This window comes from Molothrus ater, chromosome 5 (genome assembly GCF_012460135.2).
Source record: "Molothrus ater isolate BHLD 08-10-18 breed brown headed cowbird chromosome 5, BPBGC_Mater_1.1, whole genome shotgun sequence".
Classification (NCBI taxonomy): Eukaryota; Metazoa; Chordata; class Aves; order Passeriformes; family Icteridae; genus Molothrus; species Molothrus ater.
The window spans coordinates 50,821,387-50,962,916 of NC_050482.2; the positions used below are offsets into that span (position 1 = coordinate 50,821,387).

A 141,530-nucleotide genomic window follows, 5' to 3' on the forward strand; every position below is an offset into this window, starting at 1 on the left:
CTTGCTGTGTCCTGTGGTGGTGATAGTTTGGTGTAGCTGGCTTACCCCAGGGCATGCAGCCAGCTGGAGGCAGGGTGCTGTCTGCTTTAAAGCATCCATGGGTAGAAGTGGCACATGACAGAGCCCCTCAATCTCTGCATCATGGTTGGCAGTGGGCAGCGTGGAAGTGTGGATGGCAGGCATTCTAGTCGTGGCCAAATTGCTTGGCTCTGTCCATGTTTCATCTCCTGGTAGGGGGAGGAGTGGAACCTGTGTCTCCATGGGCTTGGATGCCTTTTGGGAGGGCATGAGGAGACTGTCTGTGAACAAACCCCTTCCCTCCTGCCCAGATGTCCTCCCTGTGACCATGCAAAGTGGGCTGGCTCTGAGTTTTCCCTCCTTTGGCAGGTGGCCATGTGATCTTCACCAACTGCTCTGCCGAGCACAGCCACCTGGCCCTGTCCTGCAAGATGGCTGCAGAGTTCGATGCCTTCCTGGCCAGCGGCCTGAGGTGGGGCAGGGCTGCCGTGGGGGGACCCCCGAGGGCAAGAGGCACCCTCCTTACTGCAAACTTCTTGTGTCTTCCTGTCTGCCCCAGCTGGTTTTGCCACTTGGACGATGACAACTACCTGAACCCTGTTGCGCTCCTGAAGCTCTTGTCCTCCTATGCGGAGACACAGGATGTTTACCTGGGCAAACCCAGCCTGAACCGACCCATCTGGGCCTCTGAAATGCTGCCAAACAACCAGACGGTACAGCCTGGGGCGGTGAGGTGGACTGGGGGCAGTGGGGTGTTTTGGTGCTCTGGCTCACATTTGTCATGGTTTAACCCCAGCCAGCAGCCAAGCCCTACGCAGCTGCTCGCTCACTCTCCCACCAGAGGGAGTGGAGAGAGAATTGAAAGGGCAAAAGGTAGAAAACTCGTGGGTTGAGATAAAGACAGGGAAAGCAAAAGCCATGTACATAAGCAAAGTAAAACAAGGAATTAAGTCCTGCTTCCCACAGGCAGGCAGGTGTTCAGCCACCTCCAGGAGAGCAGGGCCCCATCACGTGTAATGGTGACTTGGGAAGACAAACACCATCACTCCAAATGTCCCTCCCCTTCCTCCTTCTTCCCACACTTTATAACTAAGCATGGTGTCATATGGGCTGGAAAATCCCTTTGGTCAGCTGGGATCACCTGTCCTGGCAGTGTCTCCTCACAACCTCCCTTGCACACCCAGTTTCCTCACCAGTGTGGCAGTAGTAAAGCAGAAAAGACCTTGGCTGTTGTGTGAACCCTGCTTAGCAATAACAAAAACATCTCTGTATTGTCAACGCTGTATTCAGCACAAATCCAAAACACAACCCCACACCAGCCACTGTGAAAAAGTTAACTCTACCCCAGCCAAAACCAGCACAGTATTGCAAGGAGAGACCGGTCCCAAGAGGAGTGACAGCAGCTGGAAACTTGCCCATCTTGTCTATACATGGCTGTTAGGTGTTGACTAAATTTGAGTGTCCAAGGGGCAGAGTCCCACGTTGCTGCTCTGCCTTTGGGTACCTGTCTGACAGACAAAAGCCTGCCCCAGGCACCCCACCTGTTGCTGCCAGCAGGAGCAACTGGCTGTTCCAGTTATGAGGAAGTGAAAATCCATGCTGTACTGCGAGAAAGTCCTTCCTCTGGGCAGCAGTCAGGGGGCTGGGGTGACAATAGGGCTGTGTTTGTCCTGACATCAAAGCTGGGTTTCCAGCATTCCCACCTCTGGGAGTAGGGTATTACCTGAGCCTCTGCCATTGATTTTCTCTGGTGTTTCTTTCCAGAAATCCGTGCGCTTCTGGTTTGCCACGGGAGGGGCTGGGTTCTGCATCAGCCGCAAGCTGGCGAGGAAGATGGTGCCCTGGGCCAGGTGAGCTGGGGAGCGTAGGAGCCTTTGGGGATGAGCAACATGGCTGCACATTAATTCCTGGCAGTGTCAGCCCTGGATTTGTGCATGTGGTGTTTGCAAAGGTGCAGAGTGCCGCGTGCTGCACGTCTGCAAGATGTGAGACTGGAGGAAGGATGTAGTGGGTGGGTCTGCCAACTCACTGAAAACTGGCAAGAGCAGGCACATCAGTAAACATGGTCACAGGATGATGTACTCCTCTCTCCCCATCTCCTTAAGGCTCTTGGTTATTCCTCACACTCCTTCCCATCCCTTTCGGCTTCGTGTGACTCTTTTCCCATCTGCTGATCTCATCTCCCCTTCATCTGCCTCTTTCCAGATTTCCATACCTCCCTCCTGAGCTAATTTTATGTTCCCTCACCCTAAACCTTCTTTGGCTTCTCAGGTGTCCACTGTCATTTCCTCAGCTTGATGCATGGAGAACAGAGGTGGGTCCCAAGGTGTTATCCCAGCCTAGAACAAGATGATGCCCTACGTTATACCCCAGGCACGTACACTGGTGGGCATTGGCTGTGCCTTAACCAGTCTTAACCAGATCTGAGCATACCCAGAAGGACAGATCTGATCCACACCAGGTGGCTGCTTTAGCCAAATCCCATGATAGGTATTTTATGGTAGACCCAGTCAAGAGGATGATCTGTGATCTAGGGTAAAGTGAAAGTGGCACAGATAGACAATGCCTGACCTGGCATAAAATCTGCCACTACTGTTTTTAAAATGCTTAAAACACATTTCAGTTGCTGGGAGTTGTTGTAGTAGACAGTGTCTCATACTGTGTAAATAATTCCAGTTCCCGAAGCCTTAAAATTGGGTTTAGTCTGTCATCAGAAGGTGGCCAAGTATGTGGTGTTGCATTACAGTAGATGGCTTATCCAAGCTGCATGTCCTGTTTTCACTTCCCCCTGGACCTTGCCATGTGCTCCCACTGTTTCTCTTGTGATGGCTTGTGTGACCCGCAGGGGCTCAGTGCACTTCACCAAACATGTGGAGAAATGACTCAGTGAAGTCTGTCAGCTCTCTGCGTCAGCTTACCAAGGACCTGGATCATGTATCAGGGACAGCATGGCTGGGAATGGTGAAAGAGCAAGCCTGTTCCTGAGTATGTGCAGCTGGAACTCAGGGATTTCTTGCCTGGTTACAGGATCTACTCTGGTTTTCAGTAATGTCCTGCCAAAGTGGATGCCTACATCTGCCCCTACCCTTTTCCTAACCCATGCAGCCCTACTCTCTTCCAGTGGCAAGAACTTCCTGAGCACTTCAGAGCTCATCCGCCTGCCGGATGACTGCACCGTGGGTTACATCATCGAGTGCAAAGTCGGTGGGCAGCTGATTCCCAATGCACTCTTCCATTCCCACCTGGAGAACCTGCAGCTCATCCCACCTCTCAGCTCATGCAGCAGGTGAGGAGGGGAAGGGAAGCAAGAGGGAGGTGTGTGAGGAAGGAGTGGAAGGAAGCTTACAGGCATGATGTTCCACTGATGGCACTGATGTGCATTGAATCAATCATCTGCTCTTCTGGGGAGGCTTTCCTGACAAATGCATCTTTGAAATAAGGAGCAGATATTGCCAGCAGCACAGCTGCCAGTCATAGTGCCCTGGGATCAGTGGTGGGGAGCACATGTAGGGGGAGTGATGGGAGGATTGAGGGCATCCCTGGGAGAATGTGGCACAAGGACAAGCAGAAATGATGATTGATTGGGAAAGGGCCTTTGACATGGCACTCTCTCTGCCTTACAAAGGACTAGTAGGGTGGACCATCATGGAAGGAAAACAGAAGAGATGTGGAAGGTAGAGGCTAAGCCAGCAGAGAAAGAACTAGAATGGGAGTTTTTGTCATCCACAGCAAATTCCTTGCTCCTGAACTCATCTCATTCTCTCTACTCCTTTCTCACTGCTACTTTGTAGGTCACCCTCAGCTATGGTGTGTTTGAGAACAAACTCAATGTCATTGAGCTCAGTGGCCCCTTCTCGCCCCAGGAGGATCCTTCAAGGTATGGGGCATGAGTGCTCTGGATGTTGCTGCTGTGTGAGCCCTCAGACAACATGCTGGGAAGGGGAGGCAGCCCAATGGGGTGCAGGAGGGCTGGAGGGAGGGACAGGAACCTTACAGTCACATGGCTTATTGGGTGAAGGGCACCCCAGCATTAAGCTATTTGTGAACGGTTATAAACATTGCAAACCTTTTTGGGTGAGTGGAAAGAAATGAAGCATTTAAAACATTTTATTTGGACAATGCCTAAGCCAAAAGTATTGCTGTTTATTTCCCATTTTGAGACTGAACAAGCTAACCTTTTACCTCAGGGACAGGAACAGAAATGTTCTTTTAAACTCAAGGAAGGAAATTCTGCTTGTTTTTTTCATTTTATGCTTTGCTGAGAAAACTGAAGGGAAAAAAGAAAAAGGTTCACTTCAGGCTGACTGCAAACAAAACTGTTCTTTGATTTACCTTCTCCTCTTTGAGTGAACAAACCTAAAGTTGTTATTTGCAGAGCATGAGTAGGAAGATCCTAGCTGGAGATAGGAGGGGTGGGAAACAGCTAGGTGTTGAAAAGAGCATCAGCAGAACCATGTAGCAGGGGCTGGTGCAGTGCCCATCTCCCTGCCTGTGATCAGGGTGAGCTGTGGCTTGGGCTCCATGGGCTAGAGCTGGATTTGGGTATCAGAGGGAGGCTTTGCTGAGAAAAGACACCTTAGGGTGAGCAAACAGTCCTGAGCTCTGTGGTGCAGGGTGGGCACCTGATAAGGAATGGGGCGAGAGGGAGAGGCCTCCCATCTTCTAGCTGTCCTCTGACCTTAATTTGCTTTCTCCCCAGCAGGTTTCGATCCCTCCACTGCCACCTCTATCCCAACACCTCCTGGTGCCTGCAGGCTGTTGGCTGGTGATGCCTGAGCCTCAGCTGCAGCGGGTCCAGGTGATACCTGTTCACCTGCAGGGAGTGGGACACTGAAGAAGCTTGGTGCTCCCAATTTCACCTTCACCCTGGTGGTCGTGGTGCTCTGTGATGGCTTTCTTGGTCCTCACTCAATACTGGTGACACAGGACAAGAGACAAGGTCTGATCCAAAGATGGATAGGATGGGCTGGACACATGAATGAGCTTCTCATCTGAGTTGGGAGATGTGCAAGGGATGGGAGCAGTATGCCTTCTGAGCAGATCAAGAATAGGATAGTGACTGCTGGGCATCTGAGCAGAGATGAGGACTTGCTGCTGCTGCTGCTGCTGCTCTGTGCCCTGGCTGCATCTTTCTGGACTAGAAGGGCCCTGTGTGTGCATACCTGGTGCCCAGCTCCTGGTGGGTGGCAGCGTGTCATTGCTCCAGGCTCTCTGAGCAGGGCCTCTTCCTCCATATCGGTGCTTTCCCTACTGCCCACACTTTGCAGCCACAGACCTGTTGAGTCTCGCATAGTCAAAGTCTATAGAAATGAAAAATGTGACCATTTTTTGGGCTGAATGAGTCCTGGAAAAGTATAGTCCTTGCTCAACAGAGGGGAGATGGACAGGAAGTACAAAGAATCAGAAATCCTCTGCTCTGCTGGGACAAAAAAGAGGGCATGGAGTAAGGGAGCCAGGGGGAAACTGAGTGAGATGGGGATGGGTCTTGCATTGAATGTTGAAGGTTTGATCTTGTATGGTGCTGCATTATTCCTCTCCTTTTACCTTCTTGATGTGGGGTCAGGCTAATCTCTTGCTCTAATTACCAACCTGTCGTCTGAGATTAGAGTCCAGCTCCTATCTGTGAGAAGAGACATAAAGGATTAGAGCTGGCTGAAGGAGAGGAGGAAGGAAGAGATGGAGAAGGAGCGCCCAGGAGCGGATTAGAGGTTACAGCTTTATAGTCTTTTCTGTCCCCAACCAAAAAAATTAAGTCATGATGGAATGGAAACAGCAAGGCAAAGAGCTTTTTATCTCTGTGGGGCTTCCCTCCAGGTGCCAATAGCAGCTTTCTGCCTTCCTGCTCTCCCTGCTGAGCATCACAGAGGGAAGGAGTGACCCAAATAGGTCACAGGCTTTCTGGCATGTTTGTGAAGGGTCCTTTTCTCAATACAGTGCCCAGTGTGAAAGCTGGGCAATGGTCCTTGCTGGGGAATGAACTTTGGCATCATTTTGTCCTTGTACACACAGTTAAGTGGCTGGGGGAGGGTTTTGCAAGGAAACCTGGAAGGCAGAGAGGCTGTTTTAAATGGCAGGTGGTTCTACAAACAGGTATCTTTCTTTAAAGAGTATTTCAAAACAGACTGCTGGGATCTGTGAGAGATCCTGTAATCTCCAGATGAAAGGACAAATGCCCTTTCTCTAAAGAGCTGCTCAGCTTTGATGCTGCTGATGTGACTAAGCCTGCTGCTGGTGGGCTGGAAGAGCCAAAGGCAACTGTCACTGTGGCTTTGCCGTTTTGAAAACCGGCCACTCTGTCACCTCCTGCCACCCCCAAGCACCAGCATCTCCTACACAGTGCACAGAAAGTTTAAAGGAAAGGCGACAGAAAGACCTTCCACCTCTGTAAAGGGGGATCTAGAAAGGAGCGAACACTTAATTTTTGGAAAAAAGATAAGGCAGGTGCCTGCAGAGCTGTTTTCCAACCTGGTCATTCTCACTGGCATTTAGTCAGCTTGTGCAGCAGCACACAGCCTTGCTTTCTTCTGTTGCACAACACGCCTTTGAAGTATAAGTTCATTATGAGCAGGCACAGGAGCGAGCTGATGCCAGTGACCATTCCTTGAGTTGTGGAAAGCCCTTGGCTCATATGGCTACGCCAGCCAAGAATCCACATGGCACAAAACAGGGACACAGCTATTGGAAGAGGGATGCAGGACCAAGAAGTCCTGCCCCACAGGACTAGTGGTTTGGGCACGGCCAGAAGACGAAATATGGCTTTGTGAGAAGGAATTAGTCTTCAAGAGAAACCTACACTATTTGGATATATCATTTTTCCCCATTCAGATTTTCAGCTGATGTTAATAGAGACTTTGAGGTAAAAAGCTGGTCCTGGCTGTAGATGTCCTGGTGACAATCAGAGCAAAATGTGATTCATGTGAGGAAACTGGTACAGCAGCTTCACTTCCCTGGGGTAAAAGCAAAGCAGAGAAACTGAAAGCTTGCTTTGGATCCTGGCTTCAGCTGGTCTGAATTGACCTGGTGCCTTTTGCATGGTTGAAGATCAGATGTTTAATGGGTTGAATCCTTGAGTGGCTGCATGGGGACCCGTTTAAGACTTGGTTTCGTTGCTGGAGCAGTTAAGTGCCACTTTTGTGGAAAATGTCTTGTCTCATAAGGAAACAGAACAGATGAGAAGATGTCTGGGGCAGGGCATCTCTTGGGCTGTAGAGAAATGAATGACAGAAGAGTCCTGCTATGCCTGTGACGACAATAGGCTGGAAAGAAAATAGCTTCTGAGTCGACAAAAGAAACCAGGTTTTCTCTAAGAACAGAGAGACAGCTTAATGGGACGCTCACCGCATGAAATCTGATCAACGTTAAAACATGAGTTAAAATTAGTTTCAGTAATGGTTCCTGCCCCTGGGGCTTGCTGTCAGATATTGTGGTTTTACAGTCTCATTTTCCTAGTTTATTAAAATGTTTAGCTGCTTGGGAAAATGAGAAACAATCTCATGTGAAACTTTTCAGGGGGCTGTCTTCTTTTATTCTCTTTCTCTTGATGTAACAAAGATTTTGGAAAGGTTCCACTGGGTCTATTAAATTTGTATTTTCTTCTTCTTCTTCTTTTTTTTTTTTTTTAAATATCTCTACCTTTCTCTAGCTCACACTCCCTTTTCTCATTGCAGAAAAAAAAAACTCTCTCAAGAACGAAAAGGGATGGAGACATGGTCTTTATATTTTACTGGGAAAAATGGGGTCAAAGTCAAGGGTATTGGCATGACCCTGCTGTTGTACAACATTAAGTGTAGTTCAAGGTTTCAAGTACAGACACCTCTGCCTGCCCAACACCATAGCAACCAACACTATTAATGATGTTTAAACTGTATACTGAAAATTCAGAAAAAGGAGAAGGAGGAGGGGAAAAAAAGCAGTTACAGTATTTGAAATGTAAAATATTAAGTAAGGCTTTCATGTTAACAATATCTTTTCTTTACTTTCCCCTTAGCGTGAAGAATTTTTATAAGAAAAGTCCTATTTGACAGTGCAAAAAAAAATGCTAATGACTATCCTTTCTTTAGGGGAAAAGAAGTTAGTTGTAATAGGTGGGAAAATGCAGTTGTTGCTAAAGACTTGAAGGGGAGAGAGAAGAATAGCAACAATAGAAAATGGTTCTGTCTCTGGTGCCAACTCCTCTTAACAGCTCTGCTGCCAAAGAAAAAGCAGATTCCTGAGCCACTATGGGATTTGCCCAACTTGTACCCAGACTGCAGCCTTCAGCTCTCTCCCCAGGCTTCTTGCTAAGGAAGCAGCCTTCAAAAGGTGAGCAGTCTATCAGACAGAAGTCAAAGGATGAGAAATGGGAACAGGAAGAAAGGAGATTGGAAGGAAAGAAACCATCGAGCAATGCCTTGGAGGAGTGTGGGAGTTTTAGCTGTGCATTGAAAGTGCTGTTTGGGGGCTGCCCAGCAGGAGCAGGAAAGGGGGTGTTGCCTGGCCCCTCAGGTCTGGATTTTTTTTTGTGATCAGGGCAACTGCAGCTCACCAATGCCACTGAGGATGCCAGCCTGTGAGACAGAGTCCACCTTGGAAGAGGTGAGATCAGTTTTGTTGGCCCTGAACCTCTTCTTTTTTTTAGTAACACTCCAGATAAGTCAGTGGCTTTTCACCAGTGTTACAGTCACTTGCTTACAACAGATTTAGCTTCTTAATTTACTTTGCCCTTGCTTACAATGCAGCCTTTTCAGATAGTCCAGAGTAGGATGAACAACTCTTTTAGTTAATTTGTTAAATTTCTCTGTCTTCAATCTCTGAAAAACCTGACTTGACAGCTGGCTCTGCACACTTCTGGGATGGATGCAAAATTGAAGGAGGGTGAGTGACTGCTCCATTCAGTAAGTGCACGGGCACAGGGAGGCATGGACCATCCTTATATTTTTCCTTGAGGAACCTGATAGCAGTTGGTGCCTGAGATGGAATCTCAGACTAACTGGAACTTTCTCCTCTGCCAAATAGTGCTTGTCATGTGGCTCTACCGAAGAGGGTGCAAGGGTTGCCATAGACATAAGCAGGGCCAGGAAGAAGAGCAGCATCATAAATGTTAAAGTAACTGTGCCTGTTCTCACCAGCTGGTGCAGGATTTTTTTCCTGTAGACTTTCTGCCTAAATACCTGGGAGGTTAAAAGAGTGCAGAACTGAGCTGTTCTTGCTCAGATGGCATTGCCTCTTAAGGCTGTTCCTTGACAGCCTGAGATTTTTTTTTTCCCTTCCTGCTTGATCCAGCTTGGACTCCAAGAAAGCTGGGAACTTAATCTCTCTCCCTCTTTGAACTGTAAGTGATTAATTACAGACCCCAAGAATGGGCTCCTTGTCTATCTCTTGTGTTTAAATTGCCTTCCAAGATTTTGTGAGGCTAAGGAGCCTCTTCCGATTTTACAGCTGACTGCGCCTTGGTTAAGCCTCTCTTGGTTTTGTTGGGAGCTGCATCTGATCCCTAGTGAACTTTAAGAACAAATTAAACAGGATTTTCTGCCCCTGACCCTTCTGCCACTGCTTGAAAACAAGACAGTGTTGATTTTAGCAGTGTAGGAAGAAGTGCGATGAAACAGGGCGTTTGGATGGGGAGAGATGCTGCTATTCTGAAACCCTGCTTTCCCCATCCCGCCCAGAAGTGGGGCACAGAGAGAGCCCACAGCTGGTGCCTTTGGCCACGTTGTATCAGACAGAGGATAAGCCATGAAATATCCAGCAATTGCACTGGCAAAGAATCCAGCAGTCCTGGTTCTGAGCCAAGGCAAGCCTGTACTTTGTGCTGGACAGGGTGCCTACTCTGAATTACTTGCAAGCAGGGACAGGGTGTGAGGAAGGAGGAGAGGCCTTACAGGATCGATGAGGCAGTATTGTTATGTCTAAGCAGGGAGAAGATGATGCTTTTTGGGCCAGGAAGGGGCAGAGTTCAGGAGCAGAGTTTCGTTTCCACCCAGAAATACCATGAAGATCTGAAAGATTTTTGGTGTAAGCACATGTGAAGGGAGAGGTGAGGGATGAAGCAAGCAGTTTGGATAAGAGAAAGAACCAGAGAAAAAAAAATTACATCCTCTTCATGGCTGTGCTGGCAAATAATGAATGGTGGCCTGATGACCAGTACCGTGGGGCTTAGGGGTTCAAAAAAAAGAGGGGAAAGCCAGAAGGAAGAAGGTAAGGACTGTCTTCCCCTCTCCACACACTCATTACTGGCTGCTGGTTTCTCACTCATGGCTCTCCCAGTAGCATAGGAGGAGATACAGGGCTGGCAAAGAGCATCAGCTTCTACTCTGTTCTAGATCTTCTGCCTGAGCATACCCCACATAACTCAGCTTCCTTGAACACTGGGAGAAGCAGCAGGCTGGGGCAATGAGCAGGATGGATGTGCTGACAAGAGTCTGCCCCTTCCATGCTGCCCCACCTTTCCCACATCACCATCAGTTTTGGTGGAGTGAGGCTGACTGTAGAAGCTGGCCAAGCTCTCTGCTTGCCAGGGCAGAAGCTCCTCTCTGGGCTCTCTGACAGGCTTGTTTCCCATGGTGTGGGATGCTGACAGAGTCTTGGTGCAGCTGGTAGAGAGAGCAGCTCCCCCCACACCCTCTCCTTTCTGCCTGGCATTCAGCTGTATTGGACGGAGTCTGTTTTTAGCAAAAGTCGCAGATTCAACAGCTGAGCTGATTTTCCAAAGGGACACATAAAACAAACAGCCTGCCATCTGCTCTATTGTCCTGGAATAGCGGCTTGGAGAGTGGGGGAGAGGGAAGGAGGAGAATGAGAGGAATGAGAAAGAGACTTGGGGGAAAGAGGGTGGGAAGGAGTGGGAGCAGAGGAAAAGGCAGAAAGAGGAGGTGGGAAGGTCGTGGCAGAGAGGGGAGGCTAAAGGAAGAGAGAGAAAGAAGGACACACAAAAAAAGGAAAGCTGTGTGGAAGTGGGGATTTGTTGAGGGAGAGGACCAGAGGCAGGCTTGGGGCCAAACAGGGCTTGCTTGGGATCACCCTGGCTGGATTCCTCAGCCACAGAGACAGGCAATTTGAGCACCCCAGTCCTTGCTGAGCCAGAGTCTGACTGCAAAAGAAACAAACTGGACATGGTGGCCTGGATAATCACTCCTCTTCCACCCACTCAACCCTGCCTGCTGCACACCCCCACCTCTGCGCTGACTTTTATTGAGTGCCGCAGGGCAGGGATTGAACTCCAGGTTTGGCAGCAGAGTAAATAACAGCAACATTGGTCTCTCTGGCCCAGGAGGGAGGAGGGCTGGTTTTAATCAAAGGTAAATAACAGTCAGTATTGTCTGAACCTTAATCCAATTTCCTAGAACTGGAGAATAATGTTCCAACTTAAATGTGTGGCACTGGCCACCAGAGAGGGATGGCTACTCAGCCAGCAAGCTACTGGGCACAGCACAGCCAAGGAGAGCAGAGCTGGGGGAGATGCCACAAGGCAGGTAATTTATCCTAGCTAACCTGGGACTGTGCTGTTCTGTTCTGATTCTTCTTGGTTTATTTTTCTGGCTTCAGTCATCCCAAAAGACAGGGCTGGCTTGCTGACAGGCAGTGCATCTTTGTGTAATGTGGGCCTAGTTGATTAAAAGCTTCCTTATTTGCTTGGTTGACAGAAGAGTTGGGACCCAGCTGATGCCCTGCATCTGCATCCCTGGAGGTCATTTTGCCTCTTGCAGTGACCGGGAGAAAGGTGCTTATAGAGTCGTGCTTGCTGTTGCATGGACATGGCATGAATCATGTTTGTTCCATATCAAGTTCCTGCTACATGTGACATATAAGCAAGATTTCAGTGTTGGAAAAATGTGTTTGTGTTGTTGTTAGTCTGGTAGCACAATGATCTGTGTGACTGGAAACTGCGCTCTGATTAGGTCACATATTAGAATCACAGAGAGTTAGAGAGGTGCTGTTATTCAGCTCTCAGGAGGTTATCTAATCCTGCAGCAGGGCCAGCCACCTTGTACCCCTTCCATCAGATATTTGTCCAGCTGGCTCTTAAAACACATTGTTCTGTCCAGATTGTCAGTGCTGGAATTGAAAGCCCAGTTTCTGATTGTAAAGCACTGGTACCTGGTTGATCTTGAGGAGACGGGTTTGTTCTGCAGCGCTGTGCCAACACTGTTTGTGTTGTAGATGCCCATTGAGCAGCTCTGTCAGGGTCCTGGGCACTGCTTTCTCCTCTGTGGGGCAGCTGATTTGCAATTCTCTGGAACAAAAATGGCCTGGTGAGGCCAGGATGTGTTTGGGAAGAGGCAGAGACACATCCTAGAGCTGAGGGCGGAGGAGGCCAAGCTCCATTCCAGCCCTTTCATCTTTTGAAATGACTTGGCAGGCCACAGTCACAGCTCAAACTGCTGTGTGGACAGAGCAGCTGTCCTCCTGTGGGTGGACCACGGTTTTAGGACCTCTTTTCAGAGTCAGCTTTTTGTAAGCATCAAGGCCATGAAGTGAACCCCCCCTCCACCAAAAACTCCCTGGTGGCAAACATGGGCCAACACACACTGTGCTTTTGTAACTGCCAGTTCCTGGTCATGTAATCTGGATGGATCAGGGGCAGGTGGGATAGCTGTGAGTTCATCCTCCCATCTCTATCTCTGACTGCCTGGGATCCAGCACTTCACTGCTGGTCATCCAGACCTGCCCTGAGAAAGCCCAGCCCCACTGCTGAAAACACTGGCAGCAGAGATGAATGGGGAAAATATATTTTATTTGTAGCTGAGTGTGTGTTTCCTTCCCCGCTGCTCAGCTCGCTCCGGGAAGCACACTGCTTTTGTCTGCCTGCAGTCCCCAGAGTGGCCCCAGTCCTCTGGGACGGGAAGGGGCAGGAGGAGGAGAGCGGGCGGCTCTGGAGGCGACAGGCTCTGGTCAGCACCCTGGACAGGGACCGACCCGCCGCCCCTGCTCGCCCTTGCCTTCCTCTGCCTTGCCTCGTCTTTCTTTCTTTTCCTTGCCTTGCCTTGCCTTGCCTTGCCTTGCCTTGCCTTGCCTTGCCTTGCCTTGCCTTGCCTTGCCTTGCCTTCCTTGCCTTGCCTCGCCTCCCTTCGTCTTAGTCCATGCTGATGGGCAGCCTGGGATGGGCAGCCTCCTGGTGTGGCACGACGCTGCTTTGCTTTGGAACCTGCACCAGCACGTTTTTTCTCTTGCTTAAGAGCAAATAGTGCTGTGGCTGTGTGCGCAGCTGCTCTGAAGCTGTGGCTTAGATCTGGGTTATTTTTGCAGATAAATCCTCTTTTCTATCAGATTTGACATCAGGCAATCTCTCAGATCCCTCCCTTTCCCCTGTCTGACTCCCCACTTCCCTTCCATGCCCTGTGTTCTCTTTTCTTGCAGCTGTGCTCTCCCATCTATATGGCTCCCTCCCCTTCTCTTTCTCTATAGACAGGTCTCTGTGGATATCATTTTATCTTCTCACTTTCTGCTGCTCTGCATCTCCACATTGCTCTTTTGCTTTCCTTGCCCTCAAATGTGTGCATTTTTCTGCTTTCCTTTTTATATCTCTTTTTTGTTCTCCTGGTTATTTCTCTGTGGTTATTCCCACAGTGAGTTTCTCTGAGAGCCCTCTCTGCCCTGGGGTGCAAAATACCTGGAGTGTTCTTATTTTTTTGGAACCCTGGTACGGCTGATGGAGTTTGGCATCCTCAGCAGGGGAGTTAACTATTTCACACACTGCCCCATGCCTTCCACCTGATCTAAGGAGGAACTTCAAGGGTGGTGAAGGCAGGAAGCATTCACAGAAAAGGAATTAAAACAGTCTGGCAGACAGTGGGAGTCACTGATTAATGGATGGGTGGATTGGTTAGAGCTCTGATAAAAAGAATTTCCTATATCTCAGAAGAGTTCTGGTTTTTGTTTCTCATATGGTCTGTGCCAACACAGAACAACCAGGCTGGGAATGGGGCAGAAGACCATAGAGGCATTGAGGAAAAGAAGCTTGCAGAGCTTTGTAGTCAGGGCTTGCTCCAGGACTTCAATGTGGATTCCTCTCTCTCATCTCTTCTCCTTAAGGTCTAGTTTTGATGGCACAGAAATAATCACAGGCTTCTTCCCCCTGGTAGCTTTGCAAACCCTGAGATGTCCCTGTAGCTGTTGCCCAGCACTGCTGCAGGACAACAAGAGAGGGTATTGACTTACTTGGTAAGAGCTGGTACCTAGTGGGTGAGAAAACAGGCTGAAGGCTTCTGTGCTACTTGGAAGTGATCCAGCGTGGGATAATGGGATCTCAATTTCAGTTGCAGAAAATCATTTTCATTTAGAGGAGCCCAGGGAACTCCCTGACACCACTCTGGTTGGGATTTAGCCAGGGGATCATGGAAAATGGGGTCCATGCCAATATCTTACGGATCTGAATTTGTCTGGTGAGGAGGTCTTGGCTGCCTTTCACTGTTTTTGGTGCTTTTTTAAAATGGGAGCCCTTGTGGCAGTGACAGGCCCATCCAGTGACAGACAAATGGACTGCAGATGGAGATTGAGTGGATAGGTCTGGAAAAATAGCAGTTGTGTTCCACCTTGCTTGCTCAACAAGCCATGGCATGGCATCCAAAAAAGCTCACAAAGTGTTTGGAAGAGGTAGTGGATTTTCTGTCAAATTGTAGTTGTCCTCTGTAAAGTGACATTTATATTTTTACCAGGCAAAATGGCTTTTCTGCCCTGCAATCCTTCCAGCACTTTGGGTTAATAGGAGCAGAGGTTGGCTCCTCATTGTCTGTGGCTCGACATTTAGATGACTGTCAGACAGGAGAGAGGGCAGTGGTTTCAGCGGTGCTTAATGAAAAGCTGAGGGAAAGGGAAGTTTTTACCTCACCTTGGATGCTGTCAGCTTATTTTTTACATTACTCTAATGAAGGCCAGGAAAGGATGGTATCCACTCATACTCCTTCCCTGGCAGAGAGCTGCCATGCATGGCATTTCAAGACCACAAGGAGTCCCAGTGAGGGTGGCAACACTTTGTGTTAGTCCCATGATGAAGTCTTTTGATGTACTGCATATCTAAGCAATTTGAATGTTTTCTTCCAGTGCAGGATGCAGCACTGCTCCCCTTGATGAGGCTGCAGGACACCTTTTTTTCTTCTTCATTAAAAAACCCTCCTTCCACTGCATATGTTTTTTTTTTTTTTGCTGTCAATGTTCTGTAATATTTATAAAGGGCAGTTCCTGATGGAAGAGCATGCAGGGCTCAGCTGCCTACCCATGACATGTGGGAGGAAATTTCTCCTCAGGGATTCTCCTCCAGGGCTCCTCTGGGACTCGACTCTGCTCTGTCAGGCCTGCTCATACTGGCATGTTCAGCACCTTGCTGCATCTCTCCCTCAGAGGCCCTCAAATACCTCAACACACCCCCAGACCCAAACTCAAGTCATCTCCCTGGATAACCATTCTCTATTGCCTCTTTCCAACTAACAATTGTCCTGGATCATAACTAGACCTGGTATTCAGCATTTCTGCAGCACCTGAGCTTGGAAGAAGCCTGAGAAGAGCACTGCTAATTAGCTCACCTTGTATCTGTCAGGTCAGTGTGATCCCTGCTTGAAAGGCTAATGTGCTGAAGCACCCAGTGACTAGCTCCACAGAGAGACCCGAGCTCCTTGGACTGTCATCTCACTCCTTTTCTCCACTCCTGAGAGCAACTCAATGTCACCTTAGTTCCAGAGGCCAGAGACAGCATGTTTTCTGCTGGTTTAAATCAGCATTGGTCCACAGGGACTTCAGACCCCCACTCTGCATACTCAGTCTTGGAGCTTTCTTAGCATAACTCAGGAATCCACAGGTGGGTCTGAATCCTGGTGTCCTGGGTCTAGGCTTCCAGTCTTCCCAGCCAGTTTCACCGTGGAAGGTTGGCATAGTCAAAACACCGGGAGTTATCTAGGGGAGCTGTGCAGGAAGATTTGGCATGAGGAATAAGAGAATAAGATGCACGCACATCCCAGTGTGATGGAAGATCCCAACCACCTGGAACAGGTAAATGGTCGGGATGTTTTGCCCCAGCTCTGTGGAGACTCGTTCACAGGGTCAACAAATGGCACCAAGCCTGAAGGGAGAGAGAGTTCTCTTCCTCTCACCACAATTCATTTTTGTGCCTCTTGGGGCTAAGGAGGATGGGACAGACTGTTCCTTCCACGGAATGGGGCACATATCCCACAGAGAGTCTCTGCCGCAAGGCCACCGTAGCACTGGGTAAGCAGGAGAGCAATTGCTGACTTGCAGTCATTTCTGTCCCCCTTCCCCACCATGCCGGCTCCTCTGGAGCTCTGTCCCAGCACGGGCAGGGCTCCGTGCTGCCCGTGGGCTGGCTCCTGTGGGCTGCAGTGTGCCCGCCATGGCAGGGGTGTCGGGGCACGGTGGGGGCAGGCCGAGGCCCAGCTCTCCAGGGCTGCTGGGGGGTGTGCGAGCTTCGGGCCGGCCAGATAGTCCGGCCATGGGGCCAGCAGAGGGCACTCCGATACCACCGCTCAGGCCGAGCCCTCAGAGGGGGAACGGGGCCGCCCCCGAAACCCTACGGCCCTGAGGGGCTCTGCCCTGGCTGAGGAGGCGGTGATGATGAAGTGCAGCAGCCTTGCAAGCCGTGTTTTCATCCCTGCCGGAAGGGGAAGGGAAAAATCGGTGAGGAGGATGCAAGGGAGAGAAGTCCTAGGAATCTCCCATGTCTGTCTCCCTGTACACACAGCCCAGGGTTTTCCCCGCCAAGGCAGTGGCATAGCTCTGGCAAAGGGCAGCTGAGTGAAAGGGCAGCTGTCTTTCACTCCCTGGAGCCTCAGGCTCAATAGTAGGACCCATCAATCCCTTCCTTTCCCAGCTGCCTATCCTGGTGATGCCACTGTGGCAGACCAGCTCTGGGCACATCCTAGCCATGCTCACCTCACAGACAGTGTCAGCAGGACTGACTTGCAGGTGGGAAATGGTCACGGCTGGTCCTGGGCAGATCAGAGCATGACCCTGAATGGAGAAGACAGGAGCCATTTCAGCCCTGCTGCTCATGGCATGGATGCCCACGGCCATGGAGACGAGCCCTGGTGGGTTGAGATGCCCCTGTGAGAGGTGCCTGGCAGCAGGCTCTTCTGGAGAAGTATTTTGCACAGGCCGCAGTGCAGCAAAACCATTCAGGAGACTTGGCAAACCTCTCAGGAAGCCGAGGATCACTGCGGTGAGCCCTCTCCTGTCTCCTCATCACCTGGAAGCAGCTCAAGGAGTTCCACACGCAGTGCAGGAGGGATGGCTGGAGCTGTGCTCGTGGCACAAGTGACCAGCAGGACGCCTCACAGATGTCACTGGGCTGCAGCCACAGAGCCAGAGGTGCCTGATTTGGCCTCCTGCTCCTGCCTGAGGTCTGGACACCTTCCCCATCATAAAGTCAGTATGACAGCTACATGGGAAACTGGGATTCCCTGGAGTTCTGGGGGGTTGGGGGTCTCCCTGTCTCCTCTGCAGAGATGGCAGGAGCAGAGCACCTTCCTACGTGCTCTGAGAGCCTGAGTGCCTTGTGGTTTTGCTGCAATAAATCTGGAGCAGCTATAAATCTGGAGCAGCTGGCTTAAGTTCCTCCAGGGTTCAGAAGAAAACACATCCAGCCTGATGTGTTTTGTTTGCCCACTCACTGTGTTTCTAATTGGAATGTTTGTAGCTTGGAAAATTGCTTCTTAGACTACAGTACCCACAGTCCTTCATTGGCACAGCCTTTTCGGGCAAAGCAAGACCCAGAGGTGAACTGGGGCTTTCCTTACCTGAGCCATGCAGGTGGCTGGAGGCCTTCAGCCAGCCTGCTAACCAGCAGGTGCACATACTCACTGTGAAAAGACTGGTGAGATCAGTGAGTGAGAAACATGCTGTGGCTCCCCACCTTCCCTCAGAAGCCATTTCCATACCCTGATCCTAGCAAGCAGGGTCTTCTAAGTCTATTTCTCCTCCATTTCTGCACGGCCCTGTCCAGATTTTTTTTCTAAATGAACCCTGAAGTCCAGTTTGAGAGAGCTCACAAGACAGAAACAACAAGCATAATGAACCATATTTAAAATGATATTTTTTCTGCCTTTGGAGTTTGGTTAATTTATAATCTATAAAAGTCTCTGCATAATTGTATCTTGATTAAAATGGTATAATTAGGTGCTCTGGATCTCTTTCCCCTTTCCCTAAGATTATTTCTGTCTAATTGCTTTAATCTGTGTTTTCATGCACCCACTAGAAAATCAAAGCATGCTCCCATGAGGATGCGGGTGAGAGTGAATAAAGCTGACGACTCATTAAGTGCAGCAGAGAGAGGAAACTGCATCTAAATCACCACTACATTAACGAGGTAAAATAAAAAATCAAACTGAATAACTAACAAAAAAGGAGGATTAAAAAAAAGCAACAACCACAACAAAACAACCTGACACATATTTTATTACTAATTAAGAACATACTGAATAGAAAATTGTGTGTTGTTAAACCAAACTTTCTCCATTGTTGAAGGAGAGCAAAAGGTCTGGCAATTTTAATTTTCCAGATCTGGAGGTGTTTTGTGGAGGGAGCAGAATGCAGCCCTGCTAGGGACAGAATAAAGTTCACTGAGCAAAGGTTGGAAGACCCGGATAGGGAAGACATCAGTTCAGTACATCAGTTTAACAGAAGTGCCACAATTATTCTCAGTTTGAATGAGAACTGGATTGGACTCCAGGGAGAAAGGTGATGGCTGGCTGACTGCATTGCTGGGGAGGCTTGGCAAATCCCAAGAGCTGATGAAGTCAAGTCACTGTCCTAAGACCAGAACAGATTTGCCTCTCCCTTCCAAGTGACTTTTTGTCTTATTATCAATGATGATCAGGTACAGACCCCAGCAACTAGCTCCAGTACCCTACAAACAGATAACTTATTTCTTTCTAAGTGAGAAGTCAGACAAACAAGGTACTTTAAAAAAGATTCTGGCTGCATATATGGTTTATTAACAAATGCTCTAGTCTCCTGAGAAGACCAAGGTAGTGCTGTCCTCTGGTCTCCTTTTGCAGAGGGGACTGACTGTGCTGTTTGCTATTTGCCTAGCTCAAGTGTAATTCCCACCTGTTGCAGTGCAGAGAGGCTGATTTGTGCCCCAGATGTGACAGAAGAACTTTGTCATCACCTGTGCACAGCACTGTTTACTTTCAGCACTGCTGAGCAGCCCAGACAGGGCACTGTGCTGGTGCAGCCACTCTATCCTGGGACCTGGAGCTCTGCACTTTGTGGCACAGATGTGGTTGGTGATCCAGCTGCCCAAGACATGGGTGACTACAATAATTTCCTGCATGGCAGCTGATGGGGTAATACTGAAAAAGAAAGGAGGATCAGCTGCTTTCAGCCCTTGAGTTCAAGAAGAGCCTAATCTAATTAAGTGGAGACCACTATCAAATTACCAGCTCTCTTTTAACGTAGCCATTTAAAGTGGTTTGGTGTATTTATAGCAGGCAAGTTAGGAAGGGCTTTTCTCCCTTGAGGTTATATTTGTGTGTAAGGGAGAGATGTATAATGTTAAGACTTCTGCTTTGAATTACTTCTCATCCTTAGCCTAGAAAACATTTTGCTCAAGGTTTAAGATACCGAAATCTGATCCCAGCTAGTCTCTTCCTATGCTTGTGATTGGAATGTCTGTCTGGCCTGTTCCTGAATCTTACTGCAAGCCAGCAGCCCAGAAGTTTCCTTTGGGGATCAAGCTTTCCTTAAAGCAAATCTGTCTTGGGTCAGTCGACAGCCTTGAAAGGGCAAGAGGAGGGGCAGGCTTGCCATGGTTAGAAGTCAGCAGCCTTTTCCTGCTGAACTTCGACAGGAGTGGGCATGGATCTGTCACCAGTCATTAGAGAGTGAGTGGAGAGGCTCTCAGCCCCAGAGCCCAGCACATTGCTGGTTGATGGAGTGGCCCCAATTTGTCTTCCCCTGATTAGTGTCTGGCAGCCCGCAGCCGGCTCCCTGTAATTCCATCTCTGGGGGAGCTCCTGTGTGGCAGGATCTGTGTCAGATGATCCCCCAGGCTCGAAGGAGGGATGAGATGGGAAATACTTCTTAGGAGTTGTTTCCATGCATAACAACAGTAATAATCCTTAGCCTTTTATCTAAAGCTTTTACAAGTGTTAATTCATTAACCTCTTTCAATCACCCTCTGAGGTGAGGATTGTTATCCACGGGATTGGACAGATGGGAGAAGCTGAGATGTGGAGTGCCCAGCCTGAGGCTGTGGGACAAGTCAGTCAGTGCCACCAGGTCCTCCTTTGCCCTCCAAAAACTTGTCTCTCCTCTCCTGATGAGGGGTGGACTGGCTTCTACAGGTCATCCTGTCTCTGACAAGAGGAAACCTGGCTGGCAATGTTTGCTGTTTGTCTCTCTGGCTGCAGAAGGGCTTTTCAAGAGGAGCTGACACACTGAGCCTCATGCCTGTGTGTCACCACAGAGTGCCACCAAGGGAGGGCGTGACCTGCACCACACCTAGGCTATGGCACTGCCCTTCCTCCAGCTGCTGAGGCCCCCAGTGTCTTCTGTGTCTGTCAGGTCACCTATATTATTGCTTGTAAGCAGAGAGGAAAAAGGAAGGAGGGGAGAGAGATACATAGAGAAAGGGAACAAAGCAGAAGACTTAGAAGCAAGAGGACTTTCTGTCTCTTTCACCATCCCCATCTCCCTTCCAACTGGGATTTCTTCTACTCTTAATGATGTATCTCATTCTTGATGTGAAAGATTAAAAACCAAGAGATTAAAAGATTACACAGAATGGATGAGATGGACTTTGCTGTCTCCCTCCCTCTTGCTGGGACAGACCACTGGGAAGCCTCTCCTGCTTTTCCTGTCTTGATTCCCCTCCCTTCCCCTCCCACACCTTGATCTTTGCAGATCAAAAGACCCTTGCCTTCTGATGGTTTGAGCTGTACTGGCCACCTTCAAGGCCACTCTCTGATGCTTGTGCAGGGGCAGGTGGAGAGAAAGGATATGTGTGAGCTTGGGGGAGCCCAATGACACAATGCTTTAGCTGTCTGTCTTCAGACATCTGTCCTCTGAGGAACACTCCTTCCCTAGGTGGTCTGTATTGATGGAGAGATCTGAAATCAGGCAGGAGAAAGCTCCAGGATGTCCTGAATCCATTGCAATGGAAGTACCACCCATTGTGATGTGTCCCCCTTGGGACATGAGCGTGTGGGAAGAAGGTTGGAGCAGGCCAAACTAGTGTTGGATTCCTTTGGCTATTTCTCCTTTTACAGAGCAGGTGCCAGCAAAGGTGAGGGGCCCTCTGAGTAGATCTTCAGTTCTGACAAAGAGATTTTTTCAGAAGCAAGTCTGATAGAGCAGATATTCACTCCTATTCACTCCTAAGATGTTGGGGGTGTGGAGAGGAACATTTGTTGCACTTTGGTTGGTCCCGCTGTTCTCTGCTCTTCTGTTTCCAGACTGCTTCAACAGTCTGGCTTGAGCTGTCCCACTGTAGTTCCAGGTCAGAGCTGGAAAAACCCAACACCTTTCTGCCCTTTGATTTTGTTGCTCTATTCTTGCTTGAGCTCTGTTGTTCTTCTTGACAGTACAAGAACCAGGAGAGTTAAAACTAGCTTTCTCTGAGCAACCACAGCCAGGAGAGGGAAGAAAGTCAATTCCATACCTAGAGGTGCTACCTCATTCCAGGAGAACCTAGTGTCTGCTCTGAGACCTCCTGGGGACAGCAGGGTACAGCCCTTGCCCCCTCCTCTACGTCCACAGCTATAAGAAGAGAACCTGGAACCACTTCCATGCTGGAGTCTGAAAGCAGGTTAGTGCCCAATGCACTCATGGATTGAGTGCATTTGTTATTTCCAAACATGCTGTCCCTTGCATTGAAAACTGGGCCCCCCTCCATTTGGCAAGGATTGAGTCATTGTCACAGCAGAGCAGGAGCCGTTCATGCTGTGCAGTGCCTGTGCAGTCCTTGCTGTCTCCCGCAGCCACTGCAACATGCATCTGCCCATGCAGAAGGAGCCTCATGTCTTTATTCCTGATAGATGTCAGTTCCTGGAAAACAATCGCTTCCCTCCCTCCTCCTGGAGTCCCAAAGCCAGGCTGGGAGGCTGGGAGCACAAGAGCAGGGAAGGAAATCTGCCAACTTCATGTTTCTCCCTGTCGCTCCCTCTTTAGCTGCCTGTGAGCGAGGTTGCAGTAAAATAATGAAATAAAAGCCAAGGACCAGAGAAAGCTGATTCATCCACAGCCCAGGGCCAGCGGCCGGCTCCAAGCAGAGCCGTAAAATCAATCTGTCACTGCTCACCGCAGTATAGATCAGTGGAGAGATTCTGACTGCAACGAGGGCAGAGCCCAGCCTTCCCCCTTGGCCTGTTTTCCCCATCCGTGGGACCCACTTGTGCCCCGGTGGGACACGGGCAGATGGGCAGGGGAAGAGACAGAGAGGGAGAAGGGCTGATCCGCCGGCTCGGTGAGCTGGAAGCGCTGCCAGCGAGGCTCCCCTCCCTGGCAGCACACCGCAGGTAGTGCAGGAGACTGCGTGGCTGCCTTCCCTGCCCGGCCCTCCCTCCTGCTGGGGATAAACGGCACAGGGTGATGGGTGAGAGGGGGATGGTTGGCTGCACTCCCCGCCCCTACTCCTTACGTGGAGTGTAGGTACCATCCCCACAGAACTGATAATCCCTAGGCGGGACAGAGAGGGTTAAAAAATCAGTTTTATCATCACTTTTGAGATTCCCAGATTCTGGGCTGTTCTAGGACTTAACAACTCCCTGGCATATGTTGGAAAAACACTAGGGAATTGCTCTAATAAGGTCAGCTCCCTTGTTCACCCCTAACAGCATCTCCAGTCTTAGAGGATGTAGCAGCCCAACAGAGCAGGAGCTCAGCAGAAAGGTATAAACCAAAGTGGTTTTTGGGGCTGTTTTCATCCCCATTAAGGGGGCAGAGAGGTCAGGCCTGACTGTAGGTAGTGGTCTCAAAGACGTTGGCACAAAAGAATTAGAAGGTGATTCTTTTTCTGTACCGCTGGACATAGGGAATGAGGCACCTCTGCAGATGACTTAAAGTATCTATGACGTCCTTAGGAGGTTTTTTTTTCCTCTCTCAGTGATTTTTTTTTTATTTTTATTTGTGAAGTAAAAAACAACAGAGTTTTTCCAGGGCTTTTTGCAAGGTCAGAGCCTCTGCAAAATAAACATGGGGGTGAGCTTCTGTACCATCCAGATCATCTGCAATGGGACAAGTACACATGGAGGGACTGGCTTTGAATCAGATTGAGGACCCAAATGTCCCACACTGCTCGAAATGTGATATTTGCTTCTGCTTGTCTCTTGGGGCACTTCTGCTGGAGTTAAGTGTTGTTCCTGGGTCAGTGGGAGTATGAGCAAGTACCGTTTGCCCCCCAGGAGAAGCCCTGGTTGTACAAGGATCCTGCCCTAGCCCCTCTGAGTCTTGAAAGGATGTGTGCCAGCAGGAGAGCCTCTGGGAGACTCATCACAAACAGACTGCAAGATGATCCTGGAGGAACTCAAGCAGGAACAAATCCTGCATTAATTTGGAGTTGGAAACCTTTTCTCCTACTTCAACACCCTCCAAAATTAGATACTGTCTGTCCTTGGAGGAAGTAGAGAGAGATGGAAGCAAGTCTATGTTCCTTTAGCTTTTAGCTTCAAAAGAGCTTGGAGGAAACACCCCACAGTCATAACACCCCAAAGTGATAAAGGCAAGGAAATTTGAGCCTGTAGTTGCCAAGACAAGCTTCCTTCTCTGATTCTGGGAGGTGTGAGTAGTTTTGGCATTTAATCCACTGGGAACAGATGTCTGCAGATGGTCCAGGGAACATCCAGAAGTGTCCTCAGAGCTGCATGCCCGTCTGCCTGAGGAATGTGTGGGTCTATGTGTGTATTTTTGTGTCTGGGTGATTTTTCCCACTTGGGCTTGCAGGTTTGGAGTACAAGAGGGCACAGCAAGCTTCCTATGTGTCATTTTCAAGAGGATTGATGGCTTGTGTATTTGTGTCTAGTGGGCCAACTTGTTTCTTCAGGCCACGCAGCTGATGTTTGCGATCCTGGGCCTCCTTCTGTAGATGGGTCCTTTGTACTTGCCTGTGTTTTGAGGGAGGCAGTTCATTCCCTTGGGGCTATTTATTGTTTGCCTCCCCATGCAGAGATTTATTGGTTTGGTGTTCTGTCCATGAGGCTTTTGCAGGCCTGTGAGAAGATTAGGGGCAGTCCTCTGCTTGCTGGGTTTGGATTTACATGAGATGATTATGCATGACCCCTCATGCAGGGGGGTCAAAAGAGCTCACCTTCCTTCTATAAAGCTGCAGGCATGAGACAGATGGAGCAATTACATTGCTCTGTGCTCATTTATTAACTGGAAGGATGGGGAGGTGGGCCACAGGTGAGCTTCTTCAGAGGCAATGGGTGTCACAATATAGAATAGAATAGAATAGAATAGAATAGAATAGGATAGAATAGAATAGAATAGAATAGAATAGAATAGAATAGAATAGAATAGAATAGAATAGAATAGAATAGAATAGAATATCCTGAATTTGAAGGGATCCACAAGAAACATTTGGTCCATCTCCTGGTTCTGCACAAGACAACCCAAAAATCACACCATGTGGCTCACAGTATTGCTCAAATGCCTCTAAACTCTGTCAGGCTGGTGCTGTGACCATTTCCCTGGGGACTCTGTTCAAGTGTCAACCACCTTCTGGGTGAAAAATCTTTTCCTAATATCCAACCTAAACCTCCCCTGCTGCAGTCTCATGCCATTAATATAATATATTTAATAGCAGTGCTGCTTGCAGTGGTGTGTGAGTGTGTCAGCCTAATTCTTCTTCAATTTCTGGACTGCATGAAGAAAATCATTAGTTTGCCATTAGAGGTTACACATGTTTGTATATTCTGTACCTGAGTGCATATGAGTGCTGAGGGTGGCAGGCTTAGATGTCTGTTTACCTAGAAGCTGTTGCAAGCATGTTGGTATTTATGCTGAGGGGAAGCTCTTCACCCAGCTGTTGCGTGTGTGTTATGTTTGTGTGAAGTAGGGGGGCAGCAGGTGTCTGTTCAGGTGGGAGTGGAGGTTTCAGGGCACTTCCATTTGTTCTTGCAACCTCTATGCATGCCCAGGCAAAGAATGTGGCCAGCTGGCCCAGGAACATGTGGGGTTGAATTGGGCCTGGGTAAATGCAGATGTTGGGGCAGGCTTTTAATTTCAACGTAGCTTCTGAGCAGGAAGCAAATAGTCTCACAGTACTCAGATGGACCTGGAGACATTTATGAGCAAGACTGTATGATGTGGTTGCCTGGAATAGCAGGAGGCTGGATTGTACATCCCAGGAAGCCCATCCAATGTCTGTTAGTTTTTTCAGCTGTTGCATGTGTGCATGTCTCTGAGTGAGCCAGGCAGTCCCTCCACTGCTATGGTGAATGTGAGGGGTGCATCGTGTCCCTTCAGCTGTGGTCTTGCTGTCTGTGCAGGGATTATTTATGTCTGTCAGGTGTGCTTCTGCTTTCTGTCAAGGAACTGGGGAGTAATTTCTTAAGAGTGACCCTGTGTTTGGTAATGTGCTTTCCTAGCAGATATTGCCTGTGTGAAGTATTTGGGGGCCAAGCTGTGGCTGAGCCCCAACACTTGGTGCACATGGATGCTTGTTTCTGACTGTGAGCAAGATCTCCATTGGTCATGGCATGTGTGGGGTTGGGGAGAGGGAGATGGAAGGTCTTCCAGATGTACAGGAGGGTATATGGCTCCAGGAGCTTCCTGAGGAGCTGTTGTGTTTCTGTGGTGGTGATTTGAGGAGGTGTGTGATAGACAATGTCCCCAGAGCAGTCACATGCATGTGTTTGTGTGTGGATGAAAGGTTTTCTCCACCTCCTGTTACGTTTTTATGTGTCAATTTCTTTAGCAAATAACATAGGGGCTTGTATCCAGGTGTAGTTTCCCATGGCTGTTGCACGTACCTGTGTCAGTAGGTGTACAGCTGTTGTATGCATCCGTGTGTGTATTTGTGTGTGTGTGTGTGTGTGTAGCTCCTCAGCAGCTGTTGCTTGTAGCTGTGTGGTTCCTAGAAGCTGTTGTATTTTCATGTGGGTGACTTAATCCTGAGAAGCTGTAGCCTCTGTGTGTGATTCCCCAGCAGCTGTTGTTTGTGTGTATTCCCGGGAAGCTGTTGTGTGTTGTTTGTAGCTCCCGAGCAGCTGTTGTGGGGAATTGTGTCTGTGTGTGTGTTTGTGCGTGTGTGTGCAGTTCCCAGCAGCTGTTGCATGCGTGTGCTCATGTCTCCGGTGGAGGCCCACCCCTTTCTGCCTGCACCGGAGCAGTGGCTGTGCAGGCGAGGAGAGCTCGGAACTGGCTCCATGGGAGAGGGTCCTTTGCCTGTCAGAGCCTTCCCAGCCGGGAGAAGCAGTGCCGCCGGCTCTGGTCCCTGAGCCCTATCAGCCGAGCCTGTGGCGAATTAATCACTTGCGTTTTAAATGCCAATACAGCCCTTTCTGCCTTCTTCCCCCAGTGATGCGGATGCGGCGAAGGCAGCAAATCCTCCGGCTGTGCGTGCCCTCCCTGGACTGCTGCTCCATCCCCGCCTGTCGTGCTCGCGCGTGTGCATGGCTGGGAGCGCTGCCTAGGTGCGGCCGGGAATGAGCCAGCTGCGGGGCAGGGAACGCTACAGCTCCGAGGGGTGACACCAGTGGGGGACACCCCCCCGCACAAACACATCTGCAGGGCTGCAAGCTGCTCGAGGACCGGGGTCTTTTGTGCCTCCACTTCGTCTCTGTCATGCCCCGTATGGAAGCTGGGAGCAGTCACCCCTCCAGAAGCAGGTACGAGTATGTGTGTGTGTGTGTGTGTGTGTGTGTGTGTGTGTGACACGCTTTTGTGTGCAGTCCTTGTGCTGCTGCCTCGCGTGTCCTCGGCTCCCGGCTGCCGGCCGTGTTGCCTCTCGGAGAAGCAGCTGAGATTGGAAAAGGGGGAGAAGGGCAGGATGCATGGATTGCCCTTTTCCTCCAGCTTGTGCACGCACTCCCTGGGGGTTGGATGCCTCTGATCCGAGGATGAAGGCGAGGGGTGAGTGCAAAGGAGATGGGGAAGTGGCCCAGGGTGTGTGTGTCTGTGGGGGGGGGGAGATTATGCCTACATGGGGTGATGGGAGGGAGGGAGAGAGGCTTGGAGACGGGTCTCCCTTTCACCGTGTGTGTGTGTGTGTGTGTGCGTGTGCGTGTGCCCTGCTTAGGATTGGGATGCTGAATAGGTTCAGGGCTTGCTGCACACAGCTGGGTTTGACCCGTCTGCATCTAATTGGACCTTGCAAAAGGAGGTGATATATGTATGTATATGTACATGTATCTGTGAATATAGATATGTGTGAATAGATGTGAATATATGATCTGTGTGAGTTCATGTGTGTATCCATGTATAGCTGTAGCTATAGGTGTGTGTATATACCCCCCCAAACACATGCACACATGTGCATGTTCAGACAGACAGACAGTCCTCTCTGTGTATCGCCTGCAGTTGTGGGACAGAGAAGGAGTGAGTCTCATCCCTCAGCCCCCTGTTCCCTGTCTCTCTGTAAACTTTGCAGGGGAGCCTCTGCGGACAGTGGTTGGTCTGTGTCTGTGTGTCTGTCCGTTGTGTGGTGTGTGCATATTCGCCTGGTTTGCATGCAAGGGAGTGAGTAAATCTCTCCTCTGCTCTTACACTGCTCTGCTGGGAGACTGGCTGGCTGCAGAAAAGTCATTGCGTGGTGTCTGTAGGGTGTGTGAATGTGTCTGTGCTGGTGGTGGGAGCCGGGTGTTTATGTAGGGGCCCAGGACAGCTACTAGAATGCATATGTAAGTGTATATGTATTGCCTGCAGGGTGTCTGCATGCCCGTTTATTCCACCAGAGAAAGCATGCCCACATTTTTATGCATAAGGATCTTCCTGCTTTGGGGCATGGGATGGGGGGGGAGGAGAAGCTGAATGAATGAATGGGAGCAAAAGGAGGGGGAAGGAGGAGTGATGGGGGGTGGGGGAGAGAGACGAACAGGCACATCCTATTCTCATCCCAGGACAGGCAGGAGTGCACAGCTGCCGCTGCTCCCATTCCAGAGCTTGGATCTGGCTGGGGAAAGGCAGCATAAATCAGCTAATACTGCAGGAGGCAGCACATTCGGGAGCTGCTGTGCGTAATGCCCTCTCGCGTGTGTGCTGGTGTGCCCCAGCCCTGCACCGTGCATGCAGCACACGTGTGCGTGTCCCGCGTCCGAGTGTGCACAGAGCTGGGCTGGCTGTGCACAGACACCAAACAGCCTTCCCAGTGCCTGGGGAACAAACAGGGTGTCTGTGATGGGGAGGGAGAGCATCGCTCCTGTGCTGCGGGCAAATATAGCTGGCACAGGCCCTTTGGCACCCACTCTGGGCTCACACGAGCACAGTAGGTGCAAACAAAAGGGGTGCACACGGTGCAGGCCGGACTTAGGAACTGCTCCCCTTCCTTCCCCCTAAAGGCTGCAGAGCAGGACCCTCCTCCCCACTCTGGAGGCACAGAGCTATAAACCAAGCTGTGGAGCAGGGAGAGCTTTGCTGAGATTGGAGCGGGGTAAAGATGATGTAGGGAGTGGAGGGGGGACCCATGCCACTGGAGGGGCCTGGGGACTGGGAGGCCTGGCTGCATTGCATGCTGCGAGCCAAGGAATTTGTTATGCACGGAGAATGGGAGGGAGTGGGAGTGTGTGTAATGTGGGGGAGCTGGGGTGGAGGGGGAGGAAGGAGGTTGTGTTGGGGTATGAGGGAATTTCTGGTGAGCCCTACCTTCTCACACCCCCCCCTTCCGGGTCCCCACACATCCCGTCACTCCTGGGTCCCAAGAAGCGCAGCCTGACAGCATCGCTAATGTAATATTCAAAGGAAGCTTCATTTGCATGGAACATGCATTATTAATATATTTAAATACAGCCCCCCTCTCGCCTCCCTGCTCTGTGCAGACCGTACCAGCAGCAGTGAGGAAGGTGCAGGGAGTGGAAGGGTGCCGATGCAGTGCCAGGGGTGAGAAGCAGACACTTTAATCCCACTGATTTCCCCAACCTACCAACCTTCCCCCCACCCCCAACCCCTTCCCCACCTGCCACCCTCCTCACGCCGTTGTTTTCCCTGGGGGGAGACTGGCTTTCAGGGCACCCATCCCACAAAGCATGCAGATTTGTCGGGCATGAAGCAAACTGCCTTCATTGCTCTTCCCCCATCAAAAACTACAACACCAAGAGAAGAACTGTGCATGCATGGCCTTTCCCACTCTGCCCCAGCTCCAGGCAAATGGGTGTTTGGGAATGTGCCGTCTGATCCACTGCACTGGTGCAAAGCTACGCTGTGGAGCAGAAGCCACTCAGAGGATAGGGAGGGCATTTGGGGAAGGGGGGCTTACAGAGGTGGAGGTTTTGCTGGGGGGCAGCTTGCAGTTAAAATGGGAAAGGTAACAACTGCAGGGAAGGCAGAGGGAGGGAAGCATAGCTGTGATGATGTCCGCGGTGCTTGTTCTTACCTGGGTCATGTCAGAAGCCAGATGCAGCTCCAGGCAGAGTGCAGCTGCCTCATCTGACCCTGCTGAAGAGTGGTGAAAAGCTCTGCCCACCTGGGAAAAAAGCTACTGGTCATATCAGGGCCTGTTGAAACCACCCAGTGCTCTTATCAGCTGTGTTAGAAAATATCAGCACATTTGCTGAGGAGAGAGACCTGGCTGCTCTCTCCTTCATCCTAAATACTGTGGGTTTTTTTTTCCCTTGGTCCCCTGTAAGCATGGACCTGGGCTAAGCTGTTCCTTTTATTAGTGTGAGGAGGGCAAAGGACATGTAGGGAACACCTCTGTCCTCACACTCTTGTGAGCTCACGAGGGCTGCCTTGCTCTGGTAAAGGGATGTGATGTCCCAAAAAACACTTGCAGCCCTTGCCCATGCCTTTGCACCAGAGCAGACAGCAGCAGCTTAGGTGCAGAGCAAATGTGTTCCAGCAAAATATCTCCTTTTCTGGGAACAGAGGCGGTTTTACTTTTCTCCTTCATGGAGGAGCAGAGCTGTCCTGAGCAGTGAGGGATCCCAGGCTGCTGGCAGCTATGGGGAAAGCTGGAGTTTGCCTGGTAGCTCTGCAGGTTCTGCTGGTGAGGATTGCCCAGACTGGAGTTACAGCAGGTGCTTGAGCAGTTCCAAAGGAGCACTGTGTCCCCCAGTGCCTTTCTGTGTGGGGAGAGGGTGAGGGAGGACATGGAGTGAGCTACTGAAGGAGAGGCAAGCTGCAGGCATGGGAGCCACCTCTTTTGCCAGGGTAGTGGGGCACTGAAATCCCTTCTGTGGTCTGGAAAGGGAGAATGCAGAACTCAGGGAGCAGACCACGGGGCTGTGACCCACCTCCAGCCCTTTCTCTCTCCTGGGTCAGGATGAGTTTCTCACAGCTGCGAACCAGATTACTGCTGTATTTAAATCCTCAGATGAGTCAAGCTTGACACTATGGAGGTGACAATGACTGTGGCACTGCTGTTTGGTTTGCTTCAGTGGTGAGCTGGTCTGGCAGCAGTTACAGCCCCACTTTAGCAGCACTGCATTTGTGCCCTGACTCTCCTGTGCTCCCCAGCTGGTGCTGGTTTCGTGCCTTGCTTTGCCCTGACCTCCTCTTTAAGGGTCTCCTGGGTAGTTTTCAGGGGTACATAGCCATTGCCTGAGATGAACTGCTTTCCTCACTAAATAATTTTCTGTCACTGAGGAGAAATGACCTCATTTTCTCAACATTCATAAGCCAAGAGGAAACCCAGTTCCAGCTGACCAGCTGAGGTACAGAAGGAGGGAAGGGCAGTTGTCACTCTTTCCATGGCATTTTAAAAGGTGGCAAACAAGCTACCAGGAGTCAGGTTGAGGTGAGTGACTTGATGGGTTTTGTCCCTAGATGTTGCCACTTGCAGGGAGTCTTTAAAGGTCTCTAGGCATCACTGGTGTGGGGAGTCTCAGTGGCTACATGGTGCCCTACAGCATAGCATCAGATGCCATGGAGATAGGCATGGGATCAAATCCCCACAGGTGAGTCTGTTCTGCTGTTGAAGGTGAAGCCCATTCTGTGCTGACCTGACTGATGTGCTGGGGCTGTTCTTTCTTGTCTGCAATCACCCTGGGGAGCACATCTCCAGCTTTTTCAGCCCTTTAGTACAGAATTTCTTTCCAGGTGATGCTCTGGGGAGCTGATGGTGCAGTATGAATTTCACAGAAATGAGAAGATGTGTCTAGGGGCCAAGAATTTGTGTTCTCTATACATTGACACTCACAAAATGTTAATACCTGTCTGGTTTCGGTAAGCTGTAGGGGAAAGACTGTTTGCAAGAAACTGTGGGTGCTTTTGATTCCTTTGGATGTCTGATAGCAGAGAGATGGAGCAAATACATCCTTGTGAGGAAGGATCATCAGTAACATGACTCAGGGAGGGGAGGTCACAGAGTAGGAGGCAGGATCCCTAGCTCTGCCACAACTGCCCTGTAGAGAGTCCCTTTCTTCCCCTCTGTGGTCTTCAGCTTTCACCTCACTTCTGAATAGTTTTGGTGATAATGTAATCACTATGGAAGGGTCTGTAGATATGAAGACTGGCTCAGTATGATGCATGTGCTACCAGTTGCCTTAAGGCAAGGTGTCATATGTTTGTCTTCATTCTTTCCATGGCTCATAGGCTCAATCTGCAGACCAGATGGGTCAGAGCTGCCTGTGTATTTTTAGGCTACTATAAGGACTCCATGAGCTGCTATCTTTTCTCTGGGAGCATAGGTTTATGCATGAGAACATGTATGTTTGTGAGCAGGGAGAGCACCATTTTCTGCTAGATTTTGTCCTGTCCTCTTGTGTGCACCGGTTACGTGTGCATGCCCAAAGTCTCCACACACATGGCTGTCATTCCTGCCTCGTGGCATTATCCCTGTGTGTGTGTTCCTGTGTGCACTTGTGTGTGATGCAGGTCACTCGGGGTTTATTTGTGGAGTGAACACATGTTTATGTGTGTGTGCATATGTACCTTTTCCATATCCAGGATCTGATGTCTCTTCTTGAGGTGTGTGAGTATGTAAGAGTTTGTAGTCGTGTCCCTTGCTCAGCTGCAGGACATCTGTCCCACCTGTCCATGTATCTTCTTCTCCTCACCTCTCATGAACCTTCTTCCTCCTCTCTCTGGGGAGATAGCCTTGAGTTGTATCAGCTGGTGCCACCTGTATGAAGTGAGACAGCTTACCTGACATCCAGAAACTCAAGGACACCCAGAAACATCAAGCCTTGAAGCACTAGGGAGATTGAATTCATGTTACCTCCAAGGCCTTAGTAAGATCAGTCTGGAAAACCTAGCATACAGACCTGGGTGCTGTGCTAACTGAAGGAAGGTGATAAATAGGAGGGAGTTCAGAGAAGAGCAATAAAAATTATGAAAGAGCTGAAGATGTTTATTTATGAGGAGAGATTAAAAGAACCAAATATGTAGAGCTTGACTAAACGATGATATGTAACAATTTGTGTGTATTGAGGACTGTAAACACCAAGGAAAGGAGGAGATTGTTTAAAGTGGGAAAAAATGGGCAAAGTCAGAGGTATGGAAGAAGCTGAGCAAAGAGGAGAATATTTGTCTCTTGAGGATACATGCAAGCTTCCTGCTGTGAGTCCTCAAGCTGTCTATGAAATAGTGTGGCAGGTTCATGGAGATGCAGCTGCTGGCAGCAAGGAAACATGGTGGTGGGAAGGGGTAGAGGGAACAGGCTACACTCAGCCCTTGGTGGAAGTGGAGTGAGCTGCAAGGCCTCCTCTCTATATGCAGCACTGCCAGGGAAATTCTGTGAGATGTTTGATTGTCTTTCACCTTTTATTGATTCCCTGTCTCATGGCTGGGAAGAACCCACAGACAGTGCTGTTGAGGGAGCAGAGAGGTGATACAGGAGGAATAAGTAAACAGAGTCTGATGGAGGTGGAGGACATTATTCCCTCTATCCTCTCTGGCTGGAAAGGTAGTCTAGGAAGCAATCTCATAGAAAGTACCTGTAAGTGAAAAGGGGCTTTTCCACAACATCTTTCTAGGACAGTACAAACTGAACCCCCAAAGCAAGGGGTTGATAGTGGGGTCAGGAGGATCAGACTTCCCTCCTCTGAATTCTAGTCACAGATGGCCCAGAACTGGGACAACAAGGTCAGAAGGATTAATACGCCTCCCTTTTTTCCTCATTGCAGTCATAGGCCAGGAAAATTGAGCGAGATCATAATAAAAGGATTAGTGTGGAGAGCCTGCCATGAATGGTGTGATAGACAGGTCAGGGAGATGGAAGGGAATTCAAGGGGGCTGGACCTGTTACAGATGGTTTGTTTAAAGAGTTCTGTGTTTATCAACACAGGGAAAGGGGATTTAGAAAAATCTGGAAATAGGCATTGAGGGAGCTAGGGCTCAAGCAGAGATTTTATTCCCAACAAGGATCCATACTGGAATGACTGGTTGAAATGACACCTGACATCCTTCCAGCTTTTGGTCAGGGAAAAAGAAAAATCTTTCTTGGAATGAGCTATGTCGTTTGCTGCCTTGTCCATCCATCTCCAAAATGATCTGATGCACCAAAATGATACTGTTACTCAGAGCTACACTTCCCCATGACTTCTGGGTGAGCCTAGCTATGGAAAGCCATAGGAATACAAAAAGGACCTTACCAAGCCAGGTCTGTGATCCTTCCAGTGCAGTATCTCCAGCTGCAGCAGAAAAAAGGAATAGCATATAGGCAGGACAACTGTGTAGCAGCACTTCCTCTGAACACCCTTTCAGCCTCAGTATATTTGAAAGACCCAGTGCTGGAAGATCTGTTGAGCACTTTTAGTTCTCAGTGGATTTATTTCCTCCCTGAATTTGTCCTGCTGATTTTCGAGGTCAGATAAGTTTTAGCATCCTCAGAATCTCACAGTAGGAAGTGGTGCAGCACAGACATGCAGTTTGTCTTGAACCTGTAACTTTCTGGTTTAATTTCCTGACCCTTGATCTTTGAGTGGGAAGAGGCTGTTAACACCTCTTTCCCCTGCCCTTCCTTTGTCATGTGTGGTGTTATAGACCTGTTTCATTTCATGGTCTCTGTTGTCTCTTTTCCTGTATCTCTTCACCTTTCATCTCTCTGCATCCTTCTTGGCTACAGTGGTGTAGCTTTTAGCAGCAGGACATGGGGCATTGCTGGGTGGGAAGTGACATCACAGCAATGAGCTGCACCAGGTCCTACTCAGGTGAAAATGTTTCAGTCAGCTGCAGTGCCCATACATGGTACAGGAGGAGCTGAACAAGCTGGGCAAAAATTCTGAAACCAGCTGAAGGTGCCTTGGTCATCAAGATAGAAGTGGGCAGGCTCTGAGGAGGCTTGAAAAAGAGGAAGGGGATCTTCCATGATCTTCCCAGGCACAGAAGTGAGGCTGACAGGTTGGTAGTTCCCAGGGTTCTCCTTTCTACCTTTTTAAAGATGGGTACAGTGCTTCCCTTCTCCCAGTCACCTGGAACTTCATTTTACTACCATGACTTTTTTAGATATCATGGCAACTACACTGGGACAATTCTCTCAGGGATGCATCTTGTCAGGGCCCATAAACTTATGTATGTTCAGGTTCCTTGGGTGCCCATGAACCTGAAATTGGAGTGGGAAGAACTTTGCTCTCCAAGTCCCCATCCTCCTGTCCATCCACTCAAGAGAAGTGGGAGGAAATGTTGTTATTGAAGACTGAGACAAATGTTGTTGAGTACTTTTAGCCTTTTCCTCATCCATTGTTAACAGTTTTCCAGCATTTTTTATGAGATATGTACACCTTCTTTAAGCTTCCTTTTCTGGTTAACATACCTGTAAAAGAAGAATGAAAATGAAATATCAGCCATCTTGTGAGCGATCCAACCTATTCTTCAAAAATAATAGGTTCAGGAGGGGGAAACAGGCTCATGCCAGGGACCAAAGGGCCCTTGTGGGGTGAACAAATGTTGGAGGGTACAGAGAAAGAAGGTACTGTCACTAGTCCTTATGACATTATGACAGAGGAAATTCTGGAATGACATTATGACATTCCTACAGAGGAAAATTGTTCTGAGTAACCTTTGAGTAAAGGGCTGTAGGGGACTGAGGTGGGTGGTAGGAAGTCTGTTTAGATGCTGCCAGATGTGACGTGGGCCAGGGCAAGCAGCAGGGAGAGTGAGAGACAGCACTGTCAGGAAGGGAAGGAGATGAGCTGAGAGGTCTGCTGTGAAGGGAGGGTGAAGGGATGGAGGAAGAAAAGTCTGAACAACTTCGTAAGCAGAGATAGTGATGACAATCTCTTTAGCAGGCACTTGTCTGCTAAAGATTAGTCAGGTACCCCACTGGATGCTTCTTACAGGGCAAGGAGCTCATCTCGAGCCCCAGCACCCTGTCCCCAGCCTGGTCACACCACGGAGAGTACAGCTGCCTCACTCTTCCTTACAGACCAGTAAAGGTGGTGGGACATTGTATAACATCATGAATGCACAAAGCTTTTCTACCATTAGTCAAGTATGGAGATGGCAAGGGAGAAGTTATTTTTCTTCCTCCCCTCTAATTTTCTGTCCTTTCTTTCAATTTGTCTCCTCCCCCATGCTGGTTGTAACCTTTCTCCCCTCCCTGTCTGCTCACCTAGCACTAGCTGCATCCTGTGTCTCTGTTTGTTTCCCCTAAATCCACGCAATGGATCAGTGACAGACCCTCACTGTAATTTTTTAAATCGTAGCCCTTTATCTTGAATTGAGCAAGGTCAGGGGAAGCTTCTTAGGGCATCTTTGTATTTTTCTATCTCTGCCTCAGAGCAACTTAAAGGATGGCTCAACAGGATTAGTAGAAAGCACAAGATTGGACAAATGGATTTGGCAGGGGCTGGCTGGTGGGCCTGGGGGAGTGGGAACTTGCTGTGCTGGAAAGTGGAAGAGCTGGGCTCTGCTCAGGGCCTCTGCTGCACCTCTGGGCATGTGAAGGCAGCTGGGCTGATGCTGAGTGCAGCCCTGGGAGAGAGCCCAGCCTGAGGCACTGCTCCTTGCTAAGCAAGGCTAGTTAGCACTGGCCGAGTGCTCCAGGGCCCAGGCACAGGGATATCACTCTGTGCTTCAGGGATCGGTTGTTCTCGGTGCAAGCCCTGCTGCAAAGCCTGGAGGGACACACTGAGCACAGCGGAGCCAGGCTGGAACAGCATGGATCAGACCTCAGAGACAAGCCAGACTCAGGAAGCCATTCCCTGCACTTGTGGGTCCCTGAGACATGCTTCTCTCCTTGCCCCCATCCTGCTGGGTGCTGCTGGAAGTGAATTAGCAGTCCAGAGGTCCTGTCATTAGGCTCTGCTTCCTTGGCTTAGCTGCTTCTGCTTCTCTCCTCCCCTGTTTCGCCTTATGATTTTGCAAGTGCTTGTATTAGAAGAAAGTGTCATGCTTGCAATTTTTCTGGCTGATACTCAGTGCATCTCTGACCCTTTGCTGCCCCAGCCCCTCACAGCTGCTGGCAGCACCAGTCCTCCCCTCCTCTACTCAAACTCGTGCTGGCTCTGCCTGGCCTGGGACAGGGTCTGCCCCAGACTGACCCTTCACCTGTAATGACCAAGCTCTTTTGAGCAGCCACCTGTGCAGTGAGTCACCAGCCGGTGTCAGAAGGGACCTGTCCCTTCCCCACCACATGGTCAGTCTGCACCAAGCTGGAACCCCCATCATTTATTCTCTGGTCCCTCAAATGACTGCTTCTCTCCTTCAGCTGAAGCCCCTCTGTCCTGCCCTGTATTCCCAGTGCACTGGGGCTCAGTGGTCAGAAAGGAGACTCACGAGGAGCGTTTTGCACAGCTGCAGCTGGTTCCTGCAGCCTGCTCCCCTCAGACAGACATCCCCTCCCTGCCCATGGTGTTTGAGCCATACAACCATGGTGTTATCCTGTGTGCACGCACATGGCAGCATGAATTCAATGTGCAGGGGTGCAGAGATACCTTGGCCTTGCTTTGCCAAGCCTCCCAGAAACATGGGGTTGCTGGGTTAGCCAAGGACATGACTGCTCCTTCCTGGTGCAAGGATTTGCCTCACAGGACTTGCCACGCTGTGGTCTTCCCATTGTCAGCCCCTCATCTCCCAGGCAGATGAAGGGTCACTCCGGGATCTCATTTCCTCCCCATCATCCTCCTGCAGCAGCCTGGCTGTATGCTCCAGGGCTTGTCTTTGGTCTGGGGCACCCCAGCCTTTCACGTGTGCTGCTCATGGGGGAAGCTCATGCTGTTTCTGCACAGAAGAGGATTTGCATGCATGGTGGGGGAGAGAGAGCCTGGCCTGTTTATTCTTAATGCTCCATATTATCTCCATTAATAATGCCACCTCTGCCTCACATGCTAATTAAGGCTCAAGATTGTTAATGTAATAGGGAATTTGGGCAGAGACCACACAAGACTGGCTGGATTAAGTTAACCTTATGGACTGTTAATGGATCTCCTGGAGGGGCATTTCAGCCTAATGAGAATCCAGCTTGAATGGTAATCAGGGGCTCACTCTCTGCATGCCTGGTGGGGCCTGGAAAGCTGGCAGGGCTGCAGGGCAGGATGTGGGAAAAGCATCGACAGGAGCTGCTCATGAAGCTGAACAGGGAAGAGAAGGATGCAAGGCTGGAGGGAAAGACGTCAGTGTGAGGGAAGAATTGGAGTAGCAATGCTGTGGGGCTGCACAGGGGAGAGCCCGCAGTAGGTGCTGAGGCTGGTTCTGTGCCATGGTGGACATTTAAATATTAGCACAGAGGGCTATTTTCCTGGTCGTGATTGCCAGCAGTGAAAAGGTCACCCAAACTGTCTAAGCCATGAGCAGGGCTCCTCTGTAGGGAAAAAATATCTGGCAAATATTGTCCTGCCTCCTGGAGACCTGCACTGTAGGTCATGACTACTGCTAGGCAGTGGATCAGACAGCCAGACTTTCCCAGTCTGTCGTCTTGTACGGTGTGGAGAAAACATCAGAGAAGGGATTTGGTACGGAACACTCTCATGTGTTAAGTGAAAGGCTGAATTCAGAAGAAAACTGGCGACAAAGGGCTCAAAATGGAGCTTAGAGATGAGGCTTTCAGTGCATGGGATTGAGTAAAGTTTGGGGATACCCCAGATTCAGGACTGCAGTTGAGAAAGAAACAGATGGTACTTAAGCGTGAAGGCTCCATTTCATGGCAAAACTGTATATTTCTGGTCCTGGGTGAAACTGGGCATTACTGGGAGCCCATGGAGCCTTCCTGGGAAGGTGTGCATATTTTCACACGTGGCTCCTTTGTGCTAGTTTTGTCTTCCGGAGGGAATAGGTGCGAAGTGGGATGTAGGGCAAAAGCAAAGCCTGAAATGGAGGCCAGTTGTTTGCATTTCAGTTTGGGGAGTTGAGTAATTTAGATCAGCCTCAGAACAAACAGTAGAGCTCTGGGCAGGGTGTTTGGGAGGGAGGTAGTGATCTGCAGAACTGGCTAAAGAAATAAAGAAATGTCTTTGGGGTTTTCTTCTTACTCAAGTCCCACTGCCCCAGGATGTGCTCCAAGTGGACAGGCTCTATGCTTTGGAACCCAGCCTGGAACTTCCCCTGGAAGTGGGATCTGGCTGAAGGTTTAGCCTTCTGATAGAAGCAATAACAGAGCAGCTAAGACGTGTTGCTTTGGCTCCAGAAGAGTGAGTTTGAGCTGTGCTGACTGCAATTCCTGCATGAAATTTCTTACTCCAACCCCATTTATGGGTGATTCTGGCTGGGGAGCTGAAAGTCAGACAGGTATGGCTGCAGCTGCAGGAGCTTCTCCATATTCCCAGCTACAGGGACTGCTCTCTCCTAACTCTGTTACCTTGAGCTGCCCTACCTGAGCTGTGTCAGCCTGAGATGGCTCATGGCTGACACAGCTCAGGTATGTGAGCTGAGTCTGGTTTGTAGTGTTTGGAGCTTGGGGGTGGAAGTTTAATAGTTTGGGTGAAAATCTGTGAGTTTTTAATGCAGTTAAGAGGAATAAGGACATGGAAAGGAAATGGGTCCAGTTCAGGTTGCCCAGTGAGTTTTTTTCTTTACTTTCTGGCTCTCAGTATGGGAAAATACCAGGGAGCTACTAAGAAAGGAGTTCCCTCCCAGTGTGGTGAGTGGGAGTTGGTTCCCAGGGCAGAGCATGCTGCTGCCAGTGAGCAAGGGGAGCTGAGGGAAGGCGAGAAAGGAAAGCGGAGTCCAGGAGGAGAGGCAGTGCAGGAGCCAGACGGACTGTTCCATCCAGAGAGGGGATCCCATCCCTGGAACCTGGATGCTCCCAGGGTTGCTCTCCAGTACATACACACTCCCATAGCTTTGTGCTGCTGCACTGCACTGCTTTCCCAAGGCTCTGCAGGTCTGCAGTACCACACCAGTGTCTCACCGAGGCAGAGGCTGCCATGCACACACAAGGCAGGGGGCCCACCGCCCCCTGACACCTCACAAATGCACCAGTGTTTTCAGCAAGGAGCAGACTCATACACACAGTCACTACTCAGCCTGCACTGCAGCACTTGATGCACACATGCACATCCCAGACATCCATACCTGGCATCCACTCCCCACAGCAGGCACATGCACAGCACCAACACACAGGTCTCACCAGAGGCCACGCATTCCTGCACACGTGGTGCCGCATTGTCCATGTTGCCCCCTTCCAACATTATCCTATGCAGATGGGCTCACACAGGGCAGCACTCACAGACCCGTGTTTGTGTCCTCCAGGTCCCCCTGCATGCCACCACAAAACTGTGATGTGGCATCTGTTTGAGAGGAACAACAAAGTGCACATCCAAACACACATCTGCATCCCACTTAGCTCCTGTTTGCTGTGCTTTCTCAACCCCCTTTCCCTTGTTTAGCTAGTCATAGTACTTCTTCCATGCTTCTGAAGCACAGGAGCAGATGGTTTGCCAGTCAGTTTAGGATGATGGTTCCCCTTTCCACTAGTGGCTCTCTTCAGCTGCTTAGGTCAGAGCTAAGTGTCTCAGAGATGAAGATCCTCCTTGCCCATCCACACACAACACCTCTGTGTCACTCTCAGCACCTATTAGAAATTCTGAGTCCAAAGGCCTCTTTAAATTGCCCTCATGACCGTACTTTAACCCAAGTAGCTCTTCAGGCCATAGTGGCTTTTCTAGGTTTGGCAGCATCTGTTAGCGTTGACCAAATGAGGCAGCTCCATCTCCATTCTGCTTTGTACATGTGCCTTGCTGAGACCCAAAAGACTCTCTCACTTGTCCCCTTTTAGCCTAAATTATTCATCTGCTGTAATGCACAATGGATGTTTGTGGGAAGAGGCACGCAGGTACAATTGAGCACAGTGCTGAGGCACTGACGTTACTAGCGAGCTGAAATTGCTTCGATGCACGGGCCATACTTAGCTGAGAGAGACAGGAAATTTCTACTCCTTCAAAGCACTTCAGAAAAGTGAATGGTGGTGGCACTGGTGAAGGCAGAGGGGAAGAGGGGCTGTTTGGGATTGAGGTGGCAGTGGGGACTTCCCTACATGTTTCTTCTGGCTCCTCTGATGCTGCCACATGGACATGGGTCTGGTGCAAGCATGGGGAGGGGGGAGTGTGCTGAAGTAGGTGGCCTTGAGGAGTGGAGAGTTGTCATGCCAGAATGTGGAAAGTGCACATGAACTGGGAAGGCGCTGAGGCTGCTGGGGCATGTAATGTGTGTGAGGCCATTGCAATGCATACTCCTCTGACCTACGCTGAGGTGTATCCATATGTGCTGGAAGCTCATGCTGTCCAATAGCACAGGACAAGAGCTTATGGGACTCTTTTCACACTTCCTTCATGTGGCTGGGGCTAGACCCGACTGCAACCCCCGCATTGCCTGTGTCTAAGCCACGCCTATGCCAGCCTTTTTTCTGCCTGTGAGCTCTTCCTTTTTTATCTGTGCCGCCACTGCTCCAATGATCCCAGCGCACCCATGGACCCCTGTGCCATATAAGCTACAGCTGCTCTTCCCCACTGCAAAGCCCATGCTTTCCCTTGCCTTTCCCATTTCCCAGGGGCACACAGGTATGCTTACCTGCCCTGATGTCAAACCCTGATTGTTGTCTGTCATCGCTGGCAGCATCACGCTGTGACACTGCCGAGCTTATTAAACAAGCCTGGCGGAGTGCTCGCTGTGCTGTCCCTGGTGCTGGGCCGATCTCCCTTCATTCCCTTGCCCCTTCTTTCCCACCTCGGGAACCTCTTTGTCTTTCCTGGGGCCTGGGGGAAGCCGGTGCCTTCCTGGCCAAATCTCAACTTCCCATAAGGATTTATGCACTTCTTTGCCACGCTTAGATTTTGCAGTCACATCCCCTGATGCCACTATCAGCCAATTTCAGAGCACTCGGGGCTGGTGGGACTGCACACTCTTCTTTGCATGCAAATTACGCACATCTAACACCAGAACGGAGGGAAAGAGAAGGGATGAGTGTGGCTGCTTTTGCAGGCTTTCTGCTCCAGAGACTTTGCCCCCCAGAGTGGCAACTCTAGTCCATGGACAGACACATGGGAGATTGTAGAATGGGCAGAATTAGCAGTAGTGTGGAAGAAAAGAAGGGGAATATCTTATCCATAGATGGGGCAGTTAAAGCAGATTTGGTGTGGCAGTGGAAAGTGTGTGTGTGAATTTGCACCCGTGCACTTGCACAGAATAACACAGCCGTCTCCAAAGTGAGTTCCAGCTTCATAACTTTCAAGAATGTCTTTTTTTTTTTTTTTTTGGTGAGTGGTGCTGGCTGCCTGTGTTTCACGTCTAGTTTGTGTTTGTCTGCCTGTGTTGGATGTTGATGAGTATTTGTGTTTTCCATGTGACAGAATATGTCTGGGGCTAATGTTTAGGATCCAGAAGGATGCTATGCCACTGTGTGGGCTGAGTTTAGGTAGGTACCAGTATCTGATACAATCAGTTTGTATGCTGCAGGCAATTCATAAGCAGAGTATATTTGTGTGTGATATACAGCCACTGGTGCTTGCTTGACTTATGTTCCTGAGTGCATGAGGATGTTTTACGTGCCCTCATTTTCTTACAGATACATCATTTGCTAATGTGGTGTTTGCACTGACATGGATGTGTGTGTGTGTGCATGGCACTTTTTCTGTTCTCTGCTATGGGAGTGGGATCATTAAATTCTGTGTGTTTGTGCAGTGAGAGTTTTGTTTAAGGGGTCAGGAGCTGGTGGTAGACATGTTTGGGTATTCCGTGTGCATTTGTGCAGTGATCACTATTTGCTGTGCTGTATAAAATGTTTTTGCTGGGTACTTATAGGAGTGGTTGAATAGGCTGGGTGGAGCTGATGTGGTGTTGTATGATGGTTGTCTGAGCTATCACGTGTGCATCTTAATACAGATGTTCAACCTTGTAGGTAGGTGCAGGGTGTATGTGAAGAAGTAAAGCACCTCATCCTTTAGAGGAGCTCTGAGTTTTTAGGGGTTGTGTGCAAGGTGGTGTGGAAAGACCAGTGAGTAAATGTGTGTGTGTGTCCAGTGTGTGTGTGTGTGTGTGTCCTGAGTGTGCAGAGTGTCGTTGCAGCGGGTGTGCCTGGGTGACTGTGTGGGCTGGGAGGTGATGTGCGTGTGTGTTGTGTGGCCGTGTGTGTAGGCACACTTCACCTTCTGCCGGAGCAGCTCTGTCAGCACCTTGCCCTGAGCTGGGTCAGGTGCTCTCTCCTTTTGTGTGCAGTGGGACAGCCAAGCTCTTAGCACACAGGCGAACCTCTTTCCCATGCTTTCAGTCTCTTTACATCTGGCTGTCTGTCTACTCTGCTGCCCGTGTCCAGTTGTCTGTTCCCATAATCACCGATACGCCTTGACTAGCTCACACCCTACACTGCCTGTGGACTCAGCAGCTGTGCATCTCTCCGTCCCTCCCACACACACACACATTCACACACACACACACACCCTGGATCTTCATATGTGGCATATTCAGTTGCCATTGGAAACCTAAGAAAGAAGTGAATCTACCCTCCAAGTCTTAAGCTGGTGGTTTTTTTCCTTTTTTTTTTTCCCTCCCCTTTCCTCCTCTCCTCACAGAAGGCGAAGTCGTTCGCAATGAATCCATGGCAGCTTCGATCGAGCGGTGAGCTGGAGCACCTACTCACAGGCCACTCCTTCATGTGACTGAACAGAGACCTTTCCCAGCACTCGCCAAGGAGAGCAGAGCCCTGGATTTACCTCCCGCGCAGCCGGGCACCCCCAGCGCAGGCACTGCGAGGTAAGGCAACCTCGGCACCTCTGTCTGTGCCTCTCTCCATCCCACCCGCTCTCCCTCCCTCTCGTTCCTCGCTCCCCAGAGGTGTGAGGGAGGAGAAGGGCAGGGGTTTCTGCTATGCTGTGAACACAATCTAGGCTTTCATCAGCGCCCTCCCCACAACGGAGAGCTGCTCCCTCCCCTGTGAGCCCCTTCCCTTGCAGCTCTGCATGCGTGTGCAGGGAGGGGTTGTTTGCAGAGCAGCCGAGGGATGTGCTGCGGGTCCCCCGCACGCAGTCTCGAGTGCATTCCGCCCCTTTCCCACCCCTCCCTGGGCACACACCTGTCTGCTCTTCTCCATTCGTCATTTTCCTCCACCTCCCCTATTTCTCGGGAGAAGGGGCAGCCAGGCTGACTCTGCTGCAGCCTGGCCAGCAGCAAAGCTGGGCTCCGCAGCCCTGGCCTGGGTCACCTCAGGGATGCAGCTTGCAGCAGAGCAGGAGTGGGCATCATGCTACCGGGAGTGGGCCATAGAGGGGAGGATTCCCCCTCCCTCCTCATCTCACAGATATTTTGGGGATTCCAATTCCCCACAGAAGATGCCGGCCTCCATTTCCTAGCCAGGTACCTCCTCTGAATACCCAGCCCAGCCTGCCACAGCTTTTGGGGTGATGGGTATGCTCTTTGTCACTGCTTATCTGCTGTCCCCTGGTGCTCCTTCTCAACTGGAAGGGATGTTTTCCTACTGGAGACAGTGTGTTTCATAAGCTGGGAACGCTGTGTGCCCTGCACAGGCAGTGAAGGGGCCCTGTGCCGAGCCTGACCCATTTTGGGGCGCAAAGCTCTTGGGAGCACCTGAAAGGGCCTCCTGCTGCCTGGGGCTGCCCTCAGTGCCCCTTTCCTCAGCTCCTCTGCAGGCAAAGCAGGAAGATCAGCTGCACTATTTCCATGCCATGTCTCCATGCTGCTGGAGCTGCTGTGGTGTGGGGGTGGGAGGGGAGTGGGAGCAGCTGTTTCTCCCAGTGCCTGGGCAGGCCCAGACGTGCTGCCAGTCCTCAAGGAGCATGAACGTGCCTGGAGATGCCTCTCCCCAAAATAGACCCTAAAGCAATGAGCTGCTGGCAAAGTATTGGGTAACCTCAGAGGAGTGGATTTTAAAGGGGAGGTCTGGGAGTTTGCAACCTGCCAGGCTGTAGTTTCAGGCTCTGAACAGACTCTGGCAGAGACCAGAGTTTTTCAGAGTCAGATTTTGGGGGCTGTTGTGTTTCTCTGAGGGGAAGGGACTGGCAGGGTCTGTGCTACTGTGCAGCCCCAACAGTGGTGCTGGTGTGGTGTCCCCTGAAGGAGGTGATGGGTTCCCTCCTGCCCAGGTCCCACCTGGTGATGCTGACAAGGAGGTAACTTCCACTGCATCTTCCAGTGCATCTTCCACTGCACCTCTCTGCTGCTGCTGCAGGACCCTGCCATTGATTTTCCCCATCTGCAGTTCCTCAATGCCCCCTGACCCACTAGTCCAATACCTACCCTTCTACACAGACTGCTGCCTTCAACTTCTCTTTCCTGCCTCTTGCTATTGTTCTTCCTTCTCTGGGGTGCCCTGAGCCCTACCTTTCCCTCTTTCCTGTTCCTCCCTTCTCCTCCTTTGTGACCACCATGCCGGGCAGGAGCAGCTTTGGTCAGCCTTGGGAAGGGCTGATGCTGCCTGGTGGGGTTGTTTCTGGATGCTGGAGCCAGCTGGTGATACTGTGAAGTGATCCTTTCCCCTGCGGTTCACACCCTCCAGCGCGCGCAGGCGTGTGTTGCGGGTGACAAGTGACCGTGGTGTTGTTGATGTGTCATTCTTCCTCCTGGCTGGAGCCTGGCAGGGAGCGTGCCCATGCAGTCACATTCGGTGTCATTGTTGAGGAGTTTGCAGAAGAAAGCAAGCTCTTCCCATATGGAGCCTCCAAAGTAATTTGGCATTGGTTAAATTCCTCAGTCCTCTCAGGACATGGCTTTGGCACTGGCTCAGGGTGGACAAGACAATAAATCCAGCTCTAGGGAGCTTGGTACTGGGTCAAAACTGCTGCAGCTACATGGTAGAAAATGCTGATCCAGTATGAATTTACTCTGCTGTTTGAGATTTGTTTAGAAAACAATGCTGGCTTAACTCTGTACTGGCAAGATTTATGTTGTGTTGGGTATTATCTGTCTGCACAACCCTCTCTTGGTGCTGGCTGAGTGCTGTTTGTGCGCCACATCTGGCACGTGCTCCGGATCATGCATGCTATGGCTAATCTGACAGATGTAATTGCACGCTGCAGCCAGCCTGGTTCAGTCCCTCCTGTCAGGCAAGCCAGTCTGAAAGAGGGTTAAATTACAGTCTGGGAGCAAGCCTTGTCCCACACCAGGCAGATGCTGGAGAGGATGGCATTGGTTGGGAGGAGGGCAAACATCGTGCTGAAAAGGAAGAGGAAGGAGAGGGAAGCATTGTCTCAGCAGGAGAATGTTATTCTCCAGCCCTTACCACTCCACAGGTCAGTGCACAGGCTCCAGGAGAGGCATTATCATTCCTCATAGGATCATGTTGGCAGAAAATGGTGTTGCACCATGGATGGAGGCTGAGCCAGCCCCACTGGAGGCAGGTGCTCATTTGGGACAGAATATGAGTGCAAACCCTCACTGTTATGCTGCAGGGACTTGTTCCAGGTCTGCCACTCAGGTGCTTGTCTTCTGAAGGAGGTAATTTTGTTTGTGCTGAAGGGCCAAAGGGCAGGAAGGTAGTGAGGGGTGATTTGCCTCATGCTTTTGTGTGGATGTGTGCAAGTCTCTGGTGATTAGGAAGGGAATTTGTTGACCAGGTTAGCAGTCTGAAGTCAGTTTTACTGTAGATCCCAGCAAAATGAGCTTTTGGAGGTTAAAGTCAAGAGATGACAGTGTCTACCATGTCACTAGTAGAGTCCTAATCTTTGCTGCTAAGGGTTCTAATCCTAGCAAACTCTCACACTGGTCACCATGCTGTGCCACAGCTTCCCCTGCCTTGACATGGAACAGGCAGTAGCCACAAACACAATGGGAGAGGAGGGGGTTGGGGAGTAGGGATGTGAAGGAGCAGAACTTGAGGCTGCACAGAGAGATTCTGTGGGGACAGGGAGGTTCAGCTTGTGGCCTCTGCTGACATGGCTGAGTGCTGTCATTCGCAGGCGCTGGATGCTGCAGGAGAATCCGTAATGACCAGGGGCTGCGTGCCAGGCAGAGGCAGGGATTCACTCAAGCCTCTGTTTGTTTGGGAAGAGAAAGGGAGTTTGTGGCTTGTCACTTGGGAAACAGAGTAGAGATTCAGTGGAGAAGGACAGGCTTCTTGGCTGGGCCTCCCCGAGCAGCCGTGCCACGTGTCTGTGTGTGTCAGGGGACTGAGGGGACCCTGGTACAGGCCATGACTGGCAGCTGGCCATCCCCAACCCCCGTCATTTCACCTCCCCCTTGCACCCTCTGCACAGCCACTGCCAGGCGGCTGAGGACAGCCCCGAGACACACACACATGACAGACCAGTGCATGTGAAGAGAGGGAGACAAGTCAAAAGCCTTGCTAGAAGAGCAGCTGGATGGGATTCATGCTACCTCCCTGCCTGGTTTATGCCTTGTGCAGTAGAACAGCATCTGTGTGAGTGTCCATGTTGCTTCATTTCAGCCCAAACAGGCACCTTCAGCAGGGCTGTGTCTGGTGTCTGGGGAATCTTGTTGGGCTAAGTTGGAAGAAGACCTCTTTCTTCCCCAAGTTCCTTCTCTGTCTCATCGCAGTGTGAGCCCTGTCTTGCTTCATGGAGTGGAGACCTGCAGGCAGTGGAGGGAGGTGTTGAAGAGGGAAAGGGGAATCTGAGACACACAGAGCATGGAGAGGATGCAGACATTGAGATGAGAAAGAGGGAGGACCTAAGAGAAAAAGGATAGAAGCAGCAAAGGAAAAAAGGGATGGAAAGGCAGGCAGAAAGAGAGCAGCATGCCCCTGCAGTCACAATGTGGTATGGAAGTATCTTATATTGATATTACAGACTAGACTTTGACCTGACGATATTTGTACTGGGCAGGGATGTGGTCTCAAAAGCTCTGTGGCAGGAGGACCAGCTCTGCACAGTAAACTGCTCATCTTCAACCACCCCCTTAATTAAGGGAATAGCCAGCCTGTGATTGTCCTGCTCTGAGATGCCTTCTCCTTGTGCATATTTTTCTGCTCCCAATATGGAGGAGGGAACATGGCTGAGAAACCCCTCCTCATGTCCTCTCTCCTCCTGGCCCTCACCCCACGGAGCCAGAGGAAGTGAATGTGCTGCCCAGACTGCTGAGAACTGCCTTGCTCTGTACTGGAGGGATGTTGGTGAGGCCTTAGAGGGAGGCACAGACTTGCCTTTAGACGGCTCCCCAGAAAAACTTATGGCCACATTGCCCCACATAGGCAATGTCTGCAGGGAATGAATTCAACAAGCTACACAATTTTTTCTACAGTTTTTTCTACAATTGTCCCATCAACATGTCCCACAAGAACTGAACAGCAGCAAATAGATAAGGGGGATTTATGGAAATTTCTCTTCCTCTTTTATGAAATATACTTGAGTACGTATCTGTCAGGTAAGGTAGGAATGCCAAGTCTGTCAGGGTAGGTAGATTTCATACAAATGTTCCAAGTATCACTTTTGATGGGTCTGTGATGGTTTCCAGAAGCTGGAATGCCAGTGTTGGCTTGCAGGCAGGTTGACAGGTGAACAAGTATCCACAGCTGGTTGTGTGTTCATTGTGACGTAAACCTGGGGGTGCTTCTTTTCCATCTCAAGCTTCGTCCCTGACTCCCCGTTGTAGGACCAGCAGAAGATATGGCTTAAAGTGAGTGGCACATCAGGGCCTCAGGACTGTGCCCCATTCTTAACTGCCATGCCTTTTAAAGCCAGCCAGCATGGTGAAATCTATGGAGAACCAGTTTGGCACAAAGGGAGAAATACTCATATAATGGGGCTGCTTATTTGAGTTCTCCAGCATTGCCCATTACATTTCATGTCTTGTGGCTGATGCAGTTGAAAGGCAATCACTGGAGCTAACAGCCCAGCAATGTTCTGCTCACCTTCTGATTTACTTCCTTTCATCCTTGCTGAGTTTCATCTCCTCCCAGGTTCATGCATCCCCCAGCACTGAGGTCACTTTCTTTTCATCACACCTTAGGCTGTATATAATCAAGCTAGCACTGTTCCTGCCCTGAATCTTCTGGGGTCAAGATGGAAATCACTATTCAGCAAGAGACCCAAACAAATGAGCAAAACTACCCTGGTTGGTCAGAACAGAGTGGATGTTATCCAAGAAAACTCGCATTGATCAATTCCAGTCACCTCCTGTGCTTAAAGTGACTCAGTATCTCCATTTTTAGGATGTTGCTGGGGAGCTGAATTCTCTCTTATGATTTCTCTTGTATCAGCTGTCCCTACCAACAGTATTTGTGAGATTCTTTTCCTAAATCTGCTTAGATGAGGATCTGTTGGAAAATACTCTGCTAGAATAATGGGTGCTGGGACAAAGCAACTTATGAAAAACCCACAAACCCAGTGAAAAAAAGCCCCAACAACTACAAAACCTCCACCCCCCCTTTCCCTGAACAATAAGTTATCAAGTCCAGATGGTTAAATCCGAGAGTTTGGAAGGAGCTTAAGTGATTGAGCTGCTAACAAAAATACGCAATCTCTTGTGGAAAAAAAAAAAAGCTACTGATTCGGGGAATTGGAGAAGACCAAATGTTGTACCTATATTTAAAAAAAGGCTTCAGTGATGATCCGGGGAATTAAAGATCAGTAGGCTTTGCATCTGTGTCTGCTAAACTGGTGGGAATGATAATTAAAAAGCAGTGCTTGAAGACATCTGGAAGAGTGTGGTCTGATAGGGCCTATCCAGCGTGGGTTCAGCAGGGGAAAACTGCATCATGCTAATCTCCTACAACTTTTTGAATGTGTCAATAATGCAGTGGATAAAGGAGAACCAAGTGATATAACATATTTAGACTTCCAAAAGGCTTTTGAAAGATCCTGCACTTGAGCTGCTAAAGAAGCTAAGCAGTCTGTGAGAGACAAAATATTGACATAGATCAAAAACTGAGTAGGAGACTGTAAGAATGAGGGGATTAAACAGTCAAGTTTCACCATGGCAAAAGGTTAATGTGGCCTCCAGGTTCTCTTCTAAATCCCTTGTGATTTACCTTATTGTTTAATGAATTGGAAAGGTGGGAGGAGAGATATGCCATATGGAAATCAGCAGATGAGACAAAATTATTATGTTGGCTGTGGACAGAAAGGGCTGTGGGAAATGCCTGGGAAAGAGAGCTAAGTTAAATGAACACACTGTGCTCTGGTGAATGAAACTGAATGTTGGTATGTTCAAAGTAATGTGTGTTCAGGGCACACTCAAAACTCTTTAGATACCCAAAAGGTGCTGAATCAAGAGTATCAGCCAAATGAAAGTGAGGGTGAATGTCTTTGCAGAGCTCTGCCCCATGCTGTGATGCCCTTGAGCAGGCAAATCAGCTGTTTGGATGCAGAGGCTGTGGGTAGAGAGGGCTCTGGAAGAGCTCTTGGTACACCTGCAGTGCTGCTTCATTTGGAATAGCAAGCCAAACCCAGGTCAGCCTTTTTCTGAAGGGATGCTGGAGAACTGAAGGGCCTCTGAGGTGAGACAGAAAGCCTGTGAACACCCCCAAGTGAAGATAGGGAGGAGACAGGGGCTGTTGGTGTCACACAGCAGACTGGGAGCATATGGTGGGAGGAAATGAAATTATGAGACATACGAGGATATCTGTCCTTCCTTTCCTCATCACCTAGGAGTGAAGGAATGCACAGTGAAATTAAAATGTATGGGATTTAGGTTTGTATAGGATTTTAGGTTTGAATTGTGGAGGTCTAAAGACATGAGAATTTGTCAGGTCCAAGAATTTAGGAAGGCTCATAGTGGACTTCTGTGTTTTGTGGAGAACAAGAGTACCCCAATGAGCTTTAACTAAGGATGAGCTCAGTTTTGGAGCCTGAACCTGCAGGTTCAGTCTTCAGAGCCCATATTAGCCTGCAACTCAGAGCAGCAAATAAGAAAATTGAGACAGGAGTACATTGTCCCTCATTTGTCTGCTTTGATGTTTTTCCACCTTTTCTCTTCCAAATCCCAGTGATATTTTTTCTTGAGAGCCAGTGTGGACATTTCTCTGACCTGGAATGATTGTTCCCTGTGTACATCTTACCTGCTGGGACATGAGCAGTGAAATTCTGTTCATGTCTAATCATGTTCAAGTCCATAGTATGAAGGAGAATTTTCATCCTCTGAGTTTGAACTCAGTTCTGGGGAAAACCAAACCCCATCCCTGCCACAGAAAAGGTGCAAACCCACCTAAATTCTTGATATTGCCTCAGATCAGAAACCTAACCTGGAAAGTTCCCAGATATTCCTGGGAAATTACACGTGCTTCCATCTTCTGCCTGAACTATGGATACAGGAATCAGTGCCAGGATAGCAGGGTATCCAGCAAACTTTCCAATTTCCAGGCCAAGCTGGAGCCCAGAATTAAAAATCTGCTGAGGCTGAAGGGAGATGAGAAATCCCTGAGCCTATGGTAACCCTGAAACCTTATTTGACTACTTCCTCCTCTCTTCAGTGCGAGGACCTGAGTCCACAGACATATCTTCCCTGTCCAGCACTCCCTACCCAGGAGCATGGTCCCAGTTCTTGCTCTTTTTATTTTCTTTTTTTTCCTGAGTCCATGATATAGGATGCTGAAATCTTCAACAGCTTGGCTAACTTAGCCTGTTTGATTTCTAGCTACAAATGCATGTGTAGCTACACACAAATCCCAGACTCTTTGTAAGTATGTCTCCTTCCTGGGCAGTCCATGAGGTGTGAGCAGAGGGACTACTTACACAGGGAAATAGACAAAAAACCACTGGGGATCATCTTTGCATGCTGCTCTTTGCTGGATCTCTGTGAGCTCTCTTGTATTCTTAGAGCTGTGATTTGTTTTGGTGGGTAGCTTGGAGCTGCACCCACCGCAGCTGATGTGGATAGAGTGGGAGCAGCCAGGCTTGTGTCTCAGTGCCAAGAGACCCGGGGTCAGTATCACACCTTTCCACGTGGGTAAAAGTTCCTGTGAGGCCAGAGGGAGCTTTGGCAGTGTGTCAAGCTGACATCACCACAGCCCCTGCAAACCTCTGGGCTGGAAGCAACACCTTCAACACCTCTCCTGGAATCCAGGAGCTGGGGACTGTGGGGGCTGAGAGACACTGACGTCACCCATACTGCGTGCCAGCAACCCCAAGGCTTTGGAGATGGCTTGATCATCACTACTCTATTATAGCACCTAAAAAGACCTCTGGGATCAAAAGATGATTGCATCTCTCTGCTCTATTACAGCAGCCAATGAACCTCCAGGGCCAAAGGATAAATGCACCATCGCTCGAGTATTACAGCATTTAGAAACCTCACTCACTGACTCACAGCTGTCTGACCCCTCCACCAAAACCACTTTGAATTTGTCTCGGCACCCAGCCACCTTCTCTGCTGAGGTGTAGCTGGATAATCCTTGTGCTTTTACAGTGCCTGCCTGTGTGCAGCACTGAGGTGAGACCACACTTTCTTCTCACTTATTTTGGTACGGGGGGAGCACTGGTCTTGTGATGCATTTGCCAGACCTTCACACTATGAATGCAGCAAAGCAGCACTGAAATAAACCACCTCCCTTTAACACAGCATCAGTGAACCTCTGGTACTGCTTCGCTGTGAGGTGATCTGCTCTTGCCTGGTACAGGGAGGGGGCTCCTCTCAGACTGTTAGGGGTGTTTCAGAAGACAGCTCAGTCCCTGGCAAGAGCTCTGTTGTACCAGCAACTCGAGCTTACTAATGGCAAGGGGGATACTTTGAATGTCTGGTCAGTGATCCTGGCGTTTAGAAAGCATGAATTAATTTCTCAGACACCCTAGAGAGGTGGAGTTCTGTCATGTTATGAACCTGACTTGTAGATTCTGAGGAAAATCCTAAAAGCTTTTGGTAATAGAGGTTTTAGTGAGTTTAATGCCGATGGAATTAAAAGTCTCCAGGCACTCGTTGTGAATGGATTTACATTGGGGAGATTAGAAAAGGGAAAACATTATTGGTGTCCAGGAAACTCAGGAGAGCAGCTGTCAGCTGGTTTAGATGGAAAGCTCCCCAGTGGGCAGGTGCCCTGGCAGCCAGACAATGCACACGCACCCCCCGTGGGGCTCGCTCGAACCCTCACAGGCTGGGGACACGTCCCAAGGCCACTGTGGGCATGACACATGTGAACATTCACAATAGGATGTTTGCATCCACCAGTTTTATGGATACACTGAGCATGATTTAATGCAGGAATGGTCTCTTCATTTTGGCTGGCATCTCTTACACAAAGAGCCACATGCCTCAGTGCTGCTGGCCTTTCCCAGCATGTTCATTACTGTGCACTCCTGCTGAGGAGCACGGAGAAGAAGTACCAGCACTCTGTGCAAAGCAGTCTCCTGTTCATGGATAGGCCTTTCACAGTCCTCCTTTCTTCCCAGCAGAAAAGCACCTGGTGTGTAGCTGTGAAATGTAACAATGAAGCACAGTTAAAGTGAACGCTGGAAAGGATCCTTGTGGAATAATTTTGTGAGGTTTAATAAATTTATAGTAAATTTTGGCCAACTCACAAAATCCACCATTTTCAACTTGTCTGGGAGGCCTGGGGAGGCATCTTTATATTGGCCAACTTCTGCTCCTTTTCCCCAGGTCGCAGTGTTTGCCAGTGCTGGGGAAAGCATCCTGGAGGCAAATGATTCTTCCCTGTGCCCTTAGACAAGTATGGCATGATCCTGGAGGGTTTGGCCTTTCTTGGGCTTCCCTGCAGAGGCTGGGTTGCTAAGGCTGTGCTCTTTGCTCAGGGATCAGAGAGGCAACAGAAGAAAAGACACCAAGAGATCTGTGGGGAGAATGAGAAAGGTTAAAGCATTAAGTACATGAGCTGGTTATGCTCCTCTCGGGAAGGCTCCAAGAGATGCTGTTCCCCTTGTTATTTCTCTCCAAAGTCCTTACACTTGTTGGTGCACCTTTTTGAGAGCAAAGATCAGGGTTCATCCACCCTGGCATTCTCTTTAAGTGGTAGATCATCAAGCTGAGGACTCAATTAAAATCCTGTTTTGAAGAACTCTATTTCCTCTGCCACACAGGCAAACTCACTGGGTGATCAGGCTTTGTTAAGGCAGGGGGGTCCCTGCCCCAGGGAAGATGGGCAGACAGGAGAACTGGTGCCTTGCCAAGGCATGCAGGTAATAACCTGACTTTATCAACTGAGTGCCCACAATCAAGCCAAGAGCAGAGTTATACCTTCTTTGTAGGGTGAAGATAATGCCCTATCCACAACACAGAGTGGAGTGCTGGGATTCATACCATCCCTTTTCTTCCTGCACAGCATGGATTACTGCCTGTTGACTCTGGGGGTCTGGGTGAGAGGGAAAGGCCGAATGGTTGATAGGCCCTCAAAAGAAGGTATCAGATGTTGAGTACCAGGGGCAGGGTAGACATGATGTCTCTGGTGGCACTCCCAGTGAGTGGATAGGTGCCACCAGGGTGTCCACACACAGAGAGGAGATGGGAGAGAGGAAACAGCTAGGAAAGAGGGTGAGCAGTCTCAGTGCCTCCCCACGTGGCCCTTCTTGTGCTGACAAGAGGTGGTGGGAGTGCAGGGAGTTAGGGAAGGAAGAAAGGGAGGGGGGATGCTCTATTGGCAAGGTGGCGCCCCTCAAAGTGGTGGGGAGCCTGCGTTGTGGTAGTCAGCTCTTGGTCCTGGGCTTGCCTTCATCAGATGGTTCATGCAGCTTGGAGAGAAGGGGGGTTTTACTCAAAGAATAGAAGCAAAAATATTAATATGGTGACTGGAGCTATGGCAATACACATTGAGTGCTCAGCAGTGATGTTTCTGCAGGAACTGTAGCTGTCCCTGGAGCTATGGGCCTAATCTGTGGTGGGGAGGGGAGAAATCTGTTGCTGTGACCACTGTTCCCAGGAAGATGCCTGACCTGGCACTCCTGATGATACACTTCTCCTGCAAATGTGTTGATCTGCTGGGCATGCAGGCACCTGCCTTTAGATGGGTGCAGAGCCAGGCTGGGCTCACTTCTGCTCAGGCTGCATTAGCACTGGCAGCACCTGTGGATATCAGCAAGGAGATCCGCTCTGGAATCCGCTTTGCAACTGGCACTGCAAAAATGTTTTTGTTCTTTCTGCCTCCTATGTGAAAGAGCTTCTATCCCACCATTGCCTTTCTTAAGGCATCTCTGTTTCTGTCAATTTATCCACAAGTACAGAGAGGACAGAAGTGCAGGTGGTCCCCACCGTGCCAGACAGCCGTGCTGGCTGTTGTAATCAGCTCGTTCAGGCAGGATGTGTTCACCCTCTCTAAACCGTAGTCATTGTCTATTCCCAGGCAGAATGGTGCTTCTGGAGGACATCTAGCACAACTAACTCATCATGACAACCAGCAGCAACTTCAGGCTGCTTTCAGAGGGCTGTTTGTGGGATCACCTCAACCTTTTAGTACAAGATGTACACTTGAAGCAAGCCCTGCCACTACAGAGGAGAGAGGCTTCTGTTTCCTGCAAGTGCCGTGTCCCTGGCAAATGCTAGCCCATGACCAACGCGTTCAATGCTGACAGGTCAGCGTGAGAAGGGAGGAAGGGGATCTTTATCTCAGTGGGATCACTGAGAGCAAATGGGCTTTGCAGCAGTGAGGATGTGATGAAGTTGTCAGCTGCAATAGACTGTACGTGGTCTTAAGGCTCTAGATGGGGGCAGGCTCGTAAACACATGATAGGGCACACTCACAGCTTCCCTGCAGATGGGAAAAGCTATTTGAGGGCAGCCCCTAGGATTTTCAGGATCTGTCAGTTGCTTTCTTGTGATGAGAAAACCTGGCATATTCCTGTTGGAACTGAATAGCAGAGATTCCAAGATCTTCATTCGCTTGATTAACAGGGTTTATGCTCACTGTTTTTTCAGGGACTGTCCTCTGTGTGAAACTGTAGCCTTGCCACAGAACACTGGGCTGAAGAGAGTGTAGTGGAGGCTGAGTGCACCTGTGATTTATGGGAAGATTACAACCTTGCCTGCACAGCCACGTGGATGTCAGCATGGTTTATATTATCTGCACCACGGTGGCATGTTACATTCTCACAACACACAGAGGGTGAGAAGGGGCAGACTTTTCAGAGGGAGCTGCCTCTGGGCATTGCTATTTTTTACTTCATCCTTGGAGTTGGTGAGCCTGGTAGTGTTGCAGGGTGACATGTACAAAGAAACCTGACACCAAGCTGGAGGACCTATGAGGCTGTATCATGATATAGCCAACAAAGTGATCTGCTTGCTGTTGCTTTGATGTGATCATATGACAGTTTGATGCTTTATTCAAAGCACTGGTAACAACTTCCTTGCCCTTCTTTCCCAAGCACTTTGAGGCCAACTAATTTATTAATAAATTAGAGGGATTAAAATAAACAGTGCTTTGAAAATCATTAGGCATCCCAAATGCCTGGAAACAAACAGCAGTTGAAGTAAAAATACAAAATGCAAATAGGCTAAGAACTGGGCCATAAAATATTGTATCCTAGCCCCGGGGCAGCTCTGGAAAGAAAAACTGTGGTTTTTTTTCCCTTGTCTCTTTGGGTTGGGACAGAAAAAATAGCACTGGGGTTCTGTGAGTGAGGAATGGTCCCTGCCCCAATTCCTGCAGTGGTACAGAGCCTGCCCCACCAGTGGCTTTACTGGCTGCAGAACAGAGATGTGGGGAGATGAGGCCACAGGCACCAGCCACGGGGCTGGAGCTAAGGCAAGATCTGAAGGCTACAGACTGGGGACCATCTGGGTGAGCAGCTGTCCTAGGCAGCTCCTTCTGCTACTCTTGGTCCTGACCCTCACCCTCCAGGCACTGCATACCCAATTCTTTCCTCCTCTCAGTTCGCTGCCTTTCTTACTCCAGCTCCTCTTTCCCTCTCTGAAGACCCAGGGACTGACACAGCCAATTCATGCAGCATCCAGCTCATCTTCCTTCAGTGGTACCAAAGCTGAGTCCCTGCACTGGTGGCCACATAAGCTGAAATATTGTCTGCTGCTAGAGCAATGCGAGACCACTTTACACAATGACCTCTCCTTGTTCTGCATCCTGGCTGGGGTGATGCATTTATTGTTGCCAGCTGCCTTTTTCTTGTCAATCCGTGCCAGTTCACAGACACCTTATAACACCACTGTCCCAGTGAGGAAACACCGTCCCTGTGACAGTGTTCACAGGGGTCTGAGGATGAGGGAAGAGATGAGGATCTGAGTCCATGTTTCAGAAGGCTTGATTTATTATTTTACGATATATATTATATTAAAACTATACTAAAAGAATAGAAGAAAGGATTTCATCAGAAGGCTAGCTAAGAATAGAAAAAGAAGGAATCAGTAACAAAGGCTTGTGTCTCAGACAGAGAGTTTGAGACAGCTGACTGTATTGGCCATTAATTAGAAACAACTCTATGAGACTAATCACAGATCCACCTGTTGCATTCCACAGCAGCAGATAACCATTGTTTACATTTTGTTCCTGAGGCCTCTCAGCTTCTCAGGAGAAAAAATCCTAAGGAAAGGATTTTTCAGAAAACATGTCTGTGACAAGTCCCCAAGGACATCACAAAGAGTACAAACAGTGGATGACGGTATGGGTGATTATCTGATTGCTGTGTTGTTCTGGGAGATGTTTATACGGGGATTACTTGGAAGAGAAAGCTTTTGAAAAATGCATCAGAGCAACATACATGTCTTTGATGTGTTTAAAAACTGGTGTGGTCCTGCTTAAGAAGTGGAAGTAATGAGGGCAATCAGTCTCAGCTCAGTATGATGATTTTTAGGCCAGAGAAATGTGAAGGAATCACAACTGACTGATGTTCCTGCCCAGCAGAGAACAAGGAGATCCAGTTTTCCAGGCAGTTGTTGGAGGTCCTCTGTTGGTGAATGAGATATTCACCACCTTCAAGACTGAATCCCATCCATCATTGGAGAAGACTGTGTATTTGTGAGGAGGAGCAGGGGTTCAGCTGTGAGAAGTTTGCCTGCTTCAGTAATTGTCTGGACCATCTTGAGTTTCTCTTGCGTGACGGACTTCTCAGGCATCACTGGCCAGGGAGAAAGCAGTCAGACAATGAAAGAAAGCTGGTCTAGGAAAAGGCAGAGCCTGTCTGATAATTGAATACTTCTCCCTGCCTGGCCAGCATGCTGCGAGTGGAAGGCATCATGAGGCCAAGTGCCTGCCACTGCCAAGGGACTTTTCCCCTCCACACAGCCACTGAGATTTCTAATCCAGGCTGTAGAGGACAATGCTGTCATGTTAGTAATGGTATAACTCTCTTAGCAGTCTACCGGTGTGACAGAGTCACAAAGGGAACAGTGTAGGCTGAATATGCACTCATGCTTGCTAAGCCTGTAATCCCAGCTTTGATTTTCTCTCCCTCTTTTCATGTTTTTCATTTTTATTCTTTTTTTTTTTTAATAATAAGTTCAAACTTAATAAGAATGATTCACTAGTTGCTTGTTTATTCGTCTTTGGCATGGTGTCCAATTTGGATTGCACAGGGCAGAAAGGTGAGGTGTGGGGGGAGAAGGAAGAACTGGGAGATGAAGGGGGAAGCTGGAGAGTGCTCCTGTTTCCTCTCTCCATGGAAACTAAGGCTGGTGTCTTTCTGTGAACCTGAATGTCTTGGCTGTTTTTTCCTCTATGGTCAGAAGAGGCTGATGATCAGCTCTGTTCTCCCATTTGATTTTGATCTTTTGTGGGTTTCCTTGTAAAGGTTCAGCAGCTGTTAGCAGCTGATGGGGAAGTGTTTGGTGGTCTGTGAGATGGATGGAGGCAGGCCCGTGAGTGCCCTGAACTTGTCTGGCCTGGTTGTTATGCTTGGATGAGGCAAGGGTCAGTGATGAAGCTAAACCTTTCCAAGGCTGTGTCTTGCAATTGCATCTGAAACTGTGCCTATACCTCCTTGAGGTTGATCTATTTTCTCTGCAGATTCTAGCAGACCCCAGATGTTCCCAGTTCAGGCAGTTGCAAGACCTGCTGCAGGGCTGATTCTGGCATCATAATGTGTTTTTGCATCCAGCCCCCTTTTAGTTCTGCCTGCCTAGGAACCTGACCACCTCTTCTCAGAAACTGCTCAGGCTGGGCAGCAAGATTCACCATTTTCTTACTACTGCTGGTCAGTAGTAAGAAAAAACCAGGGAATTTCTGGATATGCATGGAGCCTGTTGCCCAAGAGCTGCCATTAAGAGCTGCCTTGCACTATCCTTCTTGCTCTGGGCAGTCACTGGCTTCAGCCACACCTCATCCAGTTTCACCCCAGGCACTTCTTCCAGGGTGAGCTTCTTCCCTCCTTGTCTCCAGTGGCAGGCACAGCCCTGCTGAACTGCTCTGGGCTGCAGGTGGCTGTTCTTGTGGCCGGGTGACACTGAACATGGGAGACATGGAGCAGGTCATCCGGAATAAGCAGTTAAATGTGGGCTGGTGCATAGGAGGACAGTGAACAGGAGAGGGCAGAAAGGTTAGAAAAACTAGCTTTAGTTTAGCTAAAACTAAACAATTGTGGAGAAGCATTAGAGTGGTACTAAAAGCCTTCTGCTTCCCTTAGTTAAATAATGTGTACTTGTGGTTCACCGTGGCTGGACTGGTCCTGACTCCCAAAGTGCTGTGTCCAGGTGACCCATGTGTGGTGCTGAGACTGCCTGGCATAGAGAAGACAGCTCTGTCTGAAACCAAGGGAAGCTGTGGGGCATTCTGGCAGCTTGAGGGGTGGTGAGTGATGGCAGGCAACATGCTGTCATGCAGGATCAGTGAAACACTGCTCATGTCTCAAGCCGTCTGCTTCTCTTGCTCTTTGTGAGACACTTCTCACTTCTCCTTTTCATGTGCTCATATCACCTCTCTTTTCTTTCCCTCACTTTCTCTATGTGGTGCATGGCCCAGTGACTATAATCCATGATAACTCTCTATTCTCTCTTTTCTCTTCCTCACCACCTTTCTCACTCATCCTTTCTTCGTGTCTCTCACTAACACTCTGTTGCTCTCCCTGCCAATTTATTCTTCTCTTTCCTCCCACACTGTCCCCGTTTCATCAACCTCAGCACAGTCCTGTTTCTCACCAGAGCTGCTGTTTCATGTTTACTCTGGTGGAGGGAGGGCAGGCAGGTGTGAGGGAAAGGTAACAGGTAGGAAGCAGGAGAGTTGAACTGAGACCTGCTTTGGTGACCATGGCTGAGTCATGTCACCCATTCTGTGGCCTGGCTCCGTTCCTGTGACAGGGGAACACAGCCACGGGTGAATCTGCAATGCTTAGAGGTGGTAGGGCCAAGGTCTGTGAAGCTCCTGGAAGTGGGTTAAAGCACTTTGGGTGCCTGTGCAGTTTTTGTCTCTGGTGCCCAGCTAAGCCCTTGTGCCCAGACTGACATGATGGAGGCATGTTCCCAGCCCTGCCCGCTTTCCTATTCTCAAAATCTGCCCCACCCACACTTTCCTATGAAATAACCCCATGGGATGAAGTTGACAAAGCTCAGATATGGAGTTTTGATCTGCAGTGATCCAGAGCTTTGTCCCTGCAAATCCCTGGAGACGAACGGCAACTCCTGTTGATATAGGTGCTACCTTTGTAATTACACCGATTTGCCTCCCCAGTTCCACCTTTTTCTTCTTTTCTTCCTCTCTGCCATGCTGCTTTTCCACCTTTGCATACTGGAGCCTGCCTTGCCTGCTGGCTGCTGAGGGCTGGCCCGGAGCTGCCAGATGCTTGCACCTTCTCAGCTCTCACGGGTAGGAGTTGCTATGGGAGACAGCGAGAAAGAAAAAGTGCCTTCCCCAGCAGCCAGAAAAAGTGCCTTCCCTAGGAGCCAGAAGTCTTCCATTGAGTGGAGAACACCCCCCTCTTGTGCTCCTTCCTCCCCTCAGCCCCCCTTTAGAGAGCACTCTGCAGAAAGCCGCCTTTGAAGCCCCTTAATTAGTGTCCCGTGTGTCCTGAACGGAGCCCTTCATTACCACCAGCAAGAGGCATAAATTGGCATGTGTTTCAGGTTTGGCCCAGTGCCAGAATTTTGTTCCAGTCCCCTCCCTCCAAACCTCTCCAGCTTCCCCCTCCTCAACACACATGCATGCACACACATATTCACTCTCTCTCACACACAGACACACAGACATGCATGCACAAGGGACCCTGCCAAAAAACACACATCCCCTTTCCATCATCCCCCATTTCAGAGGAAAAAAAACAATGACAGAGGTCGGTCTGTTCCCTGCCTCCCCACGGCTTGCTCTTGGCTCTGCTGACCCTTCAGCATATGCAACTGCAGGTTGGGGGTCATTATCAGCCCCAGAGTGTCTCTCACAGCCTGTGGATGTGCTCAGAGGGTGCTAATTAGTGAGAGAAGGGCTGATTAGGTTAGAAATTAAGTGTTTATTCTATCTTTCTTTTTTTTTTCTTTTTTTTCTTTTTTTTTTAAATATGTATGTGTGTAAAAACAGTGAGGCCAGATGGAGTCTCAGGAATAATGAGAGAAAAGGCAGCCAGGAGTCAAGGGGGGGGGTGAATCTGTATCCCGTCTCACCTCTCCTGCGCACCCTGGGTGGAGAGGTGTTCTGCAAACTCACAGCATTCCAGCCACCACACATTCCCTGTGGCTCTCCTTGTTGGGATCAAGCTGGAAATCTCCTCTCTGCACAATGTTCTGGAGAAGCTTTTCATATCTGGAGAGCCTCTCATCTCCATCACCTCATCTTTTCCAGCTCAACTTTAGTGCCTCTGTTTCCCCCCTCCCCCACACTTTTTTAATCTCAGTGTCACTATTAGCAGCAGCCAACAGGTTATTGGCATCACGAGCCTTTCAGTGACACCCCTTGTCTTTGCTGGTGTCTAACCCCAAGTGTGCTGTCCTCATAGAGAAATCCTGCCTCACAGGCTCCTGCTCTGCCAGACTGAGGAAATTCAGTCTATCTCTGCCATGGACTTTGCCCTTCCTTTGCGAAAGTTGCAACAGAGGACCACCAAAGCTGATTAGGAGTCTGATTTCCAGGAGCTCCAAAGTCTCTATGCCTGAGCAAACCATGTCCTTGTCCTGTTACGTGGCCATTCTTCCCTGCACCTATGCTATGTTCAGCCTGTTATGGACTGTGGGATAAGGAAGAACAGATCATGGTAGGGCTGAATAGCAACTTTGTCTTGCCACAAGGCTGTTCTGTGCTTCCAGTGCTGCAGGGAGAAGGGGGCCATGAAGGGCAGTTGAAAAACTGCCTTCCTTCCACTTAACCTAAAGCTGGTCTCTGGGGCCAATGTTTTAGATGCAGTGGACATGGAGCCTTTCTCCAGAGGCCAATGTTTAGGTTGAGGATACTCAGGTTCCAGCAGGCTGGACGAGAGGGAAGGAAAGAGGCTGTGCTTAACTGTGCTCTACAGCTTGCTTTCTGGGGTGGGAATTGTGCTGGCAGACTCATAAATTCACACAGTTGGAGTCTGGTAGGCCACTTCTGTGACCTGAGGGCTCACTCTGATGTTGGCAAGGAAGGCCATCTCTCCCAATCGGGGATATGAGTGTTGAGAAAGGGCTGAGTTTGTTTTGTTGATCAGCTTGGTGAGTGTGTGTGGGGGGAGGTAAGAACTTGTCACTACGATGTGCTGGAGGAGTATTTGCAGGGAGGAGTATTTGCTCAGTAACCAGTGGGGGGATTGTGATCCCTTAGAATCACAGCTGACTGGGATGTGTGGGTCTGACAGCAGAGGAGATTCTCTTGCTGACACTAGGGGGGCCCTAGACTCTTAGCTGCATTTCAGAGCCCAACTACAAAGTGTCTGGTGCACTGGGGCTTTGTACCTATGAAATAAGAAGTCCAGCTTCTTTTAAGGGTGGGAGAGCAGCTGAGGACCCCCAGCTCCAGGGGTATACTTGTGGTGGGAAGAAAGGCCACACATGTGTGCTGGTGCTCCCCGGGCTGTGTGCTGTCAGTAGAACTGCATGCATGACTGGCTCTGGCATGACAGGAGGGTGTATTTGTCTGGGTACAATTCAGACCTCATTCCCTTTTCATTGCAACGGTGTTTTTTTACCATGTGGCTCCTGTAACAGCCAAACAAACAAACAAACAAACACACACACATGGGAATCCAAATTCCCTATTACCACCACATTGCAGATGCAGCCTGGTTTGGCCTGTATTTCTCCTGTTGCCACAGCAACAGTAAGCCAGGGAGTAAATCAGAATATCCTCTCTGGTGCTCAACACCCCCATATGGCAAAATAAATGGCAGTGTGGAAAGCCTGGTCTGTCTCCCCTACCTCTGCTTCCCAACTCCAGTTCAGCAGAGACCCTCCAGAGACCTCTCATATGCCAGTCAGACCCCAAGGAGATCACAAGCTTCCTCTGCAGGGGATGAGGTAACACCACCTCTGCTGTGACCAGCAATCCCCCTTATTCCCTCCTCCAGCTGCTGTGTCTCCCGTGGAGGGTGATTAGGTCGGAATCAATGTTCAATGTTCATAGGTTCAGCTCAGCTGGCTTTTAACAAGATGAGTCCCATCAGCTCCACTAAGGACCAAACAGCATCCAAACCAGGCTTAGCAACCTGCTTCTTGCTTCAGCAAACTCTGCTTACAGCTGGGAGAAACAGAGCCTTTGGAGAGGAGCAGAGCAATCAAAGCACATTTAGGACCAGGACTCCTGTCCAGCTGAGCTCAGAAATATGCTCGCTGGGACAGCTGCCAAAAGGGCTCCACCAGCTATGCTTTGTGTTGGCCTTGGGCACTTCCAAAGTCAGCAATGTGCTTAGGAGAGAGATCTGTCTGCCCAGAAAGAAGAGTCCTTGGGAGGAGAGGAGGGACACTGCCCCTGAGAACTGGTGTGGTGCAGTCCCCTGGAAGCAGGGGAGAAACTGGACTTGCATTTTCTACAGTAGCTCTTTCTATGTGCATCCTAGGTTGGATAATTCTAGCCCTGGAGGATGACCTGCATCCCCTTTTATTCCAGCAGCTGATTAGAGAGTATCTGTCACTCATGCCTCCCCCAGCTTTGGCTGTGACTTCCTTCATTAGGAATCTCACTGTTCTTTGGCTGGATTTCCCCTGAGAATCCGATTTATGGCTCCCCAGTGATTGCTGATGTGTAAATACTGTGTGCTTCAGTATGGCAATGTGAATGCCCTAGTGCATTGGAACTGTTAACCCTTCAGCAGCTGAAGATCCTCTCCCTGTTGTGAAAGCTGCCTTGCTTGACAGGGAGAATCCCAGCCTGGGATCATGGGATCTCAGTCTGGCTCTAGGCATGCTTGCAGATCGGTGCAGGTGGGTGGACCATTGCAGGCCTCCTCAGGTTTCTGTGCAGGTGAAAGGATGAGGCAGGAGCAGCCCAAATAAAAGGCAAAAAGGGCCATTTCATGATTAAATGCTAGAGCACAGCAGCAGTGTAAAAATATACATATATCACAAGCCTTAATTAACACAGGCAAAGGGAAAAGGAGAAAAAAAGCCACTTTTTAAAGGTTTCACAGAGACTATAAACTGGCAGCACAGAAAAAAAAATGTAATACATGCAAATTAATGGCATAAATTTAGGGTTACTTAACTTCACAAATGTTAACAAGCTCATAAAAAAAAAGTTATTCTTTCTCAGTTTCCTGTCGCTGTTTGTTTAATTCTCTCGCTCTCTTTTTTAACTCTGTTGAGAAGATTATGTTTTCAGTATATTCCTCCTAAATTAATTCTGCCTCTCTCTCTCCCTTCTCCCTCCCTCGTCTCTGTCTCTTTCTCTGTATCTTCCTCTGTCTGCTTGCCTTCCTTCCCTGCCTATCTATCATATTCCCAATGTCCCCATCATCATAGTATCTACTCTTGGATACAGTACTGTCTCATTTCTCTCCCTATTTCCTTGCCTGGCTCTCCCCCGCTCACACCCCACCCTTCTTCGCAGCTCTCAGCCTGCTACCCTCTTCTGGATTTTTTTCTCATTTTTTCCTGTTTTTTTTGTTGGGTTTGTTTGGTTTTTTGTTTGTTGGGTTTTTTTAATTTGTTTGGTTTGGGTTTTTTGGGGGGGCTTGTTTTTTTGGGTGATGGTGGTGGTTTTTTTGGGTTTTGTGGGGGTTTTTTTGTTGTTGTTTGTTTGTTTGGTGTTTTTTTTTGTTTGTTTTTTTCCTGTAGCAGTCTAGTAGTCAGTATAACTCCAGCCTGGTAATGCTATACACAACACTGCCAATTTCCAAACTTGCATTTTTCCCTGCCACTGGCAGACAAGGAAGGGAAGGAGCAAATGAAGTGGTCTCATGCTGAACTGCTCACTCCTCAGGCATTTGAGCGGCTGTTTGTCACTGCAGACTGCGTGGCTGGAGGCACAGGTACGGCTGTGTGGGCAGGCTGGCTTGGTACAGCACAGCCCCCTCTGAAACAGCTGCCACAGCTGCCACAGCTCCCCCGACACCGTCCCTTTATTCCAGGCTCTGCCTCCGCACAATGCTGGATAATAAAGGGCATGGCAGCTCCTTGCTGAGCCTGGGAAGTCATGAGCCCCTGAGGTCACCGTGTCTCTGCTTCCCGCGTGTTTCTTGCTTTGCTTACAGATAAAACTAAGTTTAGAAAACTCAGGCAATTGCCAGTTTAGCTCTGCCAAAACTCATTTCTCCGGAAAGAGGACACACGCCTTTTGTTCTGCTTCTTTTTAAGCTACCAAGGACACCCCAAGTTGCATTACTCGTGACGTAACGTGTCCTGTCCGTGATGCTACAGCGTTCTGTTCTTAGGCTCTTGTTCTCATTGCTTAAAGGGAAGATGGGTAAAAAAAAAATCTTATTTTGACTTATGGACCAGACTGAGTCATAGGAAGACATCATTAAAAAAGAGAGGGGGTGGATATCATCAGCTTTGGCCACAAGCCATCCTTGGAACTTTCAAAGTCGCCTGTAAATATTGCTGCCAGCTCTGTTTCAGTATCAGAGACAGCAGTCCTGGCTAATAGCTTTTCTCCTTAGTGGCCCAATTCAGTATTTCAGAATGCTGGAGAGAAGAGGGGGAAGTCAGTGTTTTATTCAACATAGCAATCTCAGGAACAGGGAGGTGAAATTACAAGCTGGACTCCTCTGGAAGCAATGAAAATAAGAAAATCCAAACAAGCAAAGGAAAAAAAATGGAATAAAAGAAATTTCTCAAAGCAAGAGGAAGGATGTTGGTGAGTGGGTAGCAGAGAGGTTAGGAAGAGGAAGCACAGAGGGAGAATCTGTTGTGTTTGGAAGATGTGGGAACCATCAACACAGATGTTGCAGAAGAAAGCAATTGAGAAGCTGAATGGGACTTGCATGGGTTTACGGTTGGGTGCATGCTTAAGCGTGTTGCTAAATGGAGACCTGAATGAGTGAGAACAAGAAATAATCATGAGGGAGTCCCTGTGCAGAATCAGTCTCTGTCCAGATTGACATCACAGGCTTTCCCACTGATATAAAATGTTGCTTTTCCTGGGGAGGAAATGAGTCAGGGTGACTCTGGAGCTTAGGGTTTGGACTATGCAGATTAAGAGGAGTAGCAAGGAATAAATAAAATATGGAATATGCAAGGGTGACTAAGGACTCAAAGAGAAACAAAGAACTGTGGGGAAGGAATAGGGCCACAGCGAGGAACAAGGAGGGGCTGCCAGATTAATTGCTTTCTAGGGCTACCTGGAGAGAGATTTAGGGGAATAAGCATCATTCCCTGGCCATGAAGTACCTATTAGGTGGGTTAGTGGGTAAGACATTTATGTGCCTCTATTAGCTGAGTAATGCTCCTTTGTTTTTTTGGTCCTTTCAGCCCAGAAACAGTCAGAAGCAAAGTTTGTTTCTCACTGAAAATATTTTCAGTACCTATGAAATCAGAGGCCCAATAACAATTGCAGCCTCCATGTACTCTGCTACTGACAGCATCGAAAGAGGCAGAGCAGAGAATAGGTGGGGAAATAAGATGGAAAACTGGACTGAGCAAGAACAAAGGAAAGGGTGGGATGTTTTTTAAATTGAGCTGTCCCCCATTTTTGATTGCATCATAGCCTGAATTAGCTTTGGCCTACATAATTAAAATGGAGGATGTCAAGGTACCAGGAGGAAAAAGAATTTTGCTGGGCTATTGGCACAAATGATCTGTTCGCTGCACAGCTGCTGTAGGAAATGCAACACCATGAGTAGACATATATAATTGTAGAGATGGGGAATGAATAAACGTGTTTCAAAGAACAAGGAGAATTCTAAATGTCAGCAAAGGGGTATATGACTCACTCATTGGGAAAATACTATTATTGGATACGTAAGTAGGACTGTACAAAGCACTCAGAAGAGGGATGCTACTAGAAAAAAGAAGAATTAATAAATGAAGGTAACATTTGGGTAAGTGACAGTGAATGAATGAGGAGATGTGCTATAAATGCCATGAGCTATCACAGGGCCTGGAGTGAAAGCAGAGAGAAAATGCGGGCTTGAGGATGGCAAAGGATGAAAAGAGAGAGATCATGGACGATGAGGAGAAGCATTGCTGGAGACTGCTGAAATACAATGGAATGGATGAGTGTTTGTTATAAAACTACTTGGCTTTTGGCAGAATAATGGTGACAAAGAATTTCTGTTCTACTGAGTTGGGATTAAAGAAATAAATGAAGTGGAACTCCATGGGAGGAGAGGAAATGGCTGTGCTGAGGAGGCAGGAGGGGGCCCAGGACCCAGCTGGAACTGGTTTCTGCAGAGGTTTGTTAGGTTGTGATGTACATGTTGTATGGAGAAATTCCTCCCTGTTTTTCAGAAGGAAAAAGTGGTGTTTAAGTGTAACAGATGATATTGTATAGATTCCAGACATGGCTGAAAGAAGCAGTGCAGGACCAAGGTATTTTGCATGAGTTCAAGCCAGGCATTGACAATAATTAACTAATGCTCCCGGTGCAGTCAACAACAAAGTTGCAGACTTCTTGAGTCCAGAACATAATGAACTTGAAACCATTCAGTTGCCAAATGCCGGACGCCATTCCAACAGACCAATCCCACATGTCTGGCTGGTCATCCTCACAGCCTGAAATGCTGTGTGCTAGTGCATCTGCCCAAGCAGAGACTGAGGAGTCCAGCCACTTCTGTGGATGGATCAGTCCCATTTACAGCTAGGGCCAGGGGATCTCTAGTCCTGGAGGAGGAGATTTCCAGAGCCTCTAATTTGGGTCCAGCTGGGAGCAGTTCTTATTTTGGTTTTGAAACCCCGAATCCCCAGCAAGCTGCTTTTCTGGCTGTCTTGGGTTGATTGAGTCGGTAGAGAGACAGATGTAGGTGGATAATGGGAAAGGGGGTGGTAAGTGGCAGAGCTATTGCCTGAGCAGAGAGAAGGATGCCGTATAAGTACTGCCAGTCCCCATTCAGTGAGCAAGTGGTGAGTCAGGGGCAGATACTGAGTCAGCAAGAAGGCGGAGGGGTAGTGGGTGGGTAGAGCACCCTGGCTAACTCTGTGCAAACCACTCAGCTGCAACATTGCTCTCAGTTCCCTGTGGCAAAGTTGCAGGCAGAGGTTCAGGCTACTGTATCCCAGTCTCTCCCCTCCCCATGAAATTCTCTGGGGTGCTTTTCTGAACCAGTGGGGCTTCAGAGAGGACTCCTGACCACTGCCTCTGGTGGGCACGTATTTTCCTGACGTGTTTATGAACCTGCTTGCAAGCACTGCTTCTCTGTGAGGTGTGGTAGTAAAAGAAGGGGAATGAAAACAGCTGATGAAGGCAGAGAGAGCCCTTCAGCCTGTGTCACCCCAAAGATACTGCTCATGCAGTCAGGGAGCTGGTGGAATGTAGGAGGGGGGAAGAGAGAAAAGAAAGAAAGAAAAATAGAAATGAGGTAGAAACGAGAGTGAGAGAGAGAAAATATTTGAGAGATGAAAAGAAATTACCATACGGCAGGATCCTGTTATTCAACCTAATTTTCAAAGGACTGCAGCTGTCGCACTGAGATAATCTGTTAATTATAACAGTCATTGTGTTTTGGCAATGGAAGAAAAAACCAGGCTCTAAACAAGGCAAGGTAGTGGGGAAAAGAGAGGGGAGGCATGGCTGTGTCAAAATGCATGTCAGATGCTAGCTTGAAATCTAGGTGGGCGAGCCGGCCAGGAGGAGGGTCCCTCCCCAGCAGGCTGAGCTGTGCCACTGCCTGCGGGGGGAGGATGGAAGGAAGGTGGAAGCATCCGTGTGGAAACAGAATGCCCTGTCCGGTGTGAGGCTACTCCTCTTGCTGAATCTAGGCATGCACTGACCAGAGGAAGAGCTTTGAGGGGCTGAGAGTCTCATTGCCAGTGAGGGAATCTCTCTCAGGTGGCCACCCAGGACAAGGTTGGCTGGAAGGTGAGAGAACGGTTGAAGGATGCTTGAATGCCAATGCCTGTGCCCTGCAGGAGTTTGCAGGCCTGGAGGTTTCCTACACAGGGCAAATGGCAGGAAGTGATTGCTGCTCCAGGACATATGTGATTCCTTAGGCTCTGAGGCCTCCCCATAAGCGACTGTAGTGAGCTGTAATTCAAGGACCATGCCCTTTTCCTACCCTACCTGCAGGGTAGCATGTTTGGGGGCCCTCTAAACTGGCACTACTGGATTGCTGGGGATATTATTAGCATCCAGAAATACTGGAGGTATGCTTGGTTTGAGTGAGCGCATCCCTCAAATAACTTCCTGCTGGTCATAGTCAGACTGCTGAGAGCCAGGACTTGTTGAAGGAAATAGGGCACCAAGGCCAGCACAGGACAGCAGAGGCATCGCAATGACCCTGAGGAGGTGGGGGATCTTCGCAGTGATATCACATACAGCCCAAGGATCTCTCTTTGTCTCATGGCTGGACATGCTGCATAGGAGCACACAACAGCACCAGTGCTCCCACCCTGCTTGCTACGTGCTCCCAGAGCCCCCACTCCTGGCCTGTTACCTGCAGCAGCGTGCACACAAACTCCTACAGAACTCCCATTCCTGTCCTTTTACCCCTCAACAGCTCACAGAGAGCAGAGGTCATTCCCTGTCCCCTAGAGCAGCTCCTTCACATGTGCACATGCACATGCACAGAGCCTGCCCTCACACCCTGCTCCCTACAGTGATTCACGTCAGGGACACACACAGCAGGAGTGTTCCCACCCCTTTCCCTGGAGCCTTCTCCCAAGCACACACTGGTTGTCTCCCATGATCCCTGCACGCCCACATGCAGCCTGCACTCCCACCCCGTCCCCTGCAGCGCCTCTCACACAGCCAAACACTCCCACCCCTTTCTCCGAGGTGCCTGCTTCATGCAAGCACACATGCACACGCACATAAACTCACAAACAGCCTTTGCCTGCTTCTCCATGGCAATTCCTCCCTCCCCAGGAACCAGCACCGGTTCTCTGCTTCACAGAGTGACTAAACCACATCCAGCCCCAGCCCACACATCCACCCCATCACCTACAGTGACTCCTCCGCACACACACCCCCTCCACCCTGGGCTCCTGGAGCCGACAGGGCCACGTCTTTCTCTACAGTGACTCACACCCACACCAGTGCACTAGGCAGAGCCACTCTGGCTGTCACACTCCCTATGGCAGGTCCCTACAGAGCCTCACACAGACCACATGCTCCCTCCCCATGGCCAGCAAGAATTCCTTCTTAGCCTTTCTACTGCCCCATGTCTGGGTTCATGGGATGAAAAGGGAAGTATGTTTCGCAGGCCTCCCTCCTGGCTCTGGAGGGGGAGAATTGAAGGCAGCCTTATCGGTGATAGTATTTTTTGTGGCACCTTTAATCTCTTGACATGCTCTTCTACCTGGAGCAGGCTATTTCCCAAGCCTACCCCCATGCACACGCTTCTGTGGATTGCTGCTGCAGGCTGTCTGGGTGGAGCTGGCTTGATGCAAATCCGCCTTAATCTTCAATAATCATATTAATATAAAAGGTAACCATTTCACTTTGGAAAACAAAAGTGGCTTTCTGGCCTGCCAGGGAACCACAGTCATATGAAAGACCTTTCTGCCAGTATTTATCACTCTAAAATAAGATTTATGCTTCTAAAGCTCTCTCTTTCATGCTTCTGAGCCGCTTCATTTTTCTCCCTTGAGCCTTCCCATTCTCTCTCTCTTGCTGCCTAACAAATTAGGCATCTAATCGCTGTTGGGAAGGCACGATGGGAGAGCAGGGGTTTTATCTACAGTGATGTGTTGGGTTTTTTTTCACGGTTAGTCTTTAAGCTGTTTGTCCCAGCAAAGATTTGGAGTCAATGGCAGTGTGTTTGTTTGAGCCTGGGTGTGTGAATTCTTCCTTCTGAATTTTTCCTTCTGAATTCTTCCTTCCCATGCCCCAAACTGGCCAAAGGGCAGGAGTGCAGAGCATCATGTCCTTGGGGCAGTTCTGCAGCCCATATTTCATCCCTTTTCCCTTCCTCTCTGCAGGGTCCCATCCTTGCTAGCTGGAATTTAAGCTTTGTGAGTATCCTTGCAGTGGTGTCCTGTGAGAAGCAGCTGTGATCTTGTTAGGTTCCCAGTGTCCTGCTGGGATCCCAGTGGTTTGGGCTTCCAGATGTCAGGGACAGCTGGAGTTTGGGATCTGCAATCTTCCTCCCCACTTACAGTGGGGCCAGACCAGCTTTCAGAGGAATGAGTTTTGTACCCGCAGGCACTGTGGATTTGTTTAGAGTGAAATGAACCTGCCCAGAGTTGAAGCATGAGATTTCTCTTGCAACAGCACACTGCCAAATTCACAGAGCCTCTAAGGTTGAGTAGACACCCTTCAGCAGGACTCATTGAATTCAGTTCAACTTCTGTAAGGGATGAAGGCTTTGTCTGGTTAGCGACATGGGAGCACCTTTTGTCGCATGACTTTCTAGAGTGGCTGTACAGCTCCTTTGACCTCTGGAGTTTTGAAGCTATAGGGCTGATTTTAAACAAATGGTACATTGGAATGGAACTGAGAGATAAATCAGTTTTTATAACTTTCTTAAATTGTTCTAATTTAAAAAATTCCTACAAGGTGTTCTATGAAGATAGGGGATAAATTAGAGAAGAGAGAATGTGAGAAAGAAACCTTCATTGAGACCCATTAAAGGAAAGAGTGTTGTGGAGCTCAACCCTTGGTGAACATCAGAGAATCTACAGTAGAAGGCATTCTCTCTCTCTCTCTCTTTCTCTCATGCATGCTCAAATGTCTTCCATGCCACAAAACCACCGGCCATCAGGCTTCCTGCTCCCTCTTCTCTTGGTCCCAGACTTGTCAGAGCTTTTGGAGCACCTATGGGCACAGTCACAGATTCTTTGCTGCATGACTTGAAGGTAACTCCTGCAATAATTCCCTAGAAGCAGGCCTGAGAGGGAAGAGACTGCTATCCTGTGAGTGCCACAGCTGTGCTTCAAGCTTCTCCCATGACACTATGCTTCCATGAGAGCCAGATGCAAAAGCAAGGACAATCTTTTGTGGTGATTTAGGGTGGCTGCAGTGATGCTCAGACCACTGTGAATTACAGAAACTACCCAGCAGACAGGGAGAGTCCCTTCAAGAAAGGCACGAGTTTTGAGTGCCAAGCACCCCTAGGACAGGCTCCTCTTTCAGAAAGTAGTTAGAGAAATCCTGGAAGGACCTTAAAGCCAAGAAGAGGAGGCAGAGTCCCTTGGAGATGGTGTTTGTGCCCTGAGGCCTGCCAGGAGCAGGCAGCACACTGAGCTGGGAAGAGGGATAATGCTCAGCTGCAGCATGAAGCTTAAGAAAGCAGCAGGAGCTTTGGCCTGGTTTCGGGGTGTCCCAAGAGGAGTCAAGAGTGTTTGGCAGGTTTTTAATGCATGCATTTCAAATGGGAGGCTCTTAGCACCGTTTAAGCAATGGTAGAATTAAGTGCTGGTTTTTCCAGTGCATGGGGCCCCAAGAGGACAAGGTTGACAAGGTCAGAATTTTAGGCCCAAATTGCAGCTGTATGTGACTTTTCTGGTTGCCTTGTATTCTCTCTCAGTTTTGGTCCTTCCACTCCTTCAGGCTCCAGTTTGCCTCTGTGCCTCCTATCCTGCCTGTCCATACTTTCACTGGCTGTACTTTATGCTGCCATCTCACTAATGACCTCAATCCTTTGTCATCCCCTGTGCTACCTTGAGATCCAAGTCAAAGGGATGTTTGTGGCCATTGGCACCTACCTCCTGACTCAGATTTGGGGCTTTCCACCCTCTGTTTCACTTTCCCTTCTCTTTTCTTTCCTTTGAACAATGGAACCATCCCTGTGGCCTTCTGCTCTTCTTCGACATGCTATAGATAAATGCCAATAACATTGGGACATCCATTAATAGAGAGTAAAGCAGAGGGAAATCACTTGGGAGCTGATAGGCTGGCTTTGTGCCAGCCAAGGACAGCACAGCTTTCATGGGTGCCATGTCACTCCTGTTCCTTCACGTTCACACATACATGAGGATGGCCAGGAGCCAAGGGCTTGCTGTAACTCTTGGTGACACTGAAGAGTGTGAGAACCCTACAACTAAATAAGCCCAGCACATGGAGGTGGTTATCTTGTACCTTCCTTATAAAACATATCCCATGTTCTAACTCTTTCTCTTGCCCATAAGTTCTCCACAACTCTTGCATCCCCCTTCCTTGGCTCTCTGCTATGCTGGATTTGTTCATTCTTGCTTTCCCTGTCCTGTGCCTTCTTGCTCTGTTGCCTGAGAAGCAAGAGAGGGAAACAGCCAACTCCATTGTCAGCACCTTTCAGGCCAGCAAAAAGGACAGAGTGTTGCTTCCTTGTGCTGCTGGACTCCAGTGCTGTGTGATTTATGTTCTTTTGGCTGTAGACAGTTAGAGGAGTGCAATAGTGCTGCTCATTATTCCTGGCCTCCCTTTGACTATGGATTGCCAGGGTCAGGGAGCAGCTGCTCCCTAGAGGGCAGGACATGGCTGTGGTAGAACTGGAGACCACAACTCCTACAGCAATGTTGTAGCAGGGTCTGATGGTGTTGGGCTGAGCTGAAATGGGGTGCTGGGCCATGGGCAGGGGTGCAGTAGGCCATGGATTGGGCTGGATTCAGTGCCCTCAAAACCAGCATGATGGTGGGGTGATCGGAACCATTGGGAGAAGAATGTCAAGGTCTGTGTATTTCTCATACATGGTTACCTTGGGGACCCAAGGGGACCAATGAGTTTGGCTTGAGGAGTGGCTTGATCCTTCCTGTGGCCTGTGGCTGAGGCAAGGCTATACAGCCCAGGTGGGAGGTAGGCAGGAAGCAGGAATTTCTGCATGGTCCCCTTGGTTTTGGCAAACAGCAATGATAAACACCACCTTTTTTCCTATCTATCCCTAACCCATCTCTTTCCTTTCCAGGCTACTAGGACATCTGCCCTTCCAAACCCTCTCTATCTTGCCTGAGTTCAGCTCCTTGAGTGGGATGGGGTGGCTCTCAGGGATTGCTGGGCTCGCTGCAGAGGAACATGGTCCTGGCCATGAGTTTCTTTCTGTGCATGTGCACCATGAACAAGCTACAGCAGGAAATGGTGACTTCAGCACACCTTTTGGAGCAGTCTGCCCTAGCAGAAGGGATCAAAGCAAGTGGGCTGGGATGTGACTGTATGGAGCTGGATATTGTGCAGAGTAATTGGTGAGGTGAGACAGGCAGGCCAGAACAGAATGCTCAGAGAATGATGGTGGCTAAAATCTCTAATCCCTAAATCTTTCCACTGCTTGCTCAGGGGGTGCCCCTGGCCTCTGCCTGGGTGGACATACTTTGGGCACCAAAGTGCAAAAAGCATGATAGTATCTGCCACTCCTTTGTTCAGTGGAAGAAATCAGGCAAAGTGAAGGAACGGTAGAGATGAAGGTAAAGGGACAGAGATGGTGTGGGGAATTGGCTGTGTCTCTGCATGGAGTCACCTCTGGAAATGGAGGAACAAGGCAGGGACTGATGCTGAGGAATATCAGAGGCCTGTGGGTCCCAGCCTGTGGAGAGCCAGATGTGCCTCCTAGCTGGCATCTGGGGGAACAGCATCAGGAAATTATTTCTCATTGGATTACAAGGCTGAGAAACAAATCAACAGACTGTAAAAACCTCTGCCTTCTGCTTCATTGCTGGCTGAGGCAAAGCTGAGGCAGCAGCTGAAGGCTATCATGTGACAATCATAAGTGACATGAGTTTGGTGGCCTCAGACGATGAGCTGTGGGGAATTGAGGGTTTTTCTCTGTCTTTTCCATTGGTGCAGCTCTTCTCCCCCTTCCTTTCTCCGTCTTGGCTTTACTTTTTGGATTATTGAATATTTAAGTGTTTCTCTGTGACACTATCTCTGATCCCTTAATCCAGCTGGCCTGGTAATTCCACAGACCCAAATCAGCTCAGATTTCTCCACAGACGTAAGCCTTGTTCCTCAAGGGTTCACTCCTCCTTCATTTATCTTCCTTCATTTTATTTCTGCCCTTTGTGTCTCTGTGCTAGAAATTGGTTCAGCTTTTGCAGCAAAAGCTTCAGCGATATCTTTAGTGAGCAGCCTCCCCCCAAAATAAAAGGGGCAAGAGGGGATCTTTAGTTTTCATTAACCAAGGATCCTTTTCTCTGTTTTTTTACTGTTTCCTTTCTCCTCAAAATTAAAATTAATAATAATAAAAAAAGATAGCAGAGTGCCCTACAGTGTTTTATCTACTGTATGAAATTATTTCCTCTGTGCTGCCTGAGGACACCCCTGCCAGGCTCCTGTCTCAGCACAGTGGGAGAAGGGTTGAAGCTGTAGCTGGAGAGAAAGGTGCTCCAGGCTGTGTTTTGCAGTCAGAACCAGGAGCTTGCCCAGAGCCCAGAAACACATTTGTCGTGGTTTAACAGGCAAATGTCACTTTGTCTGCAAGGTGTGTTTTCTTACAAAGGGGCAGTGTTCATAGCCCCAAAGTAGAGGTAGTAAAGTATGAAGGTGTAAACTGTGCACCACTCTTTGATGGGGGGTAGATGGGTGATGTGCTTCAGATTAGGAGTTCTGGCATTGTTGGGTGAGAGACTGGAGGCTGGTATTTGACACACTGCCTGCTCCCCACCCCCCCCCACTGTGCTCAAGCCAGACTGGTTCACCTCAACAGCCTTGTCCATGCACCAAGAGTCAGGAACAATTTTTAGAGCAGAAGTGGTTACACGTGGTTTGAATTATTTATCCCTCTTGCATCAAGGAAGGAAGGAAAGGAAAAAAGTGTTTGGCTTTTTTGGGGGGGGTAGAGGGAGAAGCTTGTCTGCATTTTCCCTGCTTCATGCATTCTGTGTACATCATTTCCAGGCAGCTGAAATTTCATGGCTTTGGCTGTGCTTGGGGCTTGCCTTTGTTTACACTAGGGGTTTTGAGCCCCCGCAATAACAGCTTTATGTTTCCCACTCTCCTTTCCCTTCCCCTCTACTCCCACGCCACTGCCTTCCCCCGGGTCCCTGGCTGTGATCACACTACTTAAGGGATCCCAGATACCCTTCTGCATATCCCTGATATGACATTATACATTGTGAGGGTTCCCTCCTCAAAGGCTTATCAGCACGGCAGGCAGTACCACACCTCTCTTGCTTGCACCCCCCCTTAAGGTGTCTCCTCCCCATCTCCCTCTTCTCATGAAACATTGCTGTCTATACACTTATCTCAAAGACCTTTCCAAATGATGCCTCTTCTTGTCTTTTGTGTTTCCTTTTCCAGATTCCAGTGACAGATGGATCTCTCTCATGCACACTTGCTCTTTCCTTCTCTGTATTTTTGTTTTCGACATGTTTGATCCGAAGCTCTGAAGCTTCTCAGAGGGAACCCAGGAAAGAAGGAAGAGAAGGAGTAGAAACCAAGGGAGCGTGAGCGACACAGGAGGCAGCCCTGCCTTGTTCTTCCAAATCACACTGTGGAGGGGCGGGGGAAGACTAGAGGGGGAGAACTTGGGTTTGTTTTGGGGTGGGTTTGGTGTGGGTGGGGGGTGGGTGGGAGGGGAGAAAAGGGGAAAAAGTGTGTGAGTCGCTCATGAGCATCAAAGAAGATTCATTATCCTTGGCCTGAATTTTTGTTTAGAAAAGAAGCACAAGGTAGTTCCCTTCCAGACCAAACATCCATGGTCATAGCTTTTGGGTGTTCTGGAAGAATATTGCATGTGTTCCCCTTCCTCTATGCTCCTGGATTGACCCAGAGGGCAAGAAGATATAATGGTGATGACATCTCATAGGACTGGGGTGCTCATTCCCTTCCATTGTTAAACCTCCGTTCTTGCCCCCTAGTTTCTTTTTGCCATTGTCCTGAGATTTGGCGTTGGTTTTTGTTGGGGATTTCTTTTCCCCCATCCTGATGAGGGCACCACTGCAGACCATGCTGTGCCTGGGGTTGTGGGCAGCTGCCCTGCTCTGCTGGTTTTCCCCTGGCACCGTGCGAGGTGACTGCTGGCTGATTGAGGGGGACAAAGGGTATGTGTGGCTGGCCATCTGCAGCCAGAACCAGCCCCCCTATGAGACCATCCCCCAGCACATCAACAGCACGGTGCACGACTTGCGTCTGAACGAGAACAAGCTCAAGGTGGTGCTGTACTCCTCCCTCAACCGCTTTGGCAACCTGACTGATTTGAACCTGACCAAGAATGAGATCTCCTACATTGAAGATGGGGCTTTCATGGGTCAGTCAAACCTCCAGGTCCTACAGCTGGGCTACAACAAACTCACCAACCTGACAGAGGGCATGTTGCGGGGCATGGCCCGCCTCCAGTTCCTCTTTGTGCAGCATAACCTAATTGAGCTGGTCACCCCTACTGCCTTCTCTGAGTGCCCCAGCTTGATTAGCATTGACCTGTCATCCAACCGCCTCAGCCGTCTGGAGGGCAACACTTTCACCAGCTTGAGCAACCTGATGGTGTGCGAGCTGGCTGGCAACCCCTTCAACTGTGACTGTAGCCTCTATGGCTTCCTTAACTGGCTGGCTCTCTTCAACAACGTCACCAAGAACTATGACCGCCTCCAGTGTGAGACTCCACGGGAGTTTGCTGGGTATCCGCTTCTGGTGCCCCGGCCTCACCACAACCGCAATGCCATCACCATCTTCCAGTCCATGTGCAGAGGGGGCACCATCCCCTCCCTCTCCAGGGTCAACCCAACTCCTTACACCCCTGACTCCCAGCGAGATCTGGATGAGGGGTCAGCCATCAGCCCTGGGGATTTCCTCTCAGTCAAGCCTCCAGCCTCTTCCACCACTGACTCCTCCTTCAGTCCCAGCATCAAACTACATGACGTCACAATCACTTCAGCCATCCTGATGGTCACCATCCCCATGCCCTACAGTAAGATGTATGTGCTGGTCCAATACAACAACAGCTATGTTTCTGACATAGCAACACTGAAGAGCAAGAAGGAATATGTCACTGTCAACAAGCTGAAGGCCCACACTGATTATACATTCTGTGTGGCCTCTATACGCAACAACAGGCGTTACAACCATACTTGCCTGACCTTTGCAACCCGGAGCAAAGGCAGGGAGGATCCTATTTCCAGTACTTCCACCACTACACACTATATTATGACCACCCTGGGTTGCCTCTTTGGGATGGTCATTGTCCTGGGGGTGGTGTACTACTGCCTGCGGAAGCGGAGGATGCAGGAGGAAAAACAGAAGTCACTCAATGTCAAAAAGACCATTCTAGAAATGCGCTATGGATCAGATATTGATACCAGTACCATGGTCCATCCTTCCCAGAAGCTGGGTGAGCCACCTGTCATTCCTGTCTCACGGATGTCCTCCATCCCTTCCATGATTGGGGAGAAGTTGCCCCCATCAAAGTCAATGGACGCTGGGATGGAGACTCCCAAAGTCACCACTAAAGGTAACTACATTGAGGTGCGGACAGGTGGTGGGGATGGGCTGGAGAGAACCCAGCGAGATGAGGACCTGAGGGAGCTTGACAATGGGCAAGGCTCAGCTGCTGAGATCTCTACTATAGCCAAGGAGGTAGACAAGGTCAACCAGATCATCAACAACTGTATTGATGCCCTCAAGCTGGACACAGCATCTTTCCTGGGTGGTGGGAGTGGTGTTGACTCAGATATGGCCTTTGAGTGCCAGTCCATCCCAGCCGGCTCCTCGAGTGGGCTAGAGCGGCCCAGCTTTCTTTCCCCACCCTACAAAGAAAGCTCCCACCACCCTTTGCAGCGCCAGCTCAGTGCTGATGCTGCTGTGGCCAGAAAGACCTGCAGTGTCTCCTCTAGTGGCTCCATCAAGAGCGCCAAGGTCTTCAGCTTGGATGTGCCTGACCACCCACCACTCAGCAAGTCTGACTCCAAGTACATTGAGAAGGGCAGCCCACTAAACAGCCCTTTGGATCGTCTTCCCTTGGTGTCTCCGAGCGCCATCCACCACTTGGAGGTCAAGCCTTCTTACCATTGCAGTGAGCACCGTCACTCCTTCCCGGCCCTGTACTATGAGGAAAGCGCTGACACCTTGAGCCAGCGGGTGTCATTCCTCAAGCCACTGTCCCGGTCCAAGCGAGACTCCACGTACTCCCAGCTCTCCCCCAGACACTACTTCTCGGGCTACTCCTCCAGCCCCGAGTACTCCTCAGAGAGCACCCACAAGATCTGGGAGCGATTCCGGCCTTACAAGAAGCATCACAGGGAGGAGGTTTACATGGCAGCTGGGCATGCCCTGCGGAAGAAAGTTCAATTTGCCAAGGATGAGGATCTGCATGACATCCTGGATTACTGGAAAGGAGTCTCTGCTCAGCAGAAGCTGTGACTCTTCCTCACAAGGAAACAATACAAACCAAGACCCCTCCCCCCCCAACAACCAGAAAAAAAAGCCACTTGACTGTGAAAAATAAACCAACAAGAAAATACTCCTGACAAATACAAAACTGACAAAACCTTTTCTTAAAGTTTACAACAACTCTTACACACACAGACACACACACTGACACACACACACACACACACACACACACACGCCGAATTGTCTCTACTGTGTTACGGGGACCATTGTTCTGCCCACAGATGGTTGGGAGGAGCGCCCTGCACTGACACTATGGTAACAACGTTGGAATGTGGGTGGGTGGGTGGGAATGGCCTGGGAGTGGGTGGCAGTGCTGGCAGGAGAAGGGCAAAGATGGACACTCACTGGGCATGAAACTCAGCTGTGAACTATTCATCTTTCTGTTCCTGTTGAAGGCTGATTTTTCTTTTGGGTGGGAGGGAAGGACTTTGGTTTAGAAAGATTCCTTGTCCACCTTGTACACCTGCTATGCCAAATCTTCCATCACTAACTTTTTCCCTCATTTTCTTTAGCAGTGGAGGCTTTTCTCTTTCTCCTGTCTCCTTCCAAAAAAAGGTGGGAATTGCTGGAAGAAGTTCTCTCCCTTCTTTTCCTTTGCCCTTCCCTATCCTCTCTGTTAAGAGTCCCTGGGCTTGAACTTCTTGTCCAGATACTTCACAAACCTCTGTCCTCCTCAGAGGAAGGAGAAGAGATGTGAAGGACCAAGGTGGGTAGGATCTGCCGTATAAGAGGCTCTGTGCCCTTGCTGCTCTTCCTCGTTCCCTTCTCCTGCCACATTGCTGTTGATGAACACCAGCAATATGGAGGGACAGGCATTCTCCAGGCCTTCTCAGAGCCAGTTTTCTGCCAGTTGGTGGGAAGAAACAGGTTGTGAATATTCTCTTTGGCATGGCAAGCCAGGTCCTCAAGGAGTGGTGGAGGAAAAGGCGGGAAGGTCTGGTCTATCAGAGATGTATGGGGTTCCCATTTCTCCACGAGTGCTACAGGTCAGAGGTCCTCCTCACCCCACTTGCCTATGCTCAGTCTGCCCTTGTCTAGTCAGTTTAAAACTCTCTGTTCATGTCCCCTTTACTATGAGGAAGGGACCTGGAGAGGACCTCAGCAGAACAAGTTCTCCTTGAAGCCTCTGCAGCTCTTCCCAACTGATTTACACCATGGGCTGTGGGGTGGGTGTCCATGAGAAGAGTATCATCCAACCTCCTCACTTCCAGGTGAATGTGAAGAACAGGATTTCAGCTGCTCACCTTACTGGGTTGGCCTCACAAAGAGTCTTTCTCTTGTACAGGCTGTGGACGTTCTGGCATGGACAGGGGACAGCCTAGGGTGAACACAGGAGCACAGGGAACAAATGGGATGTGAGAATGGGGCCTGGGAGTAGCCCAAGAAGGATGGCCTGGAAGAAGCTCCCTTAGGTGTGCAGCCACACTGTGTGTGCCAGGATAGAGGAGGACTCCAGCATCTGGATGGCAGTGTTCCTTTGACTACTTAGACGCCCTCGTGAGAGTGAGAACAACACATCATCTCCTAATCCTCACAGGTGTGACAAACTTTTCTTAGGGATCCTGTCATGTCTTGACAAAATTCCAGTTGCAGTTGCTAGATCCCAGCCTCTGCCTCTTGCATAGAAGATCTGTCACAGAGTTGACAATGAGCCTATTGCCCTCTCCACCTATTCCCATTTTTGAGCAACGCAATAAAGCACAATCTTGGCACCATCTCCCCCAGTACTTTTCTGTCAGGCAGGAGGGCTGCCTGCTGAACTTGTCTTTATGCAGCACAGTGAGCCTCCTCTCCATGATCTGCCCAACACTTGACCATAGTTCACCTCTAACAGAATGAGGGTGAGGGCCTATGTTTTGTTGGCCCTCCCTGAGTAGTTATTTCCTCTTTGAGGCACTCCTCAGAAGACCCAGTGTTTTTGGGGGCCCTGGGAGAAGGATGAGGGTGTAGGAGCTTCTCTAAGAGGGATTTACATTCTGCATGCAGAAAACTTGCCTGTTATCTGCCAGGTAGTAGCAATGCCAGCTGTCAGAGCTGGCTTCTTGGCCACACATGACAATTTCATTGTCTGTAAGTGAGGTGGAGCAGTAGGCAGAGTCTGGTGCATGAAAACCAGAGCAGGTATCCCCAAAGTGTAAACCTATGAAGATCTGTGGAGTTTCTTCCTTGTAGGGATGCTGATGGTAACAATCCTAAGCCAGGTCCTGACCCCATTGCCTCAGACTTTTTAATGCCAGCCTGCTTTCCCACAGTCAAAGCATTATTTTCCCTTGAGTCCAGAGGTGTTTGTGGGACTGACTCCACATGGTAAGAGCCAATCCAACCCAGAGGAAGGGGTGTGTGTGCACATGTGTGTGTGCACCCGTGTGCAGGAGGATGAAGGGAAGCCGCAAAGGGAAGTCACATCACTGCTGGCAGGTGTCCCTCCATGTTGGGGCCGTGCAGCAAACCAAGACAGGTAAATGCTGTGAGAGATGCTTAGGCACAACAGAGATATCCCCAGCTACCACACAGGGCAGGCTCAGTGGTCTTCCAGCACGGCAACCATCCAAGAAAAGACTAATGGCTGGGGCACAGAACTTATCAGAAAAAGGGGGATGACAGGCTAGGGGGGATGGAGTCTTGTTCCTCTCCCCAACTCTTCCCTCCCTGTGCTTCTCTGCCGTGTGGTCTTGTAAACAGTTCTGCTCAGTCAATACTTCAGGGGGAGCATTAACTTATAAAGGTTTCTACTTTTTCCCCTCAGCACCTCAATGAGGCAGAAAAGAAAGGTCAGGGATACAGCTATCATCAGGCCCTTCTTTTTTCTCTGGTGGGGTAAGGCTGGATAAGAGGGAAAAGCCATTTCTCTCCCAGCCGTAGCCCCCATTTCAAACCATTGGATGAAGTTTGCACAAGATGGACTGTTCTGTGGGAGGAAGAGGGCAAGGAAGGGGAACAAAGTGTCTCACCTTCCTTCCTCCTCCCTTCTTCTTTGTCCTGCTCCCTCCCTCAGGATGAGGGCTCACAAAGTGATGCCAGCCCTGTTGGAGGAAAGCAGATTTAATGTTCTATTTGCATGACAATTTTACTATATTTTTCTGAGCAAACACCTGTTGTGTATGTGCCAGTTTGTTGGAATTTAACCTCCTCCCTCCAAGTCTCTCCTGTCCTTGTCCCTGTTTTCTCTGCTCCTTTCATTGATCTCTGATGTGATTTTATGAGAGACTCCTACCAGTTTGAGAGGGAACGTACCCCAAGGAGAGCCCAAACCAATCACCCCATAAACCTCATTTCTTCTTCTTTCCAGTGTCACTCTTTCTCTTGCTCCAAACGTGGTCTCTCAGCTGCTTTTCACAGTCATGTGTGTAAAGGGGTAGGTGTTATATGCCAAAGGCCTGCTCTTTCTAATGGCCATCGTTTCTCCTTGTTATTGAGGAACAGGAGTGAGGCCTGTCAAGATAGATCTTGTAAGAGAAACAGTCACCACCCTCCCTTTGCCCTGGTTGCTCTTTCCCAAAAAGCAAGGTTATTCTTGAGGGAATGTGGAATGCTTTAGCTGAAGGGAAACCTCTGATAAACAGTGAAAACTTGATGTGCAGATGATTACAATCACTTGGAAGATCTCCCACCACCTTCCTCTTATTGGTTGCATAGACCTCTTGCATAGACCTCTGGATTAGGTCTATCCTATGCATTCTCCACCCTGGCTGGCCTGACAGAGGGAGGGGCCTCAAAAACCTCTTTGTTGGGAAAATGTGGAGAGACTGCCTGATGTTTCTAAGGCCTCTAAGTCTTGGCTTTGGCAAGACCCTCAATGCTGCCTTCTCCCAGGGCAAAGTGGACTTCTGGGGCCAAACCAAGACCAAACCCTTTCATACTTTATTTCTGGTTTGGTGACTCTTGGCAGAGAAAACAGGGGTTTGGCTCAGTTCACTGGACATTGTGGAGGGTGAGGAATGAGGTTGGGCACAGACCTGCCCTCTATCCCCAAGAACAGCCTAGGGGAGAAGCCTGGGCTGGGGTCCTGCACCCAGGGGAGTGAAGGTGAGACTCTGTTCCTCACAGTGGGGCAGAGCTCTTTCCCATATCTGCTGGTGCTGCCCCAGTTTATGCTGCCATGTTCCCTTCTCCCCCTCCCCACTCTTCCATACTGAATAAATCCCTCTTGAGGCAGGTGTGAAATATTCATGACTGACAAATGAAGAATTATGTCAGGCTGAGGAGGCTTCTGTGTGTTTGCAATGCTAATCAGCCTTCTTGGCTGGAGGAGGCTCTGCCTGGCAGGCTTGAAGGAAGGAGGGGAAGATGCAGGAGGAAGGTGGAAAAGGAGCTGAGAAAGAGACGAGGGGCAGAAGGGGTGAATAAGGTATGGTGGGACCAAGGAGTGGTGAGACAAGGAGGTAACAGGTAGAGGGAGATGGAGAAGGTGTAGAAGAGGGACAGGCTGAAAGGACCTGGGGAAGAAATAGCTACAGTGGAAAGAATGGGATGATAAAGGGACAAAGGGAACAGCAAGGAAAAGGATTGAGTGCAGGAGTGAAGGCTCTCTGAGAGGAGGTGGGGAATAAGTCAGCAGTGCCTGGAGAAAACAATCTGAGCAGACCTCATGATGAGCTGTGACCCCTCTCTGTAGAGCAGAGCTCAGTGCTACAGGGTGGGCAGCTGCCATATGGGTAGGAGCTGGACCCAGGGCCCCAAAAGCACACTTGCCATGCTTGTTGCTGACTGGAAAGCTCAGCTACGTGAGGAAGGACACACAGCCTCCAGGAGTCTGGAGAACATCCCTTCCACCATCACCACTTCCTTCCACACAAGATGCAGTCAAGAAGAGCCTCATGGAGTCATGTCCTCTTGCTGGAGCCAGCCTGCTGCCGTTCCACCATCTGAGCAGGAGGGAACCTCCTCAGGGTGGCTTGGTGTGGGATGGACACTTTGTGCCACCCCCCACCGGGCTATGGGGGTTTCTTGTAGGGCTGGTGGAGCCTGCCCCACCTCAGCCGTGACCTGCTCACCCTGTCTGAGCAGGTGCTCTTGGGTCCTTCCCTGGAGAAGGGACAGAGGGGAGCATCTGTTGTGTCCCCCCTATGCACGCACGCATTCCCAGCCCTGTCCCTCAGCCGCTTTGGCCTTGTACTGTGAGGGGCGTTCTCGGTCTGCCTGCCCTTGGCTGTCCCCCCACGCGCCCCGGGGACGTGTCTCTGTCCCTCTCCCGGCCATCCTACTGGGGCAGCTCTCTGCAGGGCTGCCCCAACCCACCCCATTCCTGAGTGGAGAGAGGGCATCCTCTGCCTGGCATCTCCTTCTCCCCCTTCTCCTGCTCCTTCTCCTCCCTGCCCCACCAGGGGTCGAGTTCCCTCCTCCCCCTGTACGGCCCCCTCCGATGCCCCATCCCTACGCGTTCAGCTTGGCCTTTGCCTCCCCGTAACTACCACCGCCACTGTGAGGCCTTGCTCCTGGCTGGCCTGTCCCACCTTCCTGCTCTCCACCTTCCAGGGGGGAAGAGGAAGAGCCTGTCCGGGTCAGGCCAGACCCTCCAGGGCTGGTACGGCTGGTCCATCCACAAGCACAGCGTCTGGGGTGAGGGGGTGGGAAGGGGCGGGCAGCTGCCGGGCACAGAGAAGGGGGTGTCAGCCCATGAATGTAAGGAAGGGCCTGGGAGGCAGCTGCTGGGACTGGCTCCTTGTGGCCTCTTTGGTGTTCCTCCTTCCGTAACAACCCTGTGACCCCCTGGTTGTGTATGGACAAATTTAAGTTGGAGTTACGTTCTTTACTTTCTTCTTATTTTTTGAATTTATTTTCTTTTCTTCTTTTAGAATTGTATTTCTTTCTTGTTCTTTTCTTTCTTTTTTTTTCTCTCTTTCCTTCTTTTCCTGTTTTAAAACTGAATGGCACGAAATCGTTTTTCCTCAACTCGGAGATTCCTGTATGGAGAAAATCAATTTCTATATTTGCAATAAATTTCTTATTTAAAAAAAACAAAACCAAGAAAAAACCTAAAAAAAAAAATCAACAAGCAAAAACTATAAAAACCTGCTTCTGAGTCCATGTGTTTCAGATTTGTCTGGTAGAGAAGGTGGGATGGATGGATGGGATGGGATGGGATGGGATGGGATGGGATGGGATGGGATGGGATGGGATGGATGGGATGGGAGGGACGGGATGGGACAGGACAGGACGGGATGGGACGGGACGGGATGGGATGGGATGGGAGGAAACAGGGTATGGGTGAAACTGAGAGAGTTGGGTCAGGGCATGGGAAGATTATCCCAGGCACCCATTGGTCACTTGCTTCTCCCAAACACACTGTTTCTCTTCCCTTGGCTATTGCCTGTTTTGGACACCAAATTATTTTCACCTGGTCATCAGGTCTGTCATGATACCAGTCCTTTCCTGCACCAATCAGCACCCAGGTTCTGCCCCACCCAGGGCAGGCAGTCAGCTCTGCCTGGGTGTAAGGCAGAGCTTCCTTGCCCATGCCCTACACAAGAAGTCCTCTGTCTGAGCTCCAGAGCTCTCTGGAAGAAGGCAATCCAAGGCAGGCGATCCAGCCGTGGGTAATGACTGAGCAATCTGTAGCCTAATCCACCAGCAGATATCCTGATCTCAGCTCTTCCTAAGCATCAATATTTAAAGTCAAGAATACAGCCAGCAAACCCATGCCTATTGGTGCATTTATACACATAATTAGGCCAATTTGTGTATGGTGACATAGCAGCCATTCCCTTGCATGTCTTGTCTCTTCTCTGCCTCCTGTTTCTTAATGTTTCTAGTTTCTCCTGAGAGTGGTATGGCTCCTTGGCTCAGAGGGTTTCTTTTTTTTGCTCTTGCCCATCCAGCTCTGATTAGACAAATCTAGCCATGGCTTCTAGGCTTCGTTATTGAGTGTGCTGAGCTCACAGTCTCTGCTCCTTGTGTAGCAAAGGACAGGAATTAATGGTTCTAGGGAGTTGTGACTATGGACACAACAGCTCCTGCATACATGTGCTGCAGTAGCTGATGACTCTTATTAATGCTTGAATTGATTTGAGAGCAAACCTAGGAGCAGATGCTACTACAGGCACATGCTTCACAGTCTGACATGGTCTCTACTAGACTTGGGAAAAGAATGAGTTTGGGAAGGAATGGTGCTGGACTGTGTATCTCTGGAGGGTGGACAATGATGCATAACAAAGAGGAGCTCTTCTGGGGTTAATCAGAGCTTCATCTGCTTGGTGGAAAGGTGGATGTTTCAGTCAAAGTGATGTTCCTGGCATCTGCATCTCTGCAGTGCAGGGATTCAGACCTTCTGAGACAGGGAATCTCAGACCTTGGGAGGAATTAATGCATAAATTATAAAGAGGCATAATCTAATCAGTAGAGAGCCCCCATGCTGTTTATTTTGTTGCTAAATTCGATTTTGTCTCCACAGTCCTTGCATTTCATTTGGTTGCTCTGCCACAGGGATGAGAAAGGACAAGACGTATTTGCAAATGCTGTGTAGGGGGAGCAGGAAGCTTTGGGAAGGGAAGATTGTCAGGGCTGAAGACATCATCAATGTCCTGAAGCCAGGTGAGGGCTGTTGGGCTGAGGGGACGTGGAGGAACTGTAGCCAGCCCTCTGGGCCAAAATGATTTGTGATGAAAGAGTTAAGCAGTGCTTGTATTTAAACTGCCTTTGGTTGATTCCAGTCAGAGAGCTTAGGAGTCCTCTGCTCTGCACACTGTTGTATGAGATGGTGTGTGTCCAGAGAAGGCATGAGGTGTGAGCTGTGTCTGTGTGTCTGCATAATTCTCTCAAGTGCCTCTGGATGTAACTGTGTCCAACAGACTGCAGTTACTGCAGCAAACCACTCTGACCTTTGCCTCCAGAACCTGCTTGGTGGACCATGATGTCTGCATCATGGAGTGAGAGAAGGGCCCAGGACTGTGAACAGGAAAGTGGCTGCAGTGTGCAGTATGAGGGTGGCCAGAGTGACTTGGGGAAGAACAGGGGTTCTTTGCACAGCCTCATTATTTGGTTGGCTGCAGACTCAGGAAGACTTTTGTGTTTTCTTGTGGTTGGTTTGTGCTGACGTGGTTCTTTTCCACCCTTATGAAGTTCAGTGACTTATCCAAGCCATAATTTGCTGCAGCACAGATAGACCTGACCTAGCCCCAGAGCCTTTTGCTGGAAGTCGTATGGGACAGCTGTCATCTCCTTGCCCATGTGGACATGTGCATGTGCCTCTGTGTTGTGGTACCAACAGGCAAGTAGCAACATTGCCCTCTTCTGGACTGACTGTAGGCACTGGAAGAGCATCCCTCATGGAATGGCAGAACAATCCTCTTTCCACTGCAGAGCTAACAACATTTCTGGGTCTTGATTTCCCATCCAAATCTTGGTGACTTTTAAAATAGCCAGCTTGGATTAGAAGATACTTTCTGCAGCACTAAGTGCCTGGGCATCCTGAGCCATCATGACTCCTAAGAGAGCAGAGTGAGGAATATCTCCTCTCCAGATAATGTTGACTCCAATGGAACCAGTAACCAACAGCTCTGAAGGGCAGTGAACATGTGGTTGAAGGTGTGAGGGTCATGCTGCTGACCTTTGTCCTGAGGGCTGTCTCTCAAGGGGATGAGAGCAGTTCTAGGGAATGACCAGGCTAACATCTTTCCCCACATCTTGGATGCCTTTTCAATTAAAACACAAATGTGTGTATTGTGCAGAGCTGGAGGACAGACTGAGAGCTACGCAGAGCCCAAGGGAATTTGGGATTTTAAGTGCACAGGCCATGCTCACCTGTAGTAGGGGAGCAGAGGAATGTCACTGAACAGCCTCTACATTTTCCTTCTGACCCTTGAAGGAAACACAAAATTAGAGAAAGAAAACCCAACTAGCCTGAAAGTGAAATATTTAGGAGTGAAAGGATAAGAGAGATGAAATGTAGACTTGAATACCTATATGAAGGTTTCCTTGCACTGTTAAGATGATGGCTAGGTCACTATCACTGCTAGTCCCCTACAGGGACAAACCTGAGATTCTGCCATAGATTTGGTGGGACTATGGCAGTGTGGGACTATGGCAGTGTGCAGAACTGCTCCATTCCTTGGCTTCCCAAATATTCAACAGGGATCTGTGTCTTCCCTTCCCTTGTCAGGCTCCTTGGAACAGGGTCTGTCTATCACAACATGGTTATGTGATACCTCTTACAGTAGGATTGCCAGGCTCCTCAGAGACTGGCAGTTAACATGCATTCCCAAAGGAGAAAGGAATGGGATCTAAAATGAGTCCGAGGAGCTGTTTTGGTGACTTCTGCTAAGCAAGGCAGAAGTAAGCAGCTGCCCAGCCAATGCTACTGTGGAAAATGAATCAAAGGCCTCATCACTTTTTAAATAAGAAACACTTCAAAAAAGAAAAGTATTCTGCTCCATCCTTCTGTTGCCAGAAAGGGCATCATTAAGAATTCATTGCAACTTCTGCACCCAATTTTCCAGCCCGGTGCCTTGTCCCACTTGTCTTGCTCCAGCTCCAAAGACAGTGGAGGCTCTGCCATGAGTATCAAGGCACAAATGGAACCTGAATAATAAGATGAAACCTGAAGAATGTCTGGGGGGATCTGGGGACCTCTGGGGAGAAGTGGCTGAAGGAGGGAAAAGCATAGCCAGGTGTGGAGCATGAGGAAGAGTCAGACTTGCCCACAGACTTGGGAGCAAATAGGCACAAACCTGCCTCAGTTGCCTGCTGTTGCCAGAACACAACACACGCCTGGGGATTTCTTTCTACTCTGTTCTTTCCCTTCCTGAGCATCTGGAGTTGATGACTGGGGATTCCTAACATCCAGAAATGGCATCATTGGACCGAGGTCCTGAGCTGCAAGACAATGATGCAGCTGACAAAGGTGGCCAAGCCAAGCCAAGCCAAGCCAAGCCAAGCCAAGCCAAGCCAAGCCAAGCCAAGCCAAGCCAAGCCAAGCCAAGCTGTGTCATGGGGTGGATTCAGCAGGACAAGGAGGTGCAGGTTAAATCTATAAAGTCTGTGCCTGATGTATGTGAGTGCCTTCAGATAAAGAAGGTGGCTGCTTAATGTCATGATACCTGCTTGTCTGGAGGAAAAGGGGCTTCATTTTGGGCTTTGCTCAAATTGGGCATAGGGCCAGAAGACACATGAGATTCCAGCTTCTCATCCCTTTATGATAAGTGGGGAAAGAGCTCTTGCCTCTGTTTCTCTGCTGTACATTTTCTGTCTTGTGTCACTGTCAGCCACAATATTTCCTACCTGTGACACCTGTTTCTCTTTCTCTCTGCTTCTCTAGTGGCAGCCAAGGAGATAATTGGTATTTTTGACTCTGTCTGTTGAGCCCTTTGTGCCAGGAGCTGCCAGATGAAGCTGTGAATTATATAATAAGGGTTAATTAGAGGCTTTTCAGGGCCATATTATCATACCCCATGAGAGTGGTGCCCTCCTTTTTGGGCCATTGTAGGAAACAGTGCTTATGGGGAAGAGGAGCAAGGAGGTGTCAGTGGCATTGATGGTGGTTGTGGTGGCCAGGAAAAGGATATTCTGGCTCCTTAGTGGCACTAGAGGTGGGGTGGAGCACACAACTCAGGAGAGAGAGAAGCAAGGTTGGACACAGACTGGTGGGGTGGAGGTGAAGGGTTTTTAAACTCATGTAGAGCTGTGGTCTGATGTTGGAGGGGTAGCTGGGTACCAGATCCCTCACTGGTCCTTCTTCCTCCCTCCACTGCTGCAGGGAGCTGAGCTAGAAGGTAGAACTGCCAGGGCAATGTCCAGAGAGAGCAAGGCTTGAGTGACCTCTGAAACCCCTCAGCACCTAAGACTGCCAGATGACAGCTCTGCTCCTGGATGAGGAGTCTGCTTCTCTAAGAAGGCACCATGGGCCCAGTCCTGCCTCTCTAAGAAGGTTGTCCTGCCTGTGGCTGAGTGTGCAGCAGGGGGAGAGCACCAGCCCAGTGGTGGAGTGTGAGAGGGAGAGAGGAGATGCTCCAGGTTTTGCTGTTCCTGCTGTCTCAGTGCTCCCCTGTCTACATCTGCCTTCACTCTGTGTGTGCTGGGTGGTGTGACCTTGGGGTTGATAAGGAGACCCTGCTCCCTCACCCCCTCCCAGATGCTGAACAGAGAAGGGGGCACTGATTTCCCCAGCTCTGTTGTGCAGTGTGTGTGCCTGAAGGTGAAACTGCCTGAGGCACCTCAGCCAGCCCAGAAAGAAGATTTAGATGACAGATCTCCTTCCTGCTTTCAATTCTTGCTATGCAGGGATGCTTTGAAGTGGTTGGATTTGCCAGCACAGCCTCTCTACACCCCCATGCCTTCTCAGAGGAATAAGAAACTCATTGCTTGAAGGCCTTGGAGCCATCACTTTGGCATATTATGGAGTCTTTCCACTGAAAATTGTAATCTGCAAGGTCACTACATCTGTGAGTTCACAGTTACAGCATAACACACCATCCTGGGGCTGAGGAAACTGAAGAACTCCCCTCTGGCTCTGAGGGAGGAATGGACTTGCCTGGATCTCTTGGTAAGTGACATCCCTTGTTCCCCAGATAGAGTTCATGAAACACCTTTGGGAAATGGAAGAGATTTGTCTCCCTTGGTTTCTCTTCACACCACTAAGTCCCAAGTCTGGTCAGTGTGGTGGATGGAGGGAAGCAGCACATGATGGCAGCCAAACCTCTGGGCTTCTTCTGCCTGGCTGCCTGTGAGAACCAGCCAGTCACCCAAAACACTGTCAGAACAGGACACAGGGTCTCCTCTCACCTCTGCTTTACCTTCTAGGCCATCAACTCCCTCCTCCTTTCCTGCAGACTGTGCTTTCCTCACAATTTTTAACCACTCCCTTCGCAGTCTCCTTTTTTCCTGTTTTCTCTGTTCTCCACCTTCCTTCACTGACCCTCACCTCTTTGTTCACTGGGGAATAATGATTTATTCTATCTCTCCTCCCCTCTACTTTCTTAATATTTTCTCTCACCATCTTATGTTATCCTTTTCCCATTTCTCCATTTCTTTCCTTCCATTCAACCTCCTCTGTCTCCTCCCATATCCACATATTTTCCCCTCTCATATAATGTCTAATATAATTCCTCACATCTTGAGTCATCCAGACCTGCAAGGAAATGGTTTCCCACAGGGAAACAGAATGTGAGAAATATCTTTATTCACCAAAAATTAAATATTGACCATATGGGGTGGGAAAAAAAAAGAAAAAAAAAGGCAAAAAAAAAAAAAAAAAAGCAAAAGCCAGCTCATTGTTCAGAAAGGGATGAAAAAAGCCAAAACTTGGGTTTTTTCATGAGCAATATTCACAACTAGGTTTAGAGCATTTCTGCATCAATGTGCACTGAAAATGCTGCTGAGGTTCCCAGGCACTGCAGTGGGGCCAACCTGCACAGCACTGGGGCAGACAGAAGGGGGAATCTGGGGGGAAGCTGAGATACAATCAGTGCATGAAACAAACTTAGTGTGCAAGTCAGCGGGATATTCTCTGCTGCAGTCATTTCTGAGGTGATGTCTCTGCCCAAATTACTCCAGCAGTGACTCTTTCAGAAATGGCTGTGGTTGTGTGCTGGAAGGGCAGGGGGCCTCTTCTGACACAGTGCCACACCATCAGACACAGGAGCCTGGTGAACACTCAAAGCCTCCCTGGAAAGTACTTCCAGGAGGGATCAAGCACCTTGCCCTACAGACACATTTCCCTGCTGGATCTCCAGATCTCTTATTGAATGTTTTCAGCTGTAACCAGCTTCTTCCACACCCTGACCCCAGAGATGACCTACTGCAGTGCCTGAGCATCACCCACAGGCTGGAATTTCTTAACAAAGACTGCAGTACAGAGGAAGTCAGATTTGGGCAGAGGCATCACCTCAGAAATGACTGAAGGAGAGAAAGTAACATACTGTTCTTGCAGGCAGGGGACAGACTCAGCACCACACATAATGACTCAGAGAGCAGCTTTGGTGGGCAGAGAAAGAAAATCTCAATGAATCCCGCAGGCCTTTCTGTTTCAGTGATCTATTAAACAAACCATACCTCTATGTACAGCAAGTACAGCCTTAATCCCATGTGATCCTGATATTTTTAGCAGCTTGCTCATGGGACTTTTTGCTTCACTAACAGGAGCCCTGAAGCCAGAGCCCAAAGATTCCTAGTTAATAGGTAGATCTCGGGTGAAAACCCAAGTCTGCCAGTGCTGCGGTGAGAGACACAAGATGTTTGATTACAAGAAAAATGTCTTGGGATCTAGCTGAACCAGCTGTTCTACAGCTGGATTTTAGGCTTAATCACTGTGTAACCCTGTTGGGATCCATGGAGATGGGGAGAACAGGCATCTGCTTCATCAGTGCTTGGGACAGCCTGTGGTGCAAGGATGGTGGAGCAGAGCTGGATCCTGATGCACACTGAGGCTGCATACAGGCAGGAGACTGGGAGAGGAGCTGGCAGAGGGGTGGCAATGGGATGTGCCTTCCAGCAGAGACCTTGAGAGGGTGTGGTGTTTCTCTGCAGGGCACCAGGTCTCTCCCCAGTTGATCCCAGGCCAAGCTGAGTGTTCTGGTGTGGGGCAATCTCCAGGCCCTGCAGAGGCTGTGGCTGTGCTGCCTGTGTGAGGATCTGTGACCAGGCTCTGGGGCTACAGCCAGGCTCCTCTGCTCTGTGATGTGGAGCATGGGCTTCCCACCTGCTGTTATAAATGAGGGGATTTGGTGGGCAGGAAAGGATTCCCCTGATGGGGCAACTCCTTCTACTGTCACCACCTGGAACCATCTGCACAGAAGAGATTCCTTGGATCTGCACCAGGGTTCCTTGGACAGCACACATCCAGAAGGCTCTTGCCAGAAACATTCCCTGCAGACAGCCATGGAATCAGGGTTTCTCATCCTCCAGATGGGGCAGCCCTCACTGCTTACTCCTCCATTGCTGGGATCTCAGGCAGGAAAAAGGCCCACTGGAGGAAGGCACAGGTTTTCTGGTCTGTATGATCATCTCCAGGTGACCAGCAGGCAGAAGCAGCAAATTTATCTTTGCAGGGATCGTGACCTTTCTTCAAATGAAGGAAATATTTTGTGGAAAAGCAGCAGAAAATTTGCCATATCAGCATAAATCAAAGCTGTCTGCATTTTCTCCTCCACTGAGGATTCTAAAATTACAAATGATCTGAAGAAGGCAAACAAGGCAAATGTACTGGCTATTCCTTCCCAAGTGAGAACATTGAGTATCCTTGAAATAATTAAACATCTAGCTTAAGAGAAAATTCAAGAAAAAGTATCATAGTAAAGAAATAGCTGATGAAATTCCTCGCCAAAATGTTTAAACCAAATTTCTGAAAGTCTTTGAAATGCTGTTGGCCAGTATTAAGGAGAGGGAGAACACTGGGACAGATGGACCTTCATGACAATCCAGTACATCCATTCTTCTGCATTATTGCACGTCTTATCCAACCTCTGTCAGCCTTGTGCCAAGGTCTGCCCAGCAAGGCTGCTGCAATGCTCTGACATGCCAGGTAACTTTTAGCCTGATACTAAGATCATCTGACAGACCTGAGGGGAAAAGAGCTGCATTTGAAACTTCCCAGCATTGCAGCACTGAGACTCAGAACAGAGTTTCTGCAGCTGCTGTTTCCAGTTCTCCCAGCACACCATTCAGCACTGCATGAAATTCAGATCTTAAAACTATTTGATGTGGGCCAAAAGGGCAAGTGGGATGTACAGGTAGAAAAAAAGTTAAAAGGTACAGAGCAGCAATCAGACAAATGAACAGGAGAAGGGACTACATTTAGTTTGGGTTTCTTGTTGAATAAAAACATACAAGGCAGCATACCTCTGGAGACATGCTTGCCTTGGGGACTAGAGTGCCCACATAGGCAGGTGTTGTCACCAAGTCCAGGCACATCAGATGACATGAGAGAGGGACAGGCATGGCACCAGGGCAGTGGAATCCTCTAAGCAGCAAAATTTGCCTCATGACAAGAATGCTGATGTCAATGATTGCTGACACAGGAGTATGTACGGGAAGTGGTAGGACAGAAAAACCCCAAGATTTTATTGGTGAAAATAGACAAGGAAAAAGTTGAAACACATGTCTTCATGACCTAAAGCCCCTTCTGAACCAGGATAGGTCTTGAGACAGGGAAGTCCCTGTGGGATTGATCCTGGGAGGTGTCAGGCTATACTGGATCTGCTAATGACCTTGTTTGCCGTTGGCTGCAGGTCCTCTCTCGAGCAGATGGCAGGCACGCTATGTACTACTCACCCGTGGGACACAGTGCTGAGTGTCCCTGAGTTAACCTCCAGGTGAGTTCCCCATGACTGTCCAGAACCTTAAAAATCACAAGAATACAAAATTATGGGAGGCAAGAGGAAGGCCTGGGAAATGCTGGCTGACTGCTAAATGGGGCACGTGCCCTGGTGAGACAGGGCATTGAAAACACTGAGGTATTGAGTGATTTCTCCAGCTCAGTCTTCAGTAACATTACTGGCCTTCAGAAATGCCAGAGCCCAGAGACTGGGGGAAAATAGGGAGCAACTTCACCTGTGTGGAAGAGGATCAGAAAATACTTGAGCGAACTGGACAAGTGTAAGTCCATGGGCCCTCATGGGATGCATCCAGCAGTGCTAAGGAAGCTGGCTCGTGTCATTTCAAGGTCAATCCAAATAATCTTTGAATACTCATGGTGAGTAGGAGAAGTGCCTGAGGATGGGAGAAATGTCAATGTCACTATGGAAGTCTCAGTTTATAGGAAGTCATGGAAAGTACTGTGCCAATGGGAAAGGATGGAACTGAAATTCTTCTGTGTTTTAATGGTGTGTTAGAACAGAGGGGTGATGCTGCATGCAGGAATCCATGCACTTCTGATTCCTGCCAAGTTGGAACAGTGTTAGTGAGGCAAGGTTTATAGAGGGAGATAAATTAATTTTTTTAGACAAGCCAAATTAAATGTAAAAATGGACAAGCTCCTTTTTGGACTTGCTGCATTTACCTCCTCCTGTGGGCCTGACAAGCTGTCCATTTATTTGTGCTTGTATCTGAGCTGATCCTTCACACAAACCTTGCTGCTCCTACCATCTTCAGACATGACACTTGAGCTTAAAATATAAATTCCTAAATTCCTATTTTCACAAAGGCCAAGCTGTAAAAGCAACATTCCCTACACTCGTTGGTGAGCTGGGGAGAAAAGGAACCCAAAGATTAAGGATTTGTTTGATGATGTCCTTGCATACAAGTACCCACTGTGATAATCCACACGCGCAGTAAGGAAGAAGAGGATCAGCTGTTCCTCCAGGTAGTTGAACTGCAGTTCAACAGTTAATCTTTCAGAGCTGATCTTTGCTACAGTATGGCTTGTTCTCACATTGAGCTCACATGGTGCTCAGGTTGACTCATGAGCCTGTCACACGCTGGAAGCATCGCTTTCAGACAGGTAATAGAGCCAAACAGAGCAGGGTCTAAAGCAAAACCCTCATGGATTTGCCAATGAAGGCATGTCTTGGTGAATCCTAGGAAATGGGGCATGTTCTTATGTTTCGGATAAGCCATAAGGGTTTGGATCCTCCTTGAGGGAAGGGAACTGAGTCCTGAGCAAAGCAAATAGTAATAAAGCAAACCAAATGGTAATAAAGCAAACCAAATGGTAATAAAGCAAATCAAATGGTAATATAGCAAACCAAATGGTAATATAGCAAACCAAGTGATAGAGATTAGCAGGGAGTGAGATACTGCAAACAGAGTGAATAAGACAGAGCCTTGAAACTCCCACCAAGGCCAAAATGAAACAGACAGAAGAAAAAAAGTTGTCTGAAAGCACAAGTGTGAGGGAGAGAGGGAGAGTGTGTGAAACAGACACTGGGGGAAAGGGATCCCATACAACACTTGAGAGACATGGGTCCTGCAGCCTTTGTGCTCATGTCAGAGCTTGTGAGAGCGTGAGACAGCCTGTGGGAGAGAGCCTCAGACAGCTCCCATGTGTGTGTGTGTGAGTGGGGGCGTGAGAGCCCAGCACAAAGAGGGGGAAACCAAAATGGAGCCTCTCCAACCTCCTCCCTGCCTGGGAAGCCACTCAAGGGGCTTGGAGTTGTGGTGGGGTGACACATTTTGTGTAAGGATGGGGAGATGCAAGAGCCATGCACTGACCCCTCTGGTTCAAATCAACGATGCCACCACAACCTCCTGTCTGAACAATGCCTTCCCTGTTTTGGTGCTTACCCTCCATCCCCACCAAACCTGAAATACCACCTGACTGCTCTGCAGGATTGAGGATGGAAGTGAAGAAGACTGGTTGACCCTCCATGTACACTGGGAAGCCAAGAAGGACTAATAAAAACACCCTGGCAGATGGTAGCTGCTGTCCTGCTCCCACAGCCTGTCCTGCTGCCTTTGTGTTTGTGCCATTTGAAAGCAGAGCAGGAGGCAGACAGCTTTCCCCTTGCTTGCAGGAGGCTCCTCCACAGAGCCAAATGGCCAGCACAGCATAGCCAGGTCCTGCAGCTGGCCAAACCCAGTCCTGTCTTACCACAAACTCCCAGTCTTGGAAAGGTGGGAACGTAGTGCTCCTTCCCAGCACCTGTTTGGCTTGAACATATGAGCTGTCCTGCTCCTGCTGCTTCTGCTTGCCATCCAGTGCTCAAAGACCCCTTAGTTTTGGTCAGGGCTCAGGCCTTTTCAAGCCCTACAAGACTGAGGGAAACATAAATGTGTTGGCAAAACAAGGGTTTCTGCAGTGTTCATGCAGTGTGAAATGCAGCTCAGCTCTGTCAGCTGGAGAGACAGCAGTGTGAGCCAGGTGCTGGGAACAGCCTGAATGCTTGAGTGGCTGTCCTCAGAGAGACTAAAAGCTAGAAGAAAGACATCCCAGCAAAACCCTGGAGATGGGAAGTGACGCCATTGCTGCAGGTCCTCAGGAATCTAGAGGGGGAGATTCTGGTTTCCAGAGCCACTTTTAGTGACCTGGGTTATCCTAGACATTTGCTGAGTGCTGGTCAATACTAAACAGGACCTGTGGGAGATATTCTGGAGGAGAAGCTGAATACAGGTGGGTGACCTAGCACCACACACCAGTGTTCAGATCTCTGATTCACTCCTTGACCGACTGTCCTGGGCTGTAAGATGTAGTTTGGGGGTGTGTGTTCTATTTCCCACCTGTTGGAGGTGGGGCAGTTATCTTCTGCTAATTGGGCAGTTTACTTTATCTCTTCCACAACCAGCCCTCTCTCCAGGGAGATGCCTGCTGTTAATGGGCCATTGAGTCTCACTGCATGGCTGATAAAATTACAGCATCACATTGTGAGATGCTCCACCCAGGGGGAGGAGCCAAGCATTCCTACCTGGATAAAATTTGAGACTGAGAACACCACAGGCAGCTTTTGCTCACTGGATTCCCAGAGGAACACCAGGCCCATCTACACCACCACAAGATCTCCAGAAGAAAACTGCACCATTTACAAGATCACTGCTTCAACAGAACCACAACTGCCACTGCAGGAAGACTGCAGCCACCATTTAATGGGACTGCTACCAACACCCTGACCCACAGGGTGTCAGGTTGCATTCTAACTCTGTCAGTGTTACCGCTTTTTAATTTAATTTTTATTTTCTTCCCTAATAAAAAACTGTTATTCCTACTCCCATATGTTTACCTGAGAGTCCCCCTTAGTTTCAAAATTATGATAATTAGTGGGGAGGGGGTTTACATTTTCCATTTCAAGAGAGACTCCTGCTTTCCTTAGCAGACACCTATCTTTTCAAACCAAGTCACTGATATAATTTGTGCTAGCCCTTAAAAGCCAGGACAGTATCAGCACTGCAGATTTTCAGAGGTACTATGAGAAGTCATCTGGCAGAGCTCTTCAAAGCCCTGGTGATGTCATCACTGCAAAGTCCTGATGCAGGGCTGTTGAGCAGGTTCTTTACAGGTTATCCCAGCACCTTTCAGCTGGCTGCACATTCCCACGAATCTTAGCACTGCACAGCAATAGCACAAAGTGTCTTTCAGTGCTAGTTGGGAATATGTTTTGTGAGCTTTGATTGAGACTGATGACATAGGCATAGACACTGGCCTGCACCAGAGGCATCTCTTGTGCTGCCCAGGTACAGGTCTGTTGAAAATGCCAAGTGTCTGTCCCAGGCTCATGAAATCCCGCAGGCTATGTACAGCCCGTGGGCTTTAGGACTCCCACCCTTGCCTTAGCCAAAACAATGAGGTTGTGTGTGCCAGCCCTAAGGGTGACTGAGGAGACAGATCATCAGATTTCTAAGGAAATGGAAGCATGCTGCTTTCCTGCTACATCGAGAGACTGTGAGCAGCAACTTTTAACAAAAAGCAATGGTATTGCCCACATGAGCCTTTAAAAAGACTGAATGATGTCACCTATTTGTGGAGCAGCAAATTCTAAGGTGACTTCCAGACTCTAAAGACTGCTGAACCACTTGAGCACGATGTAATGCCCAGCTGACCACTCTTAGTAAGTAGGATGTCCCTGCAGGCACGGATAAACACTTGTTGTGATTACTGAATCAGAGCTGGCTGGGGAATTTGAGCACAGCCTTCTCATTGTACTGCAGGGCAAGTGTCTGAACACACTTAGCAGCAGGAGTGCCTCGGGAGGCAGTTACAGTCCTAGATAAATGCCTTTTAAAGCCTTCTAGAAATCACTGGTCTATGTCAGAACCATGTGGCTCTAGCTCAGCCACAGAGAACCATGGCTCTGGGGATATCCCTCTTCATCCAAACATTCATGTTGCTGTTGTCTGTGGAGTGAAGGAGTGTTTCTTCATCACTGCTTCCATGAGAATGGATAAATGTCCTTAACATCTCAAGCTGGGTTGTGGGTGAATTCAGCTGGATTGAGAACTTGAAGAGGCTCTAGGGATGTGCAGATGTGTCTGAGTGAAAGCCATGCTCAAATCCTATGCACAAAAAGCAGGCTGTCTGTATTCAGCCCTGCCTAGTGTGCACAGGGAGGTGAGATGCTATTCCCACTCCCACCAGGCTCCCCTTGGGCAGCTTAGCACTGCCTGTGATCCTTGCTGGAGTAGTCTGCCTTTCACAGCAGCTTCCTGTTCTTGGAACCAAAAAGCAAACTGTGCTTCCAGTATTCCCTCTGGGCACTTGCTCTGTGGTGTCCTGCTCCTCTACTTCTCCTTCAGTCCCCTGCCTCCTCCTTGGTCACATTCCCATGCCCATGACCTCCATGGGTGTTACCTGTCCATCCCCATCAGCCTCCGAGAACTGAGACAACAAATTGACAGGCACAAGCCACTGCTGATGGAAGGAGGAAGATAGTCCCCACAGCCCTCTCATCAAGAAGCCCCTCTAAAACCATCCTAATGAGATCCTCCTTCGGGCCCCTGTCAGCTCTGCCTTTCTTTGCAGGCTCCTTTGACAGACGGATGTCAGTTTGGGGAAAGCTGTTTGATGTTCTTCATCTTAATGAAAGTGATCCTCCGGCAGGCACTGTCTCCTCTGCCTCTAGGCAACTGTGGTCTAGCAGTGTCAGGCTACTCTGTGCTTTGTCATACTGGATCCTAATTAGTGGCTGACTCCTGCTGCTTCTGAAGTCAACAGGGAGAACATCCCTCTGGCGGCAGCGGAGCAGGAGGTAGGGGATGGGAAAGTCAGTGCACAGAGAAATGGCAAGGGTCTGTGTGAGTCCCTTCCCATCCTCCTCAAATGTTATTGCCATCCCTTTTTCTCTCTTTCCTCTGCTCATCCAAAGACAGGGATGGGTGTGTAGGCAGCTCTGTGTCTGCTCCCTGGCCATCACTGACCTGTAGGGCACACACACATGCTGCTTTGGGTGAGAGAGAAAGGATTGAAGTTCCCCAACTTGGGGCTAGCTAAGTGCTGAGAAGAGGTGAACCTAATGGGAGATGCACTCTAGAGTGAGAAAATATAGATTACGGGATCCCTGCTCCAGACTTTTCCACCGATAATGAGTTGCATCTTTTTGATTCAAGTGGTTGGCTGATGTCCAAGCTCCTGTATTTTGTTTTCCCTTAAGGAGACATATTAACAATAGATCTAGGAAGTTCTCTGGGGACACCCTGTATGTCTGTAAAGCGCTGCTCTGGCATGTCAAAAACTAGGAGGCAATTCTTTGCTGCCCAAACCCCTTTCTTCAGGCTTTTCTTAGTGGTCCTTACTTCCTGTCTGCAGTTTCATTGTTTTCTCAGAATACACTGCTTTCTTTCCTCTCTCAAACACCGCTGTTTTATCCCATACCTCCTACTTTTGGGAAATGGTGCATGCCTATGTTTAGATGATGCCCATTAATGCTGCAAAGAGGAGGTTGATTGTGTCCTGGAACCATCTTAAAGAAAGGCAGAAGCTAAATTCATCTGATTAAAGGGCATTCGATCGGTTTGTTGCAGAACTTATTCAAAATCCAGTCAGATCGTCCATCCTCATCCACAAGCAAATGCAATCTCCCGAGCAATCATTATACCTGCAGCATCTCTTTTATTCAGGGCTGTCAGACACTCACAGCCCTGTCCTGGATTCCTCCCTGTGTCCCCAGTGGGGATGTGTGTGTGGCTGCCCAGTCCAGCATCTATTTGTGCTGGTGTACTGGAGCTTTTGAAGTGATCATTATATTGCTGTATGCAGCACAGTGCAGAACTAGTTTCTTTCCATGGCTCTCCCTATCATTTCTCTGGGATATCTGACAAAGCCTGGTTCCATTACAGCTTTGGAGGCAAGGGGTACAGTGAGCTGCCCCACCCTTCTGTCCCTATCTTGCAGGTCACTGTGGGCACATTCAGGCTGCAAGAAGATCAAATCTGACTGTGTTGTGGGCAAGTGGCCAGTCAATCAATAGGGAAGGCACTGCTCAGCTTTGGTACTTCAGGGCTCCAACTTGGATAGCTGGAAGGGTTTTGTAGCACTGCTGTAAAATTCCAGATTTCTGGAAGCTACTGGAAGGCATAGATAAACCTCTTGGGAAGCATGTGACAACCCAAATACTGTGGTGTAATGAAAAGTCTTGGGTTAATACAACTGAGATATGGTTAGCATAATGAATTTTAAATTATATTTTGAATACTTGGTGGTTTTTGTCTTTGAGCTTTGTTTGTATACAGACTCCTTAATTCAGCCAGAACCTTTCTTTTAGTTTACAGAAGCACATATACTTTCATACATAATTCTCAAACCTCAAAATTGGGCCCTCTTAATCTGACACCAGTAAGTGGTTCTTTAAGGGGAATAGTGGTTGAGAGACCTGGAGGCAAATTGCTAGGCTTAACAAGGGTGGTGGAGAGGGGAAGGGTAGAGAAGATTACAGAACAAAATCCAGAGCTGCTATTTGGAGGAGATGGAGGGAGCAGGGGGGAGTGGAGAGAGGGCAGTGGCTGTCCTTAAAGAAGCATAGAGTCAGGGAGCTGCTGGCCCCTCTCTGGAGGGCTCTGCTTGGCTGGGCAGCTTATTAACTGAAATTGAAAGAAAATGGAGAAGGATCAGGGCAGTGCAGCAGATAGAGGGGCCAAGGAAGGCCTGACTGATGAGGGAAAATTAAGCCCTAAATGTGTTTATCTTTGCTAAGTGATGACTAAGAGGATGTGTGATAACCATCTTGCCATCTGAGAGTCATGAATAACTATGTGCAAGTGTGTGTGTGTGGGCATGATCTAGGGGGTGAGAGGGACAAGGGATTTCCAAGAGCCAGACCCCAGTGGTCACCTTGTCCCTACACAGGCTCAAGGGCAGGGAACCAAAGAGGGAGCAGTCATGCTGGGAGTGAGGAAAGGTGAGAGTAATGGGTTTGAGTCAGGTGGGAGATGGGATGGGAAGGAAAATAAGGAAATCTTGTTGTTGCTCCATTTCCAGATACAGTGATGTCTCCTGCCCTGCCCCTCCATTTTTCATGTTATCATGAAAACCTACCCTTTAGTTGCTCTGCCTCAGTCTCCTCTCTTCAGACTCTTCATGCTCCTCACTCCCCTCTTTTCTTTGTATTTCCTTCCTATATTTATTCTTTCTCACTCTGTTCATAATTTCTTCTCTCTGTTGCACATTCCCTTCTCCTTTTTCTCTTCCTTTGCCCATGTCTCTCTCCCCCCGCCCCGCCACCCCTTTCTTTTTCAGCAGGTAGATCTGCATCTGTGATTGAAGGTTCATTTTCCTTTCATTCTGTAGGTGACAAATTCTGACTTGGATAATCATTTGTGAAAAATCAAGAGAGAAGCCAGCTGCTCCAGTGGCACAGGATCTGGCTGTGATGTTCATGAGGACCGATGGCAGGCAGGGTGAGGGATGGAGGGTGCTGTGCAGGGCAGGGAGATGTTCTTCTTTCCCTTCACAGCATGGGAGGGTGGACCAGGGGGGGTTGACATGGTTGCTGAGCATGTCTATGACCCATGGGAAATTTCTTCCTCAGGCAATTTTGATCCAAATGAGGAAAACTGGAATGCATTTCCTAAGCTCTGACCTAACAGAGAAAACTGGGTTTTGACCTTCAAGTTGAGGAGAAAAGATGTTAGAAGCATGCAGGGGTTTGACTGCATTGAGAGGTGTGGGGTGGACTGTGTATGTCCATATTGCTGGCTCCAGCTCCAGTTAATGTGCCCAGGGAGTGCTTAGGCAGAGCCCCACCTTGGTGTCTCTGGTACACTATGCTGAAGCAAGCGTTTGAAGAGGCCTTGCTCATCCAAACTGTGTGACCATGGGCCTGCTAAGATGTCACCACATGGGTGACATTCCTTCTACAGAACACCAGCAACCTCTTAGCACTTGTATGAGTAGTTCTGACGTGGGCAGTGGTTTGTGTTCACTGAACTGGCTTTGTCAGGGTTGCCCTTCCATTGAGTTCACAATCACTGTCTCTGAGAAAATGGCTGGATGTGGAATCTTCCTTCTGCCTCGTGGGAGCTGAGTCAATGCTGTTTACACAAGAGGGAACTGTTTGCGTCTCACAGCACAGTGGTGCTCACAACAGCAGCCATGGCCGTGACACTGGGGCTCCATCAGACCAAAGATCTGGGTTTGCTGGTATAGCACAGAGAGCCTCAGTTTCCTCAGATGGAAACGCTTCTGCCTGCTTCTCTGTTCATGTAGCCCATGTGGAGTCACCAGGAAGCTGCCAAGTTCTCAATGTGAACTTACCCACTGAAGTGAAATGTGCTTGTTTCTCCCACAGGGGAATCCCTTTTGCTTTTAGGCTTTTGTGCTTTCAAAGGCAGAGATTCACCATCTTGCTGTTGGTGAAGAAGAGTCAGGTCTGCTGTGGCATTAGGAAACCACAGTAGATCTAAACTGAATGATGCCATTGGCCCACCCAGCTGTCTTTTTGCTCTCGGCAGCTCAGTCCTCGGAGTCATCAACCTGCAGGCCCCAATGGCATGGTGGCACTTACACTCTCAGCACTTCTATTTCTGTCTGAGAAGGCAGAATGCCTCCCCTTTGCTCTGGAGGAAGCTTTCTTACTGGGACACAGGGGAATGAATAGTGGGTAAAGACAGATGGTAGGAACAGGCAAACCTTTGGGCTAACCTGCACTGTCCCACCTGGACTTTTCTAATGCTTCTCTCCAGTGCCATGAAATTCACTATACACAGATGTGGGAGAACAAAAGTGTTGGATAAAGAGAAAGAGGAATCTGAGGGTAGAGGGCAGCATGACTAAAGGAGGTAAATAGAAGGCAGATCTGACTGGGGCCAGAGGTGACTGTGGGACTTGGGCTGGCATGTGTGCAGAGCTGTGGCCAAGCAGAAGACAGAATTCAATGAAACGTGGCCCTGAGGGAGCCACAGGGGAGAAAACTCTTGAAGTCAGAGGCCAGTCTTTCCTGCAAGGGACTCCACAGTTTCACTGACTTAAGAGATCATTCTCCTTGCTCCCCTACCTGCCTCTCACCTTAACTGGCCTGCCTATGGCTGTTGGACAGGTGCTGCTCTACTCTTCCAAGAGCAGCACATTTCATCAGCCCAAGCCCCTCTGGGTCTTCTAGGACCAGATTGAGGGAAGGAGCATCTATGTTGTTAAGTTATAAGGTGTGTTAGCACTTGGGGCAGTGAAAGTCACATATTTGATGTGTTTCTGGGCTCCTAATGAGAAATACCAGCACACAAAACACCTCCTGTAGGAGACAGAGGGTGGGAGTCCTGGTGGTGGGAAAAGGAGGGCTAGCTGATTGCTGAGGGTACCAGAGCTGTCCAGGCAGGGGCCAGGGAGGAAGAGTGCGTGTGCACATGTGAGATAGGGAAAAAGGCAAGAAAGAAAGAAACAAACAAAAAAAAAAGCTGTGTGTCTTTGTTCACTCTCCTTATTGCTTTAATAATGACAAGCTAATGACTTAATGCCACTCTCCCACCACACTGACTGCTTGGCCCTCTGCTCAGCAGCTTCCACTGATGGGGGGGAGCAGTTCCACTGAGGATGCTGGAAGGTGCTGCCTGGGCTGCCCTGGCTATGTGGTTTTCCTTCACTCCTTCAGCCTCCCTGCTTCTCATTCACCAATATGGCTCCGATGCGGCTCAGTAAGAATTCCCATTTATATTTCAGCCTTGCCTGTGACAGTGTCCCTGAGTCCCTGCAGCTCTGCCACACGATTTCCCGCTCTCCCAAACGCTCTGCTTGGCTCAGCTGCTCGTTCTCCCCAGCCTCTTTCCCATTCCTCATCCCTCCATGCAATCTTCCCCTCTCCCCGTGACCGTCCCCGATGCTGCCACTGGTGCCTGCTCTTTCAGTTGTTCCATCTTTCCCTGCCATGGCTCAGCCCCTCTCCCTGTGCTCCCAATTAGCACAGGCACCAGGCTTAGCCAGGCAGCTGCTGCATCCAGGGCTGCACGGGGAAAAGATGGGGATTTCTGCTTCAGAGCCAAGCCACATGCAGGCTCTCCAGTACCTGAGGCTGCTCTTAGGAATATTCAGCCTTGGGCCTTGCCTTGCAGGCAAGAAGTCACAGCCCAGGCTCTGAGGGGGATGGCAGACTGACCCCCACATTCCTGTTCAGAGCTCCCCCCAAAAAGTCTGTCCCACACAGCTACAAGGTGACACATTTGGTGTCCCTTGCTTGGGCTGGCTGGCTGGGCAAAGGTTTCCCCCAAGAGATTTCAACAGTGTAGATGTGGTATGTGTAGTAAATCTGTGTTCCCTAGATTGAATAGGCAGGGCAGGCCCATACTTCCACAGGCTTTTGAAGTGTACAGGTTTTGAAATAACCTCTGGAGGATTAGTGTGACAACCTGAGCATTAGATCTCAAACACCCAGAGTTTTCTGAGTCTCCTACACAAGCGGCCCTGCTCCCACCCATACCAAGAGAGCCACTGCAGTGATTCATCCCCTGCACCCAACATCCTGACACAAGAGCCATCTTCCAGTGGTGGCTACCTGCCCTTCTTTGCCAAGCTCCTGCTGCTCTCCCTGGAGGAGGATGCTCAGGGATTCAAATCAGGCTGAGAAGCAGATGTTGCCCTCATTAGAAGAGAAAATGTAACACATAGAAAAGGAGAGGAGGAGAGAGGGGGGAAGGGACGTGCAAGACAAATACTCTCACTGTCAGCAGGAAAAATTATCTTGGTTTTGGGAAGGGGTGGTGTCTTCCTGCCCTGCTCCTCTTTTTATTGGGATTAGAGTGGAGAACAGTCCAGGCAGAGCCTTGAGAGGCAGAGGGGTGAAGCAGGCTGTGCCATCTGATTTCACGTGGCCAAAGGGCATCAGGAGTTCCCACACACGACAGGGGCAAGCGTGGCAGCATCTCTGATGGCTGGGAGAAGCAGGAGCCACTCGCTATCTGTCTCCATCCAGCCCTCTCCCCTGCTCCTGCCCTGTTTCTTGTAGACAGACACTTGTCACACACAGATGGTTTAGCCTTGGATGGAAAGGCTTCCCTTGCCTCAGGAAGCAGTCCCAGCCCTGAGAGGGGGACATTTGGCTGGAAAGAACTGCAGATCTCACTACCTGCAGGGACCATGTGTGGTCCCTCCCTGCTCCCCCACCTCTCAAAGCAGCCACCCAAGCAGAGAAGATCAAAGTCTGGAGTGTTTTAAAATCAATTCCTCTTCTGTCCCAAACTGTGGTTCTCCTTCACTTTCCCCTTTCCAGCCCCATGCAGAGTCTGTTCAGAGGGTAAGCTCATGGGAGCAGCCCTGCTCCTCAACATAGGCAGCATTTAGAAAGTACCAGAGCTGAAATTACCTTGTGCTCAGGTCCCTTCATAGGAGGACTGATGTCACTGTGTCTGCCAGCAGCCAAGCAGGACATGTGCCCTACCCAGGACTGCTTCCACTTCCTTCCCATCTCCAGACCTCGGCCTTTTGGTATCCAGCACATCTCACTGCTCTTTTTAGCCTACCTTCTGTGAGGTCTCTAGGAGTCTTACAGGTTCTTTTTATTTCAGCTGACCTCCCTTGAAGCACCTGAAGTGCAGGTTGTATTCCAGTGCTTCCTGGCACATGAGGAGCTCCTTTCCACCCTCAAGTTTGCATCCCAGTGACAGGAGAGGGCAGTGAGTGTGGGAGCTGCATGGTAGAGATGCTGAACTCTGGCTTTTTGTTTCCCCCAGAGAGCAAAAGAGGGATTGAGAGTGGCCATCCAGAGCTCCTGTGGCACAGGACAAGGCTGATGCTGAGTCAGTGCCAAAGGTGAAAAGAGAGAGGACTGGCAGCCATGCTGGGAGCTGGATACCAAAATCACAGCAGGCTGCTTTTGAAAGCCTCAGTCAAAACACTTCTGCACCTCTGAAGGGGGCATCTGATTTACAGATATTGACAGTTAAAGAGTAAACTTGGTACCTAATGAGTCCTGCACCTGCAGGAAAAATGATGTGAAGAACAGGAGAGGATTTCCCTAGGGAACATCAAGAGGAAAAAAATGTAGTGGGAACAAACTTGGAAAAATACAGTGCCTGGGAGGGGAATCTGAGCAGGTGGGGGGTGCAAGGTAGAGGGGGAAGGCAGCCCTTGAGGAGCAGTGGTAGAGCAGGGGACAGGGTTCTGGGTGGCTGGGGCAGGTGGGAGGAGTGGAAGACAGAGGTTCAAAGCAGCAGTGGGTGTGAGGAAATTCACAGTGTTTGTGTTTGGTGCTGTGCAGACAAAGGTAAGCAGTGTAGTCTGAATGCCAAAGGATCTGATCCCAGAGTGGAAGTAAAAAAATGATGTTCACAGGATTGTGGAATGTTCTGACATTGTTTTGCACTTAGATCACCACAGGATAGGAAATAACACCAAATCAGGCAGGTATCTATAGAAATCCCTTCTCAGTAAATTAGGCTGAGAAGGGATGAAAACAGGGAGCCAAAGAAAGGCTCTGAGAAAGGCTTCACCTGATCCCAGCACTGGCTGCAGTGAGGTCAGAGTCCTGCCTCGGGATAAAATCTCCCACAATCTCCACTGTGCTGCCCTGGGAGCCCACTCCTTTCTCTGGAAGGAGTGAACATTATTCTCTTCATTCATTTTAGAGGTGGCCTTTTCTGAGAACCTCCATACTCATTCTGGCCAAGGCTGGCTTGGCCTTGGGCTTCTCCTACAACTTGATGGGCTGTTTTTGGCACTACTGACAGCTGAGGAAGCACAACCCTTCTTGTATGAACACTCTGAAGAGCCTTGTGCTTTCCCTTCTTTTGTCCTCTCCTGAGTGAAGAGTTCCCAAGCGGAGCGTTGCTGCCTGCAGGTCTCCCTGCAGAGTGCCTCTGAGCGTCTCAGGCCGTCACCTGGAGAGCACTTGCTTTCTGATTAAAGAGATGAGGCTCCATTAGTGGAGAGAGGGAGCAGAAAGTGAAGGAGAGTGAGAGGCCTGCCATCAGCCAGGGTCCCTGCTCAGCACTTTAGGCTGTCCCTCTCTCAGTGCCATCCATCAATTTAACCCAATATGATGCCATGGTTTTAAGCGACTCCAGCATTAGAAACTCTGTCAGGCATGAGATTTATGGGGTGATGTGTGACAAAGCTGCTGCCTCTGCCAAGCCACACATTTTACTCTTTTTCTTTCCTTCCCAATACTTGTGGAGCTAGAAAATTATGTCTTCACTGGCCTCTCAAACTCATTTGTGAGACAGGAGAAAGAACCAGCTTTTCTGCAGTGCATTGAAGGAAGAAAGAGAGGCTATGGAGAATGGACCAGTGTGGGGCATGACAGGGCCAGAAAGACTCAGAATAGACTCAGGACAGTTTTTAAGAATAATCTAGAGCACTTTATTTTTTTTTTGGCCCCTCCTTTTCTTTGCTCGCTCCAAGCCCTCTGTATCCAATACTTATCTACAAAGATGTACTTTATGCTGAGACATCACAGCCCTTTTGAGGATCTCCTCAATAGGCTCAAAGCTGTTAGGGTTTTCTCCCTTATTCATAGCAGGAGGCTCACCAGTGCTGTCAGGAGCCTGTTGGCTCCAGCAGTGTTCTGTGATAGCTGCCAACCTGCCTGCCTCTGGGTCTCCCAGGATGGCTGAGGCCATGCGTGCCAATCAAAGCATGGCATCAGCTGAGGATGACTGTAGTTGCCTCTCGGTTATTTTGCCAAAAGATATCCAGAGAGCCAGTCCCAATGACAATGGAAGCTCCAGCTTTCCCAGTATCCTGACTGAGTGCTCAGTAGGGTCGCAAAGGGAAGGTACTTTGGAAAAGGATGTGGTGGAGGTGGGGAGAAAGGGGAGGAGCAATGGAAGACAGACAGGAAGAGGGGCCTGGAGAAAATCAGCAAGCATGAAATGAGTGTGTATCAGTAGCATGTGAACCAAGAATTGTGCAGCTCTTGAGTGCTTTGCTTTCCTGATGCTCTTCTGCTTACTGCACACTGTGCTTGTCCCCTCAGATCCCATTTCTGTCGGATTTAGCAGTGGCCTTGTTAGCCTCACACTAGGTAACCAGTTTGTGGTGAAAACATGAAGAGAGGAGCCCCCAACCACCCCTGGCAGTGCAGCTGTCAAAGTAGATTGGCTTCCAGCCCCTTGCCAGCTGCCCCCAGCGCCGGCTGTCTGTGTGAGTTAAGAGGCCTCTCCTGAGCTGCTGAGAAGTGCCAGAGCCAGCCTGTATCATTCCCAGCATGCAGAAGCATGGAGCTGCTGTCCGGAGTGCAGCTCCCCAGGCTGTGCTCAGCTGGTGCAGGGGGAGCAGAGGATATTTGTGTGCACCAGAGGATATTTGTGTGCACGTGTGCTCACACACGCGCCTCAGCTGCGCAACTGTGCAGCCGCAGCCCGCGCCGCCACCTCGCAGGCACAAACCCAAGCTGCCACCTGGGCTTTCACAGGCTCCCATGAGCAAATGGGCACATGGGGAAGGAAGGTGGGCATAGGCAAACACATGCAGAGAGCCTGAGCACATGGGTGATGAGAGCTCTGAGTGCATCGGGGCACATGAGCGCAAAGCCCTGCGCACACGGTGAGCAAACGTGCACGGGCACACCACAAAGTGTGTTCCCCACTCCTCCATCCAGTCACTGTAAGCAAAGCTTGTTTTGTGTGGTGTGACATTATGTCCTCCCTTGCCACATGATGGTTTTTATCATCTACTCTCTCAGCTGTATGAAATGTGTTGATTTGGCCCTCTCACTGCAAAACCTCCTGCCACCTCTGTATGCCCATGCACATGGTTCTGTTCCCCTTCCATACTCCTCATCCCCATCCTCTTACTGTCAGCCAGGTGTGTGCCCAGGGATGAGAAGACCTGGCTCTCTAGACCTGGATGGGGTTGTTTATTCCTTGTCAACCAAAAGCCCAATTCCTGAATTCATCTGAAAGAACAAAAAAAATCCTTATGTGCTCCACTTCTCTCCCTGCCTCACACCCCTGCATTTCTCACTGCCCCTCATGGGCTCTGGCTGATGCTCTGGGCTTGAAGATGTTATTAACATTACAGAAAGGGCTGTCACTTCACAGCAGTGAGGCGAAAAACAAAAAGATGTTGCAATTATGAATTTTTCAGGGAAGCCAGAGGGAGGATACACCTATAGGGTGATGGAGAAGCAGCGGGCTGCCCTCATTGCCCTGCCTGCCTTCCCCTTTCCCCACCTCTCCTGCCCTCCCTATTACACTCAACTCTCTCCCCTCTTCTCTCTCTCTCCCCTGTGTGTTCACTCCCTGCTGCTGTCCTGCCGTGGCACTACCTGCCAGGGGCAGCATCACTGCACGTTAATTAGGTCCTGCACAGCTCTGCGGATGAATGCTGCTGTCAGCGGGAGAACAGCTTCAGCCTCCCCCACCTCTGCACACCCAGGCTCCTGCTTCCTCCCCATCCCCTGCTAAACAGACCTGTCACACAACCATTTATCCATAATGGCTCTCTGTGATAACAAATTTTTTCTAATGGGTGCACCGAGGAAGTAGAGGCAACAGAAATGAAGATGACCCTGCGGTGGTGGAAATTACTGCCTTGGGTGATGTCTGTGGGGGAGTTTTCTGGGAGAAAGAGCACCAGAGTAAGGGTGAGTGAAACACATGGAAGGCCCAAGGGTTTGTCTGCTGCTGAAGCCAAACCTTGTCTGACTTAGTGAGGAAATGCAGCCTTCATCCCCCAGACCCACTCTCACAGCCTGCCGGTGTCTTGCACAGTGATGGAGGAGGGAGGGAGCAGGGCTGGAAGGTTTGGGGGGGAACTCCCAGGGTAAGCAGGAGGCAGGAAAAATTGTGGTTGTCACTAGATGAGAGGGTTGGGCATGGAACCAGATGTGAAAGTCTCAGGAGCCTTCCTGGTGTGTTGATCACCCACTGATTTTGCAAGGGAACTCCTACTTCCCCCTGGTCTTTCAGTCTGGCAATTGGTGAGGATACTCAGCAAAAGGATGACATTGGGATTTGTTTCTGGAGACCACAGACACAATAGTTCTGGGAAAAGCCCTGGATGGCTCCAGCAGCCATCACAACAGCCCACTTGACATGGTGGGTGCTTGTTCTTGCTCACAGTGGAGGCAGCCTGGGAGGAAGGATTTCAGCTGTCCCTGTGCTGTCAGTTCCCCTCTCCTGCCCTGTTTTGACCCAGATAAGTTACAGTGTAATGAATCCCTGGCTCCCCTCGGGATTTCACAGTTGTTGCTGTGCTGCATGGCACAACTGCTCACAATTTCACGGTGGTGGCAAGGCTGACGCTCGTGCCTTCCTCCCCTGGAAGAGCCCTTGGGGACAAAGGAAAAGCTCTTTAGGCTAAATTTGAGCTTCAACACGCCAGAGCATGTGTCAGCTCTGCTGTGCGATGTGCGCCTGTCCTGTGGTGAGACCCCACCATCCATCCATGCGCGCCTGATGTGGCAGGGCAGGGGTGCAGGTGGGCGGGCAGCCGTGGCATGCTGCACTCCCTGGCTCCATCCGTGTGGGATGGGACCAAGGCACGGGCCAGCCTGTCTCTGCAGCTCAGTCTAGATGTAGAAGGGGAGCACAACTCCCATGGATAGCATAACTGAGTCTCGGAGAGGACACAGCCTCGAGCCTTCAGAAGAGCCTGGGGATGCACAACAAACCACAGCAGGCTTGCAGACCCTGTCTCAGCCCTTATACTGAAACTTTCTGTCCCATGAGCTGGACACAGCTGGGATGGCTGTGTTTAGTTTAAGCTGGGCTCTAAGTGTGATCCCCTAAGTATAACATGGCTGGTTAAGTCAGAGATTAAGCATGACCTAGCACAATCATGTGGGAGCACAAATTTTCTTTAGGGTTAAGGGTTATCACTTGTGTACTTTGCACTCCTTAGTCCCCATTTACCTCCCATAAAGGATCGGTTTCTCTTTTCAAACTCTGCACCCCTCCTTTGTCCAGACCCCCCACCTCATTTAACTCCACCTGCCTGGACCATGTTTTTGAACCCTCCCCTGCCTGCTGCCCTGGTCAGTGCTTCACCACTGGCTGAGGACAGCCTCCTCACAGCACAGGAGTGCTTCCTCCTTACAAATTATTGACACAACTCCTTGCCTTCACATACCTGTGGACTCCTCACACCTCTCACTGCTTCTCCTCATGCTGACTGTGCTTGGCAATTACCTCTTCATCTAGCCTTTCTTTTCAAAAATTCTTTTTCATCTCACAGAAACTTTTTATGTTTTCTTTTCTTCACGTGGAAGGGAGTAGGGAAAGAGGTGTGCAGGGAGGGCACTACCCCAACTACTGCTAGAAATACAAAGGCAGCTTGTGCACAGCCTGGCTCTTAATTGGCTGTTTCTGGGGCTTTGGGGCCTATCCTCAGTGATGAAACAGAGATGTGCAGTTTCCTTACAGTGGAGGACATTGCAAAAGCAGAGATTCCTGTTCAAGTGATGGGAGACGGGGTTTGAGAGAATTTGTCCAGAAGCCACAGCATGACCCCAGACAAACCCAGCTCTCTTGTCCTCCTACTTCACTGGAACCAGCTGTTTGCCTTCCTAGGACTTTTCACTGCCCACCTCCTGCATCTGGTGAATTCTCCCAGGAGGCATCATCATTAAGTGTCAATGTGAGAATGAACAGAGAGCTGTTAATTGGCTTGCTTGTAAAAATAGCTTGGTTTCAGCTGGCAGGGGAGGTTGGACCCTGCATCTTGAGTGCCCAGCCCTGAATTTGGGTAAAGTTGTGGGGGGAGTTGGTCTGTGAGACCTAGTTCCAGATACAGCCCTGGAGAGAGTCAGATTTGCCTCCTGCTGCAGCTCAGCTTGACCAGAAGCTTCTAGTGATGGACAGAACTGCCCAGGTGCTGATGTAGAGCAGGGATGGAACCCCCAACCCCCACAGATGGCAGAAAGGTGCAGCAGGGCAGGGTTTAAGATCCCCCTACCCTTTGCCATAGGTCCTGGATAAGCTCAGCCCTGATAACTGACCTGTGTGAGATAAAACTCCCACTCATCTGTGATGCAGCACATAGCAAGATTATGACAGCTTCCTTTCTGCTTGTGAGAGACAGTTTCCCCTGACTTGTACAAATGCCCCTTTAGCTGCTCTCCCAAGTCCCAGACAGGAATCCCATGTAGGGGAGAAGAAGCTGCAGCATATCCCCAAACCTTCTTTTTAGCAGCATGTGCTACCTAATGGATACTATGGCCAATCCACTAGGTAGCTTTCTCAAACCTGTAATAAATGTTTTCGGGGAAGTGACTTCAGGATGTGACAAAAGGCAAAGTGCTCTTTTGAGACAGTTGCACACCTGAAATGGAGAAATGAGCATTGAAATACATGCAGTGTGCCTTCCATCTGAGGACAAGAATGAGCTTGGGGGTATTGTCTCCCAAGGCAGATGAAGTTAATTAATCTGTATGTTGAATTGGGGGGCAGGGGCATTTGCAAGTGGGAAAGGGTGAGGGGCTGCCTAAGGAAGAGCGGGTTAAAATCTGGGGGGAAAAAAAAGGGTGCAAAAAGCAGGTGGGAGTTCACACCTCAGGGGATCAAGGCTGGGGTGTTTATATCAGCCCATCTTGCCTGGATTTTATTCTGGTGATGAACGTGTTCTGAAAACAAACAGAACGTTGAGGAAGAAACTTGTGGAGCAAATGACTGTTTTTTTGGTTGCTAAGCCATCTGTTCTGCTCCAGCAGCTCACTGAGGGCTCTGTGCGTGTGTTTCTGCGGGGGTGGCTGGTGCTGGCTGGCGTGGCAGGAGGGAGTGTGGGGCGGAGGGGAGGATATGTGTGTGTGTGTGTGTGTGCTGGGGAACTCGAATGCTTCGAGCAAATTTGCTTGGGAGGGGAGGAGGGAAGTTGGCTGTGACAGTGTATGCAAACATATGTGGCAGAGGCCAAGCCTGGGAGCGTCTGTGTGTGGCTGTGCCTTCTGTGCCACACTGTGAGGCGTGGGCGTGTGGCCGGGGCTCCAGAATGGCAGGAGCAGGAGTGCAGTGGGGCTTGCATCAGGGTAAGGAGCCACAGCTGCACAGCTCTGCAGCTGTGCACTGCACACCTGCCCGCAGCTGGGGGCAAAGATGTGTCTGTGTGTCCAGGAGGGGCTGTGAAGTGACACTCACAGAGAACATCTGCAGGTGGGCAACAGCCACACATGACCCAGGAGGACAAGGAGGTGAGGTAGAGGCGCAGCCACCGGGAGAGGATGTGTGGCACTCTCCGTGAACGACGTGGCCGAAGTGCAGAAGGAGATGAAGCCCATGCATGTGGAGTTTATGGCCAGCCCATCACTGTGCAGCAACCCAGCTCTCCTGTCCTTCTGCCTGTCCATCCCACAGCAGCCTCCTCCCCTTCTGCCTTGCAGCCTCATTTGTTTTGCAGTGATGAAGGATGATGAATGCATATTGATTATCTTGAAGCAAGCTGTGGAGATCTTTTATCACCACATCCTTTCCCACCCCTGCCCTCATTCTCATCCTTCCCCTCTCCTTGCCAGACGAGACAGGGTTGCCATAGCAGCTGACAACTTGCACTCTCCTACCTCTCCGGAGGACAGGCAGCAGCAGTAAAAAAGACGAGTTGTAGGAAGAAACCCACGGCCTGTTTGTGTTCCTTTCTCCTGGGAAAGCAGCTGGGATGCCTTTGGTAACCTGCTGAGCCTGGTGGCTCCCTCAGAGCATCCAGTTGCCTTGCTGGGGCAGAGCTGCTACAGTACTGGCTGTGCATGGTGCTCCTCAACCAACCAGTTGTGTCCAGCTGCTGGGTTGGATTTTGTGGTGCCCCTCCTGAAAGCTAAACTGTGCTACCACAGCATTGAATACAGAATGGGTCTCCAGACTGCTGCAAGCTGGCAGTGCAGGCATGCTCCACACTGAATCCTACCTCTCCAGGCATCTCATGTCACTCAGACACGCTGCTGCACTGCAGGGGCACACAGGGCAGCAGGTTCCACCCCAGAAGTTGCTGCATTAAAAAGTGACCTGAATGTCTGCTCTAAGCAGCGCCATTTAGAGAATGCACTCAATTGATAGCAGAAAGAGAGCTGTTTGTACAACAGTTGGTATCTGAAAAGGTGACACTCCATTTTGAGGATAATATTTTGTATGTATGTGTTTTTAAGCATTTGTCCCTTAGGACAAAGTTCTAGATCTTTGGCTTTTTCATGCTGGGTAATTTTTACATTTTTACTGTGTGATTATGTCCTGATGCACCTTCTCACAAACACTTCAGTGGCCTTATTTGTGTGACTGAGGGCCTTTATAAAGGATATTTTCCCCCTCCAAAATGACAGACCCCACGAACTCCCATCCCCAACAAAAAATCCACCAAGATCTTTGCTCTGCCTGTGGGGCAAACCACATCCCACAGACGTAGAATTAGATTTGGAAGAAGGCAGTAGGACAAGAAAATAAGTGAGGCCTGCTGACAGTGACAGGAGGGGAAAATGGAAAAAGAGTTTGGAAGAAGGAAAGTCATGAGAAGCAGAGGGAGGTGAGGCGTGCAATATGATGGGTTCTTTGTTTAAATAGAAAGTGCAATAATCTCTCCATATTTAGGTGGTGTTTGAGAGAACCTGTTTGGGATTTATTAGAAAATAAAAATGCCCTAATTGAAAGTGAGTAGAGACAATTTGTATTAATAATGGTAGAAATCATCAAATAATGGAATTGTTCAAAATCTATTAGTTTGTTCCATGCAGTGAGAGGAACGGGTTGATTGTCTCACAATAGGAAATATTAAAAGGAGAGCCCAGTCTGCTGGTCCTCTATGCAGATTAAATACATAATTTATTGAAGCAATTTCTTTTCTGTTGGGAAAAAGGGGAAAAATGGAAAAATATGATAAGAGCTGCAATCAAGCCTTGGATTCTTAATTTGAAGACCTACCTCTTATCTGCCTTTTTTCAGTCATTAGGAAAAAATTACTCATTCCTTCATTGGGTTTAAAGCTGCAGGAGCAGAGAGGGTGGCTGGGGAAAAAAATAAGATCTCATGAGGGGGCCTGTTATTTACCTCTTGAGTTTTATATTATTGACAGCAGTTGCTTCAAATCCAAGGCAAATCAACCTTGGGCTGTCTGGAGTAGCAGTAGGTAGAGCTTAGAGGTCAGCTCCGAGGTGTTGCCTGTCTAATCCTTCCCGAGGAGTAGAGGAACATGTCGCTAAACTAGAGGTTAATTCAGAGCTGCTTAATTTATTCATCCTGTCTGTCTGTCTCTGGGCTACTCTGGCCTTTAAAAACCAGAGTGAAGGAATGACAAATTACTTTAGTTTTCACAGTTACAGTCCTTTCCAATCAAAGGGAATTCAAGTGCCTAAAGAGGAATTAGGCACTCACAGAATCACAGAATGTGCTGATCCTGAATGTCAAGTCCAGCTCCTGGCCCTGCACAGGACACCCCAAGAGTCACATCATGTACCTGAGAGCATTGTCCAAATGCTTCTTGAACTCTGTCAGGCTTGGTGCTGTGACCACTTTCCTGGGGAGTTGTTCCAGTGCACCACCACCCTCTGGGTGAAGAACCTTGGGAGGGAAAATTTTTGGTCTGTCCCAGGGGACTTGAGCATACCCATATGCAGAAGAAGCAGTTCCAGAATTTTTGCAATCCCAGGGATTTTTCTGTTTGGTGCCTGAACACCATGTTGATAGGAGGCATTGCAAATGCTATCTCATGCTCCTAAGATAAATAGGATTCTGCCTTTAAAAACAGTAGACAGGGTAGAATGAAGACATTGAATTGCAATTTCAAATATTTTAAGAAAGCTATCTTTGGATTCAAGATGAACTTAGTACAGCAAAGACCGTGGCTAAGAGCCTTGTCTATAGAAATCCATTACATCCTGTAGAGAGGATAAAAGCCATTAGAGAAGGCATAAAGATAAAAAGTAGACGTGTGGTTGGAGTAGGTCTAAAGCAGGGGAGACAAAACTAAATGCACACTGCTAAGAGAGTTGTGCTAGGTGGAAATTTGTGGTGTGGGTCAGAGGTGGGATCTTAGTCCCAGCCTGAGCCACAAAGCAAGGCTAGGGTCCATGACAAGAGACAGCCTAGAGCTGCCATGGTATTGGGGCAGGGATGGAGCTGCCAAAGCACTCTCTGTTCTGCCAAGAAATTTCTGTGCGAGATACTGATTTTTCACACCTGTGCTTTGCTGTGGAATTATTTCTAAATGAGAACACCTTTGAAAGACTTTGTCTAGCTACTTATTTCGTGTGTGCAGCTTCCAATCAGTTCTTCTTCTGTGACTATTATCCTTTCAGACATCTGTGCATGCTTGGTACCTTAACACACACTCATTTCTTCTCTTCATTTTTACCTCTTTCTTTTACCTCTGATCTGCATAGGGACAAGGTGACAATGTCCTCTGCCTGTAAGGAGGAAATTTTTATTTCCTTTATTTCCCACTGTGAGAACTCCCTAGTATATCCTAATAAAGGAGGTCTCAGACAAAAACATCTCTCCATATTCAAGAAAACACAGTCTTCTTTTCCAACTTCCTAGCATGGCTGCAAACTCTTTAACCATCTGCCCAGCATCTTTCTAAACAGAGGTCACTCAAGCCTATTTGTCCATTCTAGTACTTGCCTAGGTACACTGATGGACAGCTGCTTTGATTCAAACTCAGCCCAATACAACAGTTGAGACCAAGAAATTAAAAGGCTAAGGCTTGTCTTTCTGAAAAAGATTCTCCCATCATTAATTTATTTAAAATGGGACAATCAAAGTGGTAAAAATAACTCACTCATACTTTTAGAGCAGACCAGATTACTGGGGGAGTAGATTGAGCAGCTCTGTCAGCTGCAATTTTTTTTCCTTTGGATTCAGTAGTCACACAGCTTCATATAAGTATGCACAGATACACTGGGCATGTATAAATCTCTTCATCACAAACACAGGCTCAGATACATGGTGTAACTGCTGCCCACCAACCCCCAGTGACACTTGCAGTAACCAACACACCCAGGGCATGGCATTCAGTGGTGTTAAACAGGGTCAGGGCCCTAAGTGCACTAATGAGCCTCAACTGCTCTGCTGTGGCTTCCACTCACCCATTCTCTGCCCAGGCCCCAGAGGTCTATTTCAGCTCAGGCCAAGGCACCCCCTTCTGGGGCACTGTAATTGTGTGGCTCCGGAATGGATCTGAGGTCTGCTTCATCCTCGTGGTTTATTGGAGTTTGTTAATAGTTCTTGTTGCTGCCACCACCCCCAGGTGACTGCCCTACCCATGCTTATGTTACTCTTGGCTCCTGATCCATCCTTTTTCATGGACTGTTGTTCAGCCTGGAGAAGAGAAGGCTCCAGGGATGCCTTATTGCAGCCTGCCAGCACCAAAACAGAGACTTCAAGACAGCTCTAGAGGCACTTCTTACAAGGACATGTAGGTAGGACAAGGGGGAATGGTGGTAAACTGAAAGAGGGCAACTGAAAGATCTTCATCAGACATTAGGAAGAATTCCTCTACTGTGATCATGGTGAGGCACTGGAACAGGTTGCCCAGAGAAAGCTGTGCCTGCCTCATCCCCAGCAGTGTTCAAGACCAGGCTGGAAAGGACTCTGAGCAATCCACTCAGGTGTAGTGGAAAATGTCCCTGGCCATGGCAGAGGGGCTGGAATTAGGTGATCTGGAAGCTCCCTTCCAACCCAATCCATTCTATATTTTTATAGTTCTGTGATTCTGTTTTTGGGTGCTCAGTAGCCAAGCTAGTGGAGGCATGACAGGGGTGGCTTTGACAACTCATTTTCACAGAGCCTCAAAACCAAATCTTGGCAGAGGATTCTGCTGAGTCCTGCAACGCAGCCAGGAGGGAATGCCAGCATTTGTATTTCAAACTTCCTTCTTCCTTTGCTCCATTTAGTGCTTCCTATCTGTTTCTTGGAGGCAGAAGAAAGGAAGTTTTGCCTTCTGTCCTTTTCTAGGTATGTGTCTGGATATTGGTCCATGTGCATTGCACAGAGAGATGCTTTCCTCAAGATACAAAAATCCTTGAAAGTGAGCAGAGTAAAAGATGGAACTGACAGATTTGTTGAACAAGGGGGTTGGACCTGAGATGACTGATGTTGTCAGTACTGGAAAGAGCAGTCAGGCTGGGCTGGGGAGACAAAAGGAGGGATAGTAGGGCTGAGGCTAGGGATCAGGGATGGAACAGTCCATGTATCTTAACTAATGCTCTCTGGCAGAGTAGCAGCGCTAATGGATATTAAAAGTGTCAGCTTCAAGATTTAGCAAAATGGTACCTCTCCTGATGCATCTCATCCTGGCACACAGAGCCCAGAGCAGAGGAAAAATTAGGGCCAGGAGGCTGTATGCACTGAGTGCAGGGTTGCCCTTTCCCCTTGTGAGGGACCTTACTCCTGTGACTCCAAGCCTTGTGATGACAATCCTGTGCTGTTTGCTAACAGCCTGCCTGTTTCTAGGTGGGGAACCACTGTCCAACACCCACACAGACCTGCTCCCCTTCTCTATGCCCAGAGGTGCCTTTCCCTTGAGAAGAACAAAGGGAGACATGTCCATCCCTCCAAGGGAAGGAAGAAGCTGGCAGGAGTGGCTGGATGCTGGCTGAGCCCTGCTGGGTATTTCCAGCCTGTTCTGGTGGCAGCACCATCCTCAGGCAGGTATGACTTGCCTCTCTGCTCTGTGGCAGAACTCAGGAAAAAAGACACTGTGATCCCCAGCCCTTTGGAGACTGTCTGTAGAGAGGTAGTGTGAGAAAGGGATTCACCTGCCTTTCCTCACTGAGCAGATGGGAAACAACTGCATGTGGGGTACCATAAGGAAAAAGGGAAAGAAAAGAGCATTCAGGAAGAGGTAGAGCACTGTAGCCTTTGCTATTTCCATGCATTCCTCTTAATCTGCTCTGCTGTTCCCTTGTATCTGTGGTGGATCTTTTTTTTTGGCACAGAAATGGTGGCAACTGGTGTCTGATTTGGCTGCTGGAAGGGAAGGCTAATGTAGGGTTAAGTATGATGCCCTGACCCTTTCCTGCTGATAGGAACATTAGGTTTCATTCCCATCTATCCATACTCCTGCCTCACCCTCCAGAGTGCTGAAGAAACGGAGTTCTGTCCTTCTGCTGCTTAGCAGACTCAGCCTGGCCTCACAGAGTTGGCCTCCATGTCCCTCTCAGGTTTTCCTTGGCTGCATTCTGCTTTGATCCATCTTTTCCTCAAGTGGCTGACTGCCACGCTGCCAGCACTGGAGATGGAAGACCTTGTTACCCAGCCAGCAGGGAGCATTGCCCCTGGGGCACACGAGTTGTCAGTGACCCAAGTAATGCAGGTTTTTCACAAGCTTACTCACAGCTGAAGAACAAGTCCTCAGGTCCCTTCTTGCCTTCCTCTGGGCTAGAAAAGAACAATGTGCATAGAAATGTCTTACAACTTTCTTGAGCTAATATCCACTGTGTCAGAAGTAATCACCCTAAAAACTCCAAATTAGTAAATTATTGTCACTGACAGATCTTCCTTTATTTAACTCACACCTCTTTCACTTCCAGTCAGGCTCTTCTGCACCTGAGCTGCACCCCAAAGTCAGCTCTGTGTGACAGAGACCACAGCAATGCCTGAGGTCTTCTGAGCAAAACCACAGAGAGTGAGGCAGGAACAGGTGCACTACCTGGGTTTCTCCTCTATCATGCAAACCCTCACACTAGCATTTTCCTCCTGATGCAGAGGGTTCTCAGGCACTTGCCCTTTGTGTTCCCCTGTGCCAAGTCTGGGTCTCACCAGAAGACTTGGGTGGCTGTGAGTTGGTCAGGACACAGGCCTGGGAGGGAGCCCCAGGCTTTCCCTGCCCTCAGCCCTTCAGGGCAGCTGCAGAGCTGGGCAGATAGCACAATCCACCTGGGACTGTAGCACACAGACTTGGAGTCCCAGACGAGATGGATGGAGGGTCACTCGTGCATCCATCTGTATTTCTCATCTTTTCTTCCCTCTAGGTATTAGAGCCTGAACAGGGGAAGGAGGCAAGGGATTAAGGTCTCTGCAACAGTAGGGAAACAGCTTTGCTAAGTGTTTGTCCTTCAGAAGGCATTTGACCTCCTCACCTCCTCCAGGGCAGAGGATTTAACAAGATGAACTCTCTTAGGTGCTTTGCAGAGGAGAGGCAGATCCAACAGAGCAAATCCCAGATTCCACATTACAAAGTGGATTTTTATAAAGAGAATATACCTTGTGGTGCATATATCCCCTCTAAATGCCCACCACCCTCCTCGTGCTCTCCTGGCAGCAAATCCTTGTACAATCCCAGTGCCTGTCCTCTCATAGCTCCACCTCCTGGCTACACTTCTTCCCAGATCCCTGTCCACATCCTACTTATTCTGAAGGCATCCCTCCCCCAAACCATTCCCAGCTCTTTCCCTGGAGCATCCCTCTTCCTAGTTTTCTGCCATGCCCTTCATTTGTGTCCCATCTGACAATCGACCTCTGTCTTCCCAAGTGTCCTTGACCCACCTTCCCAGAAACTCACTTTCTTTCTCCTCTTCCCAGGAAGCAATCCTGCCCTCTCTCTCTTGCTGATGATGTATTCCCACCTATAAATTATGCTTGGCACACTCCTAAAAGGAGCAGATGAAGAAGCCAACAAGCCTATGAGACTTGTGTGGTGCCAAGAGACAAAGTCCCCCCTTCCTCCTGTACAGACAGACATTCTTCTAAAGCCTCATGGCTGGGACAGGCACTGCAGGTGCAGGGAGGGGGGCTGTTCTTGGAGCAACAAGAAGGTATTGAGAGCATCCCTGACAAGGTGACATGCTGAGCTGGTTTGGGTATTCTGGTCACAGCAGCATGCAAAATCCCATTATGGCTTTACTATGGTGAGTTTAATACACTGAGCCTTCATCGTGCCAGCTGCCCCTGCCAGGCATCTCTGGAATTCACAGCAACAAGTTTGCAATCTCTCAGCAATTCCTGTCTCATAGGAGCAGCCTGTCTGCCCTGAGGAGGGAAAATATACAACAGCTCCCAAGCCTGCCTAGAGGACAGAGGCTTTCTTCTTCTCCTTTTTCCCTTATAGCAACAGTCCCCTGGATTTGCAGAGGGTTCCCAGTGCCCCATGGATTCACCTGCAGTTCTGGCTGCTCAGGCCAACAAGCCTGGCTCTGAAGGGTGTGAGATAAATGTCACCATGGGGCAAGAAAAACATGACCTTTCCTTGAAAAAAAATACAAACCAGACCAAACCACAAGGGTATTTCTGTGTGTGATTGCAAAGGACTAAGCAGAGCTGCACGTGGTGCAGGGATATTTGGTGCAGGGGAACACAGGAGGGCAAACACTTGGGGAGATGTAAGGACACACCTAACAGCAGGAGTAGAGCTGGATGACGAAAGCAGTGCATGGAAATGATACAGATTCTCACCATTTTGTCCTAAGCATCCTAAAAATTAATAATTTCCTTAAAGCTCCAGCACCTGGAGTCAAGGTAATGAAAAGATAATTTCAATTCTCAGACCAAATATGAAAAGGAATGAGGGAAGCCAGATTCTTTCTCTTCTCCAGACAAACAAATACTCCCAAAATATGACTAGGCAACATTGAAATAAAATCTTGGGATTTTTTTAACAGTTCAGTTTTATGTTTGTGGAAATTGATGATACTTTGACTAACTTGGGAAAGATGATGGTCAAATGGTAAATGGGTATAATGAAGTACTGTAGTGGAAAAAGAATGTGTTCATATGTGCATGTGTTTATAGAATGTTTTGGTTTGAAAGAGACCTTTAAAAATCATCTAATCCATCCCCTGCTGCTGTGGGCAGAGACATCTTCCATTAGACCACGTTGCTGGAAGCCCCTCCAGCCTGGCCTTGAGCAATCCTGGTGATGGGGCATCCCCAGCTTCTCTGGGCAGCCTGTTCCAGTCTCTCACCACCCGCATCACAAGAAGTTTCTTCCTTACGTCCAGTCTAAATCTGCCCTCTTTCAGTTTAAATCTGCCACCTGTAAAGAGCCCTCTGGATGGCATTCCTTCCCATGGTGTGTCAAATGCACCACTCAGCTCAGTGTCACCCACACCTGCTGAGGCTGTACTCAATGCCACTCTCTCTGACATTAATGAAGATATGAATTAATGTGGGTCCCAGGACAGGGAAACCACTCAGTACTGGCTATGGCTGGTTGACTGCTGGTGGTCCACAGCCCCCAGTGTGTTGCCTACCATGACCTGAATTCTACCTGCATCAGAGTAGAGGCACCGCTGCAGGGGCACTAAGCTGTGAGGAGTGAAGCTGTGCACGCCTGGGCTTTAGGGCCAGCTGGCATTCCCAGGAACCTGGCAGATGTGCATTTCTCCCCCACAGCACGTGGCTCTGAGCTGCCTGCTCCCCTCTGTCCCTTTCTGCTGCCTCCCTTGAAGTCTCTCTAGCTTTTCTCTGTGCAAAGCACACTTTCTTCTGCTGAATGACCTCTGGAGAGGGGACCAAGCAGGCCATTAGCTCCTGGATATTGAAATCACAGCTCCAGGTGCAACTGCTGAGGAAAGTGGAAGATGCAGCAAGGAAAACAGTTTTACACAAGAGAGACCCTGTGCTCTATGATAATGATTTCAGACTTGCCAACCCTCCCTTTTTTCCCCTCCCTTCTCTTTCCTGCCCTGTTACCATGCAGTTTATTCTGGGTCTATTATTGGCTCCCACTTTTGGGGCTTTTTTCTCCATCCTACCTATATTCACTCAAGGCCAAGCACAATACCACGAGAAGAAGGGGATATCTCTGATGAAAATTCTGAGGATCTTCTCCCACCCAGGCACAAAAAATTCACAGCATCCTTTCCATGCAGAAAGTGAAAATGTGCAGAACTGTCTCTGTCCCTCTCCCTCCACTGAGGGTTGGAATTTGGGGTGTTTTTCTCAGTCAGAAGGCAGCAGGCAACAGGCAAATCACTGTTATCTGTGTGTCTTCCTTTTCAGGGAGGGCTGAGTGTCTTTTTCATTTAGGTAATAACAGGCTTTTGGCAGCACCTCCAATGCAAACCCAAGCTGCAGGTGAGCAGCAGGAGCAGAAGAGTTTGGCTGAGGTTTAACAGTTCACATTCCACTGGATAATAGGGGGTTTTCCCAGAGCTCTGCCAAGGCAGGCTCAGTCTGTCCAGGGAGCAGGAGGGCAGGAGAGGCAGCATCAGGAAAAACAGGGATTTGTTAAGGCAAGTTTATGGAGAGAGATGAGCAAAGCCCAGAAGGTGGAAGGTACCTTGGGAAAGAGAAGCCAGATGCAGAAGTGAGGTGAAAGAATTTGAACAGACAGGAGATAAAGGAAGAAAATGGAGGATTCTGGAAAGCAGCATAATTTTTGACAAAGTTGAGAACAGTCAAAATTTCTGATGATGACAGAAAGACCCCAGAGTAGTATTTTTTGAGGAAACAAAATACTAGCTCTCTGCACACTTTATGCCATTTTGGGGGAAGGGTCAATTACAAGCTCTGAGACATTCCTGACTGTTATGTGCATTTTCACACAATTGCAGGGGTTTATATTTCTCTCCCTTTTATTTTCTCTCCCATGTTGCAATAGAAGATAAATGAGAGAGCACACACACAAAAAAAACTCCCAACAAACAAAAAAGCAAACAACCAAATCCAACAAAACCAAAAGCAAACACCCAGGCTCAAACTCAGCCATGTGTTGTTTGTTAATATATTCAGACTATTTCAAGGTGTATCTCCCTTGAAAACAAGTCAATTTTAAAACCTCAGTTTTTCTATCTCCCCAAAAAAGGGTTGAATAAAGTTTTCCATGTTCACAATGCACATGTGCCTCCCATGTGCTGCTGGATGGTGATACCATTGTGAGCTTTTGCCCCACTGGGAGGTCTGTGACCCCCAAAGGAGGCTCTGACTTACCTGTGAATGTGATCCCAATCAGATGGGGCTTCACTGTCACTCAGAAGCTTGCTGACTAGCAATAAATATTCATAGAACTGATTAGATGTTAATTGCACAAATCACCACCTCTTCAGCCAACTCCAGGAACCTTGCTGCCACCCACCACAGTTAAAGAGGCAGCAGAAAATGTCTCTTCTCCAGGTTCCTTAAGGTTAATCTGGTAGCTCAGATGGAGGTTAAATGAGTCACCCTGCCATGTCCCTTAACACAGCCACAGCAGGGCTTCCCTGGTTCTGCCCCAGGCGAAGGGCTGTGCTCCTGCTAGTGCAGCCCCCAGGTCCCTCAGAGACATCTCTGCAGCTGTCCTGCCCCCCTCTCCCCACACACTGCTTGCTGTCCAAGCCCACAGGGATTGCCCTTCCCTGCTCCTCTGTTATCCCTGTTCTTCCCATCCAGACAGTTTTGCCAGGTCCCTTCAGCAAGGCACAGGAGCAGAGCATGCTGTGCTGGCAGGACAGGCCCTGCACAGCCTGTGCTTTTGAGGGCCCATATGTGATGGCCACCTTGCACCATCCCCACTGTGTCCCTGAGGTGTTGGGCTGGCACCTCTAGTGACACGACCGTCCCCACGGCAGAGGACAGCTGTCAGACACGAGGTGTCCCCCCGTGGGGTGGCACAGCATCTGTGGCAGAGGGTGCAGGCTGCTCAGAGGGTGTTTGTACCTTGCATCCTCCTGACATTTGTGCTGCCCCTGCTCTGGAGCTGAGGTGGAAGCCCTGTTCTTGTCACTGCCAGCCCTTCCTCGGTGACAACCCACAGAGACCCAGACTCCTGCACCCTCCCTGAGTCATTCCTTGCACCCCTTTGCCCCGCCATGCACAGCCTCCTTGAACTTGGCCCACCAGCCTCCAGCAGCAAGCTGCTGTCTGTACACAGGCTCACACACATGGGAAGGTGATAACCTGGGACAGGCAACATTCATCTTCATTGCAGAGAGGCAGCAGGATTGGAAATGGCATGGCAAGATGAGACTGCTGCATGCCCCTGTCACAGGCACTTAGAGCAGAGACACTGCAGATGTGACAGCAGTGACACTCCAAGAAATCCTGGCCAGGTCTCAACCCCTGTCTGCCTGGGCTTCCTCCAGCCCTCCAAATGGGCCCTCTGCCAGGCTGGAGGCAGAACTGATCCAGAGCGAGGTGCAGCAGAGAGGCCATGGTGCCTTTAAGAGCCATCCTGCTCTCTACCTTTGTGCTCTGGCCTTTCTGTGTGAAATGCACACTCAAAACAAAAAAAATTAAGAAGGAAGAAGTACCTCAGTACCTCTGCCTCAGTGGGTCCCCCACCCTCAGGTACTGAGTTGCTTTCTAACCACCAAACATAAGTGGTGGGAGACAGGAGAAACTGCTCCTGTTGGGCTCACAAATCTGACTGCACCATTCCAACCAGCTCCAATCAGTGGGGCTGTGCTTCTTTCCATACAAAAGACTGGCTCCTATCCCTCTGAGGCCATTGCAATAGCATTTCCAATCCTATGGATTTATGGTATGAGCTGACAGAACTGCTGTCCCCTCTTGGTGTGAATCCCTGCACTGCTGTGGAGGGGTGAGGCACAAGTGCTCACACAGAGGGAGTTAAAAGGCTGGCAGTCCTGGTGCATATAACCCTGTTTAGCTGACAGAAAACAGCTCCTTGATTTTCCTGTTGTGCTGAAGGCTGTGTGATGCACAGCTGAGCAGTTTCAGGCCTGACAGGAATAGCGTCTCTAATGGGTGCTCTCACCTTGCCACTGAACACCATCCTGACCAACTTGGATTCAGTCTTGCCTCTATTTGCTCCTGAGCCCCCATCACCAAGAGCATTCAGCCCCTGGCAAAGGACAGGTTCAGCTAATGTGCTTTGATCACTCTCACTCCATAATTCAGCCCAATGTGCCTCCATTTGTACTGTCCTACCCCTCCACCTCACAGAGATTTTCTCTACCTAAGCTGTACTGCAGGAGGCTGCTGGCTCTCCTCACAGCTGCTCCATCTCCATCAGTGCAAACAATTTCTAGAATGCCTTTTAAAAATGTATTAGCCTTCCAAAAAAGGAGCTAATAAACAGGGGGTAGGAGGACAGGAAAGAGTGGGGAAGAGGCAGAATGCAGCAATGTGCTCTATTCCATACATCTGCACTATTCTCCTCCCAGCCCTTTTATGAAAATAGATGGACATTTATTATGAAAAAGAATGGCTGGGTGTGTGCAGGAATCCTTAGGCAGGCAGGGAATAAGTGTCAGTCCTCTGCATGTATGTCTGTGTGAGCCACACATGCTGGCTATGGGGAAGAGAAATACCTCTAGCCATGCAGATAGCAATCTGTCAGATTGAGCACCTGAGGGGCTCTGGGTATGTGTGCCTGTGTGTCTGTACCTGTGTGAGCTGCTGCAGCTGCCCTCAGCACACAGAATGTGTGATGGTGGTCAGCAACACGTTCCCTGGTGATGCCATTCGAGTTGCACAAGTCATTCCTCCCATAAATGTCTAAGGGCTCCAAGAGAGTCTGTCAAAGCACACAGACATGAGTGGGGGGGTCAGTTTTAGAGACCTGTCCTCAGACACCCAGGCCAACACCAGACACATGAGTACTCAGCAGGCATGAGGTCAGGCCACACTCAGAGAGAGCACGTGTTGCATTGCCGGTGGGCAACACCACGTGCCATTGTGTTCATGGCACTGAGGAGGCCAGGGCATCACATAGCAAGGAGTTTAGAAATGCATTTTCTCCACTGGAGCCAAGGAAAGGCAATGGAAACCCAAATTTACTGTCTGTCTCCCTGCCTCAGTTTCTAGGAGAAACAAAACATGGTCCAACCCTTCCTGACTCTTGTGGTTAGCTTGACAGATGGAAGTTACACAATTGCCTGTCTCTGTGTATTGTTTTGCCTCTCTCAAGTTGTACTTCCCACCCTGTAACCCCTGGGAGTAATTTTTCTCTGCAGTATGGGTATCCAGGGGAAGAAGGGAAGAGAAAGGACATATGAAGTCTGAAGAGAATTAGAAGGGCTGGGGATGAGGAGGAATGGGGAAGAGCTTGGATAGATCCTGCCGCCACAGGAATGATCCAGGTAAACTGTAGGGAAGGCTTAGCCTGGATTCCCACACCAAACACCAGATAATTGTGGGTAGAATAAAGAATCCAGACTTCATTTTGATGGCTTTTGTCACACAGAGTATAAGCCTGAGAAGCACTAGAACACTCAGTCCAGTCCTAGGCTCTGGGGCATCTCTCACCAACCAAATGCATATTTGTACTTCTCTTACATATATGGGAGATGTGGGCCAAGATAAGGGGCCATATTCTGCTTTCTCTTCCACCTCTGGACATGAGCCTGCCTCTGCACTGAACCCAAAGCAGGAGTGACTGTGTGTGTGCAAGCACGTGTGCTCCAGAGCAGTGGGCAGCAAACTCACTCTGCATCACATCAGCAACAAAGAGATTCAGTACAGGAGACATTTGCAGGCATGAGCAGAAGAAAACCTTCACGCTCCTTCTCCAGGGTGAGCGCATGCTTCAGCTCTGAGATACGCTCCCTGCCTCTTGAAATTAATTCAGCATTCCTGAGGCTTGGGCAAAAAGAGCTGGAATGAATAATCGGGCTCTGCTGGCCTTGCTGCAGATTGCCTGGTAGATACAGCCCTCTGCAGGAAGGAAAAAGCCAAGAGACTGCAGCAGTGCTCAGGCTGCTCTGCTGGGCACAGGAATGTGATACTCTTATCTCACATCCTCTGACTTTATCATGAAAATGACCACGTTACCCTCAGTTTTGGACTTGTTTTAAGCACTTTTATTTCTCTCTTTACACAAGAGACAAAACCCATTGTATGAAGATGGGAATTAATGCCTCTATGTGTGTGTGCTGGTGGGGAGGTAGGTGTATGTACCTCCATTTTTTCATGCCATCTGACTGCAAAACTTTCAGATACAAAACCCAGGCCTCTGAGCTGCTCAAGGAACCAACCTTTGTCAGGGAGCCATCAGCCAGGAGGAGAGCTAGAGTTTGGGTTTCTTCCCTAAGGAAATCTGTGGTGGTCCCTGAGTCTCAAAAAAGAGAGACAAAACACCCAGAGCTGCTTCCTGGTCCCACAGCATCTCTATGCTCAGTTAGCCCTTATGTTGAATAGGGATTCAATTATCTTTAACTTTTTAACATTTATGTTACAGAGCAGGGACTTCCCAGGATTACAGCCCTCACTACAGGTTTTAGGAAGGGGGAGAGAGGGATTTCTTCTGAACTGAGGGCTTCTTATCTCACCTTGACCTCTGGTTTCACAGCGAGTTTCTAAATATCAGTGGCCTCCACCCCACAATCTTTACACATCTGTTCATGGAAGAGAAACCACTGGGGCCTTTCTGCTCTGCAACTGACTGGGAGATGCTCAGCTCCAAGAGAATCTACACGGTCCCTCACATAAAAATACCCTGGCCTGGTGTGACAACAGGAGTGGCTGGAGACACTGTGCAGACATTCCTTTTTCCTCTCAGATCCTGTCCCACATGTCTGGGGCTACATGGGAGAACCCAAAGGCCAATTGTTGTTGAGCCTTTATGTTCAGACATGGGCAACCCCCTGCCCACAGCTCTGAGAGTCCTCAGCGGATTGCAGCCTGCGCCTCTGCCTTCAGTTTGGAAGGGGAAGAGGCAAAGAGGGCAAGCTGTCCTGTCAGTCATCTGCCTGCCAAGTGGGAGGCAGATGGAACCAAAGCTCCCAAATTTCTTCACTGGAAGAGCCCAGTGTGAGAGGGAAGCCGTCCAATAACCTCCACCTTTCTGATGCTGTGACCAGGTCATGGTTCAGTTTTTGCTGGCAATCTTTTTCTTACGGGCAGAGACCAGATCATAGAAAGGATCCTGTGTGATGCTGGTCCTGGAAATTAGAAGAAATGGGAGCAAAAGTAAGAGATTTAATGATGGAGAGCAGCACAGACAACCTAACTGAACTTGCACAGAGACACCACTTATCAAAATGTAGGACTGGAGATCTGCAGACTTACAGCAGAGAATTTAGCTGTGGCTAGAGATTCTCCAGAAGGGACCTCAAAACTCTTTAAAGTCAAGGAATACCATAGCTGTTGTACTGCAAACATTTCTTTCCACCCCCCTTTTCAAGCTCTGATAAAAGATAACCAAATAAACTTTGTGACCACTTGATCCTAGGGCTGAAAAAAGGCAACTCAAGCCTCAAGCTCTCCTCACCGTATTGCCTCAATCCACTCATCACGCTCTGCTGGAGTGGCTGCTGAAATCTTGTAGGACTGATGCTTGCCTTCAACCACCTTCCCATCCCCATCTGTTTTGCAGGCTTTGATCTTCTGCCCTTTGCAGTTGGGAATGAAGAGTTCAAAGCAGTTCTGATGGAAAGGAAACAAAGTGGAGCAGGAGGATTAGACAGGGGATCAGGAAGACTGCTGCCTTCAACCATGGGTAACAGGCTCAGAGAGCTTTCAATGGGCAGGAGTCTCCAAAATTCAACAGACCTTATCTTCCCCCATCCCAAAAATTTCCCTATGAGTTAGATGACCTTCCTTCTTAGGTAAACACACCCCTCCTCTGAGCAACTGGACACTAAACCAGGCTTTATGGAGAGATGGGGCATCAACACTTCTCAAAACACACCTTCTAGGATCTGTCACTCCACTCCACTCCACTCATGAAAATCCCTCCCCCTCTTAAGTAGATGCAACATCCTCTTTTCTGCCTGCCACCACGCAGATAGAAGGCACTTTTCCCAGAGCCATGACACATTGAAAAGTGGGTATCCACAAAAGACACAGAAGAAATGAGTCACTTCCTGGGCAAGTTCCCTAACACCAACAGTTCTGTTTGGTCTACATGAGCTGTAACTCATTATGGAGAATCCCGAGGAGAGAAATTAAACCCACATCTCCTGGTGCAAAATAAGTAGGGAGTCAGCTGTATGCATTCATCTCTGCCCCCCTACACACACATACACACATGAAAACATACAATACAGTCAGCCAAAGCACAGCTCTCTACTCACACCAAAAACATAAATTAAAAACACAGCCATGTCTAGATGGGGGCACAAGGCAGTTTGCAATGGCACCTTCCCTCTGAGAAGGAAGTAGAATATGAGCAATTTGTGTAGGGTAGGAGTAATCTGTGTGCATCTTCTCTTCCCTCAAACCATCTGATAGCCTGTGTTGGCAGAGTGCCAGCCAGTGGGCACTTACTGGCTTTTTGGGATCATCCACCTTCCGGACTGATAGATTCTCCAAGGGGATGATGCCCAGAGGCTCTTTGTCCTGAAGGCAAGGAAACATGAATTAACACCCAACATACTCCCCAAATGTATGGCCACTGTTCAGAATCTCTCTGATTCCCCCTGTGTGGGCCTTTGTGGAGGTGACAAGGGCAGAATAATGCCATAGGACACCCCTTCCATTGACACAATGGGAAGTTTAGTCAAGAGGAGACCACAGCTGCAGTGTCCAGCCTCTCTCCTCCTCCACAGGAGAGAGTGGAGGTGTGAGATCAGTCTGGGAGCACAGGGTAAAAGGGGGAGACTTGCCTCCTACCCTCTGCTCCTCCCTGGCCCCTCAGAGGCTCATAACCACCCAGCCATGAGTTAAGCCCTTACCGTGGTATATTCAAAGTAATACAGGCAGTTATCAGTCAGAATGAACCAGCGGCGTTTCCAGGTTTTCACACGTCCTCCTAAAGGCAGTGAGGTTCAGGAGCCATTGGTCACACATTTTTCTGTCCTTCCCCCAAGCTCCTGACATGCACACAGTCACACCCTCCCAGCTCTCCCTGTAGCTGAGCCCCAAGGAGACACCATGGCACCACTGACGTGATGCTGATAGACACACACGCAGAGCCAGTTTTGCTCTGATGGGTCTGGGAATGGGGAGGGCTATGTTTTTGAGTCCCTTTTTGAGCAGACAGAGGCTGCAGGAGCTAGGACGAGGGAGCAGGCAGCTGGTTTCAACAGCAGGTGTCAGCCTCAGCCCGCCGCAGCAGACAGGAGTGAAGGACAGCAGAGAGGAGATGACGGTAGGCTCCCGGGGCAGATTTGTGGTGGGAGGCAGGCAAACGGGGAGTCAGAGGAGCTAGGGGAGTCCCCCCCCCTTACCTAGTTTCAGCAGCCAGCCTTCACGGTTAGGGTTGAAGAAAGTGTGGGTGAGGTCGTTGCCATCATCCTCTGGTATGGAGAACGACTCGTTCTTTATGCTCTCAAACAGATTCTGCCACAGAGCACGGGTGGGGAAGGACAGAGAGAGAAAGGCTGATTTCTGATAAAGCTTGTACACACTATCCTAGGTCCATCTGGTCCACCACTCTGTTTTTACAAGGAAGCTGGGTGAAGGGCAGGAGAGCACACGATGAGCACTGGGGGTAAAACAGTCCCCAGTCTGCACCTCACAGGGTCTCCAGGGGGGTCACCAGCTCTTTTCTGCATCTTGTGCCATAAAAAGAGTCTCAGTTTGGAAAACCACAGCCATAAAATGGTGCTCCCGTAGCAAGACAGGCTGCAGTGAGCAAACCCAGCATGTCACAAGTGCTGCTGTGGGTAGTATGAAGGCACTAGGATGGGACTCAGCAAGGCAGAGGTGCAGCCCCATTTAGAACCTGGGTTGGCGGTGCCAAATGCTGCCGGGAGACCAGCACGTAGACCTACATGGCCACAAGGAGGCACATTTCACAGAGCCAAAGCTTTGGCACTGAGGGGCACAAAGGGTGACGTTCATACAGCAGTGACAGGGAGGCAGGTTACTGCTTTCAAAGGATACTGAAATGTTGTTCACATCATTATGTCTGCCACCATTTACTACACAAATCCTAACCCAAGGGGGGAAAAAAGAGACTACAGGCTCCTGCACCTTCCCTAAATTGCCTGAAAGAAATAACAATCTGGAGAAAGATCTAAAGCCTCTACCCTGAGGGGATGCTGCTCAGCAAAGCCCAGGTGTGGGATGTAGGCAGCCCCTTTGACACAAGACAGAAGTTTTTCTGCTCAGGCTCCTTGGGTGAAGGCAGACACATCTAAGCAGGTTGCCCACCTCTACCTTGCCTCACAGGGCAGGTCCCATGCCTGCTGAGCCTTCAGGAAAATGCCAGCTGTAGCTTTGCTAATGGATGCATTTCCTGTCTCTGCACCTTTGCTTCTCAGTGGACCCAGGGGATGAGAGAATGGGAATTCCTCTTACCTTTAGAAGCTCTTCTGGCAGGTCCCCTCCATTGTCAATGCCTCTGTTGATGGACACAAACCTTTCAAAGTGGGGTTTGTCTTTCACATTGGGGTTGTGCAGGCTGGTGTTAAGCATGATGATAGAGAAGGAGAGTACATAACAGGTATCTAGCAATGAGAAAGAAAAGCAGCATGGGTGGAAATTGTCTTAGAGGGCAGATCAATCCACACCACAGGTGGCTTGGATTTTAGTCACTGAAGAAGAGAGTCATCCTCTCATTTGTAGGAGAAGAAGGGTTCCCTCTGCTAGGAGAAAGAGGGACACAGTTGATATCCTATGAGGGAGGTGATTCCATGCTCTTAGGATAATGGGGAATGTTGGGCAGATGCAGTCTAATAACAGCTCTGCCAGCAGGAAAGTTTCTGCAGACCTACATCTGTCAGTGCTATCCCTGCTGGGATGAGGTAACACCTCATGTGAGGCTGGGAGCCCTTCTCAGTCTGGTGCCCATCAGGAGGGCCTGCAGCACGTAGCAAAGGAGGACTGAAGATGCTCAGTTTATTGAAAATCTTCACAAGAACTGGGCTGCCTCCTTTAGCTTAAGGGGAAACACACTTCCTAGTGATGCTGCCTGTGCTTTGTGAATGGAAAAGGAAGGCTCCTCTCCCTGGCAAACAGCCTAGCTCAGCTGTACAGGCCTTCGTCCCCTAACTACCTGTGGACTGGAACACTCCTGGGTTGCACTTGCAGTACCAGTTGGCAAAGGCCTCCATCATCCTGTCAATCTTCTGCGCTTCCCCAGGCAGTCGGAAGCTCCAGAGGAACTGTCTGTCAGGAGCAGAGTGTCACAGCACCAGTCAGATGGGGTCCAAGGGACAGGGGTGCCTCCCCTCAACCCGTGCCACACCACAAAGATAAGACAAGTCACCCCATCACACTGGGGAGACAACACAGGGCATGGAGCAGGAGCTCTGCTCCTCTCTGGAAATTGCCTGGATACATCATGGTCCAACACCCTGAATGCAGGAAGGAGAACTAAGGCTCCCAGAAATCATGGCTCTGCTCCCCTAATGAGAGCCCTGCAAGGCAGCAGAGGCCTCAGGAGAAAGAGCCTTGCCAGGAGGCAGCCTTAATAAAACAAGTGCCCTAAAATAGAGTCACTTTGTTATTGATGTAACGGGCACTGAGGACAGATGCTTCCTGCTGCCAGAAATAACCTTTTTCATCCCCCAGACACTGAAACCACAGTGACCCACTCTTCTGCACATGGGCAACCGAATCAAGGGGCAATTAAAGTGTTTCCCACCCCCCTGAGAAACTGTTGACACCTCACAGAGTAACAGCCCTGGAGCCAACACACACAGCAGGGCCTTGGGAAGCTCCCACTCCAGCCCAAGAGGGCTTCCTGACCTTCCTGCGTGGTGAGAGCCAGTGGCTGAGCGGGTTCCAGCACTGTCCCCTGCACGCTCACTCACCTCAGCGCCTGCACCAGGTTGAGGTTGGCAAATTGGTGACATGCCACAAAGGCCTGCAGGATCTGAATGTTTGTGGGGTTCCTGGGAGATGATAGAGGGAAAAGGTCAGAAGAGAGCTTTGACCCTGCTCTGCCTGAATGTCCCTTGGTGTGACAACATGCACCTAGCTCCATCCCAGTCTCACTTCCCCCTGACCAAGAAGAAGTCAAGGTGCACGCTCCATTCTGGGATGACTGATCCCATTACAGGCAGGAGAAAAGGTAGCCCATACAGCCAGCCTTAGTCACATTCTAAAGACCCTCCCAGGGGTGTCCAGCCCACCCAACCCACTGTGGTTGGAGATATGCTCAGTCTTGGCACCTGGATGAGGTCTGCCACAGGTCATCCAAAATGGTAGCTCAGAGGGGCCAGGCAGGACAGGGCATCCAAGGGGTCTCCTCATCCTGGGTTGCTCACCTCCCACCCAGGTAATCCCCAATGGCTGTCTTGTTCAGGCCTTCACCCTTGTGGAGGAATCTGGCAATCTCCTGAAGGTCTGAGGACAATACCTGGTGCTCTATCAGGTACTGGATCCCCTGGGAAGGAGAAGCAAGATGGGGAAGTAAAGCAGCTCTATGGTCTATTGAGAAAACAGGATCCCAACACTCTGATATCAGCCTTCCTTAGCTTTAGTGTACTTGCTCCTCTCTTACTCCCCACTCCCTTCATGGGAAACCACAGCCATGTTCTCATCTTCATTCAATCCCTCTTCATCCACTATGGGTTGTCAGTCCCATTTTCATTTCATCCCTAGATTTGGCTAAATGTTTCACTGCAATGGAAACTCAAACAAAATAGGGCAATGTAGATTTAAAGTCCAAAAAGAAAAAGTCAAAATAATAAATTTTAATATTTTCAATCAAAATGTCTTCGTGTTCTGTTCCTAAATGTCTTTTTTCCCCCTAAATTAACTTAACTTAAAAGAAAAACTGTTTATTTTAAAGAAGAAGGCATAATAAAAAAAATGTACTCAGACAAAAATATGGGCTTGAAACAACTTGAGACAATTTTTTATTAGCTTTTTCTTCTATGCCACAGAACAGAGAAGTCTGCAATCTTTTCAGCTTCATCCCTCCCAGACAATAAGGATGGAATATGCCTTTTAAGAAATATAGAGGTTGTGAGTTGGGTTGTACAAAGAGTCAATATCCTATTTTAGAGAGAATTTCATGACTTTTAAAGCCAGAGGAAAAGTTGAGGCTTTTTTCAAAAGATTCTTGACAATATCTCACAATGCTGCAGTTCTCTAGACCACACTGCAATTCTCCTTGCAATATACAATAAAAGAATGAAAATTGTTTTAGATCCATCAACATGTTCTACTTCAAGAGAATAATTTCACTTTCTTTTGCAATATATATGAAACTATTTTTAAAATGCCCCAAAGAAAAAGCAGTTTAAAACAAAGAAATCAAAATTTTTGTGATATTTTTTTCCACTCTATTTTCCTTTCTTTTTCCCCAGACAGATTTTCAGTAAGATCAATTTAATTTTGAAAAGCATTGCAGTGATGATGGGACCCCATTTTCCAGAAGAAAATGTTTCTCCCCAAAGCTGTTTATCAACTGGATTCCTAATGCTTACCTCCTCCAGCCTCAGGAACTTTCCATGGGATCTTGGAGAGAGGAACTCATTTATAAGTATCAGCATTGCATGGATGGAGTGTAACCTTAGAAAGGAGGGGCAAAGAAATTTCCTTGCATTGCAGCACCTCCCACTCTATGGCATGTAGCAAGAGGGAGGCGATAATCAGAGATCTGCATTATACAGACACAGAGGATGTAACAGTTTGATCAGTCTGAGTGGCACTGAGCTCAGAAAGCTAAACTGGGGTTAGAGTTAGTTTAGGCATTCCTGCACAGCATGGTAGAGAGAGATGCCTCAGGGGCTGCAAACCAAGGTCAGGCAGAGAGGCAAAACAAAACCAACTCTCACACAGGCTCTAAGTGCTGACATAGCTGCTCTGAGACAACTCCACGGGTAGAGGGACGTCCAGGGGACTGGCAAGCACTCCAGCTGGGCTGTGCACCCTGGGGAAGGCACCTTGGCACTCTCAGCAGGGCACAGAGGAGGCATGAAGAGCTGTCACACAAAGCAGCAGCCACTCAAGATGTTGGCTGTGGTGGTGAGCTGATGATCAGCTATTGTTTGATCACAGCTTGTAGTTTTCCTCGAAGAGCTCAAAAAATGCTCCACTAATGAGAAGGAAGGAAGAGGGAACTTTCTTACATCTTCTCTAGTTAATCATGATAGTTTTAGAGCTTTCTGCAGAGGGCTGAAGGCTATGGAGCCTTGACAACAGTCAAGAGCTCCAGAGCTCCAGAAAGTGGAAGAGCTATGTTCACTCCTGAACAGCTGGTCAGAGCTCCAGAAAGTGGAAAAGCTATGTTCACTCCACAATTCAACCAAAACTGTTTCCAAAATGACAGAGGCATTCTGTCCTCTCCTGTTCTGAATGAGCCCAGGAACCTGACACACTCTCAAAACTTCTCACCTTCTTAGTTCATCCTCCTTTATCACATTATAGCAAGCTCCTAGCCTCTGACAGTCAGAAGGGCTGTGCTGAAGGAAGTCCAGCTCTCATGGCATGCTGGCAGCGTCACAGCATCCTCCCTTCTCTTAGGTTTGGGTTGAATTGCATGGTGTGGCCTCTAAGCCCATGGTGGGGGGAGGCAACACAGCTTGATCATATCAGAAGACCTCAGTCAGGGGCAGGGTGGATGGAGGCTGCTCCCAACAGGAGCCTCAGTGAGGCGGGAACCCATCCCCACAGTCCCCTGCCACAGTTCCTTTGACATCAGTGGCTGCAACTGGAACAGCAGCCAGCAGAGGCTCTTCATCCCAGCTTTACCCTCACAGGTGAAATGAACAAATCCTACCTTTTCAGGATCCATGTTGAATTTCTTCCGGCCCAGGGACAGAATTTTATCCCTCTGTGACAGCTTGCTGTGAACACAAAAAAGAAGGAAAAGTCAAATTTAGAATAAAGGACCATGTCATTTCACTCACAAGGTGAGATATCACATGGACAGGTGTCTGACTATCCAGGAATAATGAGAAATCTGAGAATAGAAGGGCCTCATTTCCCTGCCCATTTCCCTGACGTTGTTGTGAACCAAATCCAATCAGAGTTTTTGTTTTTTCAACTTATAAAGAGAGACTTTGTAAGCAAAGGAATACTCATTCCACTCACCTGATCTGCTCTCCAGGATTACTGTCTGCCACTTGCTTCTCCTCTCCACGTTGGAAACACTCAATCTCTGCAAACACCTCAGCAATCTCCTCCTTTAGCTTCTGCAAAAGCAGTATCAGGAAGATGAAGGCAATGGAGGGGAAAACAGCAGACACAGCCTAAGGAAGCGTAAGAGTATGTCTAACTTCTTCCCTCAGTCACAGGAAAAGGACAGGTCAGGTGGTCATGACCAGCCAAGGATGCCTACGAAATGGGCACTGCTCTGGAATGACCCTGCTGGATTCCAGATGAAAGCAACTGGAAAGAGAGACAGAAGGATGTTCTCATGCCTATTGCCAATCAAGACTGGAAAAATCAAGCTTAATCAGTGTGGCAAGTGTCAGAGAACTCGCCCCACTGTCAATTCCAGTTCCTCAAACAATGTCAGATGCAAGAATCCTTCCATTGTGCCCAGTCCTTTTGAGCTTTTACTTTGCATAGCCCTGCTACACATCCAGGAAAGGAGAAGTGGAACTGGCAACTGTGCGATCAATATGAACCTAAAGTGGCTGTATTGTGAAACACAGAATTTTTAATGTACCTGTCATTTAAATACCATTGAGCAGACAATCCTGTTCAGTGGAGAAAAAAGAGAAAAGGAGTAAAGGTAAAGTAATTACTGCCAGATTTTAAAAAATCAATTGTGGAATTTACTTTCCTTTAGGCCCATGACAGACCATGGCTGCCTTGACTGGATATTCTGTGTTACCATGGAAATGAAAGTGTCTATATCTCCTTGTTTCCATCCTGCAGTTATGTTCTACTTCAAAGCCAAAGTGCACCACAGCTCTCTTCTAGGAATCACCCAAATTCTTCCCCATACCAACCAGAACAGGGCAAGGGAAGAAAGGATCTGTCATAAAATAATCTTTCTCATCAAGGAATGAGGATGTGGATGGAGCACATAATCAGATAGAGAAACTGAACTTCTGCAGTATTCCATAACTTAAAAGAGCTTCTGGGTTTCAGTTTTGCTCTGGCCACCTTCTGTTGTGCTTCATTGGTCCCCAGAGCTGTGAGTGATCCTTGCTAAGTTTTAGGTGTTGCACAAATGTAACAGAACCATGATCTTAGCTCATTACTTTCAAATGATTATCAATTTTGTTATTTTATTCACTGCCGTCTTTTGGCAGTGTTACTGGCAAGCCAAGACCCATCCTCTTTTCTCTTCCCTCCTCTCCTTCCCCCAGATATGCTCCCAAGTCTTTGTCCTTAAGGGTACTGATAGATACATTGTGAAAAAAAAAATCCCCTGGGGAAAATGTCTCTTGTTCTACGGCACTCTTTTCATCCAAACTCACTCTGCTCCACTGGCCATTGTGTATTCCATTGCTTAATGGCTTTGGGTTTTAAAGCATGGGTTTGTGCAGTCTAGCAACCCTTCTCTGTCCATAGTGGGCAAAAAAAATGTAGTATTCCTGTTCAAGTATCCTGCTCTTATAGTGCCCATTGCCTGTTGTGAAAACTGAAGAGAAACAAACACACACAAGCAAATCCCAGGCACGTACATTCATATTCTGTTCTGCAGAGAGGGATGAGAGACCATTCTGGTTTGCAGCAGAGAGAGGAGGTCTGGAAGCCCAAGAAGTAACATGTAGTTTGGCTTAATCCTTTATTCCATTCCAGGAAATATTGCAGCTATTCCCTAGGCATCTGGACAGCTTCATGTTGTGGAAAAAAATCAGTCCAAGTCCAATGATTCAGTGCTATAAGCTCTCTCAAACGGGAAACCACATTTCATGGTGGAGGCAGAACGGAATAGAAAGGGCACAGCACCATGCAGGGCTGTGATGCAGTCTTAGTGACTGATTTTGAATCTGTTACTTTCAGACATTTTAGGAGCTGCTGGAGAAATGGTTGAGTCTGCTAAAAAAAAAAAAAGGAAAACAAGTCCCAGCCACAGACACTTGTGTGGAAGGTCCTGCCATGAGACCTCTTTGGAGACAGGATCCTTCATGGAGGACTTGCTAGAGGTCCACAAAGCAAACAAAAGTTTGATAAACACAGGGGGACTAGGTACTGCAGGTAACTAGGACTGATATGCCATTAGCAGGTAATCAGTAATTAAAAAGAATCATAAATGCTGAGCCAGATGCCTGCCAGTACGACTTAGTGAAGACATTTCTTTACTCCTACATATACAATCCCAGCTCAAGATTGCTCAAGCATCCCATTGGGGCAGCTGATGATTCATGCAGCAGAGAGTACCACAGGCTGGATGTACCCTGGTGGCAAACAGGCCAGGGCAGCCTGAAGTTTAAAACTGAAGCTGGAACGTGACTGAGAAAATGTCTCTTTTGCAAGAACACTTCTGCATGGCCTGGACTGTTAAGCAAAGATGCTCCGTGGTGAAGATACATTTCAGAAGGCTAGGCAGGCACAAGGGACAGGATGGTCCTTACCTCAATGTCATCCAAAAGCTCCTGCTTGTGCTTCCTGATTGTCTCTATTTCAGCCTCTTCAGCCCCAGTCAAGCCAGTTGATTCTGAAAGAAAAAAGATTCCTGTGAAAACTCTACTGGGGCCAACATATCATGGAAAAAGCTGCCCCAACCTCTCAGCACTTACCTTCTTCTAGGGTCATTCCACAGCAACTCTGATTTCTGTGCTCCCTGCTGTTGCAACCACTGCACCTCACCTTTGCCTTGCAAATGGTTCTCTCCAGAGTGTGCAGTACAGACCATACCCCCTCTCCTTGCAGCCAGAGGCTCTGCACAGCCCTCTCAGCTGACCCTGCAGGCACCCACTGCCTATTCAGCCAATTCTGCTCACCCTGAGCACGGTGAAGAGGTCTCACTAAATGCTCTCTGGTGGTTATGTCAGTCATCTTTAGGTACTGAAAATCTACAACCTAAAAACTTCATCTACATCCAAACCTCCCAAGGAAACCACTGGCTTCATGAGTTGATCTGCCACACCTAGAGTCAGAAATTGCTTAAGAGAGAAAATCAAGGTTTTTCAAGTATGAGGGCAGGATCTAGGGGATGAAAGCCTTGCTGAAAAAGGAATGTCTTTGAGTGGCTGCTGTTCTGTGAACAGTTGTTCTGTGAACAGAAAATGCAGAAATATGAGTAGGCTTCCTTGTAATGTACAGGAATTTAAACAAATAGCAGCAAAACCAAGGCAACCACAATATGATTCACAAAAGACCTAAAAAATGGGGTGACAGTACTGCTGCTAAATATAATCCAGGTGAACCACAGCCTCTTCTGCGAGGAGAATGAGAAGGCTGTAGCCCTAGAGGGGAGACAAAGCAGAAGATGAGGCCCCAGGAAAAAAGCAGAGCTTGCAGAAGGCTGAGAGCACTGGAGATCACTGGTGAACTTGCAGACAAGGTCCTTGCTGCACCTAAACACGGTAAGATAAAGCGTCCCCAGGAAGCCAGGTCAAGTCACTGGATGCCCTGCTCCACTGTTTCATAAAACAAAATCCCCTGGGCCTCCTGTCTTCCCAGAAAAAGGGGAAGTAGCACCAGTTGCATTGGAAATTCTCTTAGTGTGGATCTCACATGCAAAACAACTGCTATAAATGTGAGTGGAAGAAAAAAAGGGAAGGAAGCAGCCGTGACAGACAGAAGGAAAAGCAACAAGAGCAATCATCTTAGTATGCTTCTTTCCTGTCATGGCCACAACAGCTCAGAAAGACTCTCCTTCCCCAATCCTAATCTCTCCCTTATCCTCCTGGCTGGTTGGGTTTCCATGTGCTAAGTATGTTCCTGTTACTTTTCTCAGACTTCAGCCTCTTTCCTGCCACTCTTTCTGATGGTTTCAAGCATTGCGTTCCCTGCAGAGAGGCTGCTGAGTCTGTGGGGGTAAAGCACAGGATAAGGAGCCAGCATGAAGCCAGGCTGGGAAGGACCCACGTGCCCTCCCAGCCCTGCAAGCAGCCCTTGTGAAGAGCAACAATATTGATGAAGCCAGTCAAGAGGGAAGGAAAAAGGCATCCAAAAGCTTGCAACAGCCAATCTGTAGGTGAGGGGAAAACCAAAGCAGGCAGGAAGGTTAGCAAACAACAAACAAACAAATGAGAAGAAACCACAAAGAAAACCAACCAAAAACATGCAGTGGGTCTGGTGGGTTGCTGACTTCCCTTTAAATGTCAGCCCTACGCCTCTGAGCAGTGCCCAGGCTCTTCAGCTTAATTTCTGTATCCTGCAGTTGTGGTGTCTGCAGGAGATCAGGCCAACCTCTCCATCT

At 49.1% G+C, this 141,530-nt stretch overlaps 3 protein-coding genes and 2 long non-coding RNA genes across 5 annotated transcripts in view; 4 read left to right on the forward strand and 1 right to left on the reverse strand.

Moving 5' to 3' along the window:
• The window catches only part of MFNG (MFNG O-fucosylpeptide 3-beta-N-acetylglucosaminyltransferase), an 11,266-nt gene extending 5,394 nt beyond the window's left edge, over positions 1-5,872 (forward strand). Inside the window, 7 exon segments of the mRNA XM_036401005.2 lie at positions 388-490; positions 578-731; positions 1,783-1,868; positions 3,140-3,282; positions 3,285-3,304; positions 3,810-3,895; positions 4,721-5,872. Of these exon segments, the coding sequence (XP_036256898.2) occupies positions 388-490; positions 578-731; positions 1,783-1,868; positions 3,140-3,282; positions 3,285-3,304; positions 3,810-3,895; positions 4,721-4,787 (659 nt within the window). The 3' untranslated portion in view covers positions 4,788-5,872.
• Positions 5,873-26,271: 20,399 nt separating this feature from the next.
• Positions 26,272-76,041, forward strand: LOC118697996 (uncharacterized). The gene is made up of 3 exons (XR_004981823.1): positions 26,272-26,771; positions 42,978-43,158; positions 75,827-76,041. It is a non-coding gene; the product is annotated as an uncharacterized LOC118697996 (long non-coding RNA).
• Positions 76,042-76,120: 79 nt separating this feature from the next.
• ELFN2 (extracellular leucine rich repeat and fibronectin type III domain containing 2) lies at positions 76,121-84,924 on the forward strand. Its single transcript, XM_036400641.1, has one exon. The coding sequence runs from the start codon at positions 76,454-76,456 to the stop codon at positions 78,878-78,880; it is 2,427 nt and encodes an 808-aa protein (XP_036256534.1). The 5' UTR covers positions 76,121-76,453; the 3' UTR covers positions 78,881-84,924.
• A 9,149-nt stretch (positions 84,925-94,073) lies between these two features.
• Positions 94,074-97,480, forward strand: LOC118698071 (uncharacterized). The gene is made up of 2 exons (XR_004981833.2): positions 94,074-94,155; positions 97,063-97,480. It is a non-coding gene; the product is annotated as an uncharacterized LOC118698071 (long non-coding RNA).
• A 30,728-nt stretch (positions 97,481-128,208) lies between these two features.
• The window catches only part of CYTH4 (cytohesin 4), a 17,032-nt gene continuing 3,710 nt past the window's right edge, over positions 128,209-141,530 (reverse strand). Inside the window, exons 2-13 of the mRNA XM_036401811.2 lie at positions 139,738-139,820; positions 137,297-137,397; positions 136,983-137,049; positions 134,521-134,639; positions 134,065-134,145; positions 133,305-133,417; positions 132,608-132,756; positions 131,533-131,644; positions 131,038-131,114; positions 130,631-130,702; positions 129,633-129,787; positions 128,209-129,303 (exon numbers count right to left, since the gene is read on the reverse strand). Coding sequence (XP_036257704.1) covers positions 129,231-129,303; positions 129,633-129,787; positions 130,631-130,702; positions 131,038-131,114; positions 131,533-131,644; positions 132,608-132,756; positions 133,305-133,417; positions 134,065-134,145; positions 134,521-134,639; positions 136,983-137,049; positions 137,297-137,397; positions 139,738-139,820 — 1,202 coding nt within the window. The 3' untranslated portion in view covers positions 128,209-129,230. The remainder of the gene's footprint in view (positions 129,304-129,632; positions 129,788-130,630; positions 130,703-131,037; positions 131,115-131,532; positions 131,645-132,607; positions 132,757-133,304; positions 133,418-134,064; positions 134,146-134,520; positions 134,640-136,982; positions 137,050-137,296; positions 137,398-139,737; positions 139,821-141,530) is intronic.

Bases quoted from the DNA above. Each gene is read 5' to 3' on its own strand.
- ELFN2 (XM_036400641.1), top strand. From the start codon at position 76,454: ATGAGGGCACCACTGCAGACCATGCTGTGCCTGGGGTTGTGGGCAGCT.